Source organism: Mytilus trossulus, chromosome 10, assembly GCF_036588685.1.
Source record: "Mytilus trossulus isolate FHL-02 chromosome 10, PNRI_Mtr1.1.1.hap1, whole genome shotgun sequence".
In the NCBI taxonomy this organism is placed as follows: Eukaryota; Metazoa; Mollusca; class Bivalvia; order Mytilida; family Mytilidae; genus Mytilus; species Mytilus trossulus.
The window spans coordinates 48,384,587-48,489,662 of NC_086382.1; the positions used below are offsets into that span (position 1 = coordinate 48,384,587).

The 105,076-nt window shown below is 32.0% G+C and overlaps 9 protein-coding genes across 9 annotated transcripts in view; 1 reads left to right on the top strand and 8 right to left on the bottom strand.

Annotated features, from left to right (window-relative positions):
• Positions 1-849, bottom strand: part of LOC134687524 (uncharacterized) — an 8,490-nt gene extending 7,641 nt beyond the window's left edge. The window contains exon 1 of the mRNA XM_063547895.1: positions 747-849. The gene's annotated coding sequence lies outside the window, so the exon portion shown is untranslated. The remainder of the gene's footprint in view (positions 1-746) is intronic.
• A 6,766-nt stretch (positions 850-7,615) lies between these two features.
• LOC134686296 (fucolectin-5-like) lies at positions 7,616-23,169 on the bottom strand. Its single transcript, XM_063545963.1, has 3 exons — positions 22,863-23,169; positions 16,835-17,080; positions 7,616-8,017 (listed from the first exon to the last, which is right to left on the bottom strand). Exons 1-3 carry the CDS (start codon positions 22,927-22,929, stop codon positions 7,818-7,820), a joined length of 513 nt encoding a protein of 170 aa, XP_063402033.1. The 5' UTR covers positions 22,930-23,169; the 3' UTR covers positions 7,616-7,817.
• A 442-nt stretch (positions 23,170-23,611) lies between these two features.
• On the top strand, positions 23,612-25,732 carry LOC134687526 (P2X purinoceptor 7-like). Its single transcript, XM_063547897.1, has 3 exons — positions 23,612-24,027; positions 24,453-24,674; positions 25,003-25,732. The coding sequence occupies exons 1-3, from the start codon at positions 23,825-23,827 to the stop codon at positions 25,157-25,159; spliced, it is 582 nt and encodes a 193-aa protein (XP_063403967.1). The 5' UTR covers positions 23,612-23,824; the 3' UTR covers positions 25,160-25,732.
• LOC134687525 (uncharacterized) lies at positions 25,344-29,846 on the bottom strand. The gene is made up of 8 exons (XM_063547896.1): positions 29,225-29,846; positions 27,793-28,720; positions 27,426-27,553; positions 26,884-27,073; positions 26,494-26,739; positions 26,140-26,311; positions 25,777-25,928; positions 25,344-25,525 (listed from the first exon to the last, which is right to left on the bottom strand). Exons 1-8 carry the CDS (start codon positions 29,567-29,569, stop codon positions 25,344-25,346), a joined length of 2,343 nt encoding a protein of 780 aa, XP_063403966.1. The 5' UTR covers positions 29,570-29,846.
• A 14,850-nt stretch (positions 29,847-44,696) lies between these two features.
• Positions 44,697-55,938, bottom strand: LOC134687967 (uncharacterized). Its single transcript, XM_063548433.1, has 5 exons — positions 55,609-55,938; positions 55,176-55,249; positions 47,165-47,239; positions 45,585-45,840; positions 44,697-45,022 (listed from the first exon to the last, which is right to left on the bottom strand). Exons 1-5 carry the CDS (start codon positions 55,847-55,849, stop codon positions 44,736-44,738), a joined length of 933 nt encoding a protein of 310 aa, XP_063404503.1. The 5' UTR covers positions 55,850-55,938; the 3' UTR covers positions 44,697-44,735.
• Positions 55,939-57,270: 1,332 nt separating this feature from the next.
• Positions 57,271-58,320, bottom strand: LOC134686297 (uncharacterized). The gene is made up of 2 exons (XM_063545964.1): positions 58,040-58,320; positions 57,271-57,801 (listed from the first exon to the last, which is right to left on the bottom strand). The coding sequence occupies exons 1-2, from the start codon at positions 58,257-58,259 to the stop codon at positions 57,692-57,694; spliced, it is 330 nt and encodes a 109-aa protein (XP_063402034.1). The 5' UTR covers positions 58,260-58,320; the 3' UTR covers positions 57,271-57,691.
• A 3,115-nt stretch (positions 58,321-61,435) lies between these two features.
• On the bottom strand, positions 61,436-62,434 carry LOC134686298 (uncharacterized). The gene is made up of 2 exons (XM_063545965.1): positions 62,171-62,434; positions 61,436-61,951 (listed from the first exon to the last, which is right to left on the bottom strand). Exons 1-2 carry the CDS (start codon positions 62,400-62,402, stop codon positions 61,833-61,835), a joined length of 351 nt encoding a protein of 116 aa, XP_063402035.1. The 5' UTR covers positions 62,403-62,434; the 3' UTR covers positions 61,436-61,832.
• Positions 62,435-65,711: 3,277 nt separating this feature from the next.
• LOC134687968 (uncharacterized) lies at positions 65,712-67,369 on the bottom strand. The gene is made up of 3 exons (XM_063548434.1): positions 67,299-67,369; positions 66,827-67,025; positions 65,712-65,908 (listed from the first exon to the last, which is right to left on the bottom strand). Exons 1-3 carry the CDS (start codon positions 67,356-67,358, stop codon positions 65,712-65,714), a joined length of 456 nt encoding a protein of 151 aa, XP_063404504.1. The 5' UTR covers positions 67,359-67,369.
• A 2,170-nt stretch (positions 67,370-69,539) lies between these two features.
• On the bottom strand, positions 69,540-70,573 carry LOC134687529 (uncharacterized). Its single transcript, XM_063547901.1, has 2 exons — positions 70,466-70,573; positions 69,540-70,261 (listed from the first exon to the last, which is right to left on the bottom strand). The coding sequence occupies exons 1-2, from the start codon at positions 70,532-70,534 to the stop codon at positions 69,899-69,901; spliced, it is 432 nt and encodes a 143-aa protein (XP_063403971.1). The 5' UTR covers positions 70,535-70,573; the 3' UTR covers positions 69,540-69,898.
• Between the last annotated feature and the right edge of the window lie 34,503 nt (positions 70,574-105,076).

Below are 105,076 nucleotides of genomic sequence, written 5' to 3' on the forward strand. Positions count from 1 at the left end.
ATTTCATTTAAAAATTGGATCAAAATAGGTTTTCCCAAAGATAATAGATAAGTAAACACTCTATGCTTATTCTTACATAGACACTCTTCTTTACATTAAACAGACGTGCAAAGAAAGGATTTAGTTGCGCAACCTAGTTGTAAAGTCATATATTAAGTAAGTTAAAAAAATCTGACCCCAAAGGAAACATTTAGTTCATGTATATATTTTTTTATATTAGTTGCTGAATGGTCATTATCCGATATTCCTTAAATAAACAGTGTCCCAGGACCAATACTGAGCGTCATTCTTCATAACAAGGACTGAGACACATATTATATGTTCAAGGTTTATAAATATCTATACCTGAACCGAACTTGCAATATTTGTATTGTGAATTCACAACGAGAAGCATGTATTCCACTGAATACTCCCAAAGATCAGTCTTTAGGTAAGAACTTAAGAAAAAGACATTCAAAATTCAGCCTTTCATTTTGTAATATTATGTTGTACGGTTCATTAAACGGATACAAACCATGCTACAATCTAGAGTAAACATATAGTTATATTGTGTGGTGGGTAGCTACATGTATGTCATTTATATATAGCTCCGCATCTTCCTTCATTCATGTACGAAATGTTAATAAATACTAAAGGAAGAGTTTACAATAATAACTTTATCTATTGGCAAAACTTTTTATTATTCTAGTCCAAAGTAGAAATAAAAAAACCTTAAAAGAAAAATGAAAAAAGAGCTATTAACTTACCTTCAAACATTTAAAACCGTTGAAAAGAATAAACAAAACCGTTTTATCATTCAGCATAAATAAGGTTTCTTATCATCCACGACGTTATTACGTTGAAAGGATGAATCCAATTTAAATGTGAAACCAAACGTGATATTTAACCACTTATATTCTCGTCAACAAAGTGAAACTGATCGTAAATTCTACTTTTATGTTAAAAATGGATATCTAAGTGAATTTATAACCTGCAATATAACTGCCATATTTAAATATTTTCATTCCTTTAAATATACATAAAAAAGAGTAATTGTTATTTTATTTAACTTTTGCTTGATTTGAAGTGAGAAATTTATGAAATTAAACCTTTTAATATTTAAATACGTATGTGTATTCTTAAACTGGTCCAAATTTTAAAGGTCGATGCAGAGTTTATTGCCTTTTACTCTGCCGGAGAAATTGGACACACCCCATACTGATAATTGGGTTGTGTATACGATATTTCATCTTTCAATGGTCGAGTTCACTCGAAACTCTCGAGTTAACTTTACTTACTCGGGTTTCAACAATACGATTTTACTTGAACCTCTCGAGTTAACCCCTCGTTCTCTTGTTCAAACCCTCACCGAACCAGGGTTAAACTCGAAAAACTCTTGAATGACGACAAACCAATGTTAATATTTAATTTTTTTATGTTTGGTCAGGCTTAACCCTAGAGTTACTTAGAGTTGTTCCGAATGGTTACACGCCATTATTTCGACAGTCCATTAGTCCGACAGCCCAAATGGTCCGACAACCCATTAGTCCGACAACCCATTAGTCCGACAACCCAAAAGTCCGACAACCCATTGCTCCGACAGCCCAAAACTCCGACAACCCATAAGTCCGACACTGATGGTATCAGGGGAAAATAAAATGTGTCTGTCTGTATTATTACGTTTAGATATGTAATAACATATTTTAAGAAATAATCCCGTATATATAACATGAGGCTAAGGTAGTTCGAATACTTTCTATATATACTCAATTCGAAATCTGTATATATATAGAATAAAACAGAAAAGAATATGTCATTTTCCAAGTTAAAGGATCTTAAAGAGCATACATGTATAAATCAAGAACAACCATTGGTGGTACGAGCTACTGATGACAACCCCGCCCAAACATTTTGGTAGACAGGAAGTGTTTGAGTTGTGAATCTGAAAAAGCATCACACAGTATAACTGACTTATATAAATATTGAAATCAAATTTCAGAAATAATTTCTTGTAGTTCCTGAGTAAAATGTGACGACAGTTTTCAACTTGGCTGTCACATGTAATGCGTAATGAATTTGAAAAAGTATCACACGCCACAGCCGACTTCAATTAACCTTTCAGAAATCCTTGTAATGTAGTTCATGAAAAAAGATGGAACGAAAATATTTATGGGACGGACGGACAAACTGACGGATGGACGGTTAGACGATACGACAGACAGAGGTAAAACAGTCTAACCCAACTTTTTCGAAGCGGCGGTCTAATGATTGGGTCAACATTCATGACATTAAAACATTACAATACTAATATGATATAATTATCTTTATAGCCTCGGTCACAATCGGAGCCAAGACAAAATAGAAAAAAAACCAACTAACACATGGATATCAAATAACAGTCAGTATCAAGACATGTAATCCATAATTCAAAAGAACTAACAAATTGAATGTAATCATCATTTTCCCCCATAATAGAAAAGTTTTCTTGTGTTAACAAAATTTATCTTCTTTATCTTACTTTTTAAAGTTCTTACATGTGCTAGAAATGATGGTGAAAGAGTTCCACCCTCAAATTATTATGAAGTGAGCATTCGATTGAAAAAAAACTCCCATCCTCAACTTTATCAGCTGTACAAAACGATTTTTTTAGTATCGAGCATTTCCAATTCTTAATGTAATGGAAGAGCACCGATTGTGAATTAACATATGACCTACCTTTCTTAAAATCAATAATATCTAAATATTTTTCTTCTTCTTGAAAAATGCTTTAAATGAAGAACAAATGTCAAATTTCCAACAAAACACATAATGTACTAAGTTTTTAAAATTAGACAATATGACAAAGACACAAGCAGGACAAGAATGTCACACATTGTCTTAGATTTTTTACTAGTTTGTTATTGACTTTCATACTGCACTCATTCTATTTGAGCATTAAAATGCGTTGACTGTATATTTCTGCAACAAATTTAATTTAAATAAAACTCAGATGAGTGATACAAGGAGAGAAAGCGTTGCGAACAAAAACGGCGGGTAGTGTCATCAAACTCCGATATATTTATTTTATATGTAGTTAATAGTGGGGAAAACATCACTCCCCTGATACGCAAAAAGGTGGAGCCGAAGATCTAGTTCAAAAGTCTTAGATGCATGATTTTTTTTATTAGTTGTTAGTGGCTATGAACTACAGTGCTTTCAGATAACTCCGAATACTCTCAGATATGTTCCTAGTGTCTTTTTGTTGTCGGGATGTACATGTTCCCAGCCACATTCACTTGTTTTATTGTCCATCTGATGAGTTAGGCCTTTTTCAACTGATTTTTATAGTTCGTTCTTATGTTGAACTGTTATACCACTGTCCCAGGTTAGGGGAGGGTTAGGATCCCGCTATCATGTTTAACCCCGCCACATTATTTATGTATCTGCCTGTCCCAAGTCAGGAGCCTGTTATTCAGTGGTTGTCGTTTGTTTCTGTGTTACATATTTGTTTTTCGTTCATTTTTTATACAAATAAGGCCTTTAGTTTTCTCGTTTGAATTGTTTTACATTGTCATATCGGGGCCTTTTTTAGTGGACTATGCTGTATGGGCTTTGCTCATTGTTGAAGGTGTACGGTGACCTATAGTTGTTAATGTCTGCCATGTTGGTCTCTTGTGGATGATTGTGTTATTTGCAATCATACCACATCTTCTTTTTTATAAAGAAGGTAGATCGAGACACACATGCGAAAAAATAGCGAACTAGAACAGCACAGACTGATGGTGGACACACAAACAACGAAATATTAAGATAGATAAAGTACCTTTCCACTTAAAACGAATATGGGACGTGGGTAAAGACTGAGCAGTTGCCATCAGCATGTGTATTAACTCCAATATACTGAGACAAATATCCAGCATGGAAAAAGTAATTGTAATCAAGACGGACAACCACACATATCATAAAGAACGGAGTTGGTCTTTTTAAAGAAAATTTACCAATACACATAAGAAAAACGCATTGTCGGAATAATGGGCTGTCGGAGTAATGGGTTGTCGTAATAATGGGCTGTCGGAGTAATGGGCTGTCGGAATAATGGGCTGTCGGAATAATGGTTGTCGGACTAATGGGATGTCACAGTTCCGAAAATCAACTCGAGTGCGTACACGTGATAATCTATTAACTCTGAAGTCGATTGAAGAGTTTCAAGTGAACTCGGCCAATGTGTTTCTGTATGCTTATTTGTATAAAATGATCTAATTGTGTTTTATTTCGTCTTAGAAATATTTTCATTTCAATTTTCGGATGTAGATAATTATTTGTATCAATAGTTTACTCATTGTCGAGGTAAAGTATAATGTAAGGTAGATCATAGTTATCGAATGGTATTCTGAACTAGATATTGTACGTCACTAGCATAATTTGTATCTAAGTTGATTCACGATTTTAGGTGGGGTAAATATTACTGAGTTGAAGATTTTCTTGGTTGTGTTAGAAAGACTGTTGTTTGTCTTTAGTTTTAAAATTAGAAGATGTGATATGATTGCCAATGAGATAAGTTAACTCTCAACAAGTTACATGTGACCAAATGACAAATATATTTTATTAACAACTACAGGTCAGCATACTACACTCAACAATGAATATAACAGTATCGCATGCCCAGCTATAAAAGGCCCGAAATGTTGTTATGGACTTGTTGGTCTATAATGTTCTTGGATACAAAGTTATCAAACATTTTTGCTTTTATTTGCCGTTTGGGTCTGTGGAATTTAATAAGATCGTCCAGTGGAAGCGCTGGTATCTTCCCCTCAAACACTTTGAAAAGAAAATCAGTCGTTGTTGTTGTCTTCTTGATTGTAGAGACGGGAGCTGAAGTTGTGATAGCATTGTAGTCATATATCCTTCATCCGTTGATTTGTAGTCTTTTGTAATAAATCTCGCTCCTCTTTTTTGTATAAATATATCAATGTCTTTTTGGGTATATAGGTCCGAAATAATTGCTCCATACTCTATAATAGATCTTACGAGAACTATATATGCTGTTTTCTGTCATCCCATAGGGCAATGTTGTAGAGTTTTCCCTGTAAAACCACTTGGTCGATCGATTCCGCTGTATCACCGTACTATTCTTCCTACGGAATTATTTTTATTGTTGCTAGTTCGCCTCGGAGATACACGGTCATATGTTTGGTCCCCTGTGAGGTCAATCCAAAGACTTTAACATGATTGTTTTTTGCTACATTGCATTAAGGAATCCGATAGAATACGCCTGTCCGAAAAACAATGTTTACTGATACCTTATAACCATGCTATTGTCATGAAAAGGCATGTTATATTTCTAGCGACACACCATGTTCCAAAATGATTAATCTATGTTTGGGTTCCAAACTTCCGCACTATTAAATTACAAACATTTTAGTATTTTTTTTATTTATTTTCTTTGTAATTCATTTTTTTCTTTTTTACTTGTCATGGTCTCTGATTTATGATTATAATGGTTGTCTTCTTACCTTTTTGCGCTTTGACAATATTTCGATTATTACTTTATTTCACTAATACTATATACTTCAATTTAGGATCTCCACGAACATTTCATACATTAATTTAAGATATTTCTAGTTAGAGCATACAAAAATAAAAAATTAAGGTTTCCACTGTCAAAATATTATTTCTTCCTAACTTTATTTGTTCTTTCATTTTGATTGAATGTCTCATTTACTCAGTGTCCTGGAAGTGTTTGAGGGAAATGTATGGGGACGCAAATGATATGTTACATTATTTGATGGATCTTCCATTAGGTACTTTATCATATATTATCACATATTTTGTACTGATATGAACGTTTTTGCATGGCCAATAATATTCGGAAGTCAAGGTTGGTTATCAGCCCTAGGGGCCGATATCGATATCAGCCCTCGAAATCCATATCAAGCCCCTGAGTTTAACTTCCGGTGACCTGTCAATCAAAGGCCACTTGTAAACAAGTTAAACACAATGAAAAGAAATTTAGAAAGTTACAAATGTGCTGTAGAAGAATTTGTAATGTAACACTTTAAAGTCGTTTAATATTTGCAATTCTTAAAATTAATATATTTATTGTTAATCTATTTCTGAAACTTTTCACAAAACGTTGTTAACCAACTGTGATATGAACTTTTTTTAACTCAACGGCACAGTGATACATTTATTTATTGTTTTCGTTAAATATCTTTTTGATTTTTGATGAAATATCAAACATAATTTGGTGTAAGCTATTTGTTTTCTCCTGCTTGAAAATATGTGATAAATAGATTATAACATGTCATTTTCCATATAGCCCATGGTATCAGCCCACGACCCATATCAAGCCCTCGGGCTAAAACCCTCTGGCTTGATATGGGAGTCTTGGGCTGATACCAGGGCCATATGGAAAATGCCATGTAATAATCTATAATGATTTGAGTAAAATACGTGTATGCCCGCATTAGTTCTTGTTCTAAATGAGTTACGCAATGTTATTTTGCAATAAAATTAACGGTACCAATTTTCTTGCACCAGATGCGCATTTCGACCATACATGTCTCGTCAGTGATGCTCGTGGCCAAAATATTTGAAATCCAAAGCTTATTTAAAAGATGAAGAGCTATAATCCAAAAGGTTCAAAAAGTAAAGCCAAATCCGTGAAAGGAATCAGAGCTTTTTGCATGAGGGAGATACATTCCTTAATTTATAATAATTTCTAATATTTTGTAACAGCAAATTTTAATAACACAAAAAAATCCGTATTTCATGCCAGTACCGAAGTACTGGCTACTGGGCTGGTGATACCCTCGGGGACTAATAGTCCACCAGCAGAGGCATCGACCCAGTGGTAGTAATAAAATTAACGGTACCAATTTTCTTGCACCAGATGCGCATTTCGACCATACATGTACATGTCTCGTCAGTGATGCTCGTGGCCAAAATATTTGAAATCCAAAGCTTATATAAAAGATGAAGAGCTATAATCCAAAAGGTTCAAAAAGTAAAGCCAAATCCGTGAAAGGAATCAGAGCTTTGCATGAGGGAGATACATTCCTTAATTTATAATAATTTCTAATATTTTGTAACAGCAAATTTTAATAACACAAAAAATCCGTATTTCATGCCAGTACCGAAGTACTGGCTACTGGGCTGGTGATACCCTCGGGGACTAATAGTCCACCAGCAGAGGCATCGACCCAGTGCTAGTTATAAAATTAAACGGTACCAATTTTCTTGCACCAGATGCGCATTTCGACCATACATGTCTCGTCAGTGATGCAACCTGATTCGTCATTCGATTTCTTATGCTACGATTTATTCTGTCTTCCTTAATGCCGAGATATACTGTAGCCAATTTTGTAACACTGTTTATAAATCTTTCTATATATATCGAACATAAATCATTAAACGACAATTTATGTACGATAAACAAACAATGATTCCGTACCTTAAGTGTCTACCTGAGCATTCCAATATATTGCAGAAAAAGTAATAAATTGAGAAAGTAAATCGCATACCACATTCGTCAAATGAATAAGAAATCGATATGTAAAATGTATTAGAAAACAATTTTATTAAATATCAGTTAAAAGATACATAATATTGTATACAAGTACATAACAAAAGGACAGAACAAGATTTTTTACAGAGAATTTACTACTATGCAATCAAATAATCAATTTAATAACATTAACTAAAAGCAACAGTAGTATACCGCTGTTCGAAATTCATAAATCGATAGAGCGAAAACAAATCGGAGTTACAAACCAGAACTGAGTAATTTAAAAACGCATCAAATAAAAGAGAACTCTAACTTTGTAATTCATCAGGTTTTTTTTTAATATGGATCAGTTTCAAACAAATACCATCACCTCTGCCAGTTGAAGATGGTTAGTTCCGTTGATAGATACTTTAACATATTGACCGCTCATATTCTGGTTACAATGGAATACCAGGTGCTCACCGGTCAGACCCGGACCTGTGTAGTGAATGCACAATGCCATGTCATTTATAGATGGTCCAACAGTGATGTCAAGGTTTCGAAGACGTTCGCCTGTATAAAGAAAAGGAAGTTTTGAATTCAAAACCTTTTTAACTTAATGATATGGACCAAAAACTTTTTAAAGCTCATGGCTACCATATAAAAACTACCAGAATAGTAAAATGAATAGCCATTTACCACAAATATAGAACATAGTTGTATCTATTTCTTTTATTCAAAGGAAAGATTGACTCGTTTAATATACTCAAAATTTACAAAGGAGCATCGAAATCACAAGTTGTCGCTGAACAGATAACCAAACAGCCCCATACGAGTGGGGGATAGGGATAACAATTAATCAACATGTTCATACTACACGTAAAGATCATAAACAATCATATACCAATAACTTTCGATTTCGATTTCCGCAAAAAACTTTTGGTTTTAGTGAAAATCATTTGTGCGCTTAGGGACATCGTCACTTCTATTCCCATGTTGTCAGTTTGTTTTATATTTACGAGTTTGACTGTCCCTTTGGTATCTTTCGTCCCTCTTTTTTTGAGCCAGTGGTTTGAAAACTGTGATGCTATATAATTACATGAATTATTTGGCAAATTGAATTATCGAAATTGACAATAAGCACTGCTGTCATTAGAGACTTTTGATAAAGTACCTACAGAACAAACACAATTTCTAGTTAATCCAGCAGAGACGGCATGCATAAAGTTGAGTCCACAAACGTAACGTCTTCAAATTACCGAACTCATTTACGAGGTCGGCATTTCCCCCAAGATATCGTAAGCGTAACAAAAACACGGGATACTTAGTTAATAACATAATTTTAAACATAAACGTTCAACATATTTCTTTTTTTCGAACAACAAATCACAGCAAATGCACACTCTGGAAATCTTAATAAAAATTATGCTTAGAGCAGTGTAATGGAAATAATAAACGACTGTGCCCTGAACCCTATTCAGAAAATAGCGTTTTAATGTCATTTATTTTAACTGTGATAGATAGCTGGACACGTAAAAAATTGAAGTACAATCAATTTGAAACTTAGTAAACATGTTCCCTATGATATGATATGTCTAATTGTAATGCAACTTGAGAGACTTTCCCCAATTTTCACGGTCAATTGAACCTAGAAAATGATAGTGCGGATGGGGCATCCGTGTACTTGGGACACATTCTTGTTTTATATTTTATAGATTTAATTTTGATAATCCTTTTGATTTTTTGGATTTTAATGGAAAGCTTGAATCATTTGATCATAAAAATAAAAAAAAACTTTAAGAGGAGAACCACGACACAACGGGAACACAACATAAATATTCAACACACACAGAAACGAACTATACTATATCAATGGCCTTTTTCCTGATGTGGTACAGGACATTTTAATAAAATTAAATTGAGGTTTGGATGTGGTTTTGTTGCATGCCAAACATCCCGCTTGTATGGCAATGTAGAAATGTATACCATACAAATAAATGGGAGAACCTTTAAGACAGAGAATTTACAATAATTCATACTTTTGCAAGCAGTTAATTTTTATACAATGACTATAATTTTTTAAAGATATACATGATAAAACCGAAGTAGTGACTAACTACAGGATAAAAACGGATACACAAAATATCTTTAACCAGCTCATAAAACTTCGCAGCCGAGTTAGCCAAAGTGATAAACGCACAACGTGACGTCACATTTGAATTTCTATAAATTTTTCAAAAATATGATAGAATTAGGATAAAATTCAAGACTTGTGGTAGTAATAAAATAATTAATTTTATTATCTAGCTGTGTCGGCGTTTCTTTTAAATCAAACTGTAAACAAAATAAACTCGAAAGTGGTCTATTTATATTGGAATCCGTACACTGTTTGAATACTATTTCAATATTTGATCTTTATCATACAAAACATAAGTTTAACATCATCATCAGAAGCGACTATCATCTATATAAGAAAATGCCAGCTTCAGAATTTTGTTGCGACTAGACGATATATCTGCATATTGCAGGTGATTCCGGAATGCTGTTGTAAAGAATATTAAGTTCAGTAACATAGTAATGGGAAAGTTAAAGTCCTCTCTTGATGTAATGGGCTTTATTGATTTCCAGATGTGAGAAACAGACATAACTATATTAGTGGCGCTTAAAACAAAACGGTCGAAATGACAAACATTTGCGATGTTTAAAAGCATTAGACACCAAATATCCTAAAACAAATATCAATACAAAATTGATGAGTACTGGACTAATGATGCCATCGGGTAACCGAACTCACGAAGTGGTATTAAATCGACCCCGTTATAAATCATTAAACTCAATTGTACAGTGTGTGATAACGTTTTGATTGCTTTATATGTACGACTCCATTTGACCGCACATTATGATCCCAAGGGTGACTGGGGAATAGATATATGGTCACTTGGTCTTCTCCCGACCGTCAGTAAAATGCTTCCCGAAGTGGGGCGTCCGTTTTGGCTGTGCGGGATGTATCAATTTTGCAGTCACGTCCGGTCAGAATGGAGACGTTAAAGATTTGCTCTTTGCACGTTAAGAAACCTTGCAACAACTCTTTGAGGGGTCTGTAGGTGGCCTGTTGCAAGGCAAAATATCTGTCCTTTACCAATATACCCTCATTTTCCAGTGGCAGTCCAAATTTCCCCGACTATCATCCCGAATGGCCTCTATTTTGGCAAGACCTACCTATTGTATTTATTGATAATTTGTTATCGTCCTGAATATGCATGAACTATTTGCCACTGGACGTTAAGCAAATAAAACCATTTGAACGCACTTTAGAACAATACCAGGAAAATAATCTATGATTCTTTTCGCAGTGTTTGTAGAAATAAACTTTGTGTCCATGTATCATTCATGAAAGGACGAATTTTCGGTATAAAGTCAATAACTTTGTACAATTTTGTAGTCCAAACTTTCTATTGCTTTAAAGGGGCACTAGCTACGAGATGAAGAAAAATATAAAATATAACTTGTTTTTGTTAAATCAATAATGGAAGTGAAATACAAATTCGCTTCAAGCAGCCAATTTAATACAAGTCTCACGGTGGGTATGGTTGTCCTGCGAGAGAACGTACTGTGCTGGTGATTCGGTCCTGACGGGTGCTGGTGGGTCCTGATTCTGTGCTGGTGGGTTTGTTTACATTGTATCAGAACGGCAATAAAACGACTGTTTTGTTGCTTAATTTTTCTCTGATGCGTCATAAGTACCATGCAAAGTATATTACAACAATATTATATTGCAAAAGTCGTGCAAGTTCGTTTAACGGAATTGTCCTGACGCGGTGCTGGTGATAAGAAAAACGGTCCTGGTTCTGTGCTCCGATGTCCTGGTTCTGTGCCTTTATATTTTAGTTAAAAGTGGCATATATTCAAGATCATTGATGCTTTACTGTTATTGACTAATTAACTGTTGCCTGCTTTCTTGAAATTAACATTGTTTTGAATCCGTTTACTGTTATTATGCAAGAAAAAATACCCCTATTTTTTAAATTTTTTTTTAAATTAACTGTTATCTTATTTATTGGCCTGTTAATTGAACCCTTCTTGTCCCCTTTTAAGATAAGAAAATGTGTTTACGATTTTCGGGATTACGATCATTTTGCAAGATCACCAAAATACGTTGTAATTTATACAATACTTATATAAAGTAGATGATGTGCTATGTTTGTTGTCAATGAACAAATTTCCATAAGAAACCAAAGGAAGTATATGTTAATAACCATACGTCATCGTAATACCTTCAACAACCCATTAAATAAAAATGTAAAAGGTTTTGCATAAAAATGGAGAGCAAAAATATAGAACAAAGAACTTTCTGAGCGTTTGAATCATATGTCTTTAGCAGCTTAAATCACATTTTTTTCTGAACAATTGAGTGCTGACTATAAAAATGACAATAGTATTGCGGGTTTGTTTGGGTTTTTTTTGGGTTTTTTTTTGTGGGGGGGGGGGGGGGGTGATGGGGATAAGTAAGAGCGAGGTTGCAGTAAAAGTTTTAAGCTTGGAATAGTTTCCCGTAAGATTAAAAAGTTGTATTTTAAAAGAAAAATGTATCTTATACCCATTAATAATCACTTGCTGTATCTGTAAGATTTTTTCAACATAACTTTTTTGTCTGAACGGTTATCAGGTGTTTTTTTTCGAAAGTTCGATAGAACACTAAAGCAAATCACTATTTTATGAAAGGGCAGACTAGACTATATCAGAGAATGAAGACGAGATAACCTAGAGACCACTATAAACAAAACTAAGATTTCTTAGCTTTTTCATTTCAAAATTTCAAAATAAATAAATATTTTTGATAAAGAATTACGGGGGAGGAAGTGAACAATGTGTCCTACTTTACTATATTTAAATATTTTTATGAATAAAAATCAAATGTGCCTTAATTATAATTGAAAATGAGTAAATGGAAAAAATACATAACTAAAATACACTTTTATTTTAATATTGGTAATATCACTAAGCTAGCTTTTAAGTTTTGTGTGTCAAACACACCATCTCTGTAGTAATGACTCCATACTAATTTTTTCACTTCATCCATTTTTTTCTGCATTTTTTTATATTGTGAATTCTTAGTATTATAATATTTAAATGTAGCCTTAATTTATGTTTAAAAAAAACGAATCTAAAGCCAGATATATCAAACATTTTTGTTTCCATCTATCCGTTTTCAGGACAGTAACAATCAATGTAAACACGCCTGGAAAGTAAAATGCGTACTTGGCTGTCTGTCATCGATCATTTTTAGACACCCTCCTAAAAAACAAACCGGGGTGGGGGTTCAGAGATGCAAATTAAGTACTCAGATCAATATTTTATCTTTTCGTGTATGGTTATGACCCCTTCTGTGGCTTGTCAATTACGAAATGTGCAAACTGCAAAAGTATTAAAACAGCACAGACAATGAATAATAGAGACATAATTTTGTACATATATCAAGGGGAAACTTCTTGCAAAGCATTATTATTTATAGTTCATTACTGTTTTTAGTAGAAAAAGAGAATTTGGTGAAAAGAAAATCACTTTTTTTGTAGAAAATTCACAGACGTTTGTAAAGAGACTTTTGTTATGTTTAGCATTGGATCAACGCAAGGGTACATTATCCTTAAAAATCTATTTAAAAGTATTTGAAACTAACGTTTGCTTTGTTAATTGTGCATTTCAAAAATCCCTAAGGGTTACTGGGAAATAGAGATATGGTCACTTGGTCTTCTCCTGACCGGCAGTAAAACGCTTGTCGAAGTGGGTTGTCCGTTTGGCTGTGCGGGATGTATCAAGTTCGCAGTCGCGTCCGGTCAGAATGGGGACGTTAAATCCGATGTCTCGTGTAAAGAGAGTGCCACGCTCTTTGCACGTTAATAACCCTTGCAGCAACTCTTTGAGGGGTCTGTAGGTGGCCTGCTGCAAGGCAAAATTTCTGTTCCTATCCAATACATCCTCATTTTCCAGTGGCAGTCCAAAATTCCACGACTATTGGCCTCTTTTATGACAAGTCCTACCTATTGTATTTATTGTGAACTTGTTCTCGTCCTGAATATGCATGAAATATTTGCCACTGGACGTTAAGCAACCAACAATCAATCAATCAATAGCTTCATACTACGAATTGAGTTTAAAAAAGAAATTCTTAGATTAAACACCTACATTTAACTTTAAAAGGTCATAACAGTTTAAAACAATACAAATCTACACACACACAAAAACTGGCTTAATTTCAAATAATTACATTAGATGTATGTTTCATTATGATACTTTATTCTGATTGGCTAACTGGACATAACGTGTTATTCCGTAAGCAATTGCATTGCTCAATAAAACTTTTCATTCATGATAACACGTGGTCCCAAAATAAAGTGCACAGGTGAATTAAATAAAACAATAATAAAATTCGTGTTTTCATGATCCTGCATTTGTAGCTAAAAGAAATGTAATTATAAGTATTGAATGCTTCTTTTTGTAACTTTATAGGGTTGTAAAAGCGTTGACCGTGTGCACATTTTTAGAATGAAGCGCTTCCGCGCTTCATACAAAATGTACTACGGTCAACGCTTTTACACCCCAATAAATTTACAAAAAGAAGCATTCAATTCTTAAATGGTTATCAACCTGAATCGCTATAAGATCATATATAAGCTCACCTGTGTCGAGGGGTCGTGTGAGGTTCATGTATTGTCTTGGCGTCCGCAATTACAAAAAGATCTTTTCTGAAATTACTTGACCAAATGTTACCAAATGATTTTTCAAGAGTGAATCTAGAAAAAACAATATTCATCAACAAACATGACCACTGTCTGTTAAAATGTATTCGAGTATTTAGTTACAGCCGATGCCATCGAGTATATAGGCAAACATAATATCTTTGGTTAGCTTGCTTGTGAGCTAAACCGTATCCTCCTTTCGAAGTAGCCTGGTCCTACAGACAGAAAGATGTGTCATTTGTCGGACTAGTATACTCTTAAAGTAGGGTAGTTTACATAACCTAACAATGACTTTTCTGTTCATCAAGCAATATAACCAAAGATATTCCCTTTGTCTTCACACTCATTGAAATCGGCTTTAATATTGCAAAAGTTCAAGCAATTAGGGCAAAACTTTCCGAGTAAAAAAAATCAAAATGTCTATCCACCTTGCACATTTCAGAACATTCAGATCAGATAACGAAACTGGGTCCAGCAAAAATTTATAAGCAATTTAAGATTTTGACCCTCACAGTTTCCATTCACCTTCCATTCATGATAATTAAATTGAACTGTAAAACATTTCTTGGTACCTTCTTAATTCCTTTATAAGTCTCATGTAAACATAATTATGACAATAACTGTTATGAGCACAAGATTCACTGCACACTTTTAAAGTTCTGCTTCATCAAACATTAAAATGTGAACTTAAGTTTTGACACGATTGAGATTTTTGTATATGTGAACATGGTTTATCTACTAGTTGAAAATGTGGCTTTGAACTAGCGTTCAGTACCTGCGAGCATTGATTTTGTTGTTCAATAATGTGTGTCTTTGTGTAATTATTTAATGTGATATATTGTTGTTTTGGTACACCACTGTAACAATGAAGGAGGAAATGAGGAGGGTTGGTTGGGTGGAAGTGGGGAGGGGTATGCGGAGCGCTGACAAACATGTCTATGCGGCATGGGCTTTGATTATTGTTGAGGCATCAATGTAAGGGGCATTTAATATCTTAATAAAACTATTCTTATTTTATATACTATATATTGTTCTCTGATATTGGACGAAAGATGTTGCCCTTTTATGTAATTATGTTATACAAGTTACGATCATTTGAAAACACATATTAAACAGCCAAATGGATGCACAAGAGCTAAATAGGAGTAATAGATCCTATTGACAACAATTATCTGCCCAATTTTATTGATTTTGTAACATTTGTTTCAAATATGACCAACTTCTAATCCAAAATCACCAGCACCGTATCAGGACCCACCAGCACAATGACAGGACCCACCAGCACAGTATCAGGACATGAGAAAATTGAGAAAATGCTATTTTTTTATAAATTGCAATGTTTTTTTTACAAAATAGTTTTGTCGTGTGGATTGCGGTATAGAAAGCGGACTCTATGAGCATTTTTGTTTTATTTTTTCAGTTCAAGATTTTCTGAAAATGAGCATTTTTGTGTTACGCTTACTGAAACAGTTTAGAGGGTCAACTTTTCAATGGTTTCTATATGAACCCATAAGAAATAAAATTGAAAAATCTCAACTGTTTTCTTTCATTTTTTATTAGTGAAAACGTCAAAAATCATCATTTTCGTCTTTGTTTACATTTTTTCATTGATCACCAGCACCCGTCAGGACCGAATCACCAGCACAGTACGTTATCTCGCAGGACAACCATACCCACCGTGAGTCTGCAAAGCATGCACAACAAAGAAAACTAAACTTTATCAAAACAAACCTCACCATCAATCGGGGATGATATAAGACGCCCCGGATGGTTAACTATACTTTATCTACACGTATCATTCGTCGAGTAGATCATGCAAATACAAGAGATATTAATGATACCAAAGGTACACGGCAGTCAACTAATATAACATTGATTGCGTCCGTAAAATTTTGTGAGGAATTATTGCAATTTCACCACTTTGGACTCTTGCTTAAATATCATTGTAAGCAGCAAACCTCCATGGTAGAGAGTGCAGTCTCTTAAATATCAACTCGGAGATACAGACTCCATGTGCAAGCGCTGCCGGAATGTTGATATACAGAAATATAAAGCTCACTGTTGGGAAGCTTAAATGACCTATCGTGTCATGAAGCTTATTTCTCAACCGACTCTCATTAGCAACCCTTAAATCTAAAATAATGAGATATGGTATGAAGAGTTCTGATGTGGTAGCAACCTCATTTGAATAAAAGAACAACTCGTTAAGAAGAGAATACAGTTCAGTACTATGGGAATTCCGATGTTTTTAAGTGTTTCGAACCTTACAACTGTGTTGTCAATACTGAAAACAAACGATAATCTTGATAGTATTGATTCAGATAGTTTTTTTGTTTAAAAAAAGGTTATGTTTTACAAAGTACGATTGATCCTTTTCTAAAATAATATACCTTTATCTACGTTTGCCATTCTTTTTAATGTCACGTGCATAAGATCAATTTCTATCAGACACTGATCAATTTATCATTTCAAAGGCTGAAATGACAAACCTCCTTTTACTGTAATTAATTTGTCTTAAAATTGATACTAATATTCATTTTGTACATCACAATGACTCAATTTGTACTGAAGTTTTCACAGGTATTCACCTCTGTTAGAAGCATGTATCATAACGTGTTCGCTCACCTTATTTTATTCCATACAATTTACTCACCACAACAATCAGGTCTGTTCATTATTTCAATCCGTTTAATGTTATATACCAGCCCCAGATCTACCCACCAATATGGTAGATATTCAAAGCTGGTACTAGAGAAAGTAGCTGGGTTTCCATCAATTGCATAGTCTGTAGAGCAACATGTATTGTTTCTCCAGGAAGTTGTGTTACTCCAGAGGGAACTTTGATTACTTCCTTTTAGTAGTGCAACGTTTGAAATACCATCATCTTGTCCTTGCAAGTCTATGAAATAAAAGGATACTAGTCTTTGCATCTAAATAAAATATTATTTTCATGATTCATCAAACCATGAATGTATCAAAGTTATTTTACCGGGAAATCTAAATTCCCTGGTTTCTTTCACTGGATATATGTTTTCACCAATTTCATCAATGGTACAAAGAAATTTCTGTAATTAATTTTATGAAACACCTAATGATGTTATTTCTGTCCTTCATCTTTATGGTTTTACTCTGCTCAATAAACATGTGAATGTTATATCCGAATCTTCACGTAGGCTTCTATAAGAAATAATACTTTGCAAAAAGTCTTTCAAGGAAAGCATGTATTCCCTATTCATTTAACAAATCCTCATTTCCAGTAATATTTCAAAGGAGTAAGTGTTGTGAGGGCCTTAATTGGCTATTATTTCAAATCTTTTATTTGAGAGTGAAAACATTTTACTTTTTAATAAAATTTGATCTGTGAAGATGCATTACTCTTTGATAAACCCAAAACAGTGTATAAATAGGCCAAAAACTGCCAAAGTGTTGTTCAAGCCTGCTGCTTAGGGTGTGCCTCTTTCTAGAGTACACTGTCTAGCTATACAACTAAGTCTGATTTTTTTAAGTTTCAGTGTTATGATGACGCTAATGACGACGTGACGAAGAAGACAATGTGATAAGAGACGTTCCCCCTAGAAAAAAAACCAACAAACATCTTACTCTTTGTGAAGAGACGAGAAATTTATGTCTGGTTAAAATAGTTACCTAGTTATCAAAGGTGACAGGATCATAATTTAATGCCCAAAGAAAGGTACCAGGATTATTATTAAATACGCAAGACGTGCGTTTCGTCTTCATAAGACTTATTAGTGACAATCATATCAAAAAAGTTAAAAAGGCAAACAAGTAAATGTTGAGGAGCATTAAGGAACCAAAATTCCAAAAAGATGTGCCAAATACGGATAAGGTAATCTACTCCTGGGATAAGAAAATCCTTAGTTTTTCGAAAAATTCAAAGTTTTGTCACCTGTTAATTTATAAAAATGACCACATAATTGATATTCATGTCAACCGAATTGCTGAAAAGTGTGCCCCACCAATACATGAGAGGTTGTTAATGAATATATCTGATTGAAAAATTGAATTAAAGATGGCCAAATTATTTATATTCATGTCAAAACCAACGTGTTGACTATATGGCTGGTTATACCCTCGGGGACGAAACGTCTACCAGCAGTGGTATCAACCCAGTGGTGTAAATAGTTATCAAAGGTACCGGGATTAAAGTGATATGACAATAACCTTTTGTGGGCGTCAAATAATTATTTATTTCAAATAAATTGTAAAGTTTTATTATTGATGAATTGAAATTTTGACATCTTGCTCATTATTCAATATTTTATGAGATATAGATACAATGGATAAGCGTTGATTCTTAAATAGTTATCTCACTCGGACTTGGTGTGTCAGTGTAAGATCACCCCGATGGGCGGAGGCTAACTAGGGATAACTATTTTACATCCCAGCTGTTTTAGATTAGACGATAAAACATTTACAATTCATAAAATGTCGTTTAGAACGCCACACAACCATTATTTTATACTTTATATATTACTTTATGATTTATACCCTTTATGACCCTCGAACACGATAAGAAGATGTCAAACAATGCCACCTCGCCCCACTGGTTGTTCTGGTGTAGTGGTATGTGTCGTTCCCAAGGATTCAAACTCAAGACCTTAAATACATGCTTGAATTCGAACTCAAGACCTTAAATACATGCTTGGATTCGAACTCAAGACCTTTAGCATATCAAGGCACGACACATACCACTACACCAGGACGACTCGATACGAGTAATTTAACATACGTAAAGGAAGCAACATGTATTTATTAGTGGGGCGAGTTGTCAGACCTATATTCAGTGGGGGTTACACCCTTTTCATTTATAAGTAAGTTGTCAGACTGAGTATTTAATTTTATTATACAATTTTTCAAAAGTGGGGCGAGTTGGTAAAAAGAGTGGGTCAATTTTTTTGAAATAAAGTGGCGATCAAGTATGGGCCGATTGTCCAGTGGGGCGACTTTCCATTGTTTATTTCTACTCATCGTGTTCGGGGTTATACAGGGTATACATTTACATTTATAGTAATATATAAACATATTACGTGGAATGTACCTTGTATGACCACCTCTTGCATTTATGACCGCCTGACACCTCCACCGCATGGAATCAATAAGACATCGAATAAAATCTTGAGGTATGTTGTTCCATTCCCTGAAAAGTGCTGTTCGGAGCTGGGCTAGCGTTTCCGTTGTATTTTGGCTATTTCTAATTCGTCGTCCAAGTTCATCCCGAAAATGTTTAATTGTTGATTTAATCTGGAGACATTGCTGGCCAAGGCAATACACGAATATGGTTATTCACCAAAAATGTCATCGAAATGTGTGTCACGTGACAACGGGCGTTGTCTTGCTGAAAAAAGTGGTAAAAACGATGTCTTTGGAGAAACGGAAATCAAAGACATATGAAAATCTAAAATATGACCTTGAACTTTGACCTTGACCTATTTTTCTAAGTTTGGACCCAGGGGACTCAAATAAAAACATTCCAGGGTTATACGGTTAACAACTAAAGCCAGAATTTCGTCCCTATACCTTGTTGCATTTAGGTGTACCAACGATGATTTTGAGTTCGGGGTTTTCCTGGTAGGTAATTCCGCCCCGTTCCATGATTCCGCCACCAACAAACCGATCTGTTTCCAGCACGCACGCATCAGAAAATCGTTCATTGCGTCTCCGGAAGACCCTGACCCTGCCGTCACTGAATTTCAAGTTGAATTTAGCCTGTGGCGCGACTGCGCATGCGTAAGGATAGGTCCCTTCAATGGACGACGAGCTCTTAGACCAACTTGATGTACATATGTAATCTGTTACGAACTGTTTGATCAGAAATTCTGTTGTTATGTCTTTCGTGGATTTGTCGTACAGCTTGTGACGCGTTTACAAATCGATTTCGAAGATGAATGATGCGGATGTGTTTGTCTTGACCGTAACGTCGTTTCACGTGGCCTGTCACTACGGGGGCGATCATTTGTTTTGCTAGTATCTCTAAGACGAGTCTTAAGCCTAACAATAGTCATTCGAGAGACATTAAAATGATTTGCACTTGCCAACATCCCAATAGCTCGTTCTCTCTCATTTAGGCGTAGACGGGGCATTGTTTTACGTGTAACTTTTCAATTTTTCAATGCCACCTTTTGTTCACAATCGTGTTCGTGTTCGACACACTTTAAATGACAAAAAGGACAACTCGATTCCAACTTTATACGGGCAAATATTTGAAAAAAAGGTTATTTGTTTGAAATCAGAAAAATTACGTCATGTCATTTCCGATATTTATATAAATGAGTAAATTTGATAGATAACTTATTCAGGTTACTAGTTTTAATCATGAAAATATTTGAAATTAATATATTTTCAAATTAAAAACCAATGTAACGTTCATTTTTTTTGCCTAGTATATAATGGTTGTGTGGTGTTCTAAACTAGATTTTATGAATTGTAAATGGGTTTTCGTCTAATCTTAAATAGCGGGGATGTAAAATAGTTATCACATTTGGACTTGGTGTGTCAGTGTTAAATCACCCTCTGGAATCTGGCCATCGGGTGATCTTACACTGACACACCGCGTCCTTGTTGGATAACTATTACAGAATCCTTGGTAAATGAATAGGCTGACGTCACCACAATGGTTTATTACATTTTCCTTCTGTTTTGAATAATATTGTAAAGAAATACTAGTATCGATTCTCTGAAATGGAACTTGATTTCCCTTAACGTGTGTGATGACGTTTTTTTTAATTGTATTGATAATACTTTGTAGTAACTATTGTCCGTTTTAATAATTTAGGTACTAGTATTTATCTACATTGGAACTGGTAGGGTGGGGTGCCATATCTTTCCATGTTTTCTTCAGTTTATATTCAGGTCTTGATGTTTTTGAAGTATACTGATATTTCTATATGAAGATAACTTCAAATGCAAAATATTCTTAGCTTGAAAACGTGTTTGTTTTGAGTAAAATCATTTGAAAAGTTGGATTAAATTTAAAATTATTTTTTTGTCAACGGGGGACACATATTCGCCGTTTTTACATATCTATTTAAAACCAAATAACTGCAGCTTTAAACAATATTTATCAAATAAATTTCATTATAGACGAATAGCAGACATTTGCAAGGTGTAAAAAAACTAAAATTTAGGGCAATCAGTCAAAGAATTACTAAGAAATGCTTTTTTGAAATCGTTTTTTCATTCATGAAATTGGCCGAAAATCGTTGTCCATTTTTCGGTCCTTTGCCGTAAGTGCCGAAATTTAGTCTCATTTTCAAAAATAATCATATTTGTTATAAAAATATAATTTAACGGCATATTTCTCCCATTTATGATTTCAACCATCCTTTGAAGTTTTTACACCTCAAAATCATAAAACGGCGAAATTGTGTCCACGGCGAATATGAGCCCCCCACTCTAAATGGTAATTTAAATCGGTAAATTGGTTTACCTAAGAATAAATACGGCGGATAATACAGATAATACTTCAGCAATATTTTACCAGTAGCAAGTAACACATGCCAACGCCGAGCTATTTCAATATAATAGATATAAGAATATGTGGTATGAGTGCCAATGAGACAACGCTCCATCCGAGTTCAATTTTTAAAAGTAAACCGTTATAGGCCAAGGTATGCCGTCAACACGCAGCCTTGTCTGACACCGAACAGCAAGTTATAAAGAGCCCCAAAATTACTAGTGTAAACAATTTTAAATGGGAAAATAAATGGTATAATCTATATAAAAATTAAAAACGAGAAACACGTATGAAGCACATAAAGTATAGATAGAATATACCAGACCAAGCAGTACGAGGAGACTATGTCCATAAAATGTGGATATATTAATTATTTTACAAATGAAACTTAAAAAATACTTTACAACGAATCTTTTGATATTGAGTTTTACCATTTGCCGATTTCGAAATTTCCAACTAGTAAACTATCAAGTATACTTTTCTACTATCTAGTTTCTTTAATTCAAGATAGAAAGTTGATGATATATATTTTTTTAGACTAGAATACTGTTAAGTTATATAATATTTATATGTACTGTGGAATGCATATCAAAGTAACTATAAGTTAATTTCCTTTTAAAAAGTTTATTATTTTTACAAACATCGATACGGTAGGTTTCTATCAGAAAACCTGTACTCCAATCTATCCTTTTATATGAAAGTCATTACCTTACCAGATGATACAACCTTTCCAGGGTGTATACAGATTACCAGGTTACCACGATATCAGAGTCAGACGCTACCAAAGAAGGGTAACCAGTTCTAACTTTTAGTTCTTATATACTCGTACAATCTAACAAAACATATTTTCATAACAACACACTAAGGGATAAACAAGAGTTTAACACTAAGACCTAACCGCTCGGTTTTCGTTACATCATGTTTTGTGTAATTTATTTTGATTAATTATACCCCATTAACTTTGTCTAGCGCTCTACATTTGGAGAAAATAGTTAAAATTTTCAAATTGACCTTTGAGAGTGAAACTTTATTTGTACCTCATCGTGTTTAACTTAAATACAAAAAATCAGCCCAATATCTAAAGACGTTTAGAAAAAAAATTCGTATAACAATGATTTTGTGTGGACGGCAACTATATTATTATTATTATTATTATTATTATTATTATTATTATTATTATTATTATTATTATTTAATGTATACTTACCAATTGTATAACATTTAGCAGAGGTTTTAGTTGTGACTGTATAACTGTTCAATCCTGAAGTATCCATAATACATTCGGTAGTATTTTATTATATGCGACAACTCTGCAAAAATCTTTCTTAATGCATTCGTCGAGACACTGTATCAAAGATATCTTCTTTATAGAGAGCAAATTTATCGAAGTCAATGCACAGTCGCCAACAGTTTCAAAGTTTGCGAAGTGCAATAAACACTCCGACATATACAAGTTGAAAACAAATAGATGAATACTTTCAAGATACTTCATTCTATTTACACTCACAAAAGTCTAATAGATGTTCTATAACAGTGAATAAGTTTCACTGTGTTACAGACTATTAAAAAATTTCGTTTAGCGAATCAAATCAATTTTCCTTATTAAATGAAAATATTTTGTAAATGTTTATAATATCAGATTAACAATTGATACCTTTAATAATAAAATTATAAATTGGTTTTAAGTCACTTATATTTTATGTATGGTAACGGAAATATGAAACCATTATTTGAGTCTTATATTTTACATGTATGTATAGAAACGGAATAATGAATCCCTTATTTGAGATAAATACTCACATTTTCCTTTTTGATTTCGTACTAAAAAAAAATTAATCAAATTCAGTTCAAGGAAGTTGTGTTATAAAAACAATTGATTATTCAATTTTTGAAATTAAAGGACACCGGCCACTTCAAACAATCATTTGTAAAATAAATCGTAATGGGATGTAAACATCGTTAATTTCGTAGATAAGAGTGTAACACATATCGTATGTCTATAAAAACAGGTTGTATCAGCTTGAAATAATCCTTCTCCGGACATTGCCGATAATTGCCGACATTTAATAAGCAACTTCCCGAAGGAGTGCGTGACGTCACTTGTGTTGTTTACATCCGCTAGACCACGAGAATCCTACTATTTCTAACTAAAATTTAACAAAGTATACAATGGATTTCGACGGACAGGACAGCGGCGATGAGCCATTTATAACTGCTGTTGATAATATTCAACCGTATCAGTTCGAGCCTGTTGTTCATATTGAACAAAACGAAGTGAGCAGTCAAAACCAATCGGACTCCTCTGAGGAAAATTCTGAAGCTGAATCTGACTCCTCTGACCTGCAAGACAGCCGGATGGATAACTTGGCATGGTATGATTGATTGTCTAATACTGTCTAACATGATTAAATACTTCACATTACCAAGCCTCCTAGATGTAAACGTTTTCGTTCGTTTTTTGTTCTTCAACAAAAAAAGGGGGGTTGGCATGTATATCATACACATGTGCCTACAGTACTATACAGTCGCATATTTAACACTTCCTTACCTACATATAGAGTCAAATAAGACATAGAAACTATAAGTTTTAATTCAAAAAAAATATTCAATTGACACAATAATATTGAATTGATGTTAAAATGCATCATGCTATTCTTTTCACATTGATGCATTGTAACTTTTTTTTATGAATTACTTGACAGTTTTTTTTTTATAAATTTACATGATAATAGATCTTACTGAGGATTTATTGTAAAATAGTCAAATCTACATGTACGTTGTACAATAAATTTCCCAGGTGTGACTGTAACCACTGCGCTGCAATGCCCACTGTGGATGAATGCCTCTGTTGCAAGGAAGTTGGTCCAGTTGCAGAAAAAATGGAAGATGAGGACCTCGATTGTATTACAGATCATGAGGGGTTCACTGGAAACTGTTTAAATAGACATGTCATTGAGGTCTCTTTGTATGACTTTGTTGAAAGGCAGGGACCAATAGACGACAATGAACCAATTCATGAGTAAGTCCAATTTAATATTGATGATTAAAAATAAATTTAACTTCACAACTATCATTTTTTATTTACAATTTTAATCATAAACAATATAAAAAAAAAGTCAAGACCAAGCTGATGATGAATTGCAAAAAGCTTAAGGCTAAATAAATAAATCTGAGTAAACATACAAAATATACATGTATCATCATGAAAATATGAACTCTCATCTTGATCACTTTTTTAAGCATACTGATATATCAGTTAAAATAATATCCTTGTTCAAGCTTTGAGTATCACTGTATCACTTTGTAAAAAGAATATGAATAATTTGTTTAATATGCTATTTTTTCAGATTATATAGATATGTTGCTTACAGACGGTTCACTCGTTGGATCTGGCATATACTTGGCAAAAAAAGAAGAAAGGTGATACCAGCATGTGCAGTATTAAAAATTAGGGAGGCATTCCCGTCTGAGGACTTTACTGGATTCAAATATGCCAGGCCATGATCATTTGAAAAAAAATCATTGTGGTTAAAATCTTGGTAAATTTCATGTTTCCACAAACAGAGCTTTGAAAGATAAAAACACTCGACTACATGATGTAAATTGTGGTAAATACAATTCAAATGGTGAAGAGTTATATGGAACAAAGATCGCAAAACATATTTAAACAAATGTACGAGAAATGATGTCAGTTTCTAGCAAAACGACTTGTTCGATGTCTTATTAGCTCCTCCTTATCAAATTGAGGGTTTGATGCTGTTAGTGGAGGGAGTCTCTGATATACAATGTTAAAGTCCTCTAAGGCTTCTTTAATGCTTGATAAGTTATTTCGTCTGTCAAAAGTTCTTTTCAGAAGAGCTCCAACATAATCTACAAGACAAATAGAAACTATATGTAATAGCTCAGCCTCTAATTTACATAATTAACCGTGCAAATTTATAGATGCAATGACATTACTTGGATGTGCAGTCTGCATTTTTAGAATATTAACTTTTTCGATTCCAATAGTACAAAAAGAGATTCATAATACTGTAAATAAACCAACATTATTACAAAATAAATGTCTTGCTTACTGCTTTTTATGTTTTATTATTGAACCAGAAAGTTGAACGAAATTTTACCATAGGTCGCTTGAACTTTCTGCGGTTTGACAACACATTGCTCTCCTTTTTTTGCTTTAGGGTACGACTTTTTCCATTTCAGGATGCCTGCTTTTGTGACAGCTTGCTGTCTATTTCCATTCTCATTGTAATGCAATGCAGCAATATAAATTCTGGAGAAGAAGAAAAAACATTACAAAATTATTATCAAATTTTAAGATAAGGAACCTACTAAACTTTTAATTTATTGCTTCAAAGTTTAAAATTAGCCACTGATGAGTTTATGTGTATACTATGTGGTGACCATGATTACAGTACAGGTATACACCTTTCATTAATTTGTTTGGTATAGGTTATTTTGACATATTGTACACAATCAATTACCTTGCTTTCATTGCATATTGGAAGAAGTGGGTGTTCTTTGGTGCATACTGGTTCACAAGAGAGTGATACACCTCGAGGCCATATGTCTGGTGCACTGGTGACAGCTTTTTTAAATCTTTTAGCAAGTATTTGCTTTCGATTACTTCCAGAACAAGTTTATGAGATTTGGAACCTAAAAATTAAAATAAAATATAATTTATTAAAACGATAATTTGGGCTAGATGCAAACGTTTAAACATATATGGCTACAAATGATGAGGCATTTTCTCAAAAATAGTACAAAGCCATGAAACACAACAAGTGTCCCTTTTTCATAGAACATGAAAACCATTTGTACTTAAGATATTTGTTTACCTTGTTTAAGCCAAGCTCTTTGTTCCTCAAGCTCTCCATGGATACATTGCGGAAATACATCAGACTCATGGACATGTTTATTCATGATGTGGTTTGAAATTGATGTCCATTTGTGTATTTTTTCGTTCTGATCTTCCCCACTTGATGCAGCCACCCAATATGTATGGTTAACAATGCTCTTTATCCATGGTCTTATGTCTCCTGTGTCTTTTTTTTTGGCTCTGGTTTCCAACTTTTTTGATATTCCTGCAAGTAATGGAATAAAGAAAACATTTTGAAATGTATTTTTTATCAACAGCCTAAGAGTATTGCAGATTTATAAAATATGATTTATTCACAACTTGATAAGATAATACAATTAGTTCTAGTATGAAATTAATTGAGTAATACCTTTTGCTATATGCCATACATCGAAATAATGATTTATTTCTGGATGGTTGTCCTTCATGAACTTCTTAATCATAACATGTCTATCTGTGACAAGTGTTGAGACTTCAATATGGTTAGTGTCTATAAGAAGAGATAAACCCCTCTTAAGTCCTTCCAATTCCATATGGGTTGACCCCTTAACTTCATTGGACTGAAAAAAATAAGCAAACACTGAAATTATTTGTCAACATGATTTATGAAAACAATAAGATTTGGGGGAAATTCATGAAATACTGGCCACTGGACAACATCGATAAATCTGTAGTAAGTGTGTTTAACTATTTCCTTCTAAGCATTTATACAGATCTTATTTAAATCTGAAATATATATACATATAAACAATGAGATTTGGGTTATATTCATGAAATACTTGCCACTGGACAGCAACAATCAATCCATTTTAAGTAGTATGCATGTTAAGCTGTATTTATTTGTAATCATTTTAATACAGATCTAATTTAGATTTAAATTGAGAAATCCATCAAGAGTTAATTAATGCAAACCTGAACAAGCTGAATGTCCAATATTTTATTTGTGTTCAAGTCCATCAGAGTGTAACTGCCATATTTAGCACTATAACCAGGACTGTCGCACCTTCCGTCGCCACCAAGTACTACTTGTTTATCTGGACCTGCAATATTAAAAAGGGTAATGCGTGAAGATTATAACACTCTTATTCATATAATTAACAATAAAATTATTCTGTACAGAATATATATTAACAAGATACCTAATTTGACAGAGGGAGAAAATGAGGATAGAAATAAACATATTCCAAGAATAAATAAAAAGATACGTGTATTCCAGGAAATAAATAAAAAGATATGTGAGTATATTAAAAGAGGTGACACTACGAAGAAATATACATACCTTGCAAGGAAGCTATTAGATCTGCTTGCTGGGAGTCGAATTCATAGATAACTGCACATGATGTGTATGCTGTTTGCAGTCTTCTAACCGAGCGTTCACTAATGCCTTTCAGTTTCATTTGATCAAACAGTCTTACAATCTTTGCTGTATTATTCCCGCTAAACATTATGGCACTTGCAAGCAAAAGATTTCCCCATGGTAGTCTTTCATGACAGTTTTGGGATTTCCACTTGTAGACGTGTCCAAAAGCACATACAGAAGATGTAGATATCATTGTCCCTCTACTGAATTCAATAATTGGAATGCATCGATTGTTACACTCTCTACATACTGATAGTAACTGAAATAGTGCTGTTTCAGAGACCATGTAATACTTTTCTTCAACTGGATCATTACATTCTTCCATTCTGTAATTGCTTGTTTCTTCCTCATCGTCAGATCCATACTCATCGTCTCCATCTTCTTCCTCGGACTCGTTATAAATATAATCCGGATCATTATCATATTCATCTACATCATCTTCATCATCATCACTCTCATCATTGTCATCCTTGTTTTGTTCGGTCGCTGCCGGTGCAAGGCTACTGCTTGTAATTTTTCCGATTATCGTTCTGTTCTTCGATGTGGCGACTTTACTTGCTGAATCAATATCTGAAGGGTTACACTGAATGCCTTTAGACTTTCTCTTGGGTTTTAATGTTTGGTTTCTTCTAGTTCTCTGCGGAATGGGATCTGTTTGATTTTTCTGTATTTTCATGTTTGTGTAATCGGTGTTAAAAGATTTTGACACAAATGTTTTTGGTATATCTACCGGAATTTCTACCTCTTCCTGAATCTCCATACTGTCAGCTGCGGGTGGCGATTCAGTTTCAGTGTCAATGGAGTCGACGGACTTATCTAATGATTCATTAAAGGCCTCTTGAAGAACCTATAGTAAAATTAAATTTTTATTTTAAAAATTGCTTTCATCAATAAATTATACATGTATAATTCACCTTTTTGGTCGTTGTATTCGGGAAAGGACCGGGTCGTAGATTTCCTGTGGAATTGAATTTGTTTTCTTTAGTTAGACTCACGAAACCTTTACTCGTTTATTTTATTTTATAATAGATTTAGAATGTCAATATACGGACTTCTTCTACAAGCGACTGATTTCAGAAAAAAAAAGTTTACGAGAAAAATATAAATCCCAGAAGTCCTGAACATTTTAGTATGACTTTGATAATGTTTTATTGGATCGTTATATAATGTAAATGGATGTATATACCTTTTCATGTAAATAAAATAAATGCTTTGACAATTTTTACTTGAACCAAAACGGGAAGAAAGATATACAAATATAATAAATAATAATAATTAAAACCATACAGATAAAACCAAAAACATATTTTTCACAAAAGTTTCAATGGATAATAAAGAGAATCAATTGTACCTGACGTTTCTGTCTTTTTTCGAAGGCCGACCTAGGCTTTTTAGGAGAAGATGGTCCTTTTTCTGCATCTACAACTACAGGAATGTCGGGCATGGCGTCATCTTTTAGAGCTGCCTTTGCACCCGGATATCCCAATTCTGAAAGTCTTTCAGGGTGCCTGCTATACTGATTTAGGGTAAAATGTTTAGAACAAATTCTGCTGTGCTTAGACGGTGTAAAGTCCTGTCGTTTACAATAGTGAACCCAAGAACGATTTCTCTGAGAATCTTTCGGAAAAGTAAACCAATATATATTTTTGTCACATTGAGAATTGCTATTGCAACCGTAAACCACACAATACGGCATATTTACACTTATATTTACGAAATAAAAAAATAATTACTTCTTACTTTTAAATAATTCTACTACGTGAAGATTTGTATTACATAAAACTAAAACATGGATGTAATATGAGACATGAATGGAACCCTATACTCATGGAATTTCTGTATTATCTATATAGTATTACCACTGAGAATATACAGCTGGTAACACAAGTGATGTCATAGCCGTGAGCCTCGTTATCATGTCTGAAAATATGCATACAAGGGCGATCAAGGCCATCTGTGTATACATTACTGATTATCACATTCCCTGATAAGAAATACACATAACAACATGAAGATATCGATTTTATTAACTATAAAGGTTTTATTTTACACATGATTGTTTGAAGTGGCCGGTGTCCTTTAAAACCAAATAAAAATAAGCTACTGCTTTTTTCTGAAGTTTTTATACTCACAACTGAATTTTACGTCGTTTTTATGAAAAAAATCAGAATCGCTGTACATTTCAAGTTTTAAATATTGCATGTTCTTTTTTCTTTTGCTTATAAAATTGCAGCTTTGTTTTTATGCTTTTTATTCTTCATATAGTTGAAGCGTTTCCCTCGAGTTTGGTCTGTAACCTGGGTTTGTTTTTTTCTCAATCGATAAATGACTTCTAAACACCGGTATACTAGTACTGTTGCATTTTTTTCGATAAAAGTACATTTCTCTCAATGTATCCTCTCACATTGCACTGATGAAACTTAGTTGGTAATATATGGCCATTTTACTTAAAACAGATTCAGTACTAAGAAATTTTTCAAGACCGTATGTGGGTTGCTGTGTTATAAGCAAATAGCATATGGACCAGAACGACTATCTCAAAAAGTCAAATAAAAACACAGCTGAAGGTCATACGATACAGTTTTGATCCCACGTTGAACTTATTTTACAAACATGTGCATACAAGCTCTTTTTCACCTTAATGTTTTAAGAATGTAATAAACACAACCGGATGTTTTCCTGCAGATGTCGAATCATGATCAGTTGCGCAAGTATGGACACTACATTTAAGCTTACGACAGCTCTACATTTGGATTGTGAATGAATATTTAAAATAGATTATTATCTAATTAATAAAAAAAATATGTAAGCAAATCTGAACCACAAACACGATTATGTAAACAATAAACATTAACACACGTAACAAAAATATGATACCATATAGCAACTGTGACATCTACCTCAATTTAACACTCATGTCATATCTAGTGCCCCTTTAAGACATTTTGATGTTATTATTACGGGTTCATTGGATAAGTTTGAGTTATTTTCCTTTGAATATAAAAATGGTTTTACATAGTACACTTACATTAGAAATGATAAAATTAATGAAAAAAGTCTAAATTAGATTTGATGTAATACAATGTATATCTATTTTCGAGTTATAATAATAGTTCCAAATATTTTTTCTTTCTTTTATCGCACACTAATATAGATGTCACAAACTTAATCTACACAATGTAATGTAATGAAACATATTCTTTAATAAGATATATATTATTTTCTAGATAAAAGAATAAACTTCATAATCAGAGCTCTACTTCATAATTTTATTTATTCATATGTATAGCATTATGAAAATTTGTTTATACATAATACTAAATAATCCGACCAAAATTCTTTAAACAATTTACCAAAGTGAAGGGAAAACATCAAAATGTTATCTATCATTTAATACGATGTCTTTTAAAATGACTTATATCCCCTTGTACAGAAATGGATGAATTCATCAAAACTTGAATTCATTCGAAAGGAAATTAACTCAACAACAAGAAAAGCGAAAATCTTGAAAATTGAACTTGATCTTCATTTAGGCACTGGAAACAAAATATATAAACTAATAAAAAATCTTTAAAGCGTTCTCATGTCCATGAAGAAACACTGTTTGGCAAAAAGACTGCCCGCCCGCCCGATAGCCCAACCGCCTGCCCGATAGCCCACCCACTAGCCTGACATCCCCAAATCAATAACCGACTATTTTTTCTTCGACAATCCGGTTTAAATTATGACTTCATGTGCTACGTTAAATAAATTGGATAGACATTTAAGGTTTCTACTTATTTTTTTTTCTTTTCAGTCCGACTGATAAAAATCAGTTGAAAAAAATGCATCTTTTCCTGATATGTAGTGTCGTATTTCTCCTCTTATATTTGATGTGTTTCCCTCAGTTTTAGTGTGTAACCCGGACTTGTATTTTTTTCTCAATCGATTTATGAAATCGAACAGCGGTATACTACTGTTGCCTTTGTTTATGTCATAGTTTGACGTCGCGAAAAATAACAATTAATATTGGCAACGTAATTAGCTCCCCTGTGGCTTTATCGGTTGCCAAATTTACACACTGTTGTTTGACATCAGTTTAGAACTTTTGCTTAGAAATACCTCGTGATCTTTAATCTTTGTTTATAAATAAGAGAAAATACATTGGAAATACTAATAATTTCTTGTGTACAATATGGAAATTAGTATGGCGTTAATTATCACTGAACTAGTATATATTTGTTGAGGGGCCAGCTAAAGGACGCCTCCGGGTGCGGGAATTTCTCGCTATATACATTGAAGACCTGTTGGTGAACTTCTGCTGTTGTTTTTTCTATGGTCGGGTTGTTGTCTCTTTGACACATTCCCCAGGTCCATTCTCAATTTTAGAGTTGTCCTTCTTGTCATACTAACAGTTCACGATAACTACCAAAGAATGACAACATAAATACTACATTTAAACAGTAATCAACTAAAAATTTACACCTCACGTGTACATGGAAATAATTGCGTTTCATATGTGTCAGATTTGGCAAGCAAATTCAAACACTATGAGGGTAACGGACATATATTTTAGTACTGCATCTACTTTCTATATTTCAGTGTGTTAAGTAGGATAACGTAACTATCACTGCTTCCTATATTTCATAGTTTCCGGTAGGATAAGGTAACTAACACTGCTTTCTATGTTTCAGAGTTTCCAGAAGAATGTTAAGGTAACTAACGCTGTTTCTTATATTTCAGAGTGTCCAGTAGGATAATTTAAGTAACACTGCTCCCTATATTTTTAGAGTATGCAGTAGGATAAGGTAAGTAATACTGCTTCCTATATTTCAGAGTCTCCAGTAAGATAAGGTAACAAACACTGCTTCCTATATTTCAGTCTCCAGTAGGATAAAGTAATTAAGACTGCTTTCTATATTTCAGAGTCTCCAGTAGGATAAGTAATTAACAATGATTCCTTTATTTCAGTGTCCGGTAGGATAAGTTATTAATAATGCTTCCTATATTTCAGAGTGTCCTTTTAAGGTTGCCTTTGATTTGGTTATTAAAACTGCTTCCTATATTTCAGATCTAGAGTGTTCAGTATGATAAGGTAACTAATACTGCTTCCTATATTTCAGAGTCTCCAGTAAGATAAGGTAACTAACACTGCTTCCTATATTTCAGTCTCCAGTTGGATAAGGTAATTAACACTGCTTTCTATGTTTCAGGGTGTCCAGTAAGATACGGTTACTAACACTGCTCCCTATATTTTTAGAGTATGCAGTAGGATAAGGTAAGTAATACTGCTTCCTATATTTCAGAGTCTCCAGTAAGATAAGGTAACAAACACTGCTTCCTATATTTCAGTCTCCAGTAGGATAAAGTAATTAAGACTGCTTTCTATGTTTCAGAGTCTCCAGTAGGATAAGTAATTAACAATGATTCCTTTATTTCAGTGTCCGGTAGGATAAGTTATTAATAATGCTTCCTATATTTCAGAGTGTCCTTTTAAGGTTGCCTTTGAATTGGTTATTAAAACTGCTTCCTATATTTCAGAGTGTTCAGTATGATAAGGTAACTAATACTGCTTCCTATATTTCAGAGTCTCCAGTAAGATAAGGTAACTAACACTGCTTCCTATATTTCAGTATCCAGTTGGATAAGGTAATTAACACTGCTTTCTATGTTTCAGGGTGTCCAGTAAGATACGGTTACTAACGCTGCTCCCTATATTTTTAGAGTATGCAGTAGGATAAGGTAAGTAATACTGCTTCCTATATTTCAGAGTCTCCAGTAAGATAAGGTAACAAACACTGCTTCCTATATTTCAGTCTCCAGTAGGATAAAGTAATTAAGACTGCTTTCTATGTTTCAGAGTCTCCAGTAGGATAAGTAATTAACAATGATTCCTTTATTTCACTGTCCGGTAGGATAAGTTATTAATAATGCTTCCTATATTTCAGAGTGTCCTTTTAAGGTTGCCTTTGATTTAGTTATTAAAACTGCTTTCTTTATTACAGTTTGTTCTAGATAATTAGGTAATTAATGACGCTCCTGTTACTCGGATTGGCCAGGAGGATAATGTAATAAACACTGCATCCTATAATTCAGAATGTTCTGGAGGATTATGTAACTTAACATAACATTGAGAATGGAAATGGGGAATGTATCGGAGAGACAACAAACCGACCATAGAAAAAACAACAACGGAAGGTCACCAACGGTCTTCAATGTAACAAGAAATTCCCGAACACGGAGGTGTCGATCAGCTTGCCCCTAAACAAATATATACTAGTTATGTATATCACTGACTCCACTATCTATAGCCACACCTAAGGCATATGCTGCATCACGCTTATCGAGAAAGTAGCGGGCAGAATGTAACGTAAAAGGTAACGTATCGGACGCACCACTACAAGACTACATATAGCTTATGGTTTTTATACCTTAACGATATCAAGATGGTCAGCCGCAAGTCAAATTGCAACCATGTTATGTATGCACAGCGAACAAGCGTAAATCAGTGCCTGTCTTAGCTGTCTCAACGGTTGTATTATCAAACCACATCTCTTTACTTTTTAAGGATACAAATATAATATAATCTTACTAGTCGCAGATGAACATAAAACAAATAATAAAAAAAACCACTTACACTAGAATTATTTGTTGTGCTATATAGGGAAACAACAGCCCATTATATAAAGCTAAGATATTGGAAGAGGGCGACTGTTTATATATTCATTATAATTTTATCAAAGAAAGAAAGTTCATATGAATGCACGTTATGAGCCAGTAGCGGACACATGGCTATATCATTATATATAGGCAACGGTCTGATCAAGTACCTGTTTATAACTAGATAATATCAGTGATTGGGTGCTTCTTTAAAGTTTACCGTTTGAAATCAGGATATCATTCGAATTATTAACAGTAATAGACATATTAAATGTATCTATTATGTCCAAATTTAATTTTTTTTCATATAAAGTCTGTAGATTAAATAGGTTTTGATTTTGTGTTATTATTATCTTTCGGTAGATATAGTTGTACTTCAGTTAGTCAATTTTGGCTCTTATACATCCTGTCATTCTGGTATTATACTTTGCTACATTTGTGTATTTTTGTCTTTAATTTTTCTAATATGATTGGTATATATGCCATTTTGTGCTTCTTTGATGACTGATGTACCCATATTTTGACTATTTTTATTTATTGTGTCAATTTATTTAACGCATCAATGTAAATATAACGGAATTTGATGAGACTGGTTTAATCAACCATGTTTTACATTTGAAAATGTCTGTACCAAGTCAGGAATATGACAGTTATCCATTCGTTTTTGATGCGTTTTGTTATTTGATTTTGCCATGTTATTATGGACTTTCCGAACTGATTTTCCTCTAAGTTCAGTATTTTTTTATTTTACTTTTTATTATATATTTGCAGTGATTAAGATTATAACACAAACGAATGTTGACTGCTATACCACTAGATTTGACATTTTTACCTATTACGTCTGGTTTTTTTTTACAAACATCGTTGTCAATAGAATGAAATTTGATGCGACTGTCATACAATTGAGAGGTTTTGAAAGCTTTAAAATGAAGTCCAACCCACTATTTTCCCCCCTAAAATGTCCTGTATGAAGTTAAGAAAATGGTAATTGTTATCTTATAGTTCGTTTCTGTGTATGGTATATATTGTTGTTTAGTTTTTGTTGCACTTTATATTAGTGTTTCTATTGTTTCTTTGTTTTCCTCTTATAGTTGGTATGTTTCCATCGATTTTAGTTTGTAATCCGGATTTGTTTTTATCTCTATCGATTTATGACGTTCGAACAGCGGTATAGTACGGTTGCATTTATTAATCGACCATTTGCTACTTATGTAGTACCAAGTCAGCAATATGAAAGTTGTTATCAATTTGTTTGATGTGTTCTAGTTTTTAATTTTCCCATTTGATAACGAACTTTCCGTTTTGAATATAACTCGGAGTTTGTTTATATTTTTGTTATTTGTAATTCTTTTATTCATTTATCAAAGATATATTGCTTATAATCACTATATATAGTTTCATGTTTTGTTTTTTTTAAGTTTGAAAATTAATCAACATCAAGTTCACAATTCATTATTAATATTGAGAGAACATTTTCCCTCTGCTTTTAACTTATAGGGTTTTATTTTTACCATCCATGCTTTTTACATAGTTATATTAAATAAAGTTCCTCCTGTTGTATCCTGTAAAATTCAACTGATTTAACCCGGTTGATAATCTGTGGCCTTGTAACCAACGCAGTTTCAATACTAGGACATTACCAAAGACCATCTTTAGATTGCACTGTTATAAGCAAATATTCTTCCATCCAGAATGACGAATTCATACACTTTCCATTGGAGAAACATTTTGTTTGAAGGCAGTTTAGAACCTATTCTAGAAATAAACTGTAATTTCTATAAAAAAAATTGCGGCACCGGCAATCTCACAATGCATTTCAAAATGCTAGAGTTGTCCTTCTTGTCATACTAACAATAGTATATGATAACAAACAAAAATGTTCTAAAAAGGATATTTAATTATAATGCAGTTCAAGATAACTTCCAAACGAATAGTAATAACTATCTGGTAAAGAATGACAACAATATAACATTGAAATAGAACTCAAATAGAAATTTACACCTCAACATGTACAAATAGAATAATGACATTTTTGTTTTTCATACTGACTTTATCAGCAAGAATACCAAGAGAGCCATTATGCCTGTAATCGTCAGTTTTAGGGTTTCGGACTCACTGCACGGATACGTACTACTGTATATACTATAATGGTTTTTCTACCCATCGTTATCGTGAAAAGTCATTCGCTAGCCGCAATTTTAACCTTTTCGTTATGCGCAGTGAACAAGAGTAAGGTTCCACATTGTATCAAGAGGCTAACTTATGTGTCTCAACAGCTATATTGTAACATAGTTAGTGGATTAAATATATTTTATTATGTAATAACAAAGTCAAGAAAGATACTAAAGTTCAAATGTTCGAATGTTCACAAACTGTCTTTAAAGTTGAATTGTTCAAATGTTCAATAAATTGTCACACGGGCACATGATCGTATAGTGGTATAATTGTTCAGTCCTGATAGAATACGTTAGAATATAAAGCGCATGAGTTCTAGCCTACCCACGAGGGGGAAGACCTTGACGGAATCTCCGGTACCAATAGCTTGTACCAATCTGTCCTCTCAAGTCCAAAGCTGGATCTTATATAGTCCGGTTGTCCATAAACATTGGCTCATAGCTAATGAATGGCCGGTTACATATTAGTCTGAATGTTAGTCTATGGTTAATTGTCAAACTATGCAATTAACCCCTGAAGGATACATGTTATTTCACAGTGGACATGGTCATTTATTGGCTTCAGGCTATACATGGTATGTCTATAATATTTGACCAGATCCTTATTTAAAAGTGTCCAAAGCGTACATGATTGTCATTGAATTGTTTAATTCCCTTTTAATAAATTTCCTAATTAATACTCCTTGATAATTAATAATATGGAACACCATGCAATTGTGTAACATAATCCCTTCCCTCGCAATAAGAACGCAAGTTCGGAAAATACGATAATCCTTCTTCGTTTATGCTATTATGAATCCAGTAGTTCCTTGTTAAGTTTTTGGTAACCATCACCACATATATAGTTCATAAAATTCGGCAAGTCTAACATCTGAATATAATAAGTTCATTACATTCATCAAGTCAAATAGCTTGATATATTTACACATAGTTCATTCGAATCACAAGTTCAATATTTCGGTATACATAGTTCATGTTTTATTTCCGTCACCATCATAGTATGTTGTTCCTCAATATTTGGTAGTGTACAAGTGTCGGTCATCATCATCTCCATTACGTAGTATTTGACGCATCTAGCTGGTTGGTTCGTCCTTTTTAAGAGTCTGTTAACATCTTCATTGTGTTAAGTTTGGTCCTTGATCAATGGCGCAGAGGAAGACATCTCTCTGGAATCAGTAACATCTATTCTAACCAATTGCGAAGACACCATTTTTTTTTTCAATTGTTCGTGGCATTAGAACCAGAACTCACAATATTCTTTTTGGCTAACCAAGATATATTCTTAATTAATTAACAGTACAAACATATGGCTATTCCAATGAAGATCGCACCTAAACCCACTGATAAACTTATCTCACTTTGGAAAAACTAAAACTTGTTTACTCCCCCTTATTTCTTTTTTTTATTTATCATCTATCCGATTATTGATAGTTTGTTCACTCGCCTTGAGTTCGCAGGATTGTCCAAGCCTAACAATATTTTGCAAAACCAGTTCTCGATATAAATCAATACAATACGTTCTTTATTTATATCGAATTATCCGTTTAAACAAAAAATAAATAAAATCGGGAATCTGTCGCATACAACTTCTACAAGTTTAGAAATCCTACATAATAAAAACCAAAAAATATGTGTATTTACACAAGACGAAAAAAAAATCATTAATTTACAATAAAAAAAATTCAATTCGATCATGTTATATAACCCCTACACCTACATGATACTTATAAAAAAAAAAACATTTATGACTACTTATGAACAAAACACATCGTAAAGAATCTTTTTTCAACTCCTTAATTAATTATTTCCTTTTTTTTTTTTATCTTAATTTATAATAATAATCCTCCTGATTGCTTATGAAAATTTAAAGCTAGTCTTCCTTTTATATCTATTATATATTTCATTAACATTTTTGTCATTAGTTCTGAAGTTCATATGTCGCTCATTTTTTCTTTACAAAATCAGTCTACTGCAACAATACTAGTAAATCCCTAAGGGCAAACATATCCATGTTTTTCTTTAATGTGCTACTTTATGAAGATACTTCTCTTAATCTATTAACAATATGTAAATATGGCGTAATCTAACACCATAAACAACTTGCACCATTTAATAACTTAACATCACTTATGTTAATCATCCGAAGAAGGGGTTGGAATCTAAAATTATAGACTATTTGTTTTCTCTAAACAAATGTGCGTAAACACTACCCAACTGCGAAACCATCACCCAATGGCTCTAACACGCAAACAATGTATCCTCAAAGTACCCTTAACTTCATCTACCAAAGGTTCTAAATCAACTTTTATTTACACCGGTGCTCTACTTATTTTACGTAAAATACATATTTTCTAGAATAATTGAATGTATCTTCAAAAAACTAACTCATAATATGATCAAAACAAAAACCCAAAATACCTCCAAAAAATGATATTGTATCAAGACATATTTACTTGTTTTTTTTTACATATTACTCTCAACAAAAACTAGCTTCTTCAAACTTAAAAAAAAATATATTTTTTAAGAATCATATTATATAATTTATCCTATCTATTAAATAACAGCCGATAAAAATAACACTTAAAAAATAACCTTGTTCTCTAATAAAAAAAATGTGTATAATATTCATAGTTTTTTAATCGACCTATAATACCTTCAAATATACCTAATAAAAACAATTTGTTCCTACCACAACTCGTGACAAAACTTCTGATTTTAAGCATTTTAAAAATACGGCCTGACTCCCTTTAACATTAAAAACTTTACTGAATATGTGTGCCATCCCTTGAAAAGCCATTTCTATATGTTGTACTGACATAGAAATATCTTGATTGTCCATTAAGAAAAATTAAAGTAACTGAGTTCTTTTTTTTTTTTTTTTTTTTTTTTTTTTTTTGTAATGTGTTTATTGGCAAAGAACTTCATATATGCAATATAATTATAGTAAATAAGTTCATAGTAAATCAGCAAAATCGAGACGAGTACATAAAGTTGATATTTTGAATCCTTCTATAAACGTATATTGATATTATCAATAATTTTAAAAAGGAATAGAAAATCTAAATCTAAGGTAGCATGGATTGGGTAGATATTTTTATTATATGAGAGTTAGCTTATAAAATCATTCTATTAGTAGGAGCCAGGGGTTCCAGCAGGTGTACGCTCTTTGCAATGGTTTATTTTTATAAAATATTATTTTTTCAATGAACAAATTTTCTTTAAGGTATTTTTTTAAGGCTACACTATTTACTTGTCCACATTGCATTTTTGTTTTGTATATATAATATTTGGTTAATAGTATTATGAGATTTCTTATGTAGTTTTTTTCTGTTTTTTCTAATATCCCAAATAAGACAATATCAAAATTAAGTGGTAGTTCAATTTGGACTTTTGCAAATATCCATTTATTAAGTTCTTCCCAAACATCAAAAACTTTTGGACATATCCAGAATATGTGTTCAATAGTTTCTATTGAGTCTGAACAGAAAGTGCATTTATTGTTTTGTGAGATTTTAATTTTGTAGAGAAATTTATTTGTTCCCAAAATTCTGTGATTAATCCTGTATTGGAGCCACTGTAATTTTGAGTTTTTAGTAATGTAAAATGGAAGTCTGTATATTTTATTCCAAATAATATTATGTCTATTTAGGATTAAAGACCACATTTCCTGTGATGTGATATTGGTTATTTTTTTATTTAAAACATTATACATGTCTTTTGATCCTTTTGTAGATTTCATAAATATAGAAATAGTAGTTGGTATAATTGGCCCATAAGGCTTCATTAGCTGATTATTTTTAATATTAAGACTTTTCATATAGAAATAAACAGCTGACATTACTCCTTGAAATATAAGGAAGTTGGTATCAACATCATATGTTTTTTTAAATTCCTGCCAATTCATTAAATGTCCATCATTATCAATTAAATCATTTATTAGCCAGACACCCTTTTCAGTCCATTTTTTATACAGAGGGGTTTGATTACCAATTTTAATTTCTTTATTATTCCAAAGATTAGATGCGATAAAATCATATTCGTTCTTAATAGCTACTTTGGTTTGTAGTTCAGTCCAAGCATTAAAAACCTCCAGCCAAAAACGATTTTTAACTTGTGTTCTTGGACCTACCAAGAATAATTCATTTAATTCAATTTTTTCAGTACAAGTTAGTAATTTACAATAGTTATTAGTTTGTTTGATTATTCTTCTTATCCAAGTTAGTTTTAATCCTTTGATGTATTGTTTTAGATTTAACATGTTAAGTCCACCCAGTTCATATATTTGAGCAATTGTTTCCCTTTTAATTTTGTCTGGTTTACCATCCCAAATAAAATCAAATAATTTTTTTATGAATTGATTTAGTAATCCATTATTAAGATTTGGTAAAGTTAAAAATAGGTGATTGAGCTTTGAAATTATAAGACTTTTAATTATTGTAATTTTTCCAATTGGGGATAAGTATTTGTTAGACCAGCTTTTCATTGTTCTTTCTATCTCTTTAAATTTGGGTTCAAAATTTAGTGTTTCCATTTCTTGTAAGTCTACTGAATATTTAATACCCAAGAGCGTAAATCTGTTGGAACCCCACTCCAATCCCCACTTTACACACATTGTATCTTGGCTATATTTCTTTTTCCCAATCCAGACTACCTTTGTTTTCTCTAAATTCATCTTGAGACCAGACCATTCAGCATATAGTTCTAAAACACAAAGAGATGCATCTAAGGATTCTGGTGAACCATCTAAAATAAGTGTGGTGTCATCAGCATATTGTGATATCAAAAATTCAGAGTCTTCAATAGTAATACCTTTTATGTTTTCGTTTTTCCTAGTAAGTAATATTCCTAAAATTTCTGCACATAACAAGAAAATGTAAGGAGATAAAGGATCCCCTTGTCTGCAACCTCTTTCAATTGTAAAAAAATCTGATAGAAAATTATTCTGCGTTATTGGTGATTTAGTATTTATAAAAAAAGTTTTAACCCAATGTTTTATGGAATTTCCAAAGTTGAAAAAGTCAAGAACTTGTTCTATAAAAATCCAGGATATTGTATCAAAAGCTTTTTCGAAGTCAATGAGGAGGAGAATGCCGGGGATATCATTTTCTTCAGTGTAGTGTAGTAAATAATATATTAATCTGGTGTTTTCACCAATAAATCTACCAGGTATAAATCCGGTCTGATCATTTTTTATTAAAATTGTTAAAACTGACTTTATCCTTTCTGCAATGCAACTTGATGCTAATTTATATATATTATTTAAAAGACTGATTGGCCGCCAATTCTTCATGTATTGTTTTGGTTTGTCACCTTTTGGAATGCAAGTTATAATTCCTTGTTTTTGGGTAATAGACATTTCCCCTTGATTATAGCCATATTTGATTGATCTATGTATGAATTTACCTATATCAATCCAAAAAAATTTAAGAAATTCATTTGTATATCCATCTGATCCAGGGCTTTTCTCATTTTTCATTCTTTTAATTGCATCAGTCAATTCTATAAATGATATTTCCCCTTCTAACGACTCTTTCATATTTTCAGATAGTTTTGGTATATCTTTATGGGGTAAAGCATTATTCAGATTAATAGATTTTATAGTCTCATTTTTGGAATATAGATTTTTGTAATAATTTTTGGCTTCGTTTAGAATTTGTTTTTGGTTTTCAATTATATTTCCTGATTGATCAATTAATTTAGGAATTGTTTTATTGACATAATTTTTTGTCTCTAAATTTATGAAAAACTTTGACGGTTTCTCTCCTTCTTCTACCCATTGTGTTTTTGACCTTATGTATTGACCCCTCATTTTATTTTGTCTGATAATTCTAAGATCCGTTTTCTTTTTTTCTATCTGTTCCAAAATTTCATCTGTTTGGGTTATTTCTTCCAACTTGTTTATATCTTCAGCTAGCAAATGTTCTAATTTATTTGTTTTTTTCTTTTTAAATGAAGCATACGATATTGTTTTCCCCCTTATTTCAGTTAACAATGTTTCTAAAAATAATTGATCACTAATTGTGAACTCAATTTCACTAGAGTCTACTAAGTTTAGGTTTTCTCGATTATATACAAGAGAAGCATATTGTTCTTTAGTTTTATTTATTACCTCTTTTACAATATGGATATAATCTGGATCATATAAAAGAGAATTGTTAAATTTCCATAAACCCCTCCCAATTCTGAAGTTATTAAGTTTTATTTGTAAAATAATAGGCGAGTGATCTGATCTATAACTATTTTGTATCTTTAAGTCATGTACATTTGGATAAAAGCTCTGTGAAACTAAAAAAAAATCTAGTCTGGCCTGTTTTATAGGGTTTGGTTTCCTCCAAGTATATCTTTTACTTTCTGGATATAGTTCTCTAAATGGATCAGTTAAGTTGTAAATTTCCTTTATATCTAACACTTTTTCCTTAGCTTTTGGATTATTTATATTCAAGTAATTAAAAGTATCAAGGTCTTGATTTTGCACTAAGTTATAATCTCCTGTCACAATGACAGTATGATTATCAAATTCTTCAATTATTTCGCTAACTTTATCATAAAAATCAGGACTGTCACTATTTGGACCATATAATGTAATTAAAGTGATATTGTTATCTTCAATTTTAATATTCAATCCTAATAGATTTCCATTTTGATCTTTTTTGCTTTGTAAAATCTTATATTCAAAATTATTATTAAATAAAATGGCCACTCCTCTTTGATTTGAAGAAAAGGAACTAAAGACGCATTCTCCACCCCATTGATTCTTAACAAATTGTTCATCTTTTTCAGAAAAGTGTGTATCTTGAAGACAATACATGCTACAATCTTTTGCTCTTAGATAGTCTAAAACATCTCTTCGCTTTTCAATTGAATTAAGTCCTTGGCAGTTAACTGAGTTCTTACCTTTTATATTCCTTCGCGTTATTTTAGACAATCCAAGTCGATCGTGGTCAAACGGCATCAAAACGACTTATGTAACATAGTTAGTGGATTAAATATATTTTATTATGTAACAACAAAGTCAAGAAAGATACTAAAGTTCAAATGTTCGAATGTTCACAAACTGTCTTTAAAGTTGAATTGTTCAAATGTTCAATAAATTGTCACACGGGCACATGATCGTATAGTGGTATAATTGTTCAGTCCTGATAGAATACGTTAGAATATAAAGCGCATGAGTTCCAGCCTACCCACGAGGGGGAAGACCTTGACGGAATCTCCGGTACCAATAGCTTGTACCAATCTGTCCTCTCAAGTCCAAAGCTGGATCTTATATAGTCCGGTTGTCCATAAACATTGGCTCATAGCTAATGGCCGGTTACATATTAGTCTGAATGTTAGTCTATGGTTAATTGTCAAACTATGCAATAAACCCCTGAAGGATACATGTTATTTCACAGTGGACATGGTCATTTATTGGCTTCAGGCTATACATGGTATGTCTATAATATTTGAACAGATCCTTATTTAAAAGTGTCCAAAGCGTACATGATTGTCATTGAATTGTTTAATTCCCTTTTAATAAATTTCCTAATTAATACTCCTTGATAATTAATAATATGGAACACCATGCAATTGTGTAACAATATCACCATACCATATCTCTTTTTTTTTTATAAGGGGTCAATAACAGAAACCCACTTGTTGCAGATGAAGCCACCTATACAAGAATAACATGTTAATCTAAATAGAACAAAAACATTCATTTTGATAGATTTAAGTTATTTTGTGCTTATGGCGTTTGTTTATTTTCATATTCTCCATGGATTGTTGTTTTTAAATTTGAAGGATGATTGATTTCAAGTAAAAATAAGTCCGAATTGTTGAAAAATGCACATGATAGGGACACTTGTGGACACAAGGCTGTATCATTGCATCTAGGCTACAGTCTGGTCTGATTAAGCACCTTTATGTAATTTGATAATATCGCTGCTCGTGTGTTTCGGAAACCATACCTTTTGTTAACGTACAGTATATTGTTCAAATCATTAACAGAAATACAAATATTAAATATATCTATTTCATACAAATTTTATTACTTCCACTAAAAAAATAGCTTCATTTTTCATATAAAGTTGGTAGATTATAATCTTCCACAAAAACTGAGTCATCGTCATTTTGCTGTGTTCTTTTCCACATTCTGATGTTTCTCATTAGTATTTCCTCTACATGCTGATCACAATCAGTAATGTGATCTAAATAGATAGATGGTATAGTTGAGATAGACTTTGGTCTGTGTGACTCTGGAACTGACAACTGTCTTTGCATAAAAGTGTTGTCTTCATACTTATATTCGCCATTACTGCTTCTAACTGAATCACCGCATGTTGACAGCGAGTCGGAATCTGAAGAAAAATCAGTTAGGTATACAGATGTCAGTCATCATTTCAAAATAGTTTTTCCCTTTATGTATAGAACTGTATTACTCATACCTAGGAAGAAAGGTATGTACCGCAACAGTAAACTAGACAATTTGACTAAGTGAACTTAGAGACACGATGATACCAAAGGGGCAGCCAAACCTACAAGACGAAAACTAACTTACAATCATTTTTATGACAAACTATGAAAAACAACCCAAAGTCTAACAAAATGCAAAACATAATATAGAATACAAACGACACAAAAAAACTGATATCAGGTGCTCCGGGTGGTTAAACAGATCCTGCTCCATATAACACTTCCGTCGTGTAAGATAAAAGTAAACATAACATTATGATTAAATAGACAACAATAAAAGGCCGCTGTTGCACATATAACTTCTAAACAAGAGACAGTGTCACTGTTTCTCTTCATTTGTGTAAATGTTGTGTTGCGTTTTTGAATTGTTGTCTTACCAAATATTCGTAGTACATATTATAATGGCAAACGCATGTTATAAGTAAAATATCATTTAATCAAATATACCTTCAATACTAGATAGTGATGACGAATCCAACTTGTTCATTCTACAGTAGGTAGGAACACTTTGTTGTCTGATTAATGGCGTCTCTATTTTTACCGACAATGAGGCTGGGTTAATGAACATCAACACCTGACTGAGATAACCTTTTGCATTAAACAAAGGCCTCTGTTGTATCTGACGTTTAGAAATCTGTTGTATTGTATCGCTTATTTGAATCAATTGTTTCATAAGTTTGATGTCTTGATTCCGTAACTGAATCTGAATAAAAAGGTGTAATTATTAACATATACATGCATTGCTACAATGGTATTAAGTGATGAACCTCATTGGTCGATTTAACAGATGAATATTAAAATTAAAACTCTAAAATATAATTTCATTTATTGTTACACAAGAATAATTATGACCATTCTTTTGGTTTAATTCAGTAATTCGAACGATACAATGCTTGTGTGGATTTTTTTTTATATAAATGCATGGTGCTGTCAACATGATCAAATAGGAACTTTGTAAAATTTCACTTATTATCTGTCTACGACCTTGTCTTTCTATTGTTTACCATCCATTTTCTCTGTTCTCATGGCTTTCACATTACCTGTAAGTCGTTATAATTAAAGATAGAGACTTATAAAAAAGGACCATTTTTTAAGATACCAAATCGTTAAGTTGAAAACTTATAAACTGATAACGCCAAGGCAAAAAATAAAAGATATATAAAAAGAAAGAAACACAACAGCATACTATCATATGAGGTATCTCTCAGTATGCTATCATATGAGAAACACAACAGTATACTATCATATGAGAAACACAACAGTATATAAAAAAGAAGATGTGGTATGATTGCCAATCAGACAACTATCAACAAAAGACAAAAATGACACAGACATTAACAACTATAGGTAAACCGTACGGCCTTCAACAATGAGCAAAGCCCATACCGCATAGTCAGCTATAAAAGGCCCCGATAAGACAATGTAAAACAATTCAAACGAAAAAACTAACAGCCTTATTTATGTAAAAAAAAATTGAACGAAAAACAAATATGTAACACATAAACAAACGACAACGACTGAATTACAGGCTCCTGACTTGGGACAGGCACATACATAAATAATGTGGCGGGGTTAAACATGCTAGCGGGATCCCAACCCTCCCCTAACCTGGGACAGTGGTATACCAGTACAACTTAAGAACGAACTATAAAAATCAGTTGAAAAAGGCTTAACTCATCAGATAGACAAAAAAATACAAGTGGACGTGGCCGGGTACTTATACATCCCGACACAAAAAGACACAATGAACAGATCTGAGAGTACTCGCAGTTATCTGACACAGCTAGTTCACAGCCACTAACAACTAATAAAAAAATCATGCATCTAAGACTAAACAATCAATCCGTACACATCCAACATCCAATGTATTTAGTGTAAAGACGTCATAAACAGCCAGAGAAAAACATGACCTTGTGAAATACTATCATATGAGAAACACAACAGTATACTATCATATGAGGTATCTCCATAAAAGAAATATATTTACATTTTTAAACATTAGCAAAATATATGTATGTTAAACCTACCAGATCCGACTTGATAGTTTCTATTGTCGTGTCAAGTCTAACCGATGCAATCATCAACTCATCCATAGTCGATCGCTATATATTCTCTAGCTAGTATGTATTCTACAGTTGTAATGTCTGCGGTATGAGCATTGGTTACAGTCCAGATTTCTGGTTCTTGGTGAGGCACCCTTAAAATATTTGTCACCTTTAACTACATATTTTTAAATACTACATGGAAATTAACATTTTATTTCAAAAATGTAAAATGCGAACGACTAATATTTTGATTAGGCGTTTAATTTAATCACCCAAATTGCTTTGAGATATAAAAGGAGTAAAATATTGACACAAATTATAGCTGCGTACAAGTATTATGATTTTTGAATTACATTGTCTTACTTGACCTAGTAAAATTAATAATAAATGATTCAAGGTTTTAGTATTCTGTTTAAAATCTGAAGAATTTACAATTTGAAGTGGTTATTTAAAATTAATTTGCCCAGGTGGTCGGCGGTTTGACAATCAGAACACTAATTTTCGCATATTATTACTTTTAATGACTTTTAATAAGCGAACTTATGAAAGGATTGAATTCTTAATTTCATATATTACGCGGGGTATTGAATTTCTTGATTTAATTATAAAACCAGAGTTCTTAATAAAATTACAATGTTTGGTATTCATTTTTACGGAAGCGTTTTTGCGCCACACATTTTTTACGCAAACCTTTGCGATATAACGTAAAAATTTGCGATGTAGCGCAAGTTAAACTACTTATTTAAAAGTTGCCGTTAGGTTTTTTCCTTAACCTTGAGTCGTCTGTTATTTTTAGTTTGACTATTTCAGTACACAAATTTTGATCGGCAGGTAAAAGTAAAATGATAACAAGTGTGCAATAATATATAATAATGAAAAAGGACAAGCTATCCTTTAACAAAATATAAAAGCAAAACAAAAAATACACTGCAGAAAACTGAACAATGAGTAACGGTACACAAACCAACAAAAACGGAAGTTCTCCGGGACAGTTTACAGTTCAACAAGTGAAATCGCGGTTCTCGCGATACAGTTTAGTAAGTTGGTGTTGATGATGTTAAGGGGTCATCCAGCCGTTAATATATAGATGCTGAAATTACTTTAATTTTTAATTTAAGCATCACTTCACGTAAGTCGAACAATAACATTACCAAAAGCAATTTGATTTGAGTGTTTGGGTTCAAACTCCACTTTTATAAGCAACGCTTTTTTGGCTTACTATGTCCACCAGTCTTTATTGTTGGGGGGAGCCGGAATGCCAGGGGAAAACCTTCTATATGAAAATTGAAAACTCTAGTGAATTTAGATTCGAGTCGCACGAGTGGGTTTTGAACTCACAACCTCAGTGGTGACTGGCTACTTAGACCACTCGGCCATCGATGCCACTACCGAAAGCGAAATCAAAATTTCCAAATGTAATACAATGGGTCTAAATCAAACCTTTTATTTACATTAATTTTGATTTATGACATTACAAAACAAACAACTGATTCATTTAAATGTTTAAATATTTTGTATTAAAGTGTATTTATTCATACAAATGAGCGATGACACAATCAAAGAGATACGTGTATATACGGAACTAATTGGAACTAATTAGATATACTATATAATTCAAAGTAAAAAAGCAACTTGCACTCCATCGTTTTCAGGTTCTATCAAACATATAATACATTTGAATGGACAATGGAACAAAAATGAGAAAGCATGCCTACATTTGTAGTTATGGCATTGTTCGAGTGTTTTCTAACTCTATGTTTAATTCACAGTTTGTTATCTTTTGTAAGAGAATGGTTTAAATGCTATGATAATAGTTGCACTTCTTCTCTTTCATCGTTCCGTTTCTTGTTTAGTCATAAAACAGGCCCTTTGGGTTTTTCGTTTGAATAGTTTCATGTTTTAAGCTCACCTGGTCTACAGGGCCAAGTGAGCTTTGCTCATTACCCGCAGTTTGTCGTCCGTTAACTTTTACAAACATCTTCTCCTCTGAAACTACTGGACAAAATTAAACCATACTATCATTCTGTATAGGAGTGAAATGCCCTTAAATGAGGATTTGTTTACCCTCTTTTGTGTTTTGAGCAAAAACAATTAAGAAAGAAACTAAACAGACAAAATGATCGATAATACTAGATAAAAAATACGAAATTTTTATTATGAATTTTATTTCTTGTCTACAATGTTGGTGAGAGCCCATTGTCAAATATGCTTATAGACCTAGATTAGCACCACAGGCTCTCAAGAGCCTATAGTTTCATGTAGAGCTTGTTAAAATATATAGCTGAATAAACGGTATGGTTTATGCTCTTTATTGGTGGTCGAAAGGTGACCTTCAGTTGCTTTAATCCATTTCCTTTAAACTGTTTACCTCTGTTTGATAGATTTTACATTGACAATCACATCTCATCTCTTTGTTTTATATTAAGTAATTATCTATAAATATTGTTCGATGGTAAAAAATTTGTTTCTCTTATGAACGACGAAGTATAATGTCTTGTGTATCTCCAGTGTTTAAGCATTTTTATTGTAATTAGTACAAAGTCTAATGTGTTATAGATCTTATATGTACTTTAGTAGGTATCTAGGCGAAACAAATATTCCCAAGACCATCCAAATATTTTTTTATCTTTATCATTTTTGATAAAAAGCCAGTATAGAAACTCTATTCTCACCCATCCACGTATTGGATAACGGGTCCCTTTACATAATGTACTGTTAGTGTATTGTCCATTGGTACATTGACTGATCCGTTACTAAGATATAGTTATCAGACCACAAAGACATATTTGTTGACAGATTAGTTTGTTTTGAAATATGATATAAGGTCATGGATCAGTCTTATTTACCAAATAAAGATAAGCTCAACACCTTGTGTCAATCTTTAAATGGTCAGATCAGAAAGATAAATCTCTAACACGCATTAAATAATGTAAATGTTCATTTATAAAAACTTTTTACAATGATATATTCTATAAAGTAATTCTTTTTTCCGTGTGAATTCAAATTCTTGAATCTAAGTCAAATATTTTGTATTATTACCAAAATGCGCGGGTTTTCAAGGGTGTATGCGTATTGTGGGAAGAATGTAAACTTTTTTAATGAGGAAAATGTACAAATTCTAGATAGATGTTATATCAGATGTGCTTTTCGTTTTTCGTTTTGTTCAGATATTAGGCCGTTTGTTTTCCCCATTTGAATTTTTGTTACATTAGTCATGTCGTTGCCTTTTTTAGCTTGCAATGTGGTATGAATTTCGCTTATGGACGTTCAGGCTTATATTTGCCTTTTTTTAATGTTATTTGCTCTCTGATAGAATGTTGTCTCATTGGCATTCGTACCAGATCTTTTTTATTTTTAAAAACACGCTACTCAAAATAACTTCAAAGTCTGCTCGAGTGCTTCGGAGGGGTACACAGTTCGTGAAAGTATTATACCAATCTAGTGTAAGTTTAGGTTGAGATTTTGGTAGTGAAAAAGAAGAACCACATGAACTTCAATTTTTCTTTTTTTAATAGATAGTGACTCTACCATATGAAAAGTTTTGGACAATCAAACACATTTAAAATATTGCGACCATGAAAAATATAACAAACTATATTGAAGGTTACTGTTAGCAGTTATATCTGATAAAGTGAACTTTTATAATTAGTGAATAGAACAGTCATAATCTACCAATATTTCTCGGCTACATTACAATCTGCCCTCGAAATAAAAAAAAATTGTGTACATTGAATTCGAAGCTGAATATCATTTAGAAATATAGATTCAAAATAAGACATGATTATAGTTATACTATAAAACAAGGTTAATTCCACATACTAGGTACCAGACTATTTATTTTGAAATTGTATTGCCCAAAAATCTCATTTGATAGTATCTGTGACCACTTTAATAAGATAATTACTTTGACTGATATTATGAAACTAAAACAAAAACATTTTGCATAAAGATAGAATTGGAACCAAATTGGTCTTTGTAAAATTCTAAATTTTCAATAAATGTGCAGAATTATTTATGTTTCTAATAAAGAGTCATTTGGAATGAGTAAATTATGAGCCAGCTGTCTAGTAATGAAGAAAAAATTCAAAATAACATTTCATTGCATATACGAATATAACCATTACTGATCTTGTTCAAGCTTTAGTAACTATGTAACCTCAAGTATCCAAAATATTCTATAGAAACGCCAACTAACAACAGAATGAGACATTGAAATACCCACGATATTTGTTTATGACTCAGAAATATTTACTGTAGTGAAATGTAGGAATGATTTCCTACAACTGTCAAATTCAAGGAAATATTTGTTTTACCCTTTTTTGTGTGGAACTGGATTTGACATACACAACCGGATGTGATGTATCATGAATTGGTGATATGATATTACACCTAGGCTACACTTGCTATAATAGACCACTTTCGAGTTCATCCGTCACCGGCAAAAACTCGTCAATTATACACGCCTTTATGACGTCATTTACCAGATAGAGGGGGTCGCCTGTATCCCTGAACTATATACGTTCATCAAGCGTCTTAGTGATCGTCATTGTGCAGTATAAACTAGAAATAATGGTTGCTCTGTAGGTACTTACTGACAATTCCCTAATGAAAGCAGTGTTGATTATCATTTTTGAGAATTCAATTTGCCAAATAATTCGTACAATACAGAACTATAGTTTTCCAACCACTCGCTCAGCATTAGACGGAAATGAAGACGCCCCTAAACGCACAAATGACGGTGATAAAGGCGCGTATAATTGACGAGTTTTTGCCGGTGACGGATGAACTCGAAAGTGGTCTATTGTGGTATCTACACGTAGATGGCGTGTTGCAATGCTCTTGTCCAACATACCCTCGTGTCGAGGTATTGTGCACGACGTGTCATATCTACTGGATTGATTGTTAATACCGTTCTCGTTCTGCCAATGCATAATATATTGGCTTTGGACTTTAACATACTACATACAATTAATTGATTTTGAATGTTAATTTTGTTCTTCTCTAAGATTGCTCTGACGACTGACGTCCTTTATGAGGACTGCCGAGGCCGAGAGACGAGTATTGCGTGATTGCTATGACGTCTGTACGCATTTCTTTTCACTAATTGCTTAGTCCCCAACAAACCTTATATGTTAGAGCAATTTCAACTATTTTTTTTCTTTCAAATAGACTTTAATTATTGAATCTAGACAATTTTATCAAACAGGTAGAAAAGGTTGCAAATCGTTTGAAATTCAAATAAGTCTGCTCTTTGGTTAACATTTGTTATGCTCCGCCTAGGGATGCTATGATTTTCGGTCTGTGCGTGCGTTCGTTTGTACGTCCTTCTGATTGTCCCGCATCAAGTTAAAAGGTTGTGGTCAAGGTAGTTTTTGATGAAGTTGGAGTCAACAACTTGAAACGCAGTACAAATGTTCCCTATATATGATATAATCAATCTAATTGTAACCACAATTGCACGGTCCACTGAATCTAGAAAGTACTAGTGCGAGTGGGGCATCCGTGTACTATGAATTCATTCTTATATTTTTAAAAATGTAAGATAGCTTATTTGAGACAGGTCGTCCTCTTTTTTTGACTGCAATGTAGTGCCAAATGCACCTTACTGTTTCATTTAACGTATTTTAACAGTACAATGGGGTAGAAAAATAAATGTTTTGTCTAGACTTCATAAAATTCCCTCTATTTCGATCTTTTTTTTTTCGTATCTCGTTTTCATTTCGATGATGAGGTGGCCATGTTATATATTGATCAGCGAATTGTTCTATAAAATATAACACAGCAGTCTTATATCATGACTACAATACACTAAAGAACTTAGTCCTGTATTACACCTCTCCTGCAAAGAATATTATTTTAGAAATTAATTTAGACAACGATATTTGTTACTTTATCATTCTAACACCATTAATTGAAGTATCTTCACGCTGGGTGTGGGATCAAACAGTAAGTGTTTTTAAACATTCTCCTACATTGAAATAGTCGTTTTACTAGTGACTTATTGTCAGATATCAGTACTTTATTAAACTTACGAGGAAAGTTATTGTCAATGCTGTCTTGTGTATAGACGGTTACCTAACAATTTATGCCTCACATGTAGTTGTTCATTAAACACCTGTTTGAGTACTAAAAGTCATGGATTAGGCTAAAATTCGTTGACACATGTATTGGTTATTAAAAACTTGTTTGTTACCTAGCTTCAATGCAAATGTATTGTAACGTCGACATGCGGAAATTAAATAAAGGCAAATGGTGTAACATCAGGAAACAAGACTTTCAAAAATTAAAATCTTTATGCACATGTTAAATTAACGAAAGCGTTTTTTGTAGAATTTTTGTCAGGGCACAATAATATCTAAATAGGAAAAAATACATCAATTTTATTATACGCCTTTTGGTTAAGAAGAAATAAAGTTTAATGGGTAAAATTTAACAGTAGGAAATGTCAAAACCATATAAACACTATGATTTTAAACATGCAAAGAATTTACTATATAAAAACCACAGAACAGAACCTTCGGCATTCCTCAACAGTTTTTTCATGGAGAAGTAGAATCATACATGGAGTCACGTGTATTTTTCATTTTTCTGTTGTTTTATGCATGACTTAATGATGACAACAAAAGACAAACAAAATCTCAGCAGGACAATACAATTTCTTTTCCATGTAACGATACTAATTTTGTATTTGTTTTTGTGTTTTGTACAAGATTTATGTCTTCCGTTAAATAATGTCCTGTTGTAAATCTATACAAATTGAAATGTTAAGACTCTCCGAATAGGCATTCAACATGTAACAACGTAATCATTACTGTTATCCTATTATAATAAATGAAAGGACTATTCTTTTAAGTGGTCTCAGCTAGGATCTCGAATCTGTAATTTGGACTTAAAAACAAGTATTTTTGGAAAAGAATCTTTTTTTTCAAATGATCAAATTATTAAACAAATCTAACATTAATTGTTATGAAGAGATAAAAAAGATTTCTGGTTGTATAATATAAACACATTAAACGAGTATGATCATCATTGCAATTCTCACCATTATCTCTGTTGTTCTTTCGTCATCCCTGTCCCCTTTTCCGTATTCTAGTCTAGTGATATTTATGTTTGTTTGTTTTTTTATTATATAATGCATGCTCACATTCAAATTATAATGTTATAATATTGTATCGTGGAGAAAACTTCATAAGTATGTTTTACTTGTGTCTGATCCTTTTTGCTTTGAGCAAATAAAATATTTCGAATCTAAAACGATATATATGCATAATACCGAAGCACAAAACCTTGCGTATTAAATTAAAAAATCAAAGCTTCCCTTTAGATATAACATTTGGAAAATTTGCGTTTAAGCAAAACAAATCATACCTCATTCCCAAGACGTATAATAGAACAAAACAGTATTTGGAGTTTTTGGTTTATTTTTTTATAACAATTGTACAGTAACCAGTAAAAATAAAATGCTGACCAACAATTGAGAATAAACGACTCTAGAGGAAATGTTATACAAGGGAGAAAGCGTTCTTCGTCATCGATGTTATAGATTTACAATAAATTATTCATTAGAAATACTTGTAACACATATACACTGAACATTCAACATTATATTGCAGTGAACAGCGTCGTGTAAATCAGAATAAATTAGCATTTTACAACACGGAAGCGTGTCAAGTTCTCTATTAGAATAAGTTAGCATCTTTCAACACTGAAATGTGTCAAGTTCTGTCAATTTTATATCAAACACTATGTCACTTGAAAACAGTTCCTCTCCCACAAGTCGCGACACTGATGAATGTATTGCACACATTGCTCAGAGTGTGTCTTCTATTCATTTATATATCGGTAGTAACGGCGTCCTGAGTGTAAAGTATTGAGCGATACCAACATGGTATTTTGTCGAAGAATGCTAAGCTTTCAATGAAGCTTTTTGTCGTCCAAGTCTAACTTAATCACTATCGCTGTCACTACTTTGTGAATATTTCCATAATTTTACATTTGTTCTGAAGAGTCCTTTGTCTGCACATTCATCATTATCGCCGTCGCTGTCGGATGAACTGCTAGATACATCTGAAATAGTACATAAATACTTTTACAATAAATTCGTGTAATAAAAGATACAATGTTTTGGCTATTTTTAATTTGAACTCTTCCATATATTTTCATGTTGCTATGACCATGAATGCATGGGTACTATCAGCTTTAGCATAATTAATGTTGATATAAAAATTTCCTTTTTTTTTTAAACTTATAACTTACAAAATATGAACAACTTAACACAGATGAAAGAAGTTGAATGAAACATCAATTCCACCTCTAACTGAAATAAAAAAAATCACTGCTTTTGAAAAGACGAATATTAACAGAACGCACACAGAATTGTAATATTAGTTTATCATTTTCAATAAATTATATATAAGCTTAGATACCTTCGTCAATTTTGGTCAGCTCTGCCGCCTTGAAAGCATCTGATAGTAATGTACGGCGCCCCCTGTTGCTAACTCGTACCCGTTTAGTACTTTTACTTTTCTTGCTGAGTTGTTGTATACTGTTGTTGATATTTAACAACTGTTTCATCAGCTGTACGTCCTGGTTTCTCATTTCACTCAACTCGTTTCTCAGCACAGCCAGAGCACTGGTAACTCTCTCTGTAGCATTGTCGTTGGCCATTTTAAGTCGTTAGTAAACTAACTTTGTCTAAGTTTAAATAGTATTTCGTGATCAGTAGCGGATTTTCTACCGAACTAAGCGGATTCCCGTTTATATACTTACAGAACAATAGTTAGCTATTAGCTGATTATTCTATCTTACCACGTGACTTACTAATTGTCAATTTAAAACGGGTTTACAATAAATTTACATTGAATATAAAGGCCTTACAATATTATGGAAAACTTTTTTTATGCTCTACGCCTTATAGAGGTCATGAACAAAATTAGATAATAATACTGAACATCTAAAATTATTTATTTTGAATTTGAAATGTTATATTTTATAATTTTATCAAACTAAATTACCTTTATTGAAAATATTCTGATCATAAATTTTTCCATCATCATCAGTCTTAATTCTTGATATATATTTTTATACAAGGGTGCTACCAATACTATAAATTGATTCAATACGTGACGTTTTCATTTCCTTTTTTGTTTGCCTAGTAAAACGCTTTATGTTGAATTGAATCTGCCATACAGAAAACTAATAAACAAAATCTGCACAGTTGGGAATAAGAAATTTACACATGTACACGATAGTCAGGTTTCCTGATACAATATTTTCAAAACTTTAAGCTAACTTCCAAATCCGGAACCATTTTAAAAGTACACTAAGGTATTAAAACGATCTGTATCTAGTTTTTTTGGTGTTTTTTTTCATAGTCTTTGAAAGTAGTAAGTGTTTGACTTGTGTTGGTTCATCGGGATAACATTACTATATTAAAGTCAATTTAGTCATGTGCTTTCTCAATCTTATAAGTTGATATTATATACAGTGAGCTTGGTATACATGTACTTGTTATAACATGTGCTTATTGTTGAAGGCCGTATGATGACCTATAGTTGTTAAAATGTTTGTGTCGTTTGGTCTCTTGTGGAGAGTTGCCCTCATTCGCTATCATTCCACATCTTCTTTTTTTTTTATATTAAAGACCTAAATTTCAGTATTTTTGTTTGCTCATTACTCCTTACAACAGCAGCCTTCTACAAATGTATATGATCGACAAGTTAACCGATGTTTTTTGTTGTATATTTATAAATGTAAAATATTCGGTGCTATATTCGCGACTTTGAATTTACCTTCGAATCATCAAGATCATTTTACCGCAAGAGTGTCTCATTGTAAAATCACCATCGATTTTGTGTAACATGTATTTTGATTAAACAAATAATGTTTTTTAGGATGAAAAAATGTGTTGAAAAGTTATGGTTCATTTGCATGTACATGTATTTGAGATATTTAAATACCAAAATTTCAAGTGGTTGTATTTAAAAGTGCATCAAAACCGTATATATTTTGTGTTGTTAACAAATCACTTCATAATGTATATTATTGACTACTAAGAAGAAGATACTAAATGATAAAATAAGTCTTAATAAATTAATAATTATTTAATCTTTAATTGATCATAACAATTGTAAAAAACAATAACGTAAGTCAAATACATTTGACTGTGTAAATAAATAAGTTGTCTTTGGTAGGAAAGCCTACGACTGCACCGCCATCTCATAAATAGTCATAAATAAAACTAGTCATATTTCCCGTTAAAAGATTCAGGTCTTTGAATAGCACCATACAGTCATTATATTGCACGTTTATAATTCTTGACACATCTCCAATCTTTTAGATTCAGAGGAACGCGGATCTCATGCGGTTTAACATATTCTCACTCTAGACTCAAATGTCCTAGTCTCTTTGGAATGTTTTCTAATCCGTTTAAGTTTACCCGGAACTCGGATGTATCCTACATCCTGTATTCTTTGTATTTTCAGATTCTGAATTGTAAATGAAGTGTGTCTATTTACTGTCCACTGATTTGGCATACTTCCATAATTTCACGTTTGTTTTGAACACGTCTTCATCTGAACTTGAACAGCTATCGTCATCACTCTCAGACATAACTGCATCTGGAAAAATAAAAGAATAAAACAATTAAAATTTAGTTCAACCATGTTGAATAGTTAGTTTATTCATAATTACGCTACAATATCCGACTTTTTAATTTTACGATATAATAATATATATATATATTTTTACATTTATTTTACCGTACGACACAGCAGACAACAATTAAAAAAATTAAAACATCTTATTTTTTTTTCATTTAAAAATATAGAAAATTTGCTAAATCAAAGTTTTAATTACCTTCATTTATTTTTGACATCGTTGATGATCTCATGAGTTCCTTTAATGTAGCCTTTCGATTTCTGTTTGAAGATTTGCTCTTTTTCTGTTTCTTAATCAGCTGTTGGATACTGCTATTGAGATTAAGTAACTGCTTCATTAACTGGACATCCTGACTTCTCACCTCATTCAGTTCTGTTCTCAGGACAGCCAATGCACTGCTTACTCTATCTGTTGCCATTTTACTTATATATTTCCCTTTTAATGTTCCCAGTTAGCTTTCACATGTAGATATGATTAAATGATCGATTCACCTGTGCCTTATATACCCACAGACACAATACTACAGCTAGGGGTATATCACTGGTTGATCGAATTTCACCTATTTGTCAGACCACCACTATTACTATTAATTTCTAAGGCCAATAGAGAGATTATTGTTTAAATGCCACATCGATGAAATAATGTAACACCCGTGAGGATATTAGTAGGTCTGTACACTGTATGACCGGTCAATGATATCATTTATGGATAGAACAGAAAGTATATGATTACTGTACGTGGATTTATTACGACATTTGGATAAACTATTTATTTTTCATATATACACGTCTCACGTATTACATAAAACCTCATCAATATGTCAATTTTGATATGTGCATTTTCTTCGCTTAATATATTAAAATGAAAAGACTGTTCAAATTAAAACGCCATTTCAACAATTCAGGGGGTCTTTGATTTGATTACCGTTATACCAATTTTACAGAACACAGATATAGGAAGATGTGGTATGAGTGCCAATGAGACAACATCCCATCCAAATCACAATTTAAAAAAGTAAACCATTATAAGTCAATGAACGAACTGCAACACGGAGCATTGGCTCACACCGAACAACAAGCTATAAAGGGCCCCCAAAATACTAGTGTAAAACCATTCAAACGGGAAAACCAACGGTCTAACCTATATAAAAAACGAGAGACGAGAAATACGTATGAATTACATAAACAAACGACATTACTGTACATCAGATTCCTGACTTAGGACAGGTGCAAACATTTGCAGCGGGATTAAACGTTTTAATGGTACCAAACCTTCTCCCTTTTTCTGAAACAATATCATAACATCACAATATAGGAAAACACACGATAAAATATCAATTGGCAGGCTTAATACCTATATTTATAATTTTTTAGTTCTCGTCATGAGATTTTATGAAATATCTGTCACTGATGTTAATCAAGTAATAATCCAGCAATAACACCTTACGTGATAAAAGCTCCGTATGATGTGTATGTTTTATGTTGACACAATCTATTATTCTTTCATCCCTTATGATTTCAAATCTGACCAACATTACTCGGTCTGTGCATTACAAAACCATGCAATTTAAAAGAGTACATGAAATACTGTTAACTTTTGCCATATTTTAAAACAATTTCATACTCCTGACCCAATGACCAAGAATCATAAATTTTAAAAGAGTGAGGAAAATTGTGTGTCCTTCCAAAAATACCATTATAATCATATTAACAAGCACGATTACAAATCTGATTTATAGGACTAATAGGAATTTTAATTGGCAGCATTGACTGCTAGTTGATTGGTAAACGTCCAGTGACAAATAGTTCGTGTATGTTCAAGACGATTTCTTTAGTTGTTTACTCGTTTTGAATCATCTTGCTATTTGTAAAGCATGTAATTTCCCTAAATAGAATACTTAACAAAATAAATATTCGACGAACTGACCGCTAACATGTTTAACCCCGCCACATTCTGTTTGTATGTGCCTTTCCAAAGTCAGGGCTTGTCATTCAGGGGTTGTCGATTGTTGATGTGTTACATATTTGTTTTTCGTTCATTTTTTGTACATTTGGCATTTCAGCGCCTTTTAGATGACTATGTGGTATGGGCTTTGTTCAATGTTGAAGGCCGCACGGTGACCTATAGTTGTTCATTTTTGTATTATTGCCGTTGCATTTTATATGACCAAATGGTTAACTTAACAAAACGTTTATTGGATGTACAGAAAATGTATCTGCGAAGTTTTTAGGGGACGATCATCTTATATCTAAGAGGGCAGGTGATGCAGCAGGATGATTTTATAAATGAAACTCCTGATCAGCCTGGAGCTGAAAATATATAACCTTGCGCGAGATGGACTAACATTTTAAAGTATGCACAAATTGAAGGAATAAGTTGAATACAAACGTAAAAAAAGAATAGTCAAAACTCAAAAAATTCTCCTGGTCATCTCTTCCCCCAAATATATCAAATGGTTGTCCAGCTTAATACAAGACGTTTGGAAATAATTTTCATTTAAACGTACATGTATGACCGTTTCCAATAGTGGTACTCTATATGGAAGAAGAAGTCATGCATTGGAGAAAAAAACGTATGGTGAACTCATTTGTTTTTCAACACATACAAATATAATTAACATGCGTTACACGTGAAACCAATATAATGTTTCCTTTTCCTATTTCACTTTTACGCCAGAGTTTATTTAATATTGAATAACCACTTTCTCCCCTGCTACGAATTCTTTACTTGTGTCGAACAGTCCTCCATTGTTCCGTTTCATTAGGTCTTTAAGGACAGAAATAATTTTTTGTCTCTTGTGGAGTATTGAGTTTCATTGTTTACTATCTGCTTTGTTTTGATTTATTTCTTTGTTTTATGTAAATACAATAAATTGATGTCATTTGAAGGTGTTTCATGTACATTATTTATTTCTGCGTACTAACTTTTTTCTGTTTGTATTTTTTGTTAAATATTTGAAAGTGTATTTTTTTTAGATACATTTTCATAGTATTGTGAAGTTGCACAATATTACATCTTCCGTATTGTCATTTTGGGAGTATGTTTGTGCATACCGCTAGAAATATTTACCATTTCACAGAACCACCTCATGACCAGAATATTTGATGACTGCAATCCCTAACACAGTACAAAAACCATGTAGAACAAAATGTAAATTTGCATTTATAAGAGTTGAAAAAGATTTTTAAAAAGATTTTAAGATAGCTGACAGGACATTACATTTATGATTTTAAACGAACTGGCAAAATATAATTTTTTTTTTTTTGCAATGTGGACTAAAGCCTAGATCATCAATATTATCAATCCCAGTTGGTCTGGATGGGTTACCCCATGTCTCCTTTAGTAAACACATGATATTCCTTCTTTGACTGTGCAGAAGACCTCCAAAAACATTGAAAGTGCCTTGTCAATTTGTTTTGTTTCTTCCCGGCGTGAATACTTCAATTAAACATTCGACAGCTAGACAGTAAGTACATATTGAAATATAAACCAAATAAAAAACAAAAACCATAAGGAGCCAATGACACTAGGAGGTGATATATCAATCATTGAAATTATACCTAGGTACAGTATAGCAAGAAAAACATATATAAATATATTTCAAATAAATTTAATATATTAAAATCATGATAACAATTGTATAAAGTTAACAATAAAGTAGTCGATTTGACCATGTGTCGGTAAAATAATTACAATTAGAGATAACGTAATAAATAGAAAATAGTGTTAATTCATCATTTCGATAAAGAATGTTATTTTAAGCATTTTCTTGTTCCAATCCATTACTCTGATTTGAGTTCTGCGATTTCGCATATGCACTGTGTCCTATAAATACGATTTCTCTCCTATGTAACAGCACCATTTAAAGTTTATTGCACAATGTCTTGAGCTATTGGCAGTAGATCTGAATATCATCAGAAAACTCGTCTTCTTGCGATACTAAACTTTGTATCTTGTTAGTTTGGCAGTGTATAAAATGTTTGTTAAATGTCTAATCACTGTCTTCCGATGATTGTGAATATTTCCACAATTTAACGTTTGTTCTGAAGATTTCTTCATCTGAACTTGTATCGCTTTCATAATCACTTTCTGATGAACTTGATGTACTATCTGAAAATATAAATTAAGACAAATATTAAGTCACAGTTCTTTTGAATATAAATTTTAATATTGTATTCATAAGATTTCAAAATAAAGTATAAAATAAATGTTTACGTTATCATATGCTTATATTAAATAAATTAAAAAGTTGGGTGATAAAATGTCGAAATTATCATTATTATTTTTTTTTTAAATTTTATTGAAACATAGATATTGAACGATAATTACCTTCATCAATTTTGCTGAGTGTTGAAGTTCGGATCATTTCTTTGAAGTTTGTTTTCTGACTTTTGGATCCTTTACTTCTTTTAGAAGATTTTTGTTTCTTTGTCAGCTGTTGAATGCTGTTGTTGATGTTCATTAATTGTTTCATCAGTTGTACATCTTGGTTTCTCATGTCACTCAACTCAGTTCTCAAGGCAGCAAGAGCTGTATTTACTCTTTCTGTAGCGTTGGCCATTGTTTTTCTGTAATGTTTTTTGACGTGTAAATGTAGACGTAAAATGTAATAATAAAAGTTAGAAGAAATTTGCTCTTTATATACTTTCAGAAACAATAGACCACTATGGGGTATATTCAGTTGTATTGGATGATTAAATTTCACTCGCCACCTCTGAGACTATCGATTTCATAGGCCAACAGGAACCCGATTGTCATTTTACCCCCTTGGCTAATAGCACTTACCATCGGCGAGAGGTTAAAGTGTATGATTCTGAAAGTAAACATATACATTAGTACGTTTTGTTTTATAATTACATATCTGTTTACGGATATGTAATTAATCGCTTCACACCTTATTTTAATGTGATGTTTTACTTGATTATTTTATACTTTACCCTACAGGGCCTTAATAATAATTTGTATAAAATATATACTCACGAAATGCAGATTTTATGATATATTTTTATACTGCAGGGGTAACATGACATTTGTTTATTTAATTTGTGGGAAGGTAGAAAGGATATAGACATCACGTTCAATGTAATTTTCCATTAACATTTTGTTTGTTATAGGTATATTATAAAAGTTTACGGTGCAGTTTTTTACATACGGATAAGAATAAATGCTCATGATTTCCATTTGTAAAAATAATATGATTTTTTTTAAATTTTACACACTGAAATTATTCATTGCTTCTTTTTTCAAATGAGTCTTTATCAATTATATGCAGTTAAAAGGCAAGTTGAAATGTATATAACTTTTACACAACTCTTAAAAATAAAACTATTTATATAATATTTTGACTTTTATACATTGAGTACTGGCAAGTCGTTTACCATAAGCACACATGCTATCATTTAAAAAAAAAATACATATCAAGTTAATTAGATACACTGATACATCATGTAAGATCAAAGTAGTATACCAAAGGGAAAACATAAACCAAGAGGCAATAGTAAACGACTGGGGAGAAGAAACCAAGAGTAAAAAAAGTTGTAAAATAATAAAAAATAAAAATCTGAAACATTTCAAACGTATGGAAAACAAATCAACAAAAGAAGCCTCTTGGTGTCAGATATTTTCGCTGTGTTGAACATCTTTTGATGGTCTTGTTCTGCTTCTTTGGTCTTTGGTCACATTGTTGTCTCTTTGACACATTCATTGTTTCCATTCTCAATTTCAACCATAACGGAACGGAACAGAGGATCAACAAAACACTACTTAGAAATACAGCATGCAGCATCTGACGAACACTAAGAAATATCACTCATAACCAGGATGCTGATCTATACCTTTGACTTTGATAGTTATATAAAGCAAAAGTGTATATTCAGATCAAATGTTCACCCATACATGTTACTGGTAGAATATTATTCACGTATGTTTTGATTAAATGCTTGGAAAGCTTAAATTTATACAATAGCAAAAAAAAAACCTTCATAGAATAGGTTCCAATTTACCTGTGTTAACAACAGTAGTTTTAACTCTAAATCACTTCCACAGTTTTAAAAACAGAAAAAGACCCGAACGAAACATGATAGACATAATTTAAGCTTTGTGTCGACTTGACGATTTTGTCTCTTTTGGAGAGTTGTGTCATTGGAAATCATACATATCTTATATGTATACTGTCATTTACAAAAAATCTGCAATGTTAAATTCCGATCTGATATCAAAATTTTATTAAACCACTTTACGAAAAGATGTCTGTCTCTGCATTTGGTTTAAATAGAAGGTAAAAAAAAGGCCCTTGAATGATATTGAGGGGAACATGTCATTGGATGCAATTGTGACAGTCGCAGTTTTTCATTGCAACTCGGAAGTTCAAAGATCGAAAGTTAATTTTTAGGAGCAAATCTTTATATATCATTATTAAAAGAAATGATCATCACAATCATAATATACAATGGGAACTTACTTGTATAAAGCTGATTTAGAACATCTTAGATTTCATGTTATAAGACTGTAATTATAATTTGTCAATTAGAATACATTGCATACATCATGCTGACGTAATTGTCTTGCATGTTAAAGACTATTGTATCTAGTGCACAACACGACTTACACATTGGCTCTACTATTTGCCATTTGTTTTCATGTGTTTGGTATACTATATCATTTTCTCTCCTAGTGTGCATTCCTGTCAAACAGAACAACCAGCTATTCAATGTGTCCATGATCCATACACTTCACTTTCACAATACTATTAATTAGACCACTTCAGAGTTATATTTGTGATATTGAAAGACTTGGTTTTGTTTGCTATTTTTGTTTTATGATTTCTAATTATAAATCTTGATTTTTTTAAGTAGCATACAAACATTTTACCTTGACCCATATCATGACCATATGTTTAAATGGAATATTTATTCTGACTGGAAAAATACCAGTTCATAAATGATTGATTTTTTCATTTGAGAAAGACATTGATAAGCAACTCTTCTGTGATAGTGTAAAAATTGTTTGTTATTTTTTGTTTTTGTTTTGTTCTTGTTTGCTCTTGTTGTCAGAGCCATTTATAGTTGACTATATGATATAAATCTGATGCTGTTTTTTTTCATTGAAATTATAATTATAGTAAAAAAAACGTTCGCAATGGCAATCATACTACATACCCTAATTTTTCTTTTTACTAGTATAAAATTTCAAAATCCACAATGGTACAAACATGTATCAACTGAAAACCCTTATTTGCAAAGAAAAAAACACCACCGTAGTACACTAACAAGAAGTTGAATACATGCTCTTAAAGAAGATAACAGTGTTTTGTTGCAATCGACGAGACAAGCTCAGGGTTAAAACGTGACAAGATCTAAACAAAGATGTATATAATGTGCTATTGTGTAATAAAAAAAAACCACCCAACTATGCTAAACAATATGTACAAAGGAACAGAAACACTAAACTGCATGGAACAAATGAAAGGAATTCAGCACAAAATGCATATACATTGTATGCAGTGGTAAATTGAGTTATTGCTAGTGATACCAGTTTAAAACAAAATAAGGTAGATATCACATAGGTTCTAGTAGCCTCGATGTAAAAGAAGTCTAAAATAAAACCAAAGCATTATTAAGTTATATAAATTTTATTGCAAGAAATCCAGCTAATGGAGCCTTCATCGAAATGTGAAATCAGGTAGCGTTTCGTTTTCTCCGTCCTATATCTCAGCACGTACACCTTAATAGACCACATTGTATCAGTCGAATTTGTTTGTTCGCTTTGTAACAAATATCATTTTAGAGCATCTCCAACAAATATCGTCTTGAGCTGAGGATTTTACGAACAGTTGTCTGTCTTTTATTTGTAAACTCATAACGGCACATGTTCAATCATTATCATGACACCTGGAGAATTTCCATAATTTTATATTCGTCTTAAGAATCTCTTCATCTGAACTTTCATCGCCTTCATCGTCACTCAGAGGAAGTATAGAGACTATGCTGGTACGTAAATGAAAACCATTGGATTTTGAAAATGTTTCATCTTCTGTATCGGAATAATCACTCATATCTTCTGAAATGTCTGCAATAATAAATCAATTACATTACGAATAACAGTGCACAAAATATACTACCTTAACGATGTGTTATGTTTTTCAAACTTAAATAATTTTGCTCGATTCGATAAAGTTGCTGTTCTGTTGACGTCTTACACCATATTGCAATAGTTGTAAAGTTGCATGCACACTGTAAGTTCTGTACTTCCTTAATTCTTTGTGATAATATTCTAAGTTTCTACTATTTTCCAAGAGTATAGACATACCAGTATCAACAATTTTTATTTAGAGAGCCTACACCAATATTAAATGTTGCATAATGTTTCAATTGCATAAAAATCCCTGATTGCAATATATGGGCTTATGAACCATTTTAATATTCATTGGTTTTTTTTCAGAGATAAAATTAAATGATTTGGAATGCAAAATGTATGCAAATCGTAAATGTGCAAACGATTTAGTGTGCGTGTTGCTGTTACAATGATGACAATATTTTAAAGAATATAATGGATTCCAATTTTAATATTTTTACGAAGAAATGGTATCACCTTATGTAGGTATCTTTAAATAAAAGCTCTTTTATCATTTTTTTTTTAAAATAAACAATGCTATACTATCTGTTTATTTTTTATCTAATATTATATACCCTATATTCCGTCATGACCAAATACTGTGATATTTCTTTAGTGGAAAATATTTTTTCAGAATAGTTATTTCGTTTTAAACGTTGATTGTAGAGGAACATCTAGGCCAAAAAAGAAAAAAAAAGAAAAAGTCAAAATAGGATTGTTTTTGCTATTGGTCAAGTGTGATGACAATTATCTAAAGAATAACACGTATGCAGACTCAAACGATTATTGTGGTGTTTAAATGTTCGCTTACAGTGCACATTTAGGTAACATGAAGTAAATAGCATCGTGTAAAGAAACACACATACAACATACCATCTGAGCTTGAACTAGATCCAATATAGTCCTTGTGAAGCCACATAAAAGGTGGCACACTTTGTTGTCTTTTTGGTTTATGATTGTTGGTACATGGTTTAATCAACTGCCAACGCCGTTGATGGGCTATTTTCTGTATCGTTACATTGATATTCAATAATTGTTTCATTAGTTGTACATCTTGGTTTCTCATCTCAAGCTAAAATAATAAAAAAAAATATCATTTAAGAGTCAAAATAATTAATCTTAATCAAATGTATTTTGGTCAAACGTGAAATGCGTGTTACATTTTGCAAGCATATTCTATTTCTATCGGGTTTGATACAAATATAGTTAGGATAGGTAAAGTAACATCATGTAGAAGTTTCTATTCGAATTATGTTTATCATATATAGTATCAACAATAGATGAACCAAAACAATAAAACATACAACGAAGCACATACATACCAAACGGCAAACATATAACCTACCAAATCATTGCGTAATGTAGCAATAGCCATATTTACTCTATCAGCACCATTATACTCCATCGTCCAACACTGTGTCATAAAAAGTAGTAGTCTACAATTATGTCGATGACATTGATATCAATCACGTGGACTATCTGAAAACAAATGTAGAATACTTAATACTTTTAATCTTTAAACAACGGGGCTTCTCATATTACCTCTCCTGCATACAATATTTTACAGATGTTTTTTTTGAGAAATTAAGTCACACGACGAATAACTTAGAATAAAAAAGACAACACAGTTGCTATCTTTGGAAATATCAAATATGGCATTTCTGTTTAAAAAAAGTGATTTGAACATTTGAACAATGTTGGATAATGGATTGTTCATTGGTGGATGACTGATTATGGTTGGCTTTGTTTTTGTTGATTTGTTTTGTTTTTGTTATAAATACAGAAGGCAAACACTACGCATCAAAGTTACAAAGAAATAGTTTTATAACTTCTGTTTACACAGCTTATATAAGGTGATTTGAAGAAAGTATTCTTTAATTATGATACCCATTTTAATACAACGATTCCCTTTCGGGATGAAAATTTCAGGAACTCAATTTTCTGCTCTCCCTTGACACCATTTGCGAGTATGGTCTTTGAGGAAACGATGATAGTCCGTCGGAAGGGGACGATAAATGGCTGATCCGTGTTAAGAGAGAGAGCCATATCTCTTGCACGTTAAAGACACACTTGTAGGTTTCGAAAAAGAGTAGGCTAATGCCGCTACAAGGCAGCACTCGCAACCACAAAGTGGAAAGGGATTAATATAAGTTGTAAAACTTGTTTCCCAATCCACTATAAATAAATATGTTTAAACTAATACAACCAAGTCTGGAACATCTAAATCATACACAAAACTAGAAAATAGACCTAGTTTTCTTTATTTGGTTCTCTTATTTTCTTGACAAAAAACGAACTTTTCTGCAATTCTAATTCGGGTTATATACATATTGATCTTAACAAAAACAAAATTGGTAGTAAAATGAAAGGTTGCCAGATTTCCATAAAATGCCTTTTCTTTACATATCTCCTGCATAGAAATTCCACTATGAAATTGATACGACCATGGGAGACATTGAAAGCAAGGGTTCGAAAATTAAAGTCGAAATGTACGTTACGTAAATACTTATAACCATTATAGGGTCATGGAATAAATATAATAATAGTGTATTTATAGCGCTTGAAAATAAAATATAATTTCTGATATATCAATTAGTGTTTAAAACTTTTTTTTGAGATTGTACATTTGTAGAATGCTATATTTTAAATTGTGTCGTTTTACATCCATCATAAGGAATTGGTTTATGTTTCCCATATTCTTTTCTGTTTAGAGAAGACGTTATTTAGTTCAAAATTTTATCTACTTCTGTCATATTTGAACTATAAGTTTATGTTTAGACTGAAGTATATTTTTTGTTTCTAAATATATATCCGTCTCCCACTATATCTAGCAAGATGTTGATTTTTTACAGACACTTCAGAGTCTGTCTTTGTAAGCAGAGATTAGATGTAAGTGCATTTTCATGCACATACTGTACATTTCAAAACATACACCTGTTTGATGATGCTGGATAGTCGTGAAAACAAACCAATAATGAAACACACATTTATTAAATTTACATGAAATAAACTTATCATAAAAAGGACAACCAATCAGATCTTAACTAAATTAATCTTGAATTTCTTCAATTCATGTTATTTGAACATTCATGGATGGTGTTTATACCAATCATACCACATTTCCTTTAAGAAGAGAAACAGTGCTGCCAGAAATTCAGTTAATGTAATGAATCTAATATCATACCATAACCTTAATTACAAGGACAACCAGAACGGCTCATACGACAACTGATAGTTTTGAATCTCTGAATTGAAATCGTATAACTTCATAATACACAATGATCTAAACAGCTCAGAACGAACTGAAGAGATGCATATTTGTTAAGAAATAAAGGATTCAGAAGTGTGCATATTCTCTATTTTAAAGGGTATTTTTAACCATGTGTTAAAATGAAGAAAAATAACATCTATATGTTTTATGCTATATAGGGTATCTAGGATTTAGCATATTTATAGACGGAAATGTGTGTAGGTAGCAATCGCTTACTTTGTATCAAACCCCTTCTTGTGTTTTAAAATCTCCTTGAAGTCATCACCATACCAGAACGAAATTAAATATGTATATATAGAAGTACAAACGATAAAGTACATTTTTAGCTTTTATTATTTTAGAATATACATTTACATTAAATGTCTCATATGTTCAAACTGTGCTTCTGGTTGAACATTGTCATTGTTTTTGTTGTTGTTCTGTCAATGTCTAATCTTCTAATGTCTTCATTTACACTAAGAATATACTTATAATGTCTATGCCCTGTCTCTCTTCTATATTCCTGGAGCTTAGGTTTATAATCGTAAACCATTCGTAAACCATTTTATTTCCGACGCAGTCTGTAAACCATCGTAAACCATTTTCCTCCGACGCCGAATGCATACTTTCATAACAGTTGGTTAGTACTTATGTAGTATTAATATTTGATTCGTGTTAATCAAACGTAATAATGTTCAAACGTGGTCAAATACATTTTCATCGTCTGATGTTTTGTCTTCAAACACGTCGCAATCGCTGTCAGAGAAATCGTTGATCTCGTCATCTGAAGATCCATATTCTGAACCTGATCCAGTGCTATTGATGCACAGAGCTCTGAAAGCTGCAAGTGTTCCCTTAAGCGGCATCGGTGTATCAATTTTACGCATGTCTGATGCAGAAATTATTCTCTTTCCTCCGCAGTTTGTATTACCACATGAACAAAACAGCTGACTGCATCTTTTAGATGGTTTTGTGCCCCTAGTCGTTAATTTCTTTATAGTTGCGTTGATATTTAAGAGTTGTCTCATTAGTTGATCATCCTGAGTTCTGACTTTCATCTGGAAAATAAATATAGACCGTAAATAAGTTTGTTAGCACATTATATAACTGCAGCATAAATACTAATAATAATTCATTTTTTTTCTAAATTTGTATCTTCAGGTAAACATATTTTCTTTTTTTTAATTATAACTGGAAAATTAAAATAAATTGTTGCGTTATCATATCAATTGGACTAAAGAACATTTAAATGAAAATCTTACCAGATCATATTTCACGGTTTCCAGTGCCTCGCTGACTCTTTCTGTTGCTGCTTCGTATTGGTATTCCATATTCAGACTTTTGAAGACTATTCTGTTTGATGCGTGTGCTTTCAATGTAAAAATATTTATGAAGATACGTTATGTTTCAGTCATTATTTATACTATTTAGGAATGTAAACATAGTCAGCATGGGGTAATGACATATCCTTTACTTGATTATTAGTTTGTTGTGAGTAAGAACAATGTAATAATTTCCCTTCGGAGTATCAAGTTTCACATGTATTGTTTTTGTTGTAGACCGTTGTCTATTGCTCTGCATGAGATTCTCAGTGTGAGATTTTATACAAAAGTCACAGAAGTACACTGCCACAATGCTTAAGAATAGAAATTCCAATCGCTAAAAATAAATAGTAGCAGCTTGAAGGAGAAGGTGGTTAGCAGATACTTACTGTGGTGTTAAACATTTAATTCCCATAAATCTCTCTTTCGTGTTGTAATAAGAAAATGCATCTCTAATCGACTTATTATGGCAAAAAGGACAAAAGGAGAAGAGGGTATACATTGATGAGAGATCTAATACATAAAATAATAAAAGGGTTTTGCTGTCGTTCAGGCTTCATTATCATATTGTGTACAGTCTTTGTAATTCGAGGAAAGTTCTGAAGTTTAAATGGTTCATAATGAAATTATTGCAAAGTTTATTAACATTGTTTTAGCTATGTTGTTGGACAAAACAGAAACATAAGATAATGAAGGAACACTTAAAGCTCAAAAGCTCATAAGTAAAAGGGAGACAAACAAAATAATAACATTAAAAACTACAAAGAGATAAACAACAGTCTACAAATCAATATAAAGAAAAAAAAAGAGACTTATCTATATGAACCCCTCTAAAACTGGCGGTGACCACAGGAAGGAGTATCTGAATTGACCTGGTTCAACATGCACTTTGCATAAGTAATTATTCGAAGTTGCAAGTAAGCAGAAGGGTTCTAGTACATTATTGAACCGTCCTTCATTTAAAATAACAGCTAACTTCAAAAGTAAAATAAGTTTTAAAAAAAATATTTGGATTTGGTCTTCTATTTAAGACAGAAGTAATAAAAGAACAGAAAAAGAACTAAGGAAAGTCAATCTGATTTTGTGTACTACAATTTGTTCTATACCATTTTGGTGTTCTATCGACCAATATAAATTTAATGTATACTAACAAAATAATCGATTGGAATATGAGACAATTTGCTGCTGGATATTCATAATATGCATCATATAGTTTCTATCGTTTCAGAGGAGTAAACACGACAAGATAAACTATTTGACCTCTGAAGTTGCAAAACGGAAGAATTTGTTTTTCCTAAAAGAATAAATATTAGAAGTGAATTCATTTGTTAATGAAGTAGAACATTTGAATCAGTAATGCCATATGTCAAGTTAACAGCATCCCATAATATATCTTTCTAAGACCAGTTTGACTAATGTGAATTGGGATAGTAACGGAGTCGGAGTTCAATGCCATTTTTTGTTTGTGTGTTTTAAATTGTAATCTGCTTTTGGAGATTTCGACAACGATAATACTATCGTGTGAACTTACATGAAAATATGAGTAACAAATTTAACCACAAACATTTTTCTCTTACATCACCAATACTTGATAACACCATATGACAAAACAATATTTTTTTCAAGAAATCTAACATGTATGAAGATATTAATGTAATATCACAAATATCTTTTTTTCCAGGTTGATAATATTTTGTAATTTTCATATTCAAAGGGCCAAGGTTAGCCTTACAATATCGTCCCCTTTTAAACTCTAGAATTCCGTTTATGACACGAAAAAAAACCACAATGTAATATTCGACCTGGCTGTAGTGCAATACTATTCATAGATATGTATATACTTGATAACAATGTTCTTTTGGCATGACAAATGTATTAGGTTTCATAGATTCTATAATTGAACAGTTTTATATATCAAAGTCCCCCGATGCATTATTAACCTTTAATTTGATATCTTTGTTTTGGTAAACATGTCATAGATATCTTTGACGTTTTTATAAATGGCCAAAAGTATTGATATTTTCATCGTGTTATAATAATGTTACACGTATTACATTTTGCAGCTTCTTATAAATTTATAAATATAAGAATTTATAAATATAAGATGAGTATTATATAATAAATATGTGCATCAACTTTTCTTTGTATCGGACATTGTTTATGAGGGGGCATGATGTCCCAAATTTAAAGAATTTTTACATTTAAGACTTCAAAATTCTAAAAACTTCAAATTCCTCAATCGCTTCTATACAACAGAAAGGTGCACCGTTCGATTAGAAATATCAGAGTTCGACAAATTAAAAACATCCAAACACATTCATTATTTGTAGTGTTTTCAATTCTCATTAACGATAATTCACACAAGTTTCTACATTTCAATACTGCAAGTACAAAGTCAGAATGATGACAGTTCTTATCCATTGGTTAATGTGTTTGAACTTTCAGTTTGCCATTTGATAAGGGACTTTCCATATTGAATTTGACGCAGAGTTTGGTATTTTTGTGATTTTACTTTTTCGTACAATACTATTTTGCAGTCAATGTGTGAACATCGGTGAACTTTGATACCTACTATGGATGAAACTTATTTAATTTACATATACTTTAAGTAAAACAATTTTAAATGATGAACATAATTATACTCAATCAGACTCACCAGTTGCTTTAAAAATGGGAAGTTTATGTTTGGTTATAAAGTTGCATTCACGCAATTTTGAATGAATTTATAAACATGCCATTAGATTTTACAAATTTCATAGCGTAAGGTCACGTTTTCTGCACCAATGAACAGGTTTTCTACCATTGTCTCAAGCATATTACTTCCTTTAATTCATATTAAAACATTTTGATTTATTTACAGTATATTTAACAGTTTTAATATGTATGCATAATTCATTATAATGTTTTCTATTGGTGGACGCTTTTGAAGTCCACCTTTTTTTCCACTGGGATACAAGGCAATGATTTGTGCATCTTACGTGTCATATTACGCCATTTCTATAACAGTTAATGCAATTTTTAAACACTTCCTTTTATGTTTTGATAACAATTTCCGTCAATTTGTAATTAATGACATGTATTACATATTGTTGTTCTTTTATAAATTCCCATTACAAGTAGGTTTCTTGATAGGACAGATGTTTGTATTGACCTGATATGTATCTCTCTTCAAGTATCATATGAAGTATCATATTTTCAAAGAACAATATTACTTTAAGTTTGTGTGAATAATATCTACAATTTAAAATATATATATATTGATATAGCTCTTATCAATTTAATAAATTGCATTTAATTGAGTATGTATATTACATGTACATACAGGGGGCTTTTTGTGGACATACATTGAGTTAAAGATAGGCACACTTTATTAAAGGATGGTTATATGATACAAAAGATACTTTATAAAACAATACCTGTAACAAGTCAGGAATGTGACATTTGTTATCTATTCATTTAATTCATTTGAGATTTTAATTTTACTATTTGATATGGGACTTTCCGTTTTGAATATTCCTCGGAGTTCAGTTTTTTTTGTGATTTTACTTTTTATAGCCAAATACATTGCTTTTTTAATCCTTTGGTTTACTCAATACATAAATAAGAAGATGTGGTATGATATCCAATGAGACAATGCTCAACCGGAGACCAAATGAACATTTATTGGTCACCATATGGTCTTATTAAATCAGCAGACCAAAAAGCACATAAAAAGGTATTAAAGTCCGTGAAATGACAAAAAAGGAAAACAGAGAAATCTTATTTCAATCTTTAATTAAAAATATCCTCTAATATATATATAAAAAAACAGTTATGTGGTAATTATAAAATTGCAAGTGTAACTACATACATAAACATTAGTTATTTTAATGTTGCACAGCAATATGACGTGCAAATGATCAATATCCTACGAATATTTTTTTTTTTTATTTGGAAAGTACAATTCTACGGACTATAAATTAACCGAAGTCTAATGGCGCTTACATGTTTTGGTATTAACGAGTGTTCCTATTCTGAGGAAGTTCAATTATCGTAAACAGAACCAATTGGAGATAACTCCGACTTAATAATTAACAACGAAAATTATTGACTTCTGGGAATTAGTTTACAACCAAGGTTTATACGCTCGTTTGATATCCATGACTGTCTATTATTTTCCCTTTTTTATAAAGCTTCACTCAAATTATCAAAGCTACTATAAACATTTGAGTACATAGAGAAATATTTTTTTCGTAGTAAAAAATGGAAAATTAGATTATTGAAAATACAAATGTCTACAGTGTATGAAGCAGCTAATTTCATATCCTTCTTGAAATTGCTAGACGACTGTCAGAATTATTTGGTCTACACATGTTTGAAAACATTTTACAATAATGTCTCTATAATACATAAATACTATATATTTATAGTTTTGTATCGGTTTGAAATCGTATTGTCTAATTGAATGGGACATAAATTTCTAGACTTATAAATTATATTAATGCATCAAGTAAAATAACACCTATCTCTAATTAATCTACTTCAAAGACAGAAAGTACTCCTTTTCTACATTGATTTGGATTTTTCTATTCCACAAATAAGCTCTTTATCATAATTTCTCGTTTCTACATGTTAATTATCCCTTTTACGACAGTCATAATCCTTTGACCTAATAGTCCTGTGTCGATATGCCCATTGAGCCACGAATAATGGAACCGCAAATTACTAAAGACCTTTGCAATCTCCTTACTTATACACAACGAACGTATCAACGAACGGCTTATTGAAAAAGATTTAAGTGAACATGACCGAAATTTAAACGAGACAATATATTGTAATGAGCCTTATATTATATTGTTTGGGCTTCATTAAAAAGCGATAAATAATATTTTTATCACATTACATTGACCACGTTGAGGCAAAAGTGTTTCTATTTATGGTCATGTTAATGCCAATTGATTGATTTGTTAGTCATAAATTAAAGTGCATTCTTGATTGAGATAATGACTGGTGCAGATTGATGTCTATATAATCAATTAACTTGTACCTAGTACATGATCAAATCATACATCATTTTAAAACTGTTTTTTACTTGATTGCATAATTTAACTTGATGAAAATAGTTTAAATAATTGTCTTTGTGTGCATATTTTACACCTACATCTTTTGGTATGGTAATTTATGAATATATTACTAATAAATTTTCTACTTTATAGACTTTAATTTGTGAACAATGCGAATGTGCTTTCTGGCTCAATCGTTTTCTATCATTTTTTAAGATAAAAAAATTGCATATTGAATGTGGTTTGATTGATCATTTCAAGAGTGCAGATAAACCTCATGTCTAGTATTGACCACTATCACACCGGACAGTATTCAATGACAGTTGTTTTTCATTAATATGAGGTGTTGGAGCATTCGGTTGAGCTAATTTTTGTTTGAAATTTGTGTTTTTGTTATTTTTCTCTTAACTTTATTAAAATACCAAACAAAACAACGATTCTCATCTGACTGTACATTCTGTTAAAAGTGAAATCACAATAAAACTGAACTCAATGGAAAATTCAAAATTCAAAGTCTCTTTACGAAATAGAATCAATAGCTCAAACACATAAAAAAAAATAGAAAGAAAAACAACAGTCCTATTCCAGATTTGGCAATTGATGTTTTAATAGTAAAGAAAAGACATTTGTTCCTGATAAAATTTTAATCAACATACATGTAGTCTGAAGACTAAACACAGGCATACGTTTTCGTTATTTGCAAAATTTAAACGATCTTTTCAAAACGTGAAATGGCTTTTAACACTCACTCATACAAAATTTCATATTTATATAGATGAGTATGCACTCATTAAAGGGCAAGTCGAAATGATATATCTGAAAAAGAATAGTTTATATATTATTTTTTGTTTCATTTTTATAAATTACTACATACAAATGAATATGTGTGCTCTATATACAGTATACTTCAAGTAATCATAGAATACATTTACATGTGCCCTAATGTTAACTTTTAATTGAAATGATACATAAAAAAATCCTCTCTGAAAGTTAATTGCAAAATATGTATTCGTAAGTGCCATTCACATATAATGTTTCATTTGTGTTTTCTTATGGTAGTTGACAAGACGGAGAAAAGAAATATATAAATTAGTGTTAGTAAACAGTATTATAAAAATAATAAACTCAAGGCAATATAGAAAGCTTAAACCTTTTAAAAGTATGGAAATAAACTCATCATAGATACCAGGATTAACATTTTAGAGAGTTCAAAATAGTCAGAAGGAATTTCCGCGGGGTTGTAAATCATGCATTTTTATGTGAACCTCATTTTATAGACACATATTGGTGAATTGGGTGAATTTCAAGGTGTTGGAAATAAGTATATTTTCAAAATCAGTTTCGCTGAAGGAAAATCAATATGTGCAATGAAATCTTCTAAAGTTTTTCAATTATCAGACTTCTAGTATGTTTGTGTATGTATTACCAAAAGCACCGAGCCGTGAATACACATATTAAAACTATCGCCAGAGAGTACCATAAACGGTACCGATTTAAACACAACAGATGTGCATTGTTGACGATTTATGTCTCTTAAATGATGCCTGAGGCGGACATATCTTAATTTAAATTTAATGAGAAGTCGATGACCTTACTAAACCAATCAGGAAAGTATAGTTTGGTAGGATTCGTGTTGCTTAGTCTTTAGTTTTCTATATTGTGTCTTCTGTACTATAATTTGTCTGTTTGTCTTTTAATTTTTAGCCATGAGGTTGTCAGTTATTTTCAACATATATACACGAGACAAATTTGATAAATTGTTAAGAAAAGCGGAACGTGAATATAGAAGTGCGAAAGCTTCGGACTTTGAATCGATATCTGTAAATAATATGAACGAGTTTTGGAAGAAAATAAGTAGACTTGGACCTAAAAGGGATACATCTATTCCAATAAAAATTATTGACGATAACGGGAATTCTGTACGAAAAGAAGCTGATATTCTAGAAAAGTGGCGAACTGATTTTTTCAACTTATACCATGGTGAAAATAGTGAACAGTTTGACAGCGATCATTATAATCGAACAAAAGTGCATAAAATCTTATTAGAACAAAATATGAATGACCCTTTATATGAACCAAATACATTCATTAACGGTAACATAACACGTGGAGAAACCAGTGACATAGTGATGCACGCTAAGAACAAATCTGCCTGTGGTCATGATCACATACCATACATTGTTTTGAAGAATCCCGTAATAATAGATGCCTTGCATAATCTTTTTCAGTGGATTTTCGATACTAGTACTATTCCGTCGATCTGGCGAAAGTCCTATTTGTCCTATTCTGAAAGACTATAATACGGACGCTACAGATCCTATGAATTATCGAGGTGTTAGTTTGTTATCATGTACCAGTAAAATATACAGCGCTTTAGTTGATAAGAGGATTACGAACTATTTAGAGAGTAACGACAAATTAGTTGACGAGCAAAATAGCTTTAGGAGAAACCGCTCTTGTGAGGACCATATTTTTACATTGATTAGTGCAATTCGAAACAACGATTAACTTTTTGTGGCTTTCATTGACCTAAAAAAATGCTTCGATTTTGTTGACAGAGAAATGATGCTTTATAAACTGTTAATTAATAATATTGATGGTAAAATTTACAACTCTATAAAGAGCATTTACAACAGTTCCGAATATTGTGTTAAACTGAATGGAAAGTAAACTGACTGGTTCCCCTGTACAACTGTTGTAAAACAAGGAGACACTTTATCGCCTACATTATTTTCAATTTTCATAAATGACCTTATAGCTGAACTGAATGAATTGAATATTGGCATTATATCTCAGGCAGGAAATTATCGGCGTTACTTTATGCAGACGATATAGCTTTATTGGCTAAAAGCGAAGACGATCTACAATTATTGTTAAATAAGCTCGGGGACGAGTGTAAACGCTGGAGAGTCCTAATCAACACCAATAAATCAAAATGTGTTCACTTCAGAAAATCAAAATGTAAGCAAACTGATTACAATTTCATGATCGGAAGAAATAAACTCGAAGTTGTTGACCAATACAAATACTTGGGTGTTATATTAACATTTAACGGAAATTTTACAACAACCGCCGAAGCACTGTCAAAAGGGGCTGGTAGAGGACTTGGGAAAATCATTTCTAACATTCATTCTTTAAAGAGATTGAAATAAAGTAATTTGAAAAGCTATTTTACTCGTGTGTTGTGCCTATACTAGACTATGCATCCGGAGTTTGGGGGAACCGGAAGTTTCAGGCTATAGAGATCATCAAGAACCGATCTATACATTACTTTTTAGGAGTTCGTCGGTTTGCCCCACTTCTTGGTATTTATGGGGATATCGGATGGATCCCGTGCCACTACAGACAATGGACTAATATTGTGCGTCTCTGTAATTATACGTTTTTTTATTGAGTTAAGTCTGCCAATTGATATTTTATCGTGTGTTTGGATCCATTAAAACGTTTAATCCCGCTGCAAATGTTTGCACCTGTTCTAAGTCAGAAATCTGATGTACAGTAGTTGCCGTTTGTTTATGTAATATATACGTGTTTCTCGTTTCTCGTTTTGTTTATATAGATTACACCGTTGGTTTTCCCGAGGTATCGTGTGATCAAATTGCAAAATTTCAATTCTAAGTTCAGATGTTCACGAACCAATGTATAGTATTTATTGCAAAGAGCTATCAAATCTCGGAGCAACCTTGTTTTTTTTCGTTTCAACAAAAACAAAAATAACATCAACATATCTCGTTTAATTCTAATGATATCAAATGAATTCATACAGTTACATTAATATTCTGTCCACGCTAATATTGAGATAAAAACAATTTAAAGTGTAATAAGGTTGTCATATGAAACAAATTGTCTTTTGTTTTTTTGCAAGAAAATATTTTATCTTTTTTTGGATTCGAGCGTCACTGATGAGTCTTTTGTAGACGAAACGCGTCTGGCGTATATACTAAATTTAGTCCTGGTATCTATGATGAGTTTATTTACAACCACTGGGTCGATGCCACTGCTGGTGGAGATTTATTTCCCCGAGGGTATCACAAGCCCAGTAGTCAGCACTTTTTGTGCTGACATGAATTGTCATTGATATGGTTATATTTATAAATTTACTGTTTACAATTTTTTGATTTTTTTTAAATATTAAGGCTTTTCTACCTCAGGCATAGATTACCTTAGCTGTATTTGGCAACACTTTAAGGAATTTTGGTCTAATGCTCTTCAACTTCGTACTTTTTTTGGCCTTTTTAACTTTTTTGGATTCGAGTGTCACTGATGAGTCTTTTGTAGACGAAACGCGTCTGGCGTATATACTAACTTTAGTCCTGGTATCTATGATGAGTTTATTCCTAACACAGCTGAGATGTGGAATTCTTCCTTTGAGACTAGAGACGGGTAGATATAGCGGCGAGCAACCAAATGAACGCTTATGTAAGTTTTGTAACAGAAATTCCATGGAGGATGAGTGTCACTTTATTCTCCACTGCTCCTTATATAATGACTTGAGAGAATCTACTTTTAATGAGATATTTTCTGCGATGAACTACTAAATATGACAAACGATGAAAAAATTATCTTTTTGATGACAAACTATCCTAGAAAGCTGGCTAAGTATACAGTGAAAGCGTTCCGGCATAGACGTGAAGTGTTATATAATACATGAACAGTTTGATAAACAGTATATTGCAATTCGAGTTGACAGTATTGAATGTATTTGACTGTAATATGAAAATGTAAAAATGTTACTTCATGGGCATTTGAATATTTCCAGTTTCTTCATTTTTACAATAAATTTATTATGCACTCAACTGGACATTTATTAAATCGATTTTCTAATAACTTCATTTTTTTTTTATATAAGTTTGAATTTGTCATTATTAATTAATTATGCATTTAACTTGACATTTACTAAATCGATCTTCTATATATAATAATTAGAAATTTTTAATTGATGTTTATATTAATGTTTCATGTTCTGTCCGACTCGGCTTCTGTTAAAATCATTATTTATTTAGGTGGACGATAAACATTTTATTACTAGATTTATTATGTCTGTGGTAGAGACGGCAATGTTTTCTTAACCGTCTCATGACTTGGTGCACGTGTTAAATTTTCAATCTTTGTCAGGTTTATTCAGTCAGTTGCATTGATAAGATAGTAACAGTATAGAAGTGCAAACAATTCAAATCAATATTACTAGTATTTGGTTATTTCATAACTTTTAACTACTTCTTAAAAATGCCGCCAGTTCGTAAAAAGCGTGTTTCCAGTAAGAAAAGTAAGAAAAGTGACACACCAGTTATACAGAATTCTAATACAGAATTGACACTTGACGAAGTTAAAGGAAAACTAAGAAAGCAAGGCATCAGGGCTCCATCAACTTTTACAAAAGAGCAGTTATTGGAACTATTAAATGAGAATTCAGGACAGGATAATACAGTTATGCCCGAAATTCCAGCATTAACTCAACTTACCACCAGTTTAAACAACATGGAGCAAACTGTTCAAAATCAAGGAACTTTAATTCAGTCGCTATTAGTTAGAGAATCAAATATCATTAGTCAACCTGCATTCGTGAGTGATATAAATAATGGAGTACATCATGATACAGGATCTTATCACACTACCAAGGTTTCCTCAGGCATGTTTCCGCATGTTCAAGCAGTGGCACCGAACGTTCGGAAGCAGATTTTAGAAGGCAAGTACATTAATCTGGCTACCCTTCTTAACAATCAAGAAAACGTACAAGATTACAAAACCGTTGATGAATCTGACGGGTTCGTATTGTTAATCAAACATCGCGATCCCCGCCTTCAAAGAAACTTGTCTATACAAGAGTTTCTAGAAGCTTTTAATATTTACAAAAATATTATCTGTGAAAAGCAAGACCGACGAATCGAATTCGATATGTATATTCAAGATATCATTGATATCTCTGCAAGATATAAAGGTCCCGTTTTCTACGAGTATCACAAGGCTTTCGCAAATAAGGTAGCTGCTATCAAACTGACCCATGGTAAAGTTGTAGATTGGTCCATCAGAGACGAAAAACTCTATTCATCCATCACAAGTGGACAAATAATTAAAGAATGTGAAACATGCGGTAGTCTTGGGCATCTCACAGCTGTTTGTCAAACGTTACTAAGCTTTGGTCAATCGAATAATCGACCGAAACCAACTTATAATCAAACTCATTTTCAGAAATCACAAGTTGGGAGTAACGATCGTGTTGATTCCAATACAGATATACGAGGACGCCCTGTTCTTTTCTTTCGTGGTCGGGAAGTGTGTAACAATTTCTTATCAGGAAAATGTTTCAAGGTGACAAAATGTTCATTCGCCCATGTTAATACTAGATCATCTACTGGTGCTACTCCGAACAATGGGCCGTCACAAGAACAAGCGCAGGCCAAGAATTGACTAGTGTCTACGCCTATTGATATCGATCAACTTGAATTTGAACTTACACATTATCCAGATAAAAATTTTGTTTTTAATTTAATTAATGGACTTCGATATGGTTTTGACACAGGCATAAACGTACTACCAAGTAAATCTTTGGAATGTAAGAATTTATTGTCTACCAAGAAATTTCCCGATGATGTTACGAAACTGGTAGATGACGAACTTAGTAAAGGATACCTTATTGGACCATTTACAAAACCTCCGTTTGATACTTATAGAATTAGTCCGATAGGTATTGTTGAAGGAAAATATTCAAAAAAGAAAAGATTAATTCTAGACCTCTCGGCTCCTCACAACAATGATGAGCATCACAGCATCAACGATTTGATAAATAAGGAAGACTATTCATTAACCTATGTAAGAATTGACGACGCTATAAATATAATTAAGTCATTAGGAATTAAAAGTCAATTATGTAAGTGTGACGTAACCGATGCATTCAAATTAATACCTGTACATAATTCTTTATGGCGATTTTATGGATTAAAATGGAATGACATGTACTATTTTTATACTCGTTTAGCATTTGGTTGCCGTTCAAGTCCCAAGATATTCGATACATTATCAGTGGCAATATGTTGGATCTTACAACATAATTACGGTTTGCGGCACGTGTTACATTTGTTAGACGATTTTCTCCTGATTAACAATCCTTACGTAGATGCTACAAGGAATATGAACACAATGTTATATGTATTTAATAGTTTAAAGATTCCTCTCAGCGCTCATAAAACAGTTGGTCCATCTACTTCATTAGAATATCTCGGCATAATTCTCGATTCAATGCATATGATTGCTAAATTACCTGATGAGAAGCTTGTTAGAATTAAGGATATTTTATACAGCTATCTTAATAGACGTTCATGTACTAAGCGTGAAATGTTAAGTTTATTGGGTCATCTCAATTATGCATGTAAAGTAATTATACCAGGGAGATCGTTTGTGTCGTATTTATTGACATTAGCACACTCCGTTAAAGAACTTTATCATCACGTTACAATTACAAAGGGATGTAGAGATGACATGGCAATGTGGTTTAAATTCCTAAGTCAGTGGAATGGTATATCATTTTTTATCAGCGATAACGTTATTAATGCGTCCGATTTTCATTTATTTACGGATGCTTCATCAACAATCGGATACGGAGGTTATTTTAGGAAAAGGTGGTTTCAAGGCAGTTGGCCCGACGATTTTATTCGGCCCGATGAGGAGTCTTTCTCAATGGCTTACTTAGAATTGTATCCGATTGTTATATCTGCTATTTTATGGGGGCATGAATGGTCTACTAAACGCATTCTTTTTCATTGTGATAATATGTCTAGTGTGTACATTATTAATAAGGGTCGTTCAAAGTGTAACGTAATTATGAATCTTGTTCGCCGTTTAACTTGGTGTGCGGCTAAATTTAATTTTGTTGTACATGCTGTACATGTACCAGGGAAAGAAAATAACATAGCAGATGCTCTTTCTCGTTACCAGATGAAGCGGTTTCGACAATTGGCTCCAGAAGCTTCGCCAAATCCATGCACCTGCCCTCCTCATTCCGAAATTGTGTGGAGTTAGACCAAGCAGTCGACAGCTTATGGAATAAAAGTATCAACGTGAATACCCGCAATGTTTATTCAACAGGATATAAATGTTTTATTCAATTTTGTGGCAATCATATCACTGGATTCAACTCAAGGACTTTCAATATGTCTAAAATTTCGGAAGATTTATTGATCTATTTCGTGGCCCATTGCCAATCAGTGTTAAAACTGAAATATTCAACAATCAAATTATATCTCGCTGGAGTTCGTTTTCATGGAGTTAATTTTGATAATGTGAACCCACTTTGTGATAAATTTGGTCATACATACCAACGCTTGCAAAATGTGTTAAATGGAGTTAAAAAATCTGAGAGTAAGCCATTACGACAAAAGTTACCAATAACGTTTAAAATTTTACAGGAAATAGTAACTTGTTTGCAATGTGGATTTTTCAATCATGATTATATGGATTTAACATTTCAAACAGCGTGTGTTCTGGCATTTTATGGTTTTCTGAGATGCAATGAGTTTACATGTAGAACTGTGTTTGATCCAGATTCAAATTTATGCGTTTCTGACATAAATTTCGTTTCAGAATGCGAAGTAACTGTTAATTTAAAAGCTACAAAGACAGATATATTCCGACAAGGTATTATAATTTCCTTGTTCAAGATAGAGGGCGTCGTTTGTCCGTATAAATTGCTATCCCAGCTGATGAGTGTAAGATTAAACCTAAACGCAAAGCAGAATGATTCGTTTCTCGTTGAAGAAACCGGAAAACCACTTTCCCGGAACTATTTTATAAGCAAGCTGAAAACAATACTCATAGCATTAGGATATAGTGACAAGGATTATAGCGGACATCCTTTTCGATCAGGTGCGGCCACAAGTGCTAGTTCTCAAGGTATTGAGGACAGCATGATACAAACACTGGGACGTTGGAAATCAGATTGTTTTAAACGTTACATTAGAACTTCCAATTGGATATTAAATCCGCGCTGGAAAAGATTAAATGACAAGATACAATGCCGAAAACGTTTTTTACCATCGGTTATAACTTTGTAATTTGTCCTCCATCCTAGCCTTGTGTCTTTTCTTCTCACGTTGATCTCAATATTGTGGTTAAGGATTTTTATATTGACATTAATTTTTCTCTAGATCAACTTTAATTTTAACAAGACACAAGGCTTCATCAGGCACAACATCTTCAATCTTTTGGGGTTACTCAATATGCAACTTGGGCAGGCAACATAACGTTACATATTTCGTTTTGGGCTATGATATTTTATTTTGGCCAAATATAATATCGTTTCCCCAAAACATTTCTGAGTAGTTAGGGTGCCTACGTGCCTTAACGAGGAATAGTGTCATCTTGATTGCTCAACAGCTCTATTTCACGTCGGTCTATGCCCACAAAGATTTACTCTTATGCGGTACCACGTGGAAAATCAAGTAAGGCTATACCGCTCGGGAACGGCTTGCTAAAGTACTCTGAGACAAGTAGACTGGTAGTCGTACACACACGTGTATGCAAATACCCCTATGGTGACGCATTTCTGTCAAAGATATGTGGCTAGCTCAGGCACAGTATTTTAGCGGCAAATTATCCTTAATTATCTGAGAACACACTATCATTTTATGTACATACTGTGTGTTTTGTGTCAACTGCAGGTAGCATGTAATTTGTTTTGTTCTTGATTTACAATATGACAGAACTGAGTGAATTACATGATACTAGAGAAAAAATATCCTCAAGCATTCACACAGTGTGCCGCGCACACTGCTCGGATAGTTAAGTATAATGTTGGCGTCAGTTAGTTTACATTCATCGCTTTTTATTCACTGACGCCAAGGAAGTTTTCTGTAACATAACGTGTTGCCCTTAAGCCCAAATATTTGTATAATAAAAATAATTATTTTATTATGTTTTATATTCATTCAGTACTCAAACAATCAGACTGGGTATCTTGAAATACTTCCTGCTGGACGTTTAAGGCTTTATATCAACAATAACTACTTTCGTAATTATGGTATATTGTCTGTGATCGTTCTTATAGACGGTCATTAAAAGCTATCAATTATCTGCGGTCAAGGTTAATTTATATGTATTTGTACATATCTCTAATCATTGTTCACGCCTGTAATTCTCTTATCAAAGGTCTATTAAGGTCAACGCATTGAGGTTTTATTAGTAAATTGGCTTTGGTCTGCTGTGTCGGTATTAACTTTGGATCATACGCTTGATGTGTATTTATTATGTTTGAAACATGTTGTATAAATTAGAAATTTTTAATTGATGTTTATATTAATGTTTCATGTTCTGTCCGACTCGGCTTCTGTTAAAATCATTATTTATTTAGGTGGACGATAAACATTTTATTACTAGATTTATTATGTCTGTGGTAGAGACGGCAATGTTTTCTTAACCGTCTCATGACTTGGTGCACGTGTTAAATTTTCAATCTTTGTCAGGTTTATTCAGTCAGTTGCATTGATAAGATAGTAACAGTATAGAAGTGCAAACAATTCAAATCAACCCTCCAGCCGCCCCAACACCGCCGATTATTATGAAGATGTTGTGCCTTTATGGTTCACGTTATGTTACTATAATAAATGATCAGGCCAGACATTTATGAACATTTTCTGAGTAGTTAGGGTGCCTACGTGCCTTAACGAGGAATAGTCTCATCTTGATTGCTCAACAGCTCTATTTCACGTCGGTCTATGCCCACAAAGATTTACTCTTATGCGGTACCACGTGGAAAATCAAGTAAGGCTATACCGCTCGGGAACGGCTTGCTAAAGTACTCTGAGACAAGTAGACTGGTAGTCGTACACACACGTGTATGCAAATACCCCTATGGTGACGCATTTCTGTCAAAGATATGTGAATAGCTCAGGCACAGTATTTTAGCGGCAAATTATCCTTAATTATCTGAGAACACACTATCATTTTATGTACATACTGTGTGTTTTGTGTCAACTGCAGGTAGCATGTAATTTGTTTTGTTCTTGATTTACAATATGACAGAACTGAGTGAATTACATGATACTAGAGAAAAAATATCCTCAAGCATTCACACAGTGTGCCGCGCACACTGCTCGGATAGTTAAGTATAATGTTGGCGTCAGTTAGTTTACATTCATCGCTTTTTATTCACTGACGCCAATGAAGTTTTCTGTAACATAACGTGTTGCCCTTAAGCCCAAATATTTGTATAATAAAAATAATTATTTTATTATGTTTTATATTCTTTCAGTACTCAAACAATCAGACTGGGTATCTTGAAATACTTCCTGCTGGACGTTTAAGGCTTTATATCAACAATAACTACTTTCGTAATTATGGTATATTGTCTGTGATCGTTCTTATAGACGGTCATTAAAAGCTATCAATTATCTGCGGTCAAGGTTAATTTATATGTATTTGTACATATCTCTAATCATTGTTCACGCCTGTAATTCTCTTATCAAAGGTCTATTAAGGTCAACGCATTGAGGTTTTATTAGTTAATTGGCTTTGGTCTGCTGTGTCGGTATTAACTTTGGATCATACGCTTGATGTGTATTTATTATGTTTGAAACATGTTGTATAAACTTCATTTTTTATATAAGTTTGAATTTTTCATTATTAATTAATTATTTTGAAATTTAGCTTAATCTTACTTTTCATTATTTTGTTTGAAATCCGTGATAAAAGAATTACGTTTTGTTATTTGAAAGTGACTTATAGACTCAATGGGTCGGGTGTATTTTATTGTGTATGTAATATATTTGTACTTCATTGAGATGTGATTACACATGTCACTATAATAAACATTTACTTACTTACTTACTTTCCTACTATTTATGAGTTTGACTGTCCCTCTGGTTTCCTTCGTCCCTCTTTCATTATTTGTTAAAACTTTCGATATCAGTAGATACGTATAACTTTCCCTATGATAAGTTATGTCTGCATCGGAATACACTTTACATAGATACCGTGATTAAATTTATATACGACAGACGCGTGTTTTCGTCGAGAAAGACTGACGCTCGAATAACAAAAGTGTAAATGGCCAAATTTAGACTTAAAGTTGAAGAGCATTGATTGTACCATACATATCCTCCGAAATAGGCCAATTGACTTAATCTGTAAAAGAGGTATTATATTAGAACTATTTTGTTTAGAAAATAACAAATGCAATTCTTTAGAATAATATCAATACGTGGTTTGATTGGTTACAATTTTGTTTTCTTATTAGATAGAAAACTATGGAAAATACGCAACATATACCTCAAAACATTTTTTTTTAAATAACATGAATTTCGGTTATAGTCTAATAATTGAATACCTTTAGATGATTTTAAAGCACACTTTAATTATCCTTCAGCGAGACTGATATTGAGAATATACTTAGTTTCACTAATGTGACATGCCATGGAATCATACTCCGTATGACAAAGAAAACTATATTTGAAGAGATAAAAAAGAAAATCAAAAATTAGTTGGTTTCTCTAATCAATTGAGAATTTGAAGAACATTGAATAAAAATATACAAAAACTTGTCTATCTATAATTTGGGATAAAAAAAATCCGTAACTCGCTTAATTCGGACGATTAATTCTGCTGATCTTCGATGACTGTTTTAACGCTTTGGATGAAATCGGACACAGGGAGGGATTTAATTATTCGATTTAGAAAAACCGTAGTATTTCGGAGGACCTTGATGTTCATGATCACTAAATTTTTCGAATATGACGTTGAACAGAACATGCATATTGGGTATCAAGGTTATTTCGAGTCGAACTTCAAAAGTTACGAAGATTTGCACAGACCTGGTGGTTGTTAACGCTAATCATAGATACCAGGTTTATAAACTTGAGCGCCAGACACGAATTTCATCTATATTCAATTGATTTGTGGCGATCTAATCATAGCAATTGCCAGAAACCTGTACAAAATGTGTTATTTGATTTCTAAAATTTTTACTACCAAAATTAATACTATTCACAAAATGAATTATTCATATTGATTTGAGTCAAATAAAATACTCTTTTGAGACTGTCGCTTTTTTTAATTAATGTGATTTTTTCTAATCATTTATAATTAGAAAGTAAACATATTTTTGTGGTTTTTCAAATCAATTGTCATCTATAATTAGATATTACACAGCTTTTTTTATGTGGTTTTATATTTACTTTATCTATTATACATTTTCGCGTTATTAAAACAAAAGAATGTTCATATATTTTGTAAAAATTAGCATTTTAGTAATTTATAATCATCTTTTAATGTAAAAGTCAAATTATATAGTACATTGTCCTTGCCATTGGATATGTATTTAAAAAAAACATATTTACAAAATATGTTTTGCTGATATTTATGTAAAAGGATATTAGATATTGCAAATATCACAAATATATGTGCAAGTACAAAAATGGAAAAAAAATATAAACGATTTCCTGTATTCTCTAGAATAAAAATAATTAAATAAAAAAAAGATAAAATGTAATCCAATTGTATGAGTGTTACCTGTAGTATGAAACATCCAGCAGAGATTTGTTAAATGATGATGTTTTACATTTCCAATAGTTATGCTTAATTGAACTCATTTGCAATTTTTTAGAACAATCCGGAAGGAATCTTAAGCATTTTAATTTGTGAATGTTAGACGTTAAATTTGACTTGTTATTGTAAAAGCAAAAGTATATGTTAATAGCACTAAATGATTTTAAAATACTAACAAATAGGCAAACATTAAAAGTTTGTTAAATTGTACCCGGACCTTTTAGCACAAACAGATAGGAACAGTTTTATCTAAATCTTCCCTTCAAAATTGCATCCCAAATTCCATAAGTCCTAGTGTAATATATTTCTTCTACGCGTCTAACATTACTTTTTCAATACTTTCTGAGAGCTAGGGTCGTTTAATTATACTTTATCTATACTTTATCAAATAAGTGAATACTATATACAGTATTGACAATCAATTACAAATAAATGTTTTAATCGTATCAATTACATAAACATTTGATTTTTGGCGTCTTTATCAAGTTATCTATCAACTACAATCTGGTTTTTTTTCGTGTTTGCTAGATTCATTTGTATGTTTCTTTGAGTTTGAAGGCAGTTAGTGTGGGAAATTTGTGAATTGTGTTTGCACAGATTTGGCTACTGAACCACACTTATTGCAACATAAACCTTTTATTTCTGTTTAAGTTGCCCACCAAATTTTGTCATTATAACGACATGTGAATAATTTTACAAATAAATACACTATCTGGATTGAATATGTTTAGTTTGTCGAAATGCAAGAATACCAACCTCTAATTCAAAAAGAGGAAGCCATAAAAAAAAAACCCTGACCAAACCAAACAATATCAACGAACGGAATGTAAAAAAACCCATCTTATTCCCTACTCGAAGCAGGCATTTTCAAATTTTGTTTTAGTTGTGAAGCTAGTTTAACCTCCAACTTGTAGGCCAGTTGCTTATGGTTGCGTTATATCGACAAAAAATGGGTGAAAAACCGAACAGACATAAGAGGTTTAAATGACAGTCACTTGGATCCAGCCGCCAAGACAAACATCGCAGTTCAATATTTTAATGATAAACTAGGACCAGGAGCCATATCAAGTCTGTATGGTATTTGCTCCTTCAATCAGTAACATCTTTCATTGTCGGATAGACAGAGTATCATATGGATTTCGGGTCGTTCTCCTGCTTGATATTTTTTCGAACAAACTTCAAATAAACCATTATTTGCACTCGACTGAAACTGACTAAGTTCATGAAATGCTAGCTCACAAGGCATATTTTAACAAACATGGCTAAAGTTTGAAATATCATAGAAGTTAACATAATAGCAATTAGTTTGATCATATCATTCAAGTTTGTGTTTTTTGGAGAATACCATCAACTGTTCGTCAATTTTATTTGTTATTCTGCCTAATTGCGTTGAGATAACTACAAATAACATAAAGAATGTCTAATACATTATGGTATAACTTTGGTTTTTTTTTGTACGTGAATGTTTTTCCAATAAAGAAATATATCAAAAAGTGAATTTATGGGAAATTACCAACAAAAACATATATTAGTGATTTCCGTTGAATTAGTTTTTGTATTATCCATTGTAGTCGTGAAAACTAAACCTTGAACAGTACTTGTTACGTATTTTTTACAATGTCATCAAATTTTCACAATTAAAATCGACGAATGAACTCCTGTGCACTCATAAAGCATGCTGCACTAATTTTACCTGGGAGGTATCTTGTGATCAAATTGCAAAATTTCAATTCTAAGTTCAGATGTTCACGAACCAATATATAGTATTTATTGCAGAGAGCTATCAAATCTCGGAGCAACCTTGGTTTTGTCGTTAAAAAAAAAACAAAACAACCATCAACATGTCTCGTATAATTCTAATGATATCAAATGAATTCATACAGTTACATTAATATTCCGTCCACGCTAATATTGAGATAAAAACAATGCAAAGTGTAATAAGGTTGTCATATGAAACAAATTGTTTTGTTGTTTTTGCAAGAAAATATTTCTTAGGATCTTACAGTATCATCTTGAGCAAAGATATTTATGAACTCTAAATGAGTCATGCATTTCAAGATATAAAAACTGCATTTATCAAACCCAAATACATTTTGTAGTATGGTTATGTCAATCTTTAAGCAAATTAACAACAAGATATTTTTAAAATGTGAAGAGACATCGCAGGTTCTTCATAAAACAATAGATTATACATTTTTAAAATACGTAAGAGCTGAAAAGACAGTGATCTCATTAAATAGAAATAAAATAAGTATAAGATGTGGTATTAATAGTCTCCGGGAAAAGTTTGCAATTCTGCTAAGTGCAAAAGTTGTCACCTGAATTTTTGGAGGTAGTTCAAAATAAACTTGAGTGAATTTATTTTAGGACAATTATCAGGGAGCCGATAACAACCAAGTTATCCACTTCATTTTTTTGCACTCAGCGGAATCGCAAACTTGTCCGAGAGACTGTTAAATACTACCAATGACACAACTGTATACCAATTACAAAACGACGAAGGTGCAAATATTCATGTCATTGTATAGCCTTTAACGATGCTCACAACTCATATTGTTAAGGTAAAGTTTAAGCATGAAAAGCATGAATAACAATTATGAATAACTACAATCATCGACATTGCGCTCTTTGTAATAAATTCATATATCGAATGCATTTATCGTATCAAAATTGAACATCAAAAATAAAACCTTGATATTTTGCAGCTATGCCTCTATTGCATAGTTGCCAATACCATAGAAGACGGGTAAGATGTTATCAAATATTTCACAAGATACAAATTAGTTGGTTGATTAAAATAAACTTGTTAAACTGATTAACCCCACCAAATTATTTATGTGTCTGTCCTAAGGAGACTGTAGCCCAGTAGTTATCGTTATTTCATCTTTATGCTATGTTTTTTTCGTAAACTTTTTTTTAATCAATTATGCTGTATGCTTTCTAAATTGAATTGTTTCATATTTTACATGTCGGTGCCTTTATATCCCATAGAAGTGGATTTTTCTAATTGGCGAAGGCAGTACGGTAACCTTTAATTGCTTACATTTACTCCATTTGAACATTTGTGGATAGTTATCTCAGCAACAATTATACATTGTACGACATCTCCCTATTTCTTTATATTGATAAAGAAATAATAAAATGTTTGGTGGGTAAAAATGACAATAATTTATATACAGTTAAGCGTCAAAACTGTGAAAAGTACTTAGTGTGCTTTCTTTAACATAAGATGTTATTATGGTCTTTTATTGTGATAAATAGAAATGAATTCTAAAAATGACAATAATTTATATGTGTGTAAAACATAAGCTGTGTGTCATATATCTTTTTTTTAATTATTAAATCAACCGATATTCAGAAATAGTAACCACTATATTTAACGATAAAAGTGGTCCTTCTTCCTTATATTGAATATTACTATTGTTTAGGCTTAGTACGTTTCTGTGTGTGTTACATTTTAATGTTGTGTCGTTGGTCTCCACTTATATTTAATGCGTTTCCCTCAGTTTTAATTTGTTACCCCTATTTTTGTTGTTGTCAATGGACGTATGAGTTTTGAACAGCGGTATACTACTATTGCCTTTATTTATGTATTCCTCATTTAAAAATTTACATTTATATATTAACTCAGTTATGTGTCGTTCAATAATAATGGTACTATCATGGCTCCTATTACATGCGGGAAAAAAACCTTCAAGGTCACTCGAATAAAAAAAAATTAAATAAGTACAGCTGAGGTAATATTTTAAACAAAAAATGAGTACTTTTCACAGCTAGCAAGATCAAATATAGACTTTCCATTTCTAAAATACATATTCATTTTGAAAATAACATATGGTGATAAAATTATAGTTACACTAAGTACAAAGATATATGTTGGTCGTTAATTTTTGTTATGACATGAAGATGATTGATGACCGTAAATATTTAATTTAAAAATGGAGAAATAAATACAAGTTTATTTTATAAACAACAATTCTGGTACATTAGACGATTTAATATATTTGGTGCAACACGTATAGCATAACAATATTTCACTAAAGTTGATTCAAATTTTACATGCAGGTTATTATCACCTTATGAAGAGTGCATAATTGAATATTCTTGTTTCCAATGTACTTTTTATTTCAAAATACAAATATAATATAGATGTCAAGACTATATCCTATTTCAATTCCAAGCGGAAGGTATTATGATATAGAGTTCTGTTCCTTGTAAAATAGTGCAATAACCTCATTGTTCACCAAGAGTTGCAAAATATAAAATTTAGAAAAAAACGCAAATACTAAATATATTTAAATTGTGGTTTATAGACTTCATCCAGACTGTTTATTAGCATTTACAAGATGGAACCTTTAACGCTTCATAAATGATACAACAACCACCGTTTGTAATATTTAACAGCACGTACTGAAAGTTAAGTGTCTTTGTTTCCAATTCAAAGAGGTATTTGTCTAAATCATGTCCTTATAGTGTTGTTTGTAAACTGTTTCATGGTCACCTTGAAAGTTTACTCTTACAACAAAACAAATACCTCGTTCAAACAAGGATATTTCCAAACACGCTGGTTTATGTCGATTGGTTCAAGTTGTAAGGTTCGAGTTGGAATGAAAAACCCTGTATCAATTTATATCAACAATCATTACTTCCCCAAGGTTAAGGAATCAAAATCAGGTTCAAGGATTGGAATTAAGAGAAGTGCAAAGATCTATGTAAAATTCACTGTTACCCAGATACTCTTTTTTGGGTTTATGTACTGACTTGATTTATACTGTAGATCGAACTTAGTACAATTATCCTTTGGTTTTTATAAATATTGATAATTTTTATTTACTTTTACAAAGTTCTTTGTTCTTATATTATTACGTCATGCTTTGGCCTTTTGTTTGTTGTTGCAATGGTAAATTCGTCTAATGAACTGAAATGAGAAATGCTTAAGATAAAAGAAAGACGATTCTTTGTGTAAACTCGTTTGGTAAAATAAAAGTTTTTTTTTAGATATATTGCTTCTATTTTCTCTTTAAAATGAACATTTTTTCTTTCGTTGAACATGTATAAGTACACTCAACCTAACAATGTTAGACTGTATTACGATTTGTTGCGTCCTTCCTTAAAATACACCAATGCATATCATTCAAAATTGCAGTCCAGCTTATTGTACTCAAATCTCTCAGAATTGTCGAACAGTTTCAACAGAGAAAAAAAACCGAGTAAACTTAAAAAGCCGCTCGAAGAGACATGGTTAAAAAAAATCGAAAAGAGGAGAGCATCTCATGTTTCAATACATTTTAAGATTTAAGAACATAAAAAGTAAAAAAAAAGTGCGCATTATCAGAAAAAGTTTGTTACTACAAGGATTTGTTTTTTCTCAATCAATTCACGTGTTGGCATAAATTTTATGATAAAATGATACTTAACCCTAACGGAAGGAATTTTGCCTGATATTCATATGATGAAGACATAATCTTTTAATCAGTTTACTTGAGGTCTGCAGCTGGCATTTCAGTTAACTGCTAGTAGTCAGATGTTATTTATGTATTATTGTCATTTTTTCATTTTCTTTTATTACATCTTTTGACATCGGACCCGGACTTCTCTTGAACTGACTTTTAATGTGCGTATTGTTATGCGTTTACTTTTCTACATTGGCTAGATATATAGGGGCGTTTTGGGATCTCATAAACATGTTTAACCCTGCCTCAATTTTGCGCTTGTCCCAAGACGGGAGCATCTGGCCTTTGCTAGTCTTGTATAATTTTTTATTCTTGTATGATTTTTTAATTTAAGTGTCTATTGTAGAAATCGGAGTTTATTATGACGTCCATATTTTTTAAGGGGCTATCTGAAGGACGCCTCATGGTGTGGGAGTTTCTCGCTACATTGAAGACCCATTGATGGCCTTTGGCTGTTGTCTGCTCTGTGGTCGGTTGTTGTCTCTTTGAAACATTCCCCATATCCTTTCTCAATTTCGTTTTTTTTACTTTCGAACAGTGGAATAAAACTGTTGCCTATATGTGAAGACTGGCTGTACTTTGTAGCAATTAAGGAACAGTGAAAAGGATTTCAACATAAAGAACATATTAATAACAAAAAGATATAGTTTCAAAACATCTTTTATTCAATACGTATACTTCAATCAGGATAAACTTAAGCATTTATCACTACTAAACATTATTAAAAGACGTATAACAATGTAACTATACATGTACAAATACACAATCAAGGTATATATATAGCCAAACATAAGTATTATTTATAAGTCATGGCAGTGTTTTAACTTTTTTCTGTAAAATGAAGTTCAAGAGTTTAAACACGGCAATTCAAACTACCTAATATGTATGGATGTAGAAGACACAAACCCAGAAGATGTCTTGAGGTCATTGTGCTGTTTTCAATAATAATATACAAGTGTATATATTAACTGGTCAACAAAGGTAACGATTCAGGAGTTGAACTTTAATGCATCGTACATGTAATACTAGTAGATAAGAAAAGTATGGAATTATACAATGAATAACATTCATTTTCAAAGTAGATGCAGTTGATAAGGACAATCTTACCAAGGTCGACAGCAAAAAAATAAAGTGTTTTTTTTTATTGAACAATGGGGTCAAATAGTTTTACGGGGAAATTATAAAATAAGTCGGCACTGAGAATTAAATGTTCCATATTTTAGGTTCTTAGATCGGTTTGTATATTTCGCATGTTTTCTCATTAAATGATTGGCTATTATGAAAACAAAAGCACAAGACCAAATGAAATTTTCTTTAAGTTGATGCTGTGTATCCAATTTCATTATATGCGGTAGGTTCATTCCCGTGTGTCGTTTCTTTAGTTGACTAATATACAATAATTGCCCCGAGTTTGTAAAAGGTGCAAGATTTAATAGTTACTGGTCAGAAAGTCTTTAAAGAAACGCTATCAATACAAAAAGTCTTTAAAAAGATTATATACTTTTAATTGATATATAATTATGTCAACATTACCAGTATAATATGGCCTGCATCTATTAGTTCATTAATCAAATAATTAAACATTTGAAGGAAATGTATGTATTCTTATTTTGTTAAAACATAATATTATCATAAGAAAGACTGGATATGAAATATCACTTTACTTGACTATTGCAAATAGAATCATGCTTCTACAAGAAATTCCTACTTTTGGATATTTTTCAGTATGAACATAATAAATATTTTACCAATTAGGAATCTCATTCTGTATATCTATTGTTGAAGTATGTGTATCTGACAGCATAACATAATGAATAATTATAAAAGCGTTATACATGTAAACTCATACGAATTTTCCACTCAACCACAGGGGAAAACATAGATATACATGTACTATGAAATAATTTTATCACTCAACCACAGCGGGAAACATAGATATACATGTACTATGAAATGATATCACCAAAATTCCGCTCCAAGAACTCATCAGACATACAACAGGGTACAAATAAATGACTAAGTCTTTAATGCAGATAGAAATCGAAATTTATTGCTATAAAAAAAATATAGGAGATCTAAACGATGGCATTATGTGATGATAATTATAAATCTGATTACTATTTTCATATATTGATTGATTAAGAAAAAGTGGAAGAATGTCTTCTATCTTGCGGATTATCAAGTTCAACATGTTCAATACGTCAAGCAATGTTGACATATCAATTTTATAAGTCTTTTCGTCTACAACTTTAATAAGGGTAATACATCTAATCCTTTAACCGATTCGCTCGAATGAAATTAACAGCATAATAATATAGTCTGAATAAACCGCCATGTATTTATCTATGTAGACTATATTGTGTAGCCATTCATAAAGGATTTGTGCACTTTTAAATGAAAATAGTTGCATACTTTTAAAAGTTCAAAACCGATTTAAGATAACGGTTCCTTAATAATCTTAATTGGTTTAATAACCTGCCACATTAGTAAACAATACCAAGTAGTACTAAATGATGAAAAGAGTGGGTGTCTTGAAAATATAGAATCTATAGAACACTAATTAATTCAAAGTACAATGGACGTAACAACAGATTTAAACAGAAAAAGAAACTGATAATGAACACATAAAATACATTTATTAAGCAAGTTTAAGGCTAACACGTTGTTATTGTTGGTATTTGTTTTTTGTATAGTCAAATGGAAGTTGGTTCTTAAACACCATATAGGGTTAGCAACCGTATGGAGTTAGTAAGGAGTTACTTCCCTTTCAAAACAAAAAAGAAATCTGAAAGATCTAAAACGTTCATTTGTATTTGTTCTATTAATAATATTACTTTTTCTGTTGGATTTTTTTATGTAATATTTGACGTGGCTTGGAACTTATACATCCCGTCAATGTGTTTGTATTGCCTTTCATTTTTTTGGTGGTGTGTTTTGTATATGCAACTTTTTGTGTTTCTTTTGTTCTTATAACGTGACTCTGTACTTCATAAGATCTCGTCAGTATGATATTATTCTATTTCATGTCATTATGATATTATTCTATTTCATGTCATTATGATATTATTCTATTTCATGTCATTATGATATTATTCTATTTCATGTCATTATGATATTATTCTATTTCATGTCATTATGATATATTTCTATTATGAATTACAAAATGCGTCGAACCATAAACGTCAAAATCATTCAATCGCGTAGTGGAATTAGCTATTTGTTGATTCTTATAAATTCTATATTTAACTTTTGGACTATTTTAAATCTCGGTCTATTTTTGAAATTTATTCTTACATACTTTTGAAGTTTTAACCCTGTAACTAACATTGCCTATGTGAAATTTTGAAATTGTTTGTATGTACATTGAACGACAAATATATGTGACGTATTAAGTTTTCATACGTCAGACACGCAAATCAATGAATGTATTTGTATGTAGATGTGTTTGTGTTCTGTTAAATTGTTCCTCTTAAAATTGTTACACAATGATGACTGCTGTTTCCATATTTTAACTATTTTATTTAATGTGTCTGTTTAGTTAACGCATCATTGTAAATATAACGGAATTTGATGAGACTGTCATCAAAGTCTACATTAGAAAATGCCTATACCAAGTCAGGAATATGACAGTTCTTGTCCATTCGTTTTTGATGCGTTTTGTATTTTAATTTTGCCATGACATTATGGACTTTCCGAATTGATTTTCCTCCAAGTTCAGTTTTTTTGTAATTCATTTTTTTAACAGACCAAGAAACTGATAATAAACGATTAAAATACTAGTAAATTCATATTTTTTTTTAAAGCTAACACGCTTTTATTTTTGGCATTTTTTTGGTGTGTAGACAAATGGAAGTAGGTTCTTAAACATGTTAAAACTTGGTATTGAAGACTTGATCACTATAATAGGCCGATAGTCTAAATACCACAGGTGAAGACAGTCGGTAAGATACATTCGTTACACGATGTGATAATAACCTAATACAATATACATGGGGGCAGTAATTTCCATTTGGTGATTCGAGCTTCGCTTTCACCCCATATGGAATTTACTGACCCCATATGCATCATCAGGAATTGTCGTATTTGTCACTATAGGAAATTCTGAGATCAAGAATATTTTTGTCATAATTAAATTCTAATCGACCAATTTGCTGAGAACAGATTTTTTGCTAGTGAGGAGAATTTTTTTTTTCATACCGTTCAAGAAATAGTATTATGGCACAAAAATTAGAGAATCATGCTTCTACAAACAATTCCTACTGTTGGATTTTATTCAGTATGAACATGATATATATTTGACCAATTTAGGAATCTGTAAAACTATTTGTATCTGACAGTATTTCAACATAAAAAATAAATAAAATAAAAGCTTATATATTCATAAGACTTTTCAGTCAAGCGCAGAGAAAACATATAAATACATGTACTATGAAATGATATCACCACTCAACCACAGTAAAAACATAGATATACATGTATTTTGAAATGATATCACTTAACATTCCACTTCAAGTACGCATTAGACATACATCAGGGTACAAATAAATGACTAAGTCCTTAATTTAGAATGAAATGGAAGTGTATTGCTATTAGAAAAGAAATAGGGGATCTATACGATGGTGTTATTCAATCATAATTATAAATCTGTTGACTATTGACATAAATTGGTTGATTAAGGAAAAGTTGCGGTTGCAAGTTTTTTCTATCTCATGTTTTAAGAAGAATAATAAGTTCAATACATCTTGCATTGTTTACATTGGGTTTTTTTAAAGTCTTTTCGTCTGCTAATCTAATGGTAGCGTAGCTTATCTTATAACGAGCTCAAATAGAATGAGATTAAATGCTGTATAATAAAGTCTAAAAGAACCGTCACAGATTATCTTCATGCATTTAACTATGTAGACTATATTCATAAGAATTTAGGCACTTTTAAATGTAAATAGTTGCATATATTTTAAAGTTCAAACCTGATTTAAGATAACGGTTCCTTAATAATCTTAATTGGTTTAATAACCTGCCACATTAGTAAACAATACATGGTAGTACTGAATTAGTTAAGGTGTGGGTGTCTAAAAAAGATAGAATCTAAAGCGCATATGCATTCACTCCTTTTTAGTTGAAAGTGCAATTAACGTTACACAGTTTATATGCAATAAGCTAGTGTATTAATTATTACATTTCTTGTAAATTGCAAATACGACTCAGACTTGTGGCGATGAATGTATACACTCTGACTACCTGTAGTTCATTTCTATCTATATAACAACGGTCTGAAAGACAAGCATTGCATAGATTTTGCGATGCTAGTTGAGTTTTTTTCTATCATCCATGCCTCAATATTACCCGCTTTGAAGGCTCACATTTTGTTATTCGCAGTAATTGTTTATTATTTCCACACTAATGGTTTTCTATTAGCGGTATAGGGGCCTCAGTTGCCAATTGGTTTAAGCCGTTCAAATCACGTCGTTTAGTTTTGTTATTGTCTCGGCATAACACTATAATTTACGTTTCATTACTTAAAAAAAATTATACTGTACTAATCTAAAAACATATAAGAAAAAATATCAGAAAAAAATGAGTCCTGTTTCTAGCTTAAAAAAAATTACCCCCCTTATCTTTAGCAGACACCGTTATTTTACAACATGTACAATGTACAGTATAATATCCATCTATAAGTCAAATAATCCAATACTAAAGATTTAAAGGACATGAATGAATACTTATTTCGTTAAAACATAAAATTATCATTCAAAGTCTAGATACGAAATTCATGCAAATAGAAATATAGATTTCATCATTACAAATGTGTTACTATATTTCTACACTTGAGACTGTTAAAATCTAATGTTCAAAGCGTGAGCTTTTGTTATACATGTAATCAAAATTTATCTGTTGAGAAGATAGAAGTATAGAAGAGAAATATCGTAATACACGAGTTGTAGTGTTGGAATCTGTTTCTCTTCGAATTTTTATCCTTCCTTTTTCAAAGATTGCAGAAAAGTTGTGTTCGTTATATGTGACGTCATCAGGCATTGTCGTATTTGTCAGGACGTCAAAATAAGAAATTCAGAAGAAATCACCAGATTCAATGTCATAATTAAATTACGACCAATCATTTGCTGACAATGGATATTTCGCTAGTGAGGAGACATATTTTTCTCGCATCGCTCAAGAAATGTGAAAATATTACACAAAATAGAGAATCATGCTTCTACAATCAATCCCTACTGTTGGATAATTTTCAGTATGAACATTATAAATATTTGACCAATTTAGGAATCTGTACAGCTAGTTGTATCTTACAGTATTAAAATATGAATAAAAATAGCTCTATACACTTATAAAAAAAATCAACCCAACTGCAGGGGAAAACAAAGATATTCATCTATATACTATACATTCAGCTCTAAGTACTCATTAGACATACAACAGGGTACAAATTAATGACTAAGTCCTTAATTTAGATGGAAATGGAAGTGTATTGCTATAAAAAAAAAAGAAATAGGAGAGCTAAACGATGGCATTATGCAAAAATAATTATAAATCTGATTACTATTGACATATATTGATTGATTTAGGAAAAGTTGCGGTTGCTAATGTTGTATCGTTTTTAAAAAGATTATTAAGTTAATAAATTCTGTAGAGTTTACATTTAATTTTTTTAATTTTTTTCGTCTACTAGTTTAGGGTAGCACAGTTTATCTTTTAACCGATACGCTTGAATGAAATTACATAAACTGCATAATAATAAAGTCTGAATGATCCGTTACGGATTATCATAATGCATTTAATTATGAGGACTATATTTTGTCGCCAGCCATAAGAATTTGTGCACTTTTAAATGTAAATAGTTGCATATATTTTAAAGTTCAAACAGATTTAAGATAACGGTTCCTTAATAATCTTAATTGGTTTAATAACCTGCCACATTCGTAAACAATACATGGTAGTACTGAATTAGTAAAGGTGTGGGTGTCTAAAAAAGATAGAATCTAAAGAACATAGTCATTCACTCCTTTCTGTTATGGGGATATGGGGCAAAATATTATAGCTTCTATGTTATGGAAAAACACAAAGAAGTCCGCAAATTTGACACTTATTCCAAAACCTCACCTAAGTACATCCTTAATCAATTTCCGGACTAATAGTTTTTCTATCTAAAAGAAGGACGAAAGATACCAAAGGAACAGCTAAACTCATAAATCTAAAATAAACTGACAACACCAAGGCTATAAATGAAAAAGACAATCAGACAAACAATAGTACACATGACACAACATAAAAAACTAAAGAATAAACAACATAAACCCCACCAAAAACTAGGGGCGATCTCAGATGCTCCGGAAGGGTAAGCAGATCCTGCTCCACATGTGGCACCTGTCCTGTTGCTTATGTGATAACAAATCCGGTAAATAGTCTAATTCGGTAGGTCACATTCATGAAAGGGAAGGGGATTGTAGTAACGATGTAAGGAGCATATCAGATATCATTTGTGAAACGGTTATTCTATAACGATCACTTATGTAAAAGGGCCTTGTTGGCCGAGTGGTCTAAGTAGTCTTCTACTGTATTGCTAACCTGTCAACACTGAGAATTTGAGTTCTAATCGAGGTGCGCTCGATTTCAATCTTAACTGAATAGAATTGTCAGTCTTTTCTACTAAAGGTCTGTGGTTCTCTCCAGTCAAAAAGGATTCTTCATTAATAAAATATTACCGCCGTGTATAGCACAATAGTGCAGAAAGTGGCGTTAAACACCGATCAATCAATTAAAATATAACTTACTGACCGTAGTCTGACTTCTCAGTATTATGACATATAAGATTAAGAATAAAAAAAACTTTAAACCTAAAATCCAAACAAAAGGAATGTTATTAAATAAACAAAAAATGAGAAACAAATAAACGTTTAAGTAACAATAAAAACAATACAAACATTTAGCATTGAAAAAGAAATATTAGTATTTATAATGATACAATTTTGAAATTATGCCTCCACTATAAAATTATCATTTCAAATATATTTTAAAATTTCTATCAAGATTTTTGCAACAGTCTGTAAATCTTCGTCGTTTAAGGATAACCAATAAAATGAAGGAACATTATAATAGATTTAATATTATTTCCAGTTGTAGGGTTGACTTTAATTTTTACCCTCGCCATTCATAACGATTGTGAATAGTTTCCCATCACTCCTTTAATATACGTTTATTTATTTAACATAAACCAATATCAATATAAGGCAAGGCAGTACTATGATCACCAATATTAAATGTATAAATCTAATGTCGTCAGTTGATTTAAATGATTTAATTTCTGTCAAGGTGTTGACATTAATGATGACGTTTCCTTTGATGTTGTGCATTCAATAAACGTAAGACATGTTTTGGAAAGTAATAATTTCAGGCATCCATATATCAGATGTATTAATGAATGAGTTTATTATTTAGATGTGATTCGAGTGCGAAGTAGAGTGAAACCAATAATATTATAATAAAATTTCAGGCGTTAGCGTGAAGTTACTGACAAATCACAAGTACACAATCTACATAACTATATAAAGTATAGAATCGAGTGTATGTAATTAATGTTTTCCTATTGCGTAACCGGTAACCTTAGCAAGTATATATGAATAAAACGAGATACGTGCATGTTCTTTCTCAAGTAATAAATTATGTAAATTTTGTTAAATTTTATGTTTTTTCTCAAAATGGTTTATAGCTCTATAGAGGTTGATCTTGACCCTTACCCTTCCATTTCTATTGCTAGGATTTCTACACAAAGCATATTGAAATTATGTGGTTGTCTGTACCTATTTTAATGTCTTCCGGACCGTTTTCAAGAGAAAAAAGGTTGTTTCTTTCATAATACCGTATGTGCGTCATAGAAATAAATTGAAAAGATAACATGGTTGGGAAAAATTGTTTCTAACTTAACTGTGTTCAATTATTGAATATTCTCATCGCACTTTATGTGCAGCAACACATCTGATTAAAATTTAAAAAAAACCCAACATAACAACTATTTAAGTCAGATTGGAGTATGCTTAATACATAATTTCTGTGTGTCGATCTTCTCATGTGATTGATATTCCTTCGTTCTGTGTTTAAAGAAAATCTATGTTCAAACGAATATATGTACGCAGTACTTAACACCGAAGTTACTTGAAATTCCTCAACAATGACAAAATTTTTCACATTCATAGCAAATTCAAAACATGCAAAATGTAAATAAAGAAATAAAGAAATAAACAATGGAGTTTATATCTTTTTTTGTTCGTCGTTATTCTTGATATCATATCAGGCTGTTAATACCATAGCAGAAACCAATGTATAAAACACATCATAGAACACTAAAGACTGGTATTAAGCAAGAACCCTACCAAAAATCAGGTTGATCCCAGGTGCTCCGGAAGAGATGTCAAATTCTGTCTAGTTTGACACGACGGCTTATAAACTGTTTCAAGTGAAATGGTATTATACAACATCAGGTTGGTAATCGGATGTTGTTTAATCCATAGACTTTGCAAAGTTCTTGAGTATCGGTGATGTAAGTTTTTTAACCTTGAAACTTGACCGAGTGTGGATTTGTGAAATTGATTTGAACGTTTTCATGCCAAATATAGACAACACTTTTACTGGAACAAACAACACAAATCTGCACACCAAGGACATCACTTTACAATAAAGCCAGAGAACATGAACCCCTTTAAAACAAAACTAGAGGGTGATCTCAGATGCTTCGGAAGGCTAAGCATACCTTTTTGTTCTTAACAGAAGTTTTATTTGCGGCATGTCTTTATTAGTCACAACTAGTCTAGACTCAGATCGACAAAAGCTTTCATGTATGTTGAAGGCAGATACTGTCCTATTGAGAAAACACAGATATCTTGGTGTTACCTCGTTGCTGTTTCGCTGACATATATACCAAAAAGTAATAATCTCATAAAATACAGGAATCTTTAATAAAAAAAAATGAAATGTCGAGGAATTTTATGTTTTCATTTTAAAGAGAAGAAATATACACGGTTGCTGTAACATCCTCATTATCGTGTATGTATATAAGAGAAAAATAACTCTGCAGTCAACTTGCTGATTATGATTTGTTCTAATAAGTCAACAGGAATCTTTTGATCTCAATCTAAAGCTAGTAATCAACTGTCCGATTATGGGTTGTATAAGCTTTGATTTGTATGAATATTTAACTTCAAGATGAATCTTTAAATCATCTTTGTCATCCCACTCAGTTTCTGGAAAATGACCGATGACGGAAGAACAATTAAAATTACTAATTACAGGAATGTAATCATAAGTAAAAATATTAATATGAAGAAATACCAATTTGAAAATGATGAATAAGTATCAAAATGTTTCTTTTAAGTGTATAACTACTATCTGTTATCACAAGCAGGTCTTTTGTTCGTTACAATTTTTTTCATAAAAGCTCGAAACAATCTGCACGTGTTTATCTTACGTCACAGGCCTCCTACACACTTGATTCCTAATTGTAACAAAGGGTCTTACAA

Excerpts from the sequence above, each read along its gene's own strand:
- LOC134686296 (XM_063545963.1), bottom strand. The coding sequence starts at position 22,929 with ATGGATACTTCAGGATTGAACAGTTATACAGTCACAACTAAAACCTCT. Across the intron at positions 17,081-22,862 it reads TGCTAAATGTTATACAATTG|ACTTGCAAGGACAAGATGAT; the intron begins GTAAGTATACAT and ends TTTATTTCATAG. Across the intron at positions 8,018-16,834 it reads GAACAGACCTGATTGTTGTG|GCGAACGTCTTCGAAACCTT; the intron begins GTGAGTAAATTG and ends TTCTTTATACAG.
- LOC134687526 (XM_063547897.1), top strand. The coding sequence starts at position 23,825 with ATGGATTTCGACGGACAGGACAGCGGCGATGAGCCATTTATAACTGCT. Across the intron at positions 24,028-24,452 it reads CGGATGGATAACTTGGCATG|GTGTGACTGTAACCACTGCG; the intron begins GTATGATTGATT and ends TAAATTTCCCAG. Across the intron at positions 24,675-25,002 it reads GACAATGAACCAATTCATGA|ATTATATAGATATGTTGCTT; the intron begins GTAAGTCCAATT and ends CTATTTTTTCAG.
- LOC134687525 (XM_063547896.1), bottom strand. The coding sequence starts at position 29,569 with ATGCCGTATTGTGTGGTTTACGGTTGCAATAGCAATTCTCAATGTGAC. Across the intron at positions 28,721-29,224 it reads AAAAAAGACAGAAACGTCAG|GTTCTTCAAGAGGCCTTTAA; the intron begins GTACAATTGATT and ends ATTTTACTATAG. Across the intron at positions 27,074-27,425 it reads TGGACATTCAGCTTGTTCAG|TCCAATGAAGTTAAGGGGTC; the intron begins GTTTGCATTAAT and ends TATTTTTTTCAG.
- LOC134687967 (XM_063548433.1), bottom strand. The coding sequence starts at position 55,849 with ATGGCCAACGACAATGCTACAGAGAGAGTTACCAGTGCTCTGGCTGTG. Across the intron at positions 55,250-55,608 it reads GCTGACCAAAATTGACGAAG|ATGTATCTAGCAGTTCATCC; the intron begins GTATCTAAGCTT and ends GTACTATTTCAG. Across the intron at positions 45,841-47,164 it reads AAACTATCAAGTCGGATCTG|ATTCAGTTACGGAATCAAGA; the intron begins GTAGGTTTAACA and ends CTTTTTATTCAG.
- LOC134686297 (XM_063545964.1), bottom strand. The coding sequence starts at position 58,259 with ATGGCAACAGATAGAGTAAGCAGTGCATTGGCTGTCCTGAGAACAGAA. Across the intron at positions 57,802-58,039 it reads GATGTCAAAAATAAATGAAG|ATGCAGTTATGTCTGAGAGT; the intron begins GTAATTAAAACT and ends TTATTTTTCCAG.
- LOC134686298 (XM_063545965.1), bottom strand. The coding sequence starts at position 62,402 with ATGGCCAACGCTACAGAAAGAGTAAATACAGCTCTTGCTGCCTTGAGA. Across the intron at positions 61,952-62,170 it reads ACTCAGCAAAATTGATGAAG|ATAGTACATCAAGTTCATCA; the intron begins GTAATTATCGTT and ends TTATATTTTCAG.
- LOC134687968 (XM_063548434.1), bottom strand. The coding sequence starts at position 67,358 with ATGGAGTATAATGGTGCTGATAGAGTAAATATGGCTATTGCTACATTA. Across the intron at positions 67,026-67,298 it reads CTACATTACGCAATGATTTG|CTTGAGATGAGAAACCAAGA; the intron begins GTAGGTTATATG and ends TTATTATTTTAG. Across the intron at positions 65,909-66,826 it reads ATCTAGTTCAAGCTCAGATG|ACATTTCAGAAGATATGAGT; the intron begins GTATGTTGTATG and ends TTATTATTGCAG.
- LOC134687529 (XM_063547901.1), bottom strand. The coding sequence starts at position 70,534 with ATGGAATACCAATACGAAGCAGCAACAGAAAGAGTCAGCGAGGCACTG. Across the intron at positions 70,262-70,465 it reads AAACCGTGAAATATGATCTG|ATGAAAGTCAGAACTCAGGA; the intron begins GTAAGATTTTCA and ends TTTATTTTCCAG.